Source organism: Canis lupus, chromosome 18 (genome assembly GCF_048164855.1).
Source record: "Canis lupus baileyi chromosome 18, mCanLup2.hap1, whole genome shotgun sequence".
NCBI lineage: Eukaryota > Metazoa > Chordata > Mammalia > Carnivora > Canidae > Canis > Canis lupus.
In genome coordinates, this window is record NC_132855.1 from 23,597,493 (window position 1) to 23,741,671 (window position 144,179).

General features: G+C 36.8%; 2 protein-coding genes and 1 pseudogene across 10 annotated transcripts; all 3 read right to left on the reverse strand.

The window, feature by feature from the left end:
• Positions 1–20,960: 20,960 nt before the first annotated feature.
• On the reverse strand, positions 20,961–107,675 carry STK31 (serine/threonine kinase 31). 6 transcript variants are annotated; one of them, XM_072783750.1, is made up of 25 exons: positions 107,524–107,675; positions 106,061–106,107; positions 105,922–105,974; positions 100,359–100,457; positions 97,352–97,426; positions 95,551–95,709; positions 89,561–89,919; positions 88,409–88,583; positions 85,187–85,302; positions 82,760–82,919; positions 79,831–79,953; positions 73,277–73,456; positions 71,566–71,682; positions 69,861–69,980; positions 68,443–68,574; positions 67,143–67,244; positions 65,213–65,293; positions 63,248–63,373; positions 62,323–62,448; positions 62,060–62,146; positions 61,245–61,394; positions 58,068–58,190; positions 46,529–46,566; positions 39,780–39,848; positions 20,961–21,246 (listed from the first exon to the last, which is right to left on the reverse strand). In XM_072783750.1, the coding sequence occupies exons 1-25, from the start codon at positions 107,571–107,573 to the stop codon at positions 21,048–21,050; spliced, it is 3,066 nt and encodes a 1,021-aa protein (XP_072639851.1). In that variant the 5' UTR covers positions 107,574–107,675; the 3' UTR covers positions 20,961–21,047. The 6 variants fall into 6 exon arrangements, with proteins under 6 accessions (XP_072639851.1, XP_072639853.1, XP_072639852.1 ...); XM_072783752.1 differs by lacking the exon at positions 107,524–107,675 and adding an exon at positions 106,970–107,155; XM_072783754.1 differs by having other exon boundaries at positions 21,103–21,275.
• On the reverse strand, positions 51,384–52,027 carry LOC140608519 (acireductone dioxygenase-like; annotated as a pseudogene).
• A 7,833-nt stretch (positions 107,676–115,508) lies between the features above and the next one.
• On the reverse strand, positions 115,509–137,956 carry FAM221A (family with sequence similarity 221 member A). Of its 4 annotated transcripts, none has more exons than XM_072783757.1 (7): positions 137,797–137,956; positions 134,772–134,945; positions 131,586–131,776; positions 129,691–129,897; positions 124,689–124,796; positions 120,848–120,927; positions 115,509–116,031 (listed from the first exon to the last, which is right to left on the reverse strand). In XM_072783757.1, the coding sequence occupies exons 1-7, from the start codon at positions 137,859–137,861 to the stop codon at positions 115,963–115,965; spliced, it is 894 nt and encodes a 297-aa protein (XP_072639858.1). In that variant the 5' UTR covers positions 137,862–137,956; the 3' UTR covers positions 115,509–115,962. The 4 variants fall into 4 exon arrangements, with proteins under 4 accessions (XP_072639858.1, XP_072639857.1, XP_072639860.1 ...); XM_072783756.1 differs by having other exon boundaries at positions 120,848–120,930; XM_072783759.1 differs by lacking the exon at positions 129,691–129,897.
• Positions 137,957–144,179: the final 6,223 nt, after the last annotated feature.

Here is a 144,179-nt window from a genome sequence, read left to right on the forward strand (position 1 = left end):
GACACTGGGAAACTTTCATTTTTAAAAAAGAAAACTAGATGATTCTCATGCAGATTTAGGTTAAAATTACAAACGAGGAGAAAGATTTTAGGTGAGTCACACACAGTGGGATTATTAAGATGCCGGACAGTCAGGAGACAATCAAATACATTCTGAATGAACACATATATGCATTTTTTTTCTTATAGGATAGCTTTTTTGAGGTATAATTCACACACCACAAAATTCACCCTTTTAAAAAAGCAAATAATTCAGGGGTTTTCATATAACCAGAATTTTGAACCACTATTTAGAGAACATTTCCATCACACCAAAAAAAAAAGACATCCCACATCCATCAGCAGTCATATCTTCTCCCTACCATTCCTTATCTCCAGGAAATCACTAATTTACTTTCTGTCTTGATAAATTTCTTTTTCTGAACATTGCATAATACCCAGATATGAAATGTTCAGATAAATTATACAGTATGCAGTCTTTTGTGACTAACTTCTGACATTACACTTACTGTAATGTCTTTAAGATTCATCCATATTGTGGCATGTATTAGTATTTCATTCCTTTTTATTGCAAGGTAACTTCCACCATATGACACACAACGTTATGTTTATCTTTTCATCAGTAGATGGATATTTGTGTTGTTTCCACTCTTTGGCTATTATATAAATATGCTGCCATGAATGTTCATGTACGAGGTTTTTGTGTGAACGTAAGTTTCGTGACTATTGGGTAATTAGCTAGAGTTACTCACCAGGCTATCAGGTAACCCCATGTGTAATATTTAGGGAAATTGTCAAATTGTTTCTCAAAGCTGTGCCATTATACATTTCCACCAGCATTCAAGTTTCTACCAGTCTTCCCCAACAGTTGTCATCTGACTATTCAATTGTAGCCCTCCTAGTTAGGGATATGAAGTGGAATCTCATTGTAGTTTCATTTGCATTTCTCTAATGACTAATATTGTTGACTATTTTCTCATGTGCTTACTGGTGATTTGTGTATCTTCTTTGGAGAAATGTCTATTCAGAAACTTTGCCCATTGGTTTGTTGTTTATTATTGAGTTATAAGAGTTCTTTATACTAAATACAAGTCCTCTAGCAAACATAGGAATTGAAACTACTTTTCCCATTATGTGGATAGTCTTTTTAATTTCTTAATAGTATATTTTGAAGCATAAAACTTCGTAATTTAATAAATTCCAATGTATCTAATTTTTCTTCACTTGTGTTTTTGGTATCATATCTCAGAAAACTTTAACCCAAGATCACAGACATATACACCTATGTTTTCTTCTAAGAGTTTTAAAGTTTTATAGCTTTACATTACGTCTGTGAACGATTTTGAGTTAATTTTTGCATGTAGTATAAGAAAGGGGTCCAACTTCAATCTTTTATATACCCAGTTGTCTCAGTATCATTTGTTGAAAAGACTTCTTTCCTTAATGAATTGTCCTAATACACTTGTCAAAAATCAGCTGACCATTTTGAAATTTATAATAGAAACTATCAATCCTATTCCATGGATCTATATGTCTATCCTTATGCCACCCACACATCTTGATTACTGTTACTTTATAGTAAGTTTTGAAATTAGGAGTGTGTTCCCAGAAAAATCAGATTTCTCTTTCTTTTCAGTATTGTTTTCGCTATTCTGGGTCCATTTCATATGAATTTTAGGATCAGTTTGTCAATTTCTGTAAAAATAGATGCAGAGATTTTGATAGAGATTTTGAATATTTAAGTGATTGGGGAGTATTACCAACTTGCCAATATTGCCTTCCAATCCATTAACATTACTTTATTTTGGTCTTCTTTACTTTCTTTCACCAATGTTACAAACAAGTCTTACTCTTCTTTTGTTAAATTTATTCCTAATTATTTTATTCTTTCTGATGTTGTTGTAAATGGAATTGTTTTCTTAATTTCACTTTCAGTTACAGAAATTTCCAGGGTATAGAAATGCAATTAATTTTCATGTAATGATCTTGTATCTGTAACCGTGGTGAACTTATTACTACTAAAAGTTTTTTAATGGCCTCGTTAAGATTATCTATGTATAAGATCATGTCATCTGCAAATAGGGACAGTTTTACATCTTTTTTTTTCAATTTATATTCCTTTTATATCCTTTTCTTGTCTAATTGCCCTGGCTAGAACAAAACAGTCCAATGTTGAATAGAAGTAGCAGGAGTGGACATCTCTGTCTTGTTACAGGAAAGCATGCATAGTGTTTTATCATTAAGTATAATGTTAACTGTGGGCTATTTTATAAATATTATTTATCAAGTTGAGGATGTTCCTTACTATTCTTAGTTTGTAAAGTGTTTTTATCATGAAAAGGTACTGGATTTTGTCAAATGCTTTTTTATATTTATTAACGTGGTCAAGTTTTGTCTTTATTTTGTTGATACAGTATGTTCTATTGATCAATTTTCAAACATTAAGCCTGCATTCTTGAGAAAAATTCCGGTTGTTCATGGGTATAATCCTCTTTAAATGTTGCTAAATTTGGAAGGAAGGAAAATGGCAAAGGAGAAGGATCCTGAGCTTACCTTGTCCCAAAGACACACGAAGGTAACAGCTACCTTTATGCAACTAACTCTGACAATCACTTGAAGCCTGGCAGGCAGAACAGACCTTCCATAGCTATCTCAGAGAAAATGCCACATTAAAAAGGGTAAGAAGGGCAGAGATGCTGTTGGGAATCAGACCCCCAGAGTGACCAACCACAAATGTGAGGGCCAACACAAGCAAAAAGAACCAAGAAAATCAGACTCCACACTAGGTATATCCAGCAATGGAGAAATGCACTAGGAAGACAAGCCCTCATAATGTTTAGCTTTGAAAAGCAGCAGGGCTTACTTCTGTGAGATTTAAAAATCAGTGGGCTTAACTCCAGGAGAGCTGGAGAGCAATAGGAAACCAAGTTCTCGCCCTTAATAGCCAGCATACTAAATAACTCAGCCCAAGACACAGCACAGAAACAGCACCTAGAGTATACATAAAGGAAATTTACTGATTAATATTAGAATGTGTGCCATGGGGGGAACATCTGCAGATTTCTACAGGAACAGAAGTGCTAGTGGACACCATTTCTCCTCCTCTCTCCAACACTCTCCATCTACCTTACTAGCACCTCATACCCTGCCCCAATGTTCCCCTGTGGCTCCACCCCAACCCACCCACCTCAGCAAGAATCTCTCCAAAGTGGCTTCTACTCCACCACACTCAGTAAGAAGCCTCAGCCAGGACCAGTGCCCCTCCAAAGTGACTCCTCCCTTAGGAAAGCAGAGGGGATAACTACACATACCAGTGTACTCAGTTCATGCAGCAAGCCTCTTAGCTGGCTGTGCAGGGAGCAAGCCCTGTCTTTCTGTAGGTCTGCAGCTATGGCAGAAAGGCTAACTATAGATGGCTATGCTGACTGCTGGCTTCACCTACCAATAAAGCTGCAGTAGCTTCCACCAGGCCATTTAATAGTACAGGATACACACCATTTGCTTCAATGTGGATAGAACTGGAGGGTACTATACTGAGTGAAGTTAATCAATCAGAGAAGGACAAACATTAAATGGTTTCATTCATACAGGGAATATAAAAAATAGTGAAAGGGATTATAGGGGAAAGGAGAGAAAATGAGTGGGAAATATCAGAGAGGGTGACAGAACACGAGAGACTCCTAACTCTGGGAAACAAACAAGGGGTAGTGGAAGGGGAGGTGGGTGGGGGGACAGGGTGACTGGGTGACAGGCACTGAGGGGATGCACACTGGGTGTTATATGTTGGCAAATCAAACTCAAATAAAAAATATATACAGGAAAAAAATAGTACAGGGTACAAATCATACTCCATGCACCTACAGCAGGCAAAGCAGTCCATTGCAGCCAGCAGGCCTACAAACAATCACTGTTTAGACACAACAGGGGGGCCTATGCGCCCATACATCGGACAAATCTGGAGTGTTTGATTCTGGTGGCTGGAGAGACTGCATAATGGGGTACCTATTGTAGAAGAGGTACAAGACCTCTTCTATACAAGGCCAATACTTTCAAGACCAGGAAATGTTGCTGACCTACCAAATACATAAAACAAATGCAGAAAGTAGACAAAATGAGGAGACAAAAGATTATGTCCCAAATGAAAGAACAAGACAAAATCAATAGTAAAAGAACTAAATGAAACGGAGATAAGAAATTGCCTGATTAAAAAAAATTCAAAGTAAAGATATTCATCAGATTTTAGAAAAGAGTAGATGAACTCAATGAGAACTTCAACAAAGAAATACAAAATGTAAAAAAGAAAAGAAAAAGAAAAAAGAACCAGTGAGACCTAAAGAATTCAATAGCTGCAAAGAAAAATATGCTAGAAGGACTCAAAAGCAGAGTAGACAATGCAGAATAGAACAGTGAAGTGGTAGACAGGATAGGGGAAAGCAACAAGGCTGAGCAGCAAAAAAAAATAATAATAAAACATGAGAATAGGTTGAAGGAAATCTGTGGCATCATAAAGAATAGTAACATTCACATTATCAGGATCCCAGAAGGAAAAGAGAACAGGGAAGAAGACGTATGAAGAAATAAAACCTGAAGACTTCCCTAATCTGAGGATAAAAAACAGTCATCCAGGTCCAGGAAACACAAAGAACCCCAAGCAAGATAAACCCAAAGAGGTCCACATCAATACACATAATAATTAAAATGCCAAAGATTAAAGATAAGGAGAGAATTATAAAAGCAGCAAGAGGAAAGCAACTACTCACATGTAAGGGAAACCATATAAGGGTATAACGCCATTTTTCAGCAGAAATATTGCAGGCCAGAAGAGAGTGGTATGATACATTCAAACTGCTGAAAGGGAAAAACCTACCACCAAGGATACTCTACCCAGCAAGATTTCCATTCAAATTAGAAAGAGATGACAAGAGTTTCCCAAATAAACAAGTATTTTTTTGTATATTTTTTCCTTGCAGTTCGATTTGCCAACATATAGCAAAACAACCAGTGCTCATCCCGTCAAATGCCCCGCTCAGTGCCCGTCACCCAGTCAACACAACCCCCCACCCACCTCCCCTTCCACCACCTCTTATTCTTTTCCCAGAGTTAGGTGTCTTTCATGTTCTGTCACCCTGATATTTCCCACTCATTTCCCCTCCTTTCCCCTTTATTCCCTTTCATTATTTTTTTACATTCCCCAAATGAATGAGACCATATAATGTTTGTCCTCCAATTGACTTACTACACTCAGCATAATACCCTCCAGTTCCATCCATGTCGAAGCAAATGGTGGGTATTTGTCATTTCTAATGGCTGAGCAATATTCCACTGTATACATAAACCACATCTTCTTTATCCATTCATCTTTTGATGGACACCGAGGCTCCTTCCACAGTTTGGCTATCGTGGCCATTGCTGCTATAAACATCGGGGTGCAGGTGTCCCGGCGTTTCATTGCATCTGAATCTTTGGGGTAAATCCTCAGCAGTGCAATTGCTGGGTCCTAGGGCAGATCTATTTTTAACTCTTTGAGCAACCTCCACACAGTTTTCCAGAGTGGCTGCACCAGTTTACATTCCCACCAAAAGTGCAGGAGGGTTCCCCTTTCTCCACATCCTCTCCAACACTTGTTGTTTCCTGCCTTGTTAATTTGCCCCATTCTCACTGGTGTGAGGTGGGATCTCATTGTGGTTTTGATTTGTATTTCCCTGATGGCAAGTGATGCAGAGCATTTTCTCAGGTGCATGTTGGCCATGTCTATGTCTTCCTCTGTGAGATTTCTGTTCATGTCTTTTGCCCATTTCATGATTGGATTGTTTCTTTGGTGTTGAGTTTAATAAGTTCTTTATAGATCTTGGAAACTAGCCCTTTATCTGATATGTCATTTGCAAATATCTTTTCCCATTCTGTAGGTTGTCTTTTAGTTTTGTTGACTGTATCCTTTGCTGTGCAAAAGCTTCTTATCTTGATGAAGTCCCAATAGTTCATTTTTGCTTTTGTTTCTTTTGCCTTCGTGGATGTATCTTGCAAGAAGTTACTGTGGCCAAGTTCAAAAGGGGTGTTGCCTGTGTTCTCCTCTAGGATTTTGATGGATTCTTGTCTCACATTTAGATCTTTCATCCATTTTGAGTTCATCTTTGTGTATGGTGTAAGGGAATGGTCTAGTTTCATTCTTCATGTGGCTGTCCGATTTTCCCAGCACCATTTATTGAAGAGACTGTCCTTTTTCCAGTGGATAGTCTTTCCTGCTTTGTCAAATATTAGCTGACCATAGAGTTGAGGGCCCATTTCTGGGTTCTCTATTCTGTTCCACTGATCTATGTGTCTGTTTCTGTGCCAGTACCACACTGTCTTGATGATCACAGCTTTGTAGTACAACTTGAAATCCGGCACTATGATGCCCCTGGCTCTGGTTTTCTTTTTCAATACTTCCCTGGCTATTCAACGTCTTTTCTGATTCCACACAAATCCTAAGATTATTTGTTCCAACTCTCTGAAAAAAGTCCATAGTATTTTGATAGGGATTGCATTAAATGTGTAAATTGCCCTGGGTAACATTGGCATTTTCACAATATTAATTCTTCCAATCCATGAACATGGAATATTTTTCCATCTCTTTGTGTCTTCCTCACTTTCTTTCAGAGGTGTTCTGTAATTTTTAGGGTAGAGATCCTTTACCTCTTTGGTTAGGTTTATTCCTAGGTATCTTATGCTTTTGGGTGCAATTGTAAAAGGGATTGACTCCTTAATTTCTCTTTCTTCTGTCTCGTTGTTAGTGTATAGAAATGTCAATGATTTCTGGGCATTGATTTTGTATTCCTGCCACACTGCCGAATTGCTGTATGAGTTCTAACAATCTTGAGGTGGAGTCTTTTGGTTTTTCTAGGTACAGTATCATGTCATCTGCAAAGCGGGAGAGTTTGACTTCTTCTTTGCCAATTTGAATGCCTTTTATTTCTTTTTGTTGGCTAATTGCTGAGGCTAGGACTTCTAGTACTATGTCAAATAGCAGTGGTGAGAGTGGACATCCCTGTCAGGTTCCTGGTCTTAGGGGAAAGACTCCCAGTGTTTCCCCATTGAGAATGGTATTTGCTGTGGGCTTTCTGTAGATGGCTTTTAAGGTGCTAAGGAATGTTCCCTCTATCCCTACATTCTGAAGAGTTTTGATCAGGAATGGATGCTGTATTTTGTCAAATGCTTTCTCTGCATCTATTGTGAGGATCGTATGGTTCTTATTTTTTCTCTTGTTGATATGATGTATCATGTTGATTGCTTTATGAGTGTTGAACCAGCCTTGCATCCCGGGGATAAATCCCACTTGGTCATGGTGAATAATCTTATTAATGTATTGTTGGATCCTACTGGTTAGTATCTTACTGAGAATTTTTGCATCTGTGTTCATCAGGGATATTGGTATATAATTCTCCTTTTTGGTGAGGTCTTTGTCTGGTTTTGGAATTAAGGTGATGCTGGCCTCATAGAACGAGTTTGGAAGTATTCCATCCCTTTCTATCTTTTGGAACAGCTTTAGTAGAATAGGTATTGTTTCTTCTTTCTAGAATTCCCCTGGGAAGCCATCTGGCCCTGGACTTTTGTGTCTTGTGAGGTTGTTGATGACTGCTTTAATTTCCTCCCTGGTTATTGGCCTGTTCAGGTGTTCTATTTCTTCCTGTTCCAGTTTTGGTAGTTTGTGGTTTTCCAGAGATGCGTCCATTTCTTCTAGTTCACCTAATTTATTGGCGTACAGCTGCTCATAGTATGTTTTTAAATCGTTTGTATTTCCTTGGTATTGGTGGTGATCTCTCCTTTTTCATTCGTGATTTTGTTCATTAGTCTTTTTTCTTTTTAATAGGGCTGGCTAATGGTTTATCTATCTTATTAAGTCTTTCAAAGAACCAACTCCTGGTTTTGTTGATCTGTTCTACAGTTCTTCTGGTCTCTGTTTCATTGAGTTCTGCTCGAATCTTTATTACCTCTCTCCTTCTGCTGGGTGTAGGTTTTATTTGCTTTTTTTCTCCAGTTCCTTTAGGTGCGAGGTTAGCTTGTGTATTTGAGTTTTTTCCAATTTTTTGAGGGATGCTTGTATTGCGATGTATTTCCCTCTTAGGACTGTTTTTGCTGTATCCCAAAGATTCTGAATGGTTGTATCTTCTTTTTTTTTTTTTTTTTTTTTTTTTTGTATCTTCATTTTCATTAGTCCATGAATCTTTCTAATTCTTCTCTGATTTCCTGGTTGACCCTTTCATCTTTTATCAGGATGCTCTTTAACCTCCACGTGTTTGAGTTTCTTCCAAATTTCTTCTTGTGATTGAGTTCAAGTTTCAAAGCATTATGGTCTGAAAATATGCAGGGGACAATCCCAATCTTTTAGTATCAGTTGAGACCTGATTTGTGACCCAGTATGTGGTCTATTCTGGAGAAAGTTCCATGTGCACTTGAGAATTCTACCACTGAACCACCAATGCCTCCTGCCATGTGCACTTGAGAAGAATGTGTATTCATTTGCATTTGGGATGCAAAGTTCTATAAGTATCTGAAATCCATCTGGTCCGGTGTATCATTTAGAGCTTTTGTTTCTTTGGAGATGTTGTGCTTAGAAGATCTCTCATTTGCAGAAAGTGCTGTGTTGAAGTTTCCTACTATTAGTGTATTATTATCTAAATATGTCTTTTCTTTAGTTATTAATTGATTGATATACTTGGCAGCTCCCACAATAGGGGCATAAATATTCATGATTGTTAGGTCTTCTTGTTGGATAGGACCCTTTGAGTATGATATAGTGTCCCTCTTCATCTCTTACTACAGTCTTTGGGATAAACTTTATCTGATGTGAGGATTGCTGCCCCAGCTTTCTTTTGAGGACCATTTGAAAGGTAAATGGTTCTCCAACCTTTCATTTTCAGGCTATAGGTGTCCTCAGGTCTAAAATGAGTCTCTTGTAGACAACAAATAGATAGATGGGTCTTGCTTTTTTATCTGGTCTGAAACCCTGCTTCTTTGGATGGGATCATTTAGCCCCCCCCCCTGCCCCCCGTTCAGAGTTACTATTGAAAGATATTAATTTAGTGTCGTCGTAATTCCTGTTCAGTCCCCGTTTTTGTGGGTTATTTCTTCGGGCTTCCTCTTTCTTTTACAGGGTGCCCTTTAATATTTCTTGCCAGAGCTAGTTTGGTGGCCACCTATTCTTTCAGTTTCTTCTGCCTATCTTGGAAGCTCTTTATCTCTTCTTCTATTCTGAATGAGAGCCTTGCTGGATAAAGTATTCTTGGCTGCATGTTCTTCTCATTTAGGACCCTGAATATATCCTGCCAGCTCTTTCTGGCCTGCCAGGTCTCTATGGAGAGGTTTGCTGTTAATCTAGTATTTCTCCCCATATAAGTTAGGGATCTCTTGTCTCTTGCTGCTTTAAGGATTCTCTATCTTTGGAATTTGCAAGTTTCACTATTAAATGTTGAGGTGTGGAGCTGTTTTTATTGATTTGGGGGGGGGGTGAGGAATCTCTCTCTCTCCTGGATCTGAATGCCTGTTTCCCTCCCAAATTAGGGAAGTCCTCAGCTATGATTTGTTCAAATATGCTTTCTGGCCCTGTGGCCCTCCTGGCGACCTCTGGAACCTCAATTAAATGTAGATTTTTTCCTTCTGAGGCTGTCAATTATTTCCCTTAACCTTTCCTCATGCTCTTTTAATTGTTTTTCTCTTTTTTCCTCAGCTTCCTTCCTTGCCATCAACTTGTCTTCTATGTCAGTCACTCTTTCTTCTACCTCATTAACCCTTTTTGTTAGGACCTCCAGTTTGGATTGCGTCTCATTTAATTGATTTTTAATTTTGGCCTGATTAGATCTAAATTCTGCAGTCATGAAGTCTCTTGATTTCTTTATTGCTTTTCTCCAGAGCCACCAGTAGCTTTTTAATTGTGCTTCTGAATGGCTTTCTGACATTAAATTGCAATCCAAATTCTGTAACTTGTGGCAGAGAGTACTATTTCTGATTTCTTTCTTTTGTGGTGAGTTCTTCTTTCTAGTCATTTTGCTCAGTGCAGAGTGGCTAAAAATGAGCTGTTGTTAGTGCAAACTCTTCTCTCTGTAGCATGGCAGCTGTTCTCTTTAAATCTCAGGTCAAATTCATAGGTTTTCAGGATGATTTGAAAGTTATCTAGGTAAGTTGGTGGGGACAGGTGATTTGGGGACCCTACTCCTCTGCCATCTTGCCCAGTCCTCCCCCAAATAAACAAGTATTAAAGGAATTCATTACCACTAAACCAGTCTTATAAAAATGATAAAGAGGATTTTTACTTGTACTGATAATACTTTATTTTTATTTTTTCAGTTGAGAGTAAATAAATATACACACGATCATTGTTTTGTTTTGGGGTTTTTTACATCTTTGCATACTTAGAAAACAATTTTTTAATTGAAGATATTAAAATTTTAGCTTAACATCTATAGCTTTCAGATAGAAAATATTCTTAAGCTCTTTCTCTCCCCAGGAGCACACCCAGAGGCAGATAACCTCCCTTCTTTAGACTATGGTCCTTCTCCACATTATTATGTTTAAAGTCATAAGTCCTTCCCTTGCTGCCACCTAGAACATAAAAGATTAGGTTCTATATGTCACATTATTATTCCTCATATCATGAGGCACACTACAGAACACAAGAGACTTCTTTGGTGTTTTGTTGCCTTGCACCCTGAAGCTTTCTTTACAATACCTTGTATCCAGGAGAACAGCAAAGGATCTGATATTTACCTGTCCCATATTTTGTTTCCCCTGGATCATCCATGAAATATCTCAGCAGTAGAGCAGGCAACCAAACATTTAACCCATGAAGCAGGAAAACTACTAATGTTTATCCCTCAAGTCAAATGGCCAACTGAACTACTGGGGCTAAAGAGAATCCTTTAAGTGAAGAAGAAAAGGGCATAACTAGAAGAAAATTGTACAAGAAAAAAAATTAATGGGTAAAAGAAAAGGTAATCACTTTTAAAGGATCAATCACTATTATAAAGCTAATATGGCTAAAAGACAGAAATGGTAAAATCAATTATATCTAAAATATTAGTTAATGGATTCACAAAATGAAAAGACATATGACAATATGTACATAAAATGTGGAAGGTAAATTAAAAATGTACTACTTTTAGAATGTGTTCAAATTTAATCAACCATCAACTTAATATAGACTGCTATATACTTCAGATGTTATATATGAACTTCACAGTAACCATAAACCAAAACCTATAATAGATAGATAAAAAATAAAGAGTATAAAAGCCACAATAACACTAAAGGAAGCCATCTAACCTTGTGCCATTTAACCTTTCTTCTCTTGCTACAGTCTTTGTAGAGAGAGCAAGAGAAGAAAGGAACAGAAAAGATCTACAAAACAACCAAAAAACAATTAACAAAATGGCAATGAGTACATACCTGTTTTTAACTACTTTAAATGTAAATGATCTAAATACTTTAATCAAAAAACAAAGGATGGCAGAATGGTTAAAAAAAAAAAAAAAAAAAAGAGCAAGACCCATCTATATGCTCCCTGCAAGAATCTCACTTCAGGCCTAAGGACAAATACAGACTAAAAGTGAAAGTATTAAAAAATGTATTTCAGCCAAATGGAAGAAAAAAAAGCCAGGATAGCAATACTTCTCAGACAAAATAGACTTTATTTTTTAAAGATTTTTTATTTATTTGAGAGAGAGAGCACAAATGAGGGGAGTAGAAGAGCAGAGAGAGAAGGAGGGAGAATCTCCAGCAGACTCCACACTAAGCACAGAGCGCCGCATGGTGAGATTATGACTCAAGCCAAAACCAAGAGTCAGACGCTTAACCAGCTGAGCCACCCAGACATCCCCAAAATAGACTTTAAAACAAAACTGTAGCAAGAGACTTCAGGTATTACCCAATGATAAAATATCAATCCAATAAGAGGATATAACAATTGTAAAGATCTATGTACCCAACATAGAAGTACCTAAATACCTAAAAGTATTACCAGACATAAAGGGAGAAATTGACACTAATACAATAGGACAAAACTTTAACACTCCACTTACATCAATGAATAGATCACCCACACAGAATATCAATAAGGAAACAAGTGTCTTTGAATAATACATTAGACCAAATGGACCTAACAGATAAATACAGAACATTCCATCCAAAAAAAAAAGAGTAAAGAGTACATATTTGTTTCAAGTGTACATGAAACTTCTCCAAGATAGATCACCTTAGGTCACAAAACAAGCTTTAATAGATTTAAGAAAATTGATATTGTATTATCTTTCTAACCACAATGCAATGAAACTAGAAATTAATTAAAAGGAAATTAATTAAAACTAAAACCTCTTCTTTAAACATTTGGTCAATTCACCAAGAAGTCATCTTAGCCTAGGCTTTCCTGTGTAAGGATTTTTTTTTCTTTCCTTTCTTTTTTTTTTTTAAAGATTGATTCATCCATTGTCAGAGAGAGAGAGAAAGAGAGAACAGAGTGAGAGGGAAAGAATCTCAAGCAGACTCCCTGCTGAGTACAGAACCCAATGCAGCAGTTTCACAACCCTGAGATCATCACCTGAGCTAAAATCAAGAGATGGACACTCAACTGACCAAGCCACCCAGGCATGCCTGTAAGAATTTTCTAATTACTAATTCTCTTTCTTTCCTCATTATCGATCTACTGGGATTTTCTGCTCCTTGCATCAGTGTCAGATTTGCATCTTTCTAGGACTTTGTCCATTTCAACTAGGTTATCTAACTTATTGGCATATAGTTAATAGTATTCCCTTATAATCCTTTTTAATTCTTTAATATCTGTAGTGAAGTTTTTTCATTTCTGATTTTAATAACTGGAGTGTTCTTTTTCGGTCTAGCTGAAGTTTTCTCAATTTTGCTGATGTTTACAAAGAACCAACTTTGGTCTCACTGATTTTCTTTATTGTTTTTCTATTCTTTATTTCTGTTCTCATCTTCATTATTTCTTTCCTTCTACTTGTTTTGGCTTTACTTTTCCCATCTCTTTCCTAACTAGATAGAAATTAAGGTTAGGTTAGGTTAGATTATTGATTGACATCTTACTTCCTTTTCAGTAAGCCGTGGTCCAGTAAGTCTCAGGCCTCCACAATTGCCATGGCGTCGCTCAGCAAGCAAATAGTACATTGCATTCTGGCCAGGCTGCCTCTGGCATCATGGCTGGATGGTGTTGAAACTAGCTGAAAACCAATCTATACACTAAACAGAATTCCTTGACTTTATGGCTGCAATTCCAGCATTTACATCCTTAGGGACCATATTCCCACTATACAGTAAGCAGCAGGTCATATACTTGCCAAGTTGAAAATCACACTAGACTAGCTGGTTAGAGAACTTAAAGAAAGCAGTGGTGTGTCTGACACAGAGAGCTACTCGTGGTAAGTTTTGTCAGCAGAGATGATGAGGGCAAAGGTCGTCATGGGGAAATGTATTCTCAGATAAGGTACAATGTTGGCCTGGAACTCAATTATTAGGTCTACATTCAAGAGCCCTTCAAATCAAAGGGAAACAGTAACAGAAGACCTATCAGCCTATTTATGAGGGAATAATTTATGAGGGAATAAGAGGAGTGTTCTACATCTACAAGTATATGATGGCACATACCTTAGACGGTGAGGATAGAGTTGTAAGGCTCTGCCACAGCAGTGGAGACCCTGAGGGCTGGATATACAAAGAACTCTAACAAAAGCCACACCACTGGGGCACCTGGGTGGCTCAATTGGTTAAGAGCCTGACTCTTGATCTCAGTTCAAGTCTTGATCTCAGGGTCATGAGTTCAAGCTGCACAATGGGATTCACACTGGGCATGAAGCCTACTTTAAAAAAAAAAAGCCACAGCACTAAGAGTGATGTAAACCCTGATTCAATACCTCCTTCAAAGCTTCAGAAAATTAAAAATCCTCTAAGTTCACTGCAATGTTATGCCAGCTTTTGGATCCACTCTAGTTCAAGGTTGACAATCTCTGACCCCACAAAGTTGTGAATTCAGGCATGGTTGTTGGCAGTGTCTTCCTTTATGCTAAGAAGCTGCTCTGGGTGGAAGAGTGAATGGTACTTCCATGTAAGAATTCCAACTATAATAGTTGGTTCCGGGTCTGGGAAGAGTTCTCTAGGCACACACATCCCAGCTCTTGTCTCACAAGAGATATCAAAAGGCATTCATAGTCTCCATTTTAGTATTTTCCAATTGATCCTTTTTATTGTCCAGAATTATGTCATCTGGCTAGATTCCACATTCCAGGCAACAGTGTGCCCAGAAAGTGCTCCCAATCTGAATGCCAGCTTTGCCAATGTTAACAGAAAGGCATTTCTTGGGACACCTGGGTGGCTCAGTGGTTAAACGTCTGCCTTTGGCTCAGGGTATGATCCTGGAGTCCTGCACTGGGCTCTCTGCATGGAGCCTGCTTCTCCCTTTGCCTATGTCTCTGCCTCTCTCTGTGTCTCTCTCATGAATAAACAAATAAAATCTAGAAAGAAAAGAAAAGAGAAGAGGAGAGAAGAGAGAGAGAAAGAAGAAAGAAAAGAAAGAAGAAGAAAGAAGAAAGAAAGAAAGAAAAGAAAGAAAGAAAGAAAGAAAGAAAGAAAGAAAGAAAAGAAAAGAAAAGAAGAAAAGAAAAGAAAAGAAAAGAAAAGAAAAAAGAAAAGAAAAGAAAAGAAAAGAAAAGAAAAGAAAAGAAAAGAAAAAAGAGGCATTTCCTCATGCTGATCTGAAGGTGTCAACACTGCCCTCTGGTAGTGATTCTAAATTGTGTCTCATACAGACAGTACATAATTAAATTTTATTTTTTTATTTTTCTGTAAGATTCTGTTTATTTATTTGACAAAGAAAGAGTGAGAGAATACAAGCAGAGAGGGTGGCAGAGGGAGAGGAAGAAGTAGGCTCCCCACTGAGCAGGGAGCCCAATGTGGGGGGCGGGGGTGTTGGGGAGCTCAATCCCAGGACCCTGGGATCATGACCTGAGTCAAAGGCAGACATGTAACCAACTGGGTCACCCAAATGCCCCTTATTATTTTTAAATATATTCTTTTAGTTTCTATATTTTTATTGGAAAACTTAATACATTTGTATTTAATATAGTAACTATGGTGCATTTTACATCTTTCATTTCGCTTTTTGTTTTCAGTTATCTTTCCTATCTCTCTGTATCTCCATCACTATCTTCTTTAGTGTTAGGTATTTCTATTATACAATTCCCTGTTTCCTCTTTACCACATTTTTTATTTTCTTAATGGTTTACCTGATAATTACAATTAAAACCTTAAAGCAATCTAGTTTGGATTAATACCAACTTATTTCAATACCAAAAATCTCAATGTCCAACAGCAAACAAATATACCACCATTTGTTCCTCTCTTCTTTGTGCTGATTGTCATACAAACTGTATCTTTACACATGGTAAGCCCCTTAATACTTTTTATAATTAATGCTTTATACAGTTTTCTTCCAAATCAGATAGTTTACAGACTCTTCAGATAGAAGAGTTACAAACAAAAATATACTGTCATCTATATTTACCTATGTAGTTATCTTTACCAGTGTCTTTATTTTTGTGTATGGATTGAAGTTACCGTCTAGAGTGCCACCTAGACATGCCTTGCCTTTATTTTTCCTAGATATAAAATTTTGGTTGAGAGGTTTTTCTTTCAGCACTTTAAATATATCATCCAACAGAATTTTAGCCTTTATTACTTCTAATGAAAATCAGGTGTTATTCTCATTAAGATACCTCGTATTCAAGGAGTCATTAGTCTTGCTACTTTCAAGATTCCTTCTTTAGCTCTAATTTTTAGTAGTGTGATTATGATGACTTTGTAAATCTCTTTATCTTACTTGGAGTTTTCTAAATTTCTTGAATATGCAGATTCATGTTTTTCATCAAATTTGGAAAATTTTCAGCCATTATTTCTTCAAATATTCTTTCTACCCCTTTCTGACCTCTCTACCTGGATTCCCACTAGGCTATGGGTATCCTTGAAGTCCCACAAGCCTCTTAGTCTTTTCAGTCCTTTTCATTCTTTCTTTCTTTCTTCCTCATTCAAAATAATCTCAGAAAAAAAAAAAATAATCTCAGTTGACCCATCTTAAAATTCACTGATCTTTTATCAATCCAAATCTGCTCAAGCCTAATGAATTTTTCACTATTATACTTTTAAGATACCTACTTTTCTATTTATTTTTTATAGTTTCTCCTTGTTGATATTCTTTATTTGGTGAGATATTGTTCTCACACTTTCCTTCTTTTTGCAGTGAGGGAGTGGGGAGGAGAAGCAGAGAATCTTAAACAGGCTCCACACCCAGCACAGAGCCTGACACGGGGCTTGACTTCACAACCCTGAGATCATGACCTGAACCAAAATCAAGAGATAGACACTTAACCAGCTCAGCCATCCAAGCACCCCTCCTTTAATTCTTGAGATACAGTTTCCTAAAGTTCTTTGAACATATTTAGAATAGATGATAAAAACTCTTTGTGTACTAAGTCCAACATCCAAGCTTGCTCTTAGACAGTTTTTATTATTTTTTTCTTGCACATATTTTTCCTGTTTCTTCGCGTTTTTTTTTTTTTTGCTCAAAACTGGAAATTTTACATGTAATAATTTCCAACTTTAGAAATCAGACTTCCCCCTCTCGATCCTGTTTATTGTTACTGTGATTTTTATTGACAATGATGATGATGTTTACTTTCCTGGACTAAGTCTATGAAATCTATATTCTTTCCATGTTCAGCTTAGCTTAGTAGTCAGCTAATAATTGGACAGACGTTTCCTTAAAATGCCTGAAACCAGTAAGTTTCCCAACTTTTGCTGAGAGGTTATATTTTGGACCACACCTTCAACACCCTGGCAGTTTAAGTCTGCCTTTGCCTTCACATCCTGTTTTCCAGAATCTCAAGGTCAACCAGAGATGAAAGATCGAGCCTTTGCAGGACATGCTCATAGCCTTGAACATGTCCATAGCCTTTTAGAACCCCAAGAGTTCATTAGAGCTTTTCAGTGCAGCCTATGAATATCACTCTCAGATTTTTCCTATTACACTGTTTTCCCTCACCAGGTGTTACCACCTCAGGCAGCTGTGATGTTAAACTGCCATGATTTTTTTTTCCAACAAATACCCTGGAAGAAGAGTTTTTCCATTGAATAAAGTCTAAATCAAGTCAAATAAGGACAAGCACTATGCAAGGAATTTTCCCAGAAAGTTGCCAAACAGGTCAAATAGTGACAATTCTCTGGCAATGGTGCGTCTTGAGGAGCTCAAAACATCCTGCCACTTCCACTGGCTATTAAGCCACTGGTTTTTCACAGCTAACATAATTGTGAGGCTGCTGGTTTACAAGGCTACCGCAGGGCTGGGGACAGGGAGATCCAAATAGGGCAAGTTAAAACACGACAAAACTTGCAATTCTTACCAAGATTCAGCTGTTTTTCCTTAAGTATACTCTTCAAATTGTTCCAAGTCCTTGATAGTCCCCAGAGTTCTGAAAAAGTTGATTTTGACAATGTTCTGTCAGTGTTCTTACTGCTTTTATGGAGCAGTCCTTACTATGGCCAATCCAGAACTGCTTCCACATGTAGTTTAAATAGCAGAAGATATGGTTATACAACAATGAAGAAATGACAAAGCATGTCATTTTCTGAGTTAAAAGAAAGATGCTAAGAATTTAACAAATGTTGACATTTAAATACAGCCTGAAATGACTTGGCATTATGAAATGGACCAGAGGCTTCCCACTAATTTCTTTTGAGAAAAAGTTTGTACTCTTAATTCTTTCCTCTTCAGTATCTTGATCTAAAACAGGACATTTTTCCTCATTTACTTTGGTGAAATGTGTCATCCTGACTCCTTCCTCATCTCCTTTATTTCCCTGCCTCTCTGGTTAGCTATTTTACTCAAAAGTAAACAGAATTGTGTGATTCAGCTGCTCATAAGTTTATAATAGCCTCATCTCTTATAAAGCAACTTACAACCCTCTGTGATCCATCCCCAAAATACTTTTCCAAGCCTATTTCTCAGCTCCTCCATTAATGTCCTATACTCTGGCCAAATTCTTGCCTTTTCCCAAATCTACTCTTTGAGTTCTCTTAATTCCCTTGGCCTGAAATACCTTCTACAGTTCCAAACAAGTAAAATCCAAAAGCTCCTCTACAATGGTTCAAATGTCTATTCCTCAATCTCATCATTCTTCTCTTGCCTTCCTTTCTTGTACTGACATACATTATTGCTTTTCTTTTTTTTAAAAATTTTATTTATTTATTCATGAGAGATACACAGAGAGAAAGAGAGAGAGAGAGAGAGAGAGAAAGGCAGAGACACAGGCACAAGGAGAAGCAGGCTCCATGCAGGGAGCCTGACGTGGGACTTGATCCCAGGTCTCCAGGATCACGCCCTGGGCCGAAGGCGGAGCTAAACCACTGAGCCACCCAGGCTGCCCATTATTGCTTTTCTTAGAACTTATTACATACTGCATCATTCTCAAACTGCCCCTACAGCAGTGAACATTTCTGCTTGGCTTTGCATTGCTTTTACATATATATACACCCATATTTCAAGAAATATTTGTGGCATTGAAGAGATACTTACAAATCTGTCTCTTTCCATCACACATCATTTGTTATTTTAATACTTATAAATAAAAACACTACCTTAGTATGCCAAAAAAATCTGATTCTTACCCTACTTTCACAAGAGAGAAGTTGCTAGGCATTATGTGAAAAAGGGGATCTCATCAATTTTGGCAAACACTGGGCTAAATAAAACGAAACAGGCTTCAGGGGCACCAGGGTGGCTCAGTTAAATGTCTCCCTTTGGTTCAGGTCATGATCCCAGGGTCCTGGGACTGAGCCCCACATTGGGCCCTGCTGAACAGGGAGTCTGCTTCTCCCTCTCCTGCTCCCCTAGATTGTGCTCTCTCTCTCAAATAAATAAAATCTTTTAAAAAACTAAACAGGAATTTTTTCTAGACAACTTTTTAGAAACATTACCATCTAATATGCATAATCAATCTCCAATTTACCATTTGTTATTTTCCAAACAACTAATCACAGAACTTTTTGTGCTGGACATCCCAAGGGACAAGGGTTCAGCAAAACACATTTGGAAAATGCTAGTCTAATTCTTTATTTTAAACACTGGTATAAAGTTATGTATTTTTTGTTCTCTTTAATTCAACTTTACTTTAAATCTAACTACAGGGCAGCCCCGGTGGCTCAGTGGTTTAGCGCCACCTTCAGCCCAGGGCCTCATCCTGGAGACCTGGGATCGAGTCCCACATCAGGCTCCCTGCATGGAGCCTGCTTCTCCCTCTGCCGTGTCTCTGCCTCTATCATGAATAAATAAGTAATTTTTAAAAATAAATCTAACTACAGTATCTTTATAACTGAATAAGCTAAAATTAAGGTCTACTATAAAATAGGAAACCCAAAAAGTAGCAATGGCTTGAACATGTGGCAATAGTTCTCTTTAGCATGCATTAGAATGACTTAAAGCGCTTGCCAAAACACAGATATTCAGGTTCTACCCCTGGATTCTCATTTTGTATATCGGAATGAAGCCAAGAATTTGCTTATCTATTAAGTTCCCAGGTGATGCTGAGGCTGCTGGTACAGGAACCATACTTTGATATAAGAATTTATTCTCCCAACTAGTATTAAAACTTGAGGCTAGTCCAGAGGCTCCAGAATAATTAAGGATATCAGTTCCTTCTAATTTGCTGCTCCATCATCCCAGTCATGGGTTTCATCCTCAAGGTCACCTCATGACCCAACAAGACTGCTTAAATTCTAACCACCATGTTCACTTCTCGGCAATAAAAAAGAAATAAGGGCAAAAGGGCACATCTCGTAGCTAAGTCAGCTCCTTTTAAGAAGCCTTATTTGCAAGAACTTATTCAAAAAGGCCTCAACTAATGTAGGAAATGGTAAATACAGTCTTTCAGACAAACACACTGCCATCCCAAATGAAACTGGAATCTATTATCAAGGAAGAAAGGAAGGCTGGGTTTTAATTAGACAACTGGAGACTACCATACTACTTTAGTCCACATACACTTCAATCACCAAGTTTAACCGGTCTGCCTTCTAATTATTTCATAAATTTGTCCCATAAGTTTCATCACTATCTCTATTTCCCTAGACCTTGTTTTCATCACTTCTCATCTACTTTATTATATTAGCCCTCTAAACAGTCTCCCTACCTCCTATCTTGGTGGTACATAGATGGATTTTGAAGGAACTTAAGCTGTTTAAAATTCTTCAATGACTCCACATTTTCTATAAAATGATTAGGTAGGTATGATTTTGTTTTGTTCAAAGCCTTTAGTCACCTACTATATAACTATTCCCTGCCTATTTTATACTATTAAGCACAACAAAAAGTTTTTCCCTTCGGTGCCTTAATCGTATTTCCCTGCCAATTAAGATACTCTTGCCCCTCCTTCAACTTTATTACTCATTCTATCAAATCTAACTAACGTACTCTTCCAGAAAAGCCTACCATGACATCCCTCTTCCACAGTTTGAGTGTACTCCTGTAAAGCTCTGTACAGAGCTACCACTGGATACTCCACATTGTATTAGTAAGATTTGTTTATATCTCTGACTTTCTCAATAGATTGTGTGCTTTGTAAATGTAAGGACAATGTTTTAATTACCTTTATATCCCCAGAACTGGGTATATGGCCAATTATTTGTTGAATGTATCACCCTTCACCATCGGCTGGCTCATGTAACTGAAAATCTGTATAGGATTTGTCCAAATATCTAAAAACCTTTTCTATTACAAGTATCATTGTCTATGCAAATTCAAAATGTACCATACACAGAAAATCATTCCTTAACAACTCCAGTTAAATGAGATTTCAAAGTACATAATTTTTTTGCACAGCCAAACATCTTTTATTTTTCACAAATGGAATACCAAAGACACAACCCAACCAGCTCCAGAACACTTCCGAATTTTTTTGTTTACTTAGCCAACTGAAAAAAAGTTTTAAAAGGAACATCTGCAACAACAAAAAAAATACTAATCCATCAATCAAAGCTGGCTTCACCATTTCTTGTCTTTTCCTTATATTGGTCCAAGTTCTCCATCTTTAATTCTTCTTTTTCTTTATATTGTGTATATTCAGTATCTTTTTCTGGGTTTGGAGTTGATTTCCCCTTTGGCACCAAGAAACATTCTGCATTCAAAACTTGCTCAGCAGTCATTGAACTTCTACAATATATCAAGCTATAGAGGAGGGATTTGACATTATCACCCTGCAAGGAAAAAGGTTACAGAACAAAAGTAAAATCAAAACAAAAGGACAAATCTGAAATAAGGAAGAAGGATCCAACTCAAAAATACTTTTAATCAATAAACAGAGCTAACATCAATTTTTCCTATTTAGATTTTTTAAGATTTCTATAAAATTCAACTACTTATTGGAAAGCAATAAGCAATACTCCAATAATAAACAATGGAATTAAATCACAGGGAAAACCTGTAATAAGATCGTAGGTGAAATATCTCAAAAAGAAAGAAACTTTAAAAAGAACATTTTAAGGCTACCCTCTTCTTCTTCCTCTTTTTTTATGGCACTGGTCAGAGTTTGACACTGAAAATTTTACACTAAAGCTTCTTTAGAAGGGAAACCTCTTCTACTGGTCAACTGCCTATGGATCAGTTTTGAAGTGTTCTCCAGGAACTTCCTCTACCACCACTACCATTATCATCATTATGGGGAGCCAGAATTTATTAGGTACCACTATTTCAAAGAACTTTTTAAAAGTTATTTGTACTATCACACTGTAATAACTGCTCTATTATTTCCACCTGTCTGACAAAGCACCTGGATATGCTTTTTTTTTTTTTTTTTGCCCCTGTATGATGACTCCAAACAGAATACATTTCTTTCCTTTTTTGAAGATTTCATTTATTCAAGAGACAGAGAGCATGAACAATTGGGAAATGTAGAAGCAGGCTCCCCGCTGGGCCAGGAGCCCAATGTGGGCCTATATCCCAGAATCCTGGGATCATGACCAGAGCTAAAGGCAGCTGGTTAACTAACTGAGCCACACGGGCACCTGAAACAAACATATTCTACACTGAATAAAAATCACCTGTTTATTGCTAATGTTCTCCCTGGACTCTAAGATCCTTAAGACTGGGAATTTTAGTTTATCACTTCATCCTCAACAACTAGCACAGTGGCAGTAATATAACAAATATTAAATACTTTTAAATTAATGCCATAGTGCACTCTATAGAATATGTTTCTAAACATACTTAAGGACAGCACCTTCAGCAAGTATAAACTAAAAATTACAAAATCTAGTGGCTTAGTCGCTTAAGCATACAACTCTTGATTTTGGCTCAGGTCATGATCTCAGGGTCATGAGATCAAGCCCATCAGGCTCCACAATGGGCACACAGCCTGCTTGATATTTTCTACCCTTTCCCTCTGCACCTCCACACCTGCATACAATTCTCTTTCTCCCTCTAAAAATAAAAAAATTATTTGCTGAGAAGGTAACCTGGTACTGCCATTGTGGAAAACAGTATGGAAGGTCCACAAAAAAATTTAAAAATTTTAAATTTAAAATTTTAAATTTAAAAATTTAAATTTTAAATTTAAAATTTAAAATTGCTGCATATGATGCAGCAATTCCACATCTGGGCATTTCTCTGAAGGAAAAAACACTAACCCAAAAAGATATATGCATCCCCCATGTTCACTGTAGTATTATTTATAAGGGCGAGGATATGGAAACAACCTACATGTCCATCAACAGATGAAGGGATATGAAAAGATGGTGTAAATTATAGAAGTAGCCCAAGTGTCCACCCGTAGATGAACAGATATAGAAGATGTAGTATGCACACAAACACAGGAATACTATTTAGGCATAAAAAATGAAATCTCACCATTTGCAATGACATGGATGGACCTAGAGAGTATAATGCTAAGTGAAATAAGTCAAAGAAAGACAAATACCGAATGATTTCACTCATGTGGAATTTAAGAAACAAAACAAATAAGCAAAAGAAAGAAAAAAAAGATGGGATCCCTGGGTGACTCAGCAGTTTAGCGCCTGCCTTCAGCTCAGGGTGTGATCCTGGGGTCCCAGGATCAAGTCTCACATCAGGCTCCCTGCATGGAACCTACTTCTTCCTCCGCCAGTATCTCTGCCTCTCATGAATAAATCAAAATGGGGAGAGGGGAGAGAGGGGAGAGAGGAGAGGAAAATGAAAAGGAAAAGGAAAAGGAAAAGACAAACCAAGAAAGAGACTCTTAACCAGAGAGAACAAACTGATGGTTACCAGAGGGTAATGTGGGTAGGGCAATGGTTGAAATGGGGGATGGGTATTAAGGAGTTCATTTGTCATGATGAGCACTGGGTTATGTATGGAATTGTTGAATCACTATATTGTATACCCAAAACTAATATAACACTGTATGTTAAGCAATTGGAATTTTGAAAGAATAAAGTGCTATTCTGTAGCCAAAAAAAGGGGGGGGAAATGATACACACACACACACACAAAATGGAAGTTATCGTTCAACCATAAAAAAAGAACGAAATCTTGCAATCTGTGATAACATAGATGGATCTTAAGCACAATATACTAAGTGAACTAAGTCAGAAAAAGATAAAACAACTACCAAGATCACAGATACAGAGACCAGATTAGAAGCTGCCAGAGGCAATGTGGTGAGAAGTTGGTGGGCAAAACTGGTGAAGGGGTCAAAAAGTACAAACTATAAATATTTATTTTACATGTAAATCATGAGAATATTATGTACAGCAGCATGGTGACTACTTAATAATACTGTGTTGCCTATTTGAAAATTGCTAAGAACAAAAACAGACACATAGATCAATGGAACAGAATAGAGAATACAGAAGTGGACCCTCAACTTTATGGTCAACTAATATTCAACAAAGGAGGAAAGACTATCCACTGGAAAAAAGACAGTCTCTTCAATAAATGGTGCTGGGAAAATTGGACAACCACACGCAGAAGAATGAAACTAGACCACTCTCTTGCACCATACACAAAGATAAACTCAAAATGGATGAAAGATCTAAATGTGAGACAAAATTCCATCAAAATCCTAGAGGAGAATACAGGCAACACCAACACTCTTTTTGAACTTGGCCACCACAGTAACTTCTTGCAAGATACATCCATGAAGGCAAAAGAAACAAAAGCAAAAATGAACTATTGGGACTTCATCAAGATAAGAAGCTTTTGCACAGCAAAGGATACAGTCAACAAAACTAAAAGACAACCTACAGAATGGGAGAAGATATTTGCAAATGACGTATCAGATAAAGGGCTAGTTTCCAAGATCTATAAAGAACTTATTAAACTCAACAGCAAAGAAACAATCCAATCATGAAATGGGCAAAAGACATGAACAGAAATCTCACAGAGGAAGACATAGACATGGCCAACAAGCACATGCAAAAATGCTCTGCATCACTTGCCATCAGGGAAATACAAATCAAAACCACAATGAGATACCACCTCACACCAGTGAGAATGGGGAAAATTAAAAAGGCAGAAAACCACAAATGCTGGAGAGGATGTGGAGAAAGGGGAACCCTCTTACACTGTTGGTGGGAATGTGAACTGGTACGGCCACTCTGAAAAACTGTGTGGAGGTTCCTCAAAGAGTTAAAAATAGAACTGCCCTACTCCCCAGCAATTGCACTGCTGGGGATTTACCTCAAAGTTACAGATGCAGTGAAACACCGAGACACCTGCACCCCAATGTTTCTATTTCTAGCAGCAATGTCCACAATAGCCAAACTGTGGAAGGAGCCTTGGTGTCCATCGACAGATGAATGGATAATGATGTGGTTTATGTATACAGTGGAATATGACTCAGCCATTAGAAATGACAAATACCCACCATTTGCTTCAACGTAGATGGAACTGGAGGGTATTATGCTGAGTGAAATAAGTCTATCGGAGAAGGACAAACATTATATGGTCTCATTCATTTGAGGAATATAAAAAATAGTGAAAGGGAATAAAGGAGAAAGGAGAAAAAATAAGTGGGAAATATCAGAAAGGGAGACAGAACATAAAAGACTCTTAACTCTGGGAAATGAACTAGGGGTGGTGGAAGGGGAGGTGGGCGGGGGGTGGGGATGACTGGGTGGTGGGCACTAAGGTGGGCACTTGACAGGATGAGCATTGGGTGTTATTCTGTATGTTGACAAATTGAACACCAATAAAAAATAAATTTATTAAAAAAATGAAAATTGCTAAGAGAGTAAATCTTAAAAGTTCTCACTCCAAGAAAAAAAATATTTATAACAATGTATGCTGATGGATGTTAACTAGATGTTATTGTGGTCATTATTTCCCACTGTGTACAAATATCAAATCATTATAAAACTAAACTAATGTTATATGTTAACTAATATTATCTGTCAATTACCTCTCAATATAATCAAGTTCTGCTACATGATATATGTACTTCTGAATATAATTAAACCACTTACGAAATTGTTTTTAAAATAATAAAATCTCTTATAGTCCATGCAATATAAAAAAGAGTAAAATAATAATAATGTCCAAAAAAATGGAGGTATTATTTTCCCAACTACAACAGAATATCAAGATACTATTGATATTCAATTCTCATTCTCAAATTAACCCATTAATTCAAAATACTTACAAAGTCTCAATAATGTTTTTCAGAGGACTTAACAAGTTGGTGCCAAAATTCATAAGGAAAAATAAAAGGGCAAGAATAACCAAGACAACGTTGAAGAAAAACCTAAGAAAGGAATGTCAAACAAAGTCCACTCTATAAAGACACAATATTTTAAAATGTGTAACTGCAGACTGTTGGCATAGGGATCAATAAATAATCCAAAGAACAAAATGGAGCCCCAGATTCATGAGTACGTGGAAACTTGGCACAGCATAGAGTGGTATTACTAATCAGTAGGGATAGACTGACTATTGAGTACATGGTGCTGGGTCAACTATCTGTCCACATATATATATATATATATAAAAAAATTGAACCTTACTTCATATATACAAAAAATGGACTTCAGATAGATTAAAAATACAGGAGAGAAATAGAGGAAAAAGGCAGGTCCAAAAAATGGCACATGAAGAACATTTATCAGAAAAAATACAGTAAAGATTCATTCATTCATCCATTCATTCAAAATATATTTACTTAAGTCTTATTATGTATCAACTACTGACATTGGGGATACAATGATGCACACGCAAAACCCCACCCTAGTAGGCCCTTACTGAGCATACAAAATATTTTTTTAAAAAAACTTAATGAAACAATAATCTTTTTTTAAAAGGACAGACACATACATATACCTATCTATGATACATACATAGAATCTTTCTGGCAAGATTCACAAGAAACTAGCAACACCACTGGGGTTTCCAGAAAAGAGACCTGGGTAGCTGAGGGACATATCAATAGGGATGTGCTTCTTTTTGTGAATATCTTATCACACACATGTATATAAAGGAACATCTATTTAAAGGAACTACCTTCAAATAAACATAAGGTTGTACAATAGAGAATAGAATGAAGCTGTCTGAACTTAAAAGTAATTAAGCAAAGACTGAAGGCCATCTGATTGGACCTACTGCTAAAGAAATTCTTCTGGGGACTGAGAATTAGTGAATTATCTTCTAATATCGAATAATATCTAATAATTGCATAATTCTATGATTTCTCTCCACCTGTAATATGGCCCCTGTATTGTCTAAATTATAGTTCCCTCATTTGTTTGATAACTACATGTGATTATAGAATATAGATAAAGACAACCCCATTTCTAGCACTAACAGCTGCCTCAGATCACCCAAGCAAGGGATCTCTGGGTGGCTCAATGGTTTAGTGCCTGCCTTCGGCCCGGGGCATGATCCTGGAGTCCTGGGATCAAGTCCCATATCAGGTATCCTGCGTGGAGCCTGCTTCTCCCTCTGCCTGTGTCTCTGCCTTTCTCTCTTTCTCTGTGTCTCTCATGAATAAATAAAATCTTTTTTAAAAAATTACCCAAGCAAATACTACACAGCCAAGTACTCTAATTTGATCTCCATTAGCAGTTATATCAAACACATTAAATAAAAACTTCTTATATTTATTCACCTTCTTTATACATACACCTAGCAGAGTGCCTAGCACTCAGCTAACAGAATAGAACCGTAGCAGGCAAACTTCTAAGATGTTCCCCACTGATCCCTAATTCCTGGTATTCATGTCATCATGTAATCCCTTCCTTTTGTGTATGATTACCTACAGAGTTAGTTATGAAAAACTGTGACTTTGGTCTAGCTAACAGACTTTCTATCCTTACTCTACTACACTTTGATGAAACAAGCTACCATGATGGAAATACAGCAAAGAATGGAGTGCAATTTCTTGTAAACTGAAGAGGAACTGAATTCTACCAACAATCACGTGGGCTTGAAAGCAGATCTTCCTACTAGGGAGAAGCCGGTCAGTCAGGCGGCAGCTCCCAACGGAGGGATCTGAGTGCCCTACTGCCTTTGGGAGCTGCGTCCCAAGCGCAATTCCAGCAGCACAGGGCCCCGAATCCCAAGGTGCCAAGGAGACACAATCCACGATCCTGCATTCTCCTTGGAACAGGGGGAGGTGGGGAGGACACAGGACAGCGAGGACTCTCCTGTTGCCAGGCGCCCGCCCCCAAGCTGTGCAGATCAGCTCACCCACACTGCCCTGAGACCATTTAGGCCAGTGTGGACTGGGAGACTGTAGTAGTTACTGGGGGAGCTGTGTCCAGGGCCACCAGGGAACAGGGGCCTCACAGGGTAAACAGCTCCACTGAGCCCGTAGCCAGCAGGGGGTGGGGCATCTCCTGGTACACACACCTGAGAATCAGCACAGCAGCCCCTGCCCCCAGAAGACCAGCTGGAAGCACAAGGGAAGAGCAAGTTCTTGACCCAGCACCGCTGGAAAGCTCCAGGGGAAGTCGAGGGATTTACAGTATATATTATCAGAGGGTACCCCTATTTTTTTCTTCCTTTTTCCAGTACAACTTGTTTTTATATCAGACTGTAAATTTCCTATTTTTTTCTTTTCCCACCTTAACTACAGTATTTTACCACCTCTTCATTTTTAAGATTCTTCCTTTTGACCTTCATATTTCTACAATTACAGCTCCTAGATATATTTTCTACTTCTAGATTCCCTTCAACATATTCAACTTAATTTTGGGAGATATTCAAGATATGTTTTTTATGTTTTGTGATTTTTGTTTTCTCTGCCTCATTTTGTTCTACAATGGCAGAAGTTAATACCTTCTAAAACATGACCAGCACGCACCCAGAACCAAGTGGTATACCATGCTGGTTCATTCCATGAGATTCTTCATTTCCTATCTGCCCCCCTCTTTTATCTCATTTATGTATTGGTTGTCAATGTTGGGGCCTTCTACAAGTATTTCTGGTTTATATAAATTTATATTGAGCATCTTCTAACATACAAAACTTAATATACTCAGAAACAAGAGGATCACCTTCTAGAACCCCTCCACTACAACTTTGTCACCACCACCATGTCCCAGTATCCCCCCCCCCTTTTTTTTCTTTTTTTTTCTCTTCTTTGGGATTCTTGGCCTTTTATTTTTTACTACTTTGTTTTAAAATTTGTTTTTCACTTTAGTGGTACTTTTGTTTTATTAAGTTCTGAACTTTGTTTTCAATTTCTGGTCTCTAAACTCAGCAGAATCATCTAGGGTGAAATATATTTAGGTCATGGTTGATATTCTTGACTCACCCAACTCATACAGCCACTCAGCACTAAGCAAAATGACTAGAAAGAGGAACTCACCACAAAAGCAAGAATCAGAAACAGTACTCTCTGCCACAGAGTTACAGAATTTGGATTACAATTCAATGTCAGAAAGCCATTCAGAAGCACAATTATAAAGCTACTGGTGGCTCCGGGGAAAAGCAATAAAGAAATCAAAAGACTTCATGACTGCAGAATTTAGATCAGGACAAAATTAAGAATCAATTAAATGAGATGCAATCCAAACTGGAGGTCCTAACAAAAAGGGTTAATGAGGTAGAAGAAAGAGTGACTGACATAGAAGACAAGCTGATGGCAAGAAAGGAAGCTGAGGAAAAAAGAGAAAAACAATTAAAAGAGCATGAGGAAAGGTTAAGGGAAATAATTGACAGCCTCAGAAGGAAAAAATCTACATTTAATTGAGGTTCCAGAGGTCGCCAGGAGGGCCACAGGGCCAGAAAGCATATTTGAACAAATCATAGCTGAGGACTTCCCTAATTTGGGGAGGGAAACAGGCATTCAGATCCAGGAGATAGACAGATTCCTCACCACCCCCCCAAATCAATAAAAACAGTTCAACACCTCAACATTTAATAGTGAAACTTGCAAATTCCAAAGATAGAGAGAGAATCCTTAAAGCAGCAAGAGACAAGAGATCCCTAACTTATATGGGGAGAAATACTAGATTAACAGCAAACCTCTCCACAGAGACCTGAAGGCCAGAAAGAGCTGGCAGGATATATTCAGGGTCCTAAATGAGAAGAACATGCAGCCAAGAATACTTTATCCAGCAAGGTTCTCATTCAGAATAGAAGGAGAGATAAAGAGCTTCCAAGATAGGCAGAAACTGAAAGAATAGGTGACCACCAAACTAGCTCTGGCAAGAAATATTAAAGGGCACCCTGTAAAAGAAAGAGGAAGCCCGAAGAAATAACCCACAAAAACGGGGACTGAACAGGAATTACGACGACACTAAATTAATATCTTTCAATAGTAACTCTGAACGGGGGGCGGGGGGGTCTAAATGATCCCATCCAAAGAAGCAGGGTTTCAGACCAGATAAAAAAGCAAGACCCATCTATTTGTTGTCTACAAGAGACTCATTTTAGACCTGAGGACACCTATAGCCTGAAAATGAAAGGTTGGAGAACCATTTACCTTTCAAATGGTCCTCAAAAGAAAGCTGGGGCAGCAATTCTCACATCAGATAAAGTTTATCCCAAAGACTGTAGTAAGAGATGAAGAGGGACACTATATCATACTCAAAGGGTCCTATCCAACAAGAAGACCTAACAATCATGAATATTTATGCCCCTATTGTGGGAGCTGCCAAGTATATCAATCAATTAATAACTAAAGAAAAGACATATTTAGATAATAATACACTAATAGTAGGAAACTTCAACACAGCACTTTCTGCAAATGAGAGATCTTCTAAGCACAACATCTCCAAAGAAACAAAAGCTCTAAATGATACACCGGACCAGATGGATTTCAGATACTTATAGAACTTTGCATCCCAAATGCAAATGATTACACATTCTTCTCAAGTGCACATGGAACTTTCTCCAGAATAGACCACATACTGGGTCACAAATCAGGTCTCAACTGATACTAAAAGATTGGGATTGTCCCCTGCATATTTTCAGACCATAATGCTTTGAAACTTGAACTCAATCACAAGAAGAAATTTGGAAGAAACTCAAACACGTGGAGGTTAAAGAGCATCCTGATAAAAGATGAAAGGGTCAACCAGGAAATCAGAGAAGAATTAGAAAGATTCATGGACTAATGAAAATGAAGATACAAAAAAAAAAAAAAAAGAAGATACAACCATTCAGAATCTTTGGGATACAGCAAAAACAGTCCTAAGAGGGAAATACATCGCAATACAAGCATCCCTCAAAAAATTGGAAAAAACTCAAATACACAAGCTAACCTCGCACCTAAAGGAACTGGAGAAAAAAAGCAAATAAAACCTACACCCAGCAGAAGGAGAGAGGTAATAAAGATTCGAGCAGAACTCAATGAAACAGAGACCAGAAGAACTGTAGAACAGATCAACAAAACCAGGAGTTGGTTCTTTGAAAGACTTAATAAGATAGATAAACCATTAGCCAGCCCTATTAAAAAGAAAAAAGACTAATGAACAAAATCACGAATGAAAAAGGAGAGATCACCACCAATACCAAGGAAATACAAACGATTTAAAAACATACTATGAGCAGCTGTACGCCAATAAATTAGGTGAACTAGAAGAAATGGACGCATCTCTGGAAAACCACAAACTACCAAAACTGGAACAGGAAGAAATAGAACACCTGAACAGGCCAATAACCAGGGAGGAAATTAAAGCAGTCATCAACAACCTCACAAGACACAAAAGTCCAGGGCCAGATGGCTTCCCAGGGGAATTCTAGAAAGAAGAAACAATACCTATTCTACTAAAGCTGTTCCAAAAGATAGAAAGGGATGGAATACTTCCAAACTCGTTCTATGAGGCCAGCATCACCTTAATTCCAAAACCAGACAAAGACCTCACCAAAAAGGAGAATTATATACCAATATCCCTGATGAACACAGATGCAAAAATTCTCAGTAAGATACTAACCAGTAGGATCCAACAATACATTAATAAGATTATTCACCATGACCAAGTGGGATTTATCCCCGGGATGCAAGGCTGGTTCAACACTCATAAAGCAATCAACATGATACATCATATCAACAAGAGAAAAAATAAGAACCATACGATCCTCACAATAGATGCAGAGAAAGCATTTGACAAAATACAGCATCCATTCCTGATCAAAACTCTTCAGAATGTAGGGATAGAGGGAACATTCCTTAGCACCTTAAAAGCCATCTACAGAAAGCCCACAGCAAATACCATTCTCAATGGGGAAACACTGGGAGTCTTTCCCCTAAGACCAGGAACCTGACAGGGATGTCCACTCTCACCACTGCTATTTGACATAGTACTAGAAGTCCTAGCCTCAGCAATTAGCCAACAAAAAGAAATAAAAGGCATTCAAATTGGCAAAGAAGAAGTCAAACTCTCCCGCTTTGCAGATGACATGATACTGTACCTAGAAAAACCAAAAGACTCCACCTCAAGATTGTTAGAACTCATACAGCAATTCGGCAGTGTGGCAGGAATACAAAATCAATGCCCAGAAATCATTGACATTTCTATAGTCAATCCCATTTACAATTGCACCCAAAAGCGTAAGATACCTAGGAATAAACCTTACCAAAGAGGTAAAGGATCTCTACCCTAAAAATTACAGAACACCTCTGAAGGAAAGTGAGGAAGACACAAAGAGATGGAAAAATATTCCATGCTCATGGATTGGAAGAATTAATATTGTGAAAATGCCAATGTTACCCAGGGCAATTTACACATTTAATGCAATCCCTATCAAAATACTACGGACTTTTTTCAGAGAGTTGGAACAAATAATCTTAGGATTTGTGTGGAATCAGAAAAGACGTTGAATAGCCAGGGAAGTATTGAAAAAGAAAACCAGAGCCAGGGGCATCACAATGCCGGATTTCAATTGTACTACAAAGCTGTGATCATCAAGACAGTGTGGTACTGGCACAGAAACAGACACATAGATCAGTGGAACAGAATAGAGAACCCAGAAATGGGCCCTCAACTCTATGGTCAGCTAATATTTGACAAAGCAGGAAGACCATCCACTGGAAAAAGGACAGTCTCTTCAATAAATGGTGCTGGGAAAATCGGACAGCCACATGAAGAATGAAACTAGACCATTCCCTTACACCATACACAAAGATGAACTCAAAATGGATGAAAGATCTAAATGTGAGACAAGAATCCATCAAAATCCTAGAGGAGAACACAGGCAACACCCCTTTTGAACTTGGCCACAGTAACTTCTTGCAAGATACATCCACGAAGGCAAAAGAAACAAAAGCAAAAATGAACTATTGGGACTTCATCAAGATAAGAAGCTTTTGCACAGCAAAGGATACAGTCAACAAAACTAAAAGACAACCTACAGAATGGGAAAAGATATTTGCAAATGACATAACAGATAAAGGGCTAGTTTCCAAGATCTATAAAGAACTTATTAAACTCAACACCAAAGAAACAAACAATCCAATCATGAAATGGACAAAAGACATGAACAGAAATCTCACAGAGGAAAACATAGACATGGCCAACATGCACCTGAGAAAATGCTCTGCATCACTTGCCATCAGGGAAATACAAATCAAAACCACAATGAGATCCCACCTCACACCAGTGAGAAAGGGGAAAATTAACAAGGCAGGAAACCACAAATGTTAGAGAGGATGTGGAGAAAGGGGAACCCTCTTGCACTGTTGGTGGGAATGTGAACTGGTGCAGCCACTCTGGAAAACTGTGTGGAGGTTCCTCAAAGAGTTAAAAATAGTCCTGCCCTACGACTTAGCAATTGCACTGTTGGGGATTTACCCCAAAGATACAGATGCAATGAAACGCCGGGACACCTGCACCCCGATGTTTATAGCAGCAATGGCCACAATAGCCAAACTGTGGAAGGAGCCTCGGTGTCCATCGAAAGATGAGTGGATAAAGAAAATGTGGTTTATGTACACAATGGAATATTACTCAGCCATTAGAAATGACAAATACCCACCATTTGCTTCAACATGGATGGAACTGGAGGGTATTATGCTGAGTGAAGTAAGTTAATCGGAGAAGGACAAACATTATATGTTCTCATTCATTTGGGGAATATAAATAATAGTGAAAGGGAATATATGGGAAGGGAGAAGAAATGTGTGGGAAATATCAGAAAGGGAGACAGAACATAAAGACTCCTAACTCTGGGAAACAAACCAGTGGTGGTTGATGGGGAGGAGGGCGGGGGTGGGAGTGAATGGGTGACAGGCACTAGGGGTTATTCTGTATGTTGGTAAATTGAACACCAATAAAAAATAAATTAAAACAAAACAAAAAAAAAACAAAGCTGTGATCATCAAGGCAGTGTGGTACAGAAACAGACACATAGATCAGTGGAACAGAATAGAGAACCCAGAAATGGGCCCTCAACTCTATGGTCAGCTAATATTTGACAAAGCAGGAAGACCATCCACTGGAAAAAGGACAGTCTCTTCAATAAATGGTGCTGGGAAAATCGGACAGCCACATGAAGAATGAAACTAGACCATTCCCTTACACCATACACAAAGATGAACTCAAAATGGATGAAAGATCTAAATGTGAGACAAAATTCCATCAAAATCCTAGAGGAGAATACAGGCAACACCAACACCCTTTTTGAAGTTGCCACAGTAACTTCTTACAAAATACATCTATGAAGGCAAGAGAAACAAAAGCAAAAATGAATTATTGGGACTTAAGATAAAAAGCTTCTGTACAGCAAAAGAAACAGTCAACAAAACTAAAAGACAACCTACAGAATGGGAAAAGATAATTGCAAATGACATATCAGATAAAGGGCTAGTATCCAAGATCTGTAAAGAACTTATTAAACTCAACACCAAAGAAACAATCCAATCAAAAAAAAAAAAAAAAAACAATCCAATCATGAAATGGGCAAAAGACATGAACAGAAATCTCACAGAGGAAGACACAGACATGGTCAACAAGCACATGCAAAAATGCTCCGCATCACTTGCCATCAGGGAAATACAAATCAAAACCACAATGAGATCCCACCTCACACCAGTGAGAATGGGGAATATTAACAACACAGGAATCCACAAATGCTGGAGAGGATGTGGAGAAAGGGGAACCCTCTTGCACTGTTGGTGGGAATGTGAACTGGTACAGCCACTCTGAAAAACTGTGGAGGTTCCTCAAAGAGATAAAAATAGAGTTGCCCTACGACCCAGCAATTGCACTGCTGGGGATTAACCCCAAAGATACAGAGGCAGTGAAATGGCAGGACACCCGCACCCCATGTGTATAGCAGCAATATCCACAATAGCCAAACTGTGGAAGGAGCCTTGGCACTCATCAAAAGATGGATGGATAAAGAAGATGTGGTCTATATACACAATGGAATATTACTCAGCCATTAGAAATGACAAATACCCACGATTTGCTTCAATGTGGTTAGAACTGGAGGGTACTATGCTGAGTGAAGTACGTCAATCGGAGAAGGACAAACATATTGTCTCATTTACTCGTGGAATATAAAAAATAGTGAAAGGGATTAAAGGGGAAAGGAGGGAAAATGAGTGAGAAATATCAGAGAGGGTGACAGAACATGAGAAATTCCTAACTCTGGGAAACGAACTAGGGGTAGTGGAAGGGGAGGTGGGTAGGGGGATGGGGTAAAAGGGTGATGGGTGCTGAGGGAGGCACTTGACGGGATGAGCACTGGGTGTTATACTATATGTTGGCAAATCGAACTCCAATAAAAAATAAAAAAGAAAGCAGAGCTTCCTCAGTCAAGAATTAAGATGACTATGACAGCCCAGTCAACAACTTGACCCAGCCTATGAAAGACCTTGAAGCAAAGAACCCAAATAAGCCCAGATTCCTGACTCACAAGGAGTAAAACAGTAAATGTGTGTTAAATCGCTAAATTTCAGGAAAATTTGTTAAAGTATAGTTTTTATATCAAGTCTGAAAGAGCAGGAATTTCAAGTGGTCACTTTGTGTGAAGATACAACCTCTAACAGCAATACCTGTATTTTTCTAATGGCAAGAAATCCATATCCTAAGCTTTTAAAGTACAAAGTATTATCACCTTTTTTGTTATCCCATTCTACACTACAGCCAGTAAGTGTAATAAATAATTTCAGTCTCCCAAAACTTGTCTCCAATGTTTTTTATTCATATCCAAGAAGTATAGCAAAGCTCCTTAGGAATCATTTCTAATGTGTGTTTATGAAAAGCTAATTTCATGGGATATTGGATGTTATAAAACACAGGATTTCTGTGGTCAAATAAGTTAAAGGACTACAGAGTTAAATAAAACTATATGTGTTCCTTCATTACAGTCCAAATAATCAAAAGGGCATGAGACCATGTTATCTGAAAGGAAGAAATAAAACTGGTTCATAGACAAATGACAGGATTGTCTATATAGAAAATCTGAAAGATCAGAAAAAAAACTCCTGAAATTAGTAATTGATTATAATAGCAAGCTTGCCACATATAAAGTTAACATACAAAACTCAATCACCTTCCTATATACAACAATGAGCAAGTGGAATTTGAACACCAAAAACAAAATACTTAGGTATATATCTAACAAAATAGGTAGAAAATCTACCTGAGGAAAATTGCAAATCTCTGATGGAAGATATTAAAGAAGAACTACATAAAAGGAAAGATATTCCATATTTATGGATAAAGACTCAATATTGTCAAGGAATCAATTCTCCACAACTTGATCTATAGATCCAGTATATTTCCAACCAAGCTCCTAGCATGTTATTTTGTGGATATGAACAAACTAATTCTAAAAGTTTACATGGAGAGGCAGTAAGACCCAGAATAATAAACAAATATTCAAGAATGAAGTTGTAGGCTGACACGACCCACCTTCAAGACTTGCTATAAAGTTACAGTAATCAAGACTTGTGGTATAGGGATGCCTGGGTGGCTCAGTGGTTGAGCATCTGCCTTGGGATCAGGGTGTGTTCCCAGGGTCCTGGGATCAAGTCCTCTATTAGGTTCCCCATGGGGAGCCTGCTTCTCCCTCAACTTATGTCTCTACCTCTCTGTCTCTCTCATGAATAAATAAATAAAAGCTTAAAAAAAAGTGTGTGGTATTAAAGAATAAACCAATAAATTAATGGCATACAATAAACCCATAAAATATACTCAACTAATAATATGACAAAAAGGAAAAGGCAATACAGTGGAGATGGGTCTTTTCAACAAATGGCACTGGAACTGGAATCCACAAAAAAATGAATCTAAATATAGACCTTATGCTTTTCACAAAAAGTAACACAAAATGGGTCATGGATCTAAATGTGAAATGCAGGCAGCCCAGGTGGCTCAGCAGTTTAGCGCCGCCTTCGGTCCAGGTCGTGATCCTGGAGACCGGGGATCAAGTCCCATGCCAGGGTTCCTGCATGAAGCCTGCTTCTCCCTCTCTCTGCCTGTGTCTCTGCCCCACCCTTCTGTCTCTTATGAATAAATAAAATCTTTAAAAATTAATTAAAATAAAATAAAAGTGAAATGCAAAACAATAAAATTCCTAGAAGATAACATAGGAGAAAACCTAGATGAAATTGGGTTTGGTGATGACTTTCTAAATACTACACCAAATGCCATGAAAGAAAAAACTGATAAATCAGAGATAGCCAAACTGTGGAAGGAGCCTCGGTGTCCAACGAAAGATGAATGGATAAAGAAAATGTGGTTTATGTATACAATGGAATATTACTCAGCTATTAGAAATGACAATACCCACCATTTGCTTCAACGTGGATGGAACTGGAGGGTATTATGCTGAGTGAAGTAAGTCAGTCAGAGAAGGACAAACATTATATGTTCTCATTCATTTGGGGAATATAAATAATAGTGAAAGGGAATATAAGGGAAGGGAGAAGAAATGTGTGGGAAATATCAGAAAGGGAGACAGAACGTAAAGACTGCTAACTCTGGGAAACGAACTAGGGGTGGTGGAAGGGGAGGAGGGCGGGGGGTGGGAGTGAATGGGTGACGGGCACTGGGGGTTATTCTGTATGTTAGTAAATTGAACACCAATAAAAAATTTAAAAAAAAAGAATATAAGAATATAAAATTAAAATTAAAAATGTCTGCTCTGTAAAAGACACTATCAGGAAAATTAAAAGACAAGCCACAGATTATGAGACAATATATGCAAAAGATTTTCTGATAAAGGACTGTTTTTCAAAATACACAAGAATTCTTAAAACAGTAACACACACACAAAAAAACTCAACAGTAAGAAAACAGTAAAAAATGGGCCAAAGACCTTGCCAGACACCTCACCAAAGATACATGAATGGCAAATCAGCATATGAAAAATGCTCCACACATCATCTCTCAAGGAAATGTAAATTAAAACAAGATACCGCTATACATCTAGAATACTGATAAATACCAAATGCTAGCAAGGACGTGAAGCAACAGGAATGGTAATACAAAATGGTACAGTCCTTTAGACACTAACAAAACTAAACATACTCTTACCATACAAGCCAGTGACTATGCTCCTTGGTATTGACCTATTAAAATGAAAATTTATGTCTACACAAAAACTTGCACATGGATGTTTATTCATACCTACCAAAACCTACAAGCAACCTAGATGACCTTCAGCAGGTGAACAGGTAAATAAACTGTGGTATATTCAGAAAATGGATTATTATTTAGCACTAAACAGAAATGAGCTATTAAGCCTTGAAAAGATCTAGAAGAACTTTTTTTTTTTAAGATTTTATTTATTTACTCATGAGACACAGAGAAAGAGGCAGAGACACAGGCAGAGGGAGAAGCAGGTTCCATGCAGGGAGCCCGACATGGGACTTGATCCCAGGTCTCCAAGATCACGACCAGGGCCAAAGGCAGCACTAAACTGCAGAGCCACCCAGGCTGCCCTAGAAGAACTTTAAATGTACATTACTAAGTGCAAAAAAGTCAGTCTGAAAAGGTGACATACTGTGTGATTCTAACTACATGACACTCTGGTAAACGCAAAACTATGGAGACAGTAAAAGGGCCAACGGTAACCAGTGGTCTGGGGAAGGCAGAGATAAACAGGCAGAACACAAAGGATTTTTAGGGCAATGTAGATACTCTGTATGATACTATAGTGGTGAACACATGCCATTATATATTTGTCCAAACTCATAGGAAGGCACCACGCTTTCAATGGGTTGTGCCTTTCCTCAATTACATTAGAGGAAACCCTAATGTAAATGACCGACTTTAGGTGATAATGATGTGTCAATACAGGTTATCAATTGTAATAAATGGACCACTATGGTGGGGGATATTAATGGACAGACTATACATATGTGAGAGAAGGAAGGATACAGGAAATCTCTGTACCTCTCTCTTCATTTTGCTATGAACCTAAAACTGCTCTTAAAAAAAATAAAGTCATAAAAACATTTGTAAGATATTTTAAAATAAGTATTTTCTTTCTTAAAAAAATTGCATGAGAAATTTTTAGAGATTATACTTCCATAAACTTATTTACTGCCATATTTATAACCTCTTAATATCTAGTCATACAGGACTACTCCATTTCAAAAGAATTTAATATTTTCATGTATTACCGCCTTTACCTAGTATACCAGCACCTCATTCTCTCTCTTGTAAACTCCTACTTCAATCTTGAAGATTCACCTCAAGCTACTTGCTGGCATCTTCTACCTCTCTCTTCCCTCCCCCTTTCTCTGCAGAGTTAAAAATTAGCTCTCTCCAAAGTACTTTCTTAATACCCTACTTAGGGATCGTGGTTGTTTACCTGTTCATATTTCTAAATTATTCATTTATTCAAAACTGCAATCCTGGTAATCCAGCATCTAGTTCAATTCCTAGTATGGACTAGATACTCAAAATATGTTGACTGAATACATATATAAATGTATGTTTATATTTGGCAAAGCAATATGAATGACAGATATATGACAAAGAAAAGACACAGCTAGATACTTATAAAAACTAGTAAAATATTAATATTTTAAACTAATGTTTTTAATATTTTAAATAATATGATCTTGGAAGATACAGCAAAGACTATTTTTTCTTTATTACTTATATTACATAATTTGTGTGAAAAATGTACAATCCAGCAGTATTCTCTAGCAACAATTCTCTGGCAGTGGTGTAAGCAAGGCATTTGAATTTTTCTTATTTATTATGAACGCTATTTTGCATTCTTAAAAAAAGTAGAGGACATTTTCAGTCCAATATTTATGTTTACGTTACTGGTACAACTACAGCATACGTTTCCAACCAGTAAATGACAAAAAGGTCGCATACCAAACGAAACTGATCCACTTTTGGAATTCCATCTTCATTTGTCTCAAATTTCTGATTTTGAACAGAAAGCTGTTAAAGAAAACGAAAATGGATAAATCCCCAGTGTAGCAAAATACCAATCTTATAAGCAGTCAATTCTGGAACTGTTCATATTCTGGAGAAGAGAGAACAACTCATTCAAAGGACATACATTAGCTCTTACAGGATAAAAAAAAAAAAAACTTTCATGTTAATAACCACTTGTTCCAAGTAACTAAACAGTTCCCGGGGCTCCTCAAGTATTAACAGAGTTGATGAATATAGTATAAGAAACTGCAATACTTCCTCACATTTCAAGTAAAAACATCGAAACTTTGTGGCTTATACCATGTTGGTTTCATACATTAAGTACAAATAAAGTAAATCAAGCACGTTTCTTTCCTTCCTAATACTTAACCTATGTTCAAGAAATACATATTAAACTTTTAAAACTATTACATGTGGAGATTTCTTATATACCCAAATTTTCTGAATCCTATATACTCATCACCCAGCCCCCAAAACCATCAGCCTTATGTATAAACCTACATGTTATTCTTGAGGTAAATCCTATACATCTCATAATTTCATTTGTACATATTTTAGTACATATTTCTAAAAGATAAAGTCTTTATTTTGACACAATGATATCATCACACCAAAAAGTAATTTTTTTTTCTTTTTTTTTTTTTTAGTAATTCTTCAATACAGGCATACATCAGAAATATTGGGGGTTTGATTCTAGACTACCATAATAAAACAACTATCACAATAAAGCAAGTCAAATGAATCTTTTAGTTTCCCAGTGCATGTAAAAGCTGTAATAACATTTAAGTGTGTAGTAACATTATGCCTAAAAAACCTATATACATATCTTAATTTAAAAATACTTTATTGCTAAAAAGATGCTAACCATCATCTAACTTTGAGTAAGTCATAATCACTAATCACAGACCACCATAATAAATATAATAATAATAAAGAAGTCTGAAGCAGTGCAAGATTACCAAAATATGACAGAGACACTATGTGAGCTAATGCTGTTGAAAACCTGACATCAACAAACCTGCCTGACACAGAATTCTGTACCTTCAATTTGTAAAAAATGCAGCATCTGCAAAATGGAATGAAGTGAAGCACAATGAAACAATATATGCCTGTATAAAATATCCAGTTTTCAAATTTTTTTAAGATTTTATTTCTGAGGGATCCCTGGGTGGCACAGCGGTTTGGCTCCTGCCTTTGGCCCAGGGCGCGATCCTGGAGACCCGGGATCGAATCCCACGTCGGGCTCCCGGTGCATGGAGCCTGCTTCTCCCTCTGCCTGTGTCTCTGCCTGTGTCTCTGCCTCTCTCTCTCTCTCTCTGTGACTATCATAAATAAATTTTAAAAAATAAAAAAATAAAAAAAGATTTTATTTCTAAGTTATCTCTATACCCAATGTGAGACTTAAACTTACAATCCCCGAGGTCAAGTCACATACTCCAGAGACTGAACTAGTCAGGTACCCCAAGTTTTCAAATTTTTAATCATCTCATAAACATCAGAAATTATTTTACTTGTATATAGTTTATTTAAATCCAGATCCAAATAAGTTCCATACATTGTAATTTAAAAATGAGCAAAAGGACTTATGGTTTCTTTCTGCTCCTCACCACTAAGTAAAACTATGTTGGAAGTAAAAAACATAGCTAAAGGAGGTCTCTGAAAGGTTAAAGAAGAAAACTGGCTAAAGACCCCAGGACTGGAGGAACAACAGTGAAAGGGTGTCTTATGACCCACCGCCCTACATCCAAAAAAAAACAGAAAGTGACTCAACTAGGATAAACTCAAATCAATGAAATTTCTGAAAACTAAAAACAAAACAAATCTTGAAAGCAACCAAAGAAAAACATTACCTATTTGAACAGAGGATTTCTTATGTGAAAACATGGAAACCAGATGGAAGTGGCAGAACATTTTCAACTGTTAAGAGACGAGAACTTTCAACCACAAATTCTATATCCAGTGAAACTATCCATCAAGAAAAAAGGTAAAATCATATGTTCTCAAGAAGGAGAAAAGAATATGTCACTAGACAATACATTCTTAAAGACTAAAGGAAGTACTTCAATCAAAAAGAAAATGAATTTTGGGGGCACCTGGGTGGCCTAGTTGATTAAGTATCTGCTTTCTGCTCTGGTTATGATCTTAGGGTCCTGAGATTGAGCTCCACATCAGGCTCCCCTCTCAGCAGTCTCCTCTGCCCCTCCCCCTGTTTGTGTACAGGCTCTCTCAAATAAATATTTTTTAAAAAAAGGAAATGAGGGACGCCTGGGTGGCTCAGCGGTTGAGTGTCTGCCTTTGGTTCAGGGTGTGATCCAGGGGACCCTGGGATTGAGTCCCACATTGGGCTTCCTACATGGAGCCTGCTTCTCCCTCTGCCTGTCTCTGATGAATAAATAAAATCTTTAAAAAAAAAAAAAAAAAGGAAATAAATTTTAAAAAATATAATGGAGGGTAGCCCTGGTGGCTCGGCGGTTTAGCACCGCCTTCAGCCCAGGGTGTGATCCTAGGGTCCCAGGATTGAGTCCCACATTGGGTTCCCTGCGTGGAGCCTGCTTCTCCCTCTGCCTGTGCCTCTGCCTGTGTGTCTCTCATGAATAGATTTTTTAAAAATCTTTAAAAAAAAAATATAATGGAGCATCAGGAAGGAATAACAATGGAAAGAACAGAAATATGAGGGAATGCCAAAGACCATCCCTCTCATCGTAAGTTTCCTAAATCATATACAATGTCTGAAACAAAAGTAATTCAATCACACCATGTGACACTCAAAACAATGATAGCTAAAAGTGGGTTGGGTGAAGGAACCTAAACAAAAGGCCTCTACACTACTCAAAGTGTTAGAACACTGATACCAGTAGAATCCAGTAAGACACATACATATATTGTAATAACCATAACAACCTAAGAAAACTATAAAAGGCAATACACTCAAAGCACCATAAATAAATCAAGATGAACTCTTTTTTTTTTTTTTTTTTTTTTTTTTATCAAGATGAACTCTTAAAAAATATTCAAGCAACCCAAAGAAAGGCAAGAAAAGAGAAATTAATGAGTAAGAAATACAAGAAACAAACACAAGAAAGTGGTAGATTTACCCCCAATATATCAATAATCACCTTAAGTGTTGCAACAACATGGATGGACCTAGAAAATATTATACTATAAGAAATAAGTCAGAGAAAGACAAGTACCATATGATTTCATTTATATGTGGAATCTAAAAAACAAAACAGACAAAAGAGCATTGCATGCCAAAATAGATTACAATTTCCCTTATCTCTGTTATCCTACACTTCCAAAGTATATGAAAGCTTTAAGGTCTTGTATTAAAACCCTTTATAACTGAAATATGTAAAGGGTGACTTCGGTTTTCCTGACTGAACTCTAACAGAGTCCTCACAACTATGTCATATCCTGCATCAAAGCAAAGCAAACTGCAGATTATAAATTAGAAAGCATTAAAAGAAAACCACAGGCTCAAAAATGGTGTCACTTGGTAAAGGTCCCACATCAGTAAACCAAGACTTACTACCTAACTGCAGTTTCAACCTCCCCATCACCTTCCCTGAAATGTAATCTCCACATAACCAACATAGGAATTTCCTGGTCAGCACCAGGAAATTTACTGACAGATTCTTCCATTACCTATAGGATGATCTTGCCTAAAACAATGGATTATTTGCAAATAATTTTTTCTACTCCCTCTTTACCTTTAAAAACCTTTCCTATTCTGTAACACTCTGGAGCTCCCTTCTACTTACTAGATGGGATGCTGCCAGATTCGTGAACTGATTAATAAAGCTAATTAGATCTTTAAAATTTACTTAAAGTTGACTTTTAGTTATTTAACAATGTCTTACCTTCTAATAATGCTTATCTTTCTGTTCATTCTTTCTCTCATATGCCCACATTGAGTCTTAATTCCTTTTCACTTTGTTTTGTGCGTGATTCTACCTCATTATATCCAATGCCTGTCTTTCCATTAATTCTGAGGCAATTGATTGTTTTCTCCAAGGCAGAGGGAGCACAGTACATGCTTCCTAATAATAAGCCTCTTACTTTTCTAACAAGCCTCTTACTAATAAGCCGTAAAAAATGAGATAGTGAACCAGCACACTGGTTTAAGAGATATAAGGGAACTTAAGAATTCATAAGATAATAAAAATGCTAAAGTATGATTAACTAGAAGGGTGCGATAGAAATGGAAGAACAGAAGATGACTGTAAATTGTCGGTTCAGATGACCAGACTGTTTGGAGGAAGCTAGGAGAAATGGGATAGGGGTAGAGAGTGCACATCTGAAGCCAGACTCGATAGGTTTAGTTTCCACCACTTAGCAGCCATGGGGTCTGGACAAATCACCTAATTTCTTTTTGCCTCAGTTGCCTCACTTATAAGCCCACTACAAGAATTAAGATGAATATAGGGATCCCTGGGTGGCTCAGGGTTTAGCGCCTGCCTTTGGCCCAGGACATGATCCTGGAGTCTTGGGATCGAGTCCCACATCAGGCTCCATGCATGGGGCCTGCTTCTCCCTCTGCCTGTGTCTCTGCCTCTCTCACCATGTCTATCATGATTAAGTAAATAAAATCTTAAAAAAAAAAAAAAAAAAAAGAATTAAGTTGGATAAATACCTGCAAAGTAACTGATACATAGTAAGCAGTCAATTAAGTATTACCTATTTTTGTTTTTTAAATTTCAGGTAACTTGGGACATCTGGGTTAGCAATATGAAATGCTGTCTTTATGAGGGCCCCTAGTCTTATCACTATGAAGAGCTTGGTAATTAAACATTGACAATAGTTGAATCTGGCTGACGAGTAGTATAAAGGGTTTCATCATTTATTCTTTGTTTTTGTGTAAAACTTTCCACAAGAAAACAAAAATTAAGATAATAGTTTTGCTTGTCCTAAGTGGCCCACTTTTATCTTAGAGATAATGGTTTACATGACAGACTAGATTTCCTTTCCTGTAATTGCTAGATTAGAGATATCGTAGCGGTTTATTCACAAAAAATATATTCATCCAGGATGGGAAACAGGCTTGTTCTTCAATCAATACTATTCCTTATAGGTGCTATTTTGAGGTCATATCTGAGCTCAGTAAACATGACCACAATCATTTTGCAGTGTCTGTTACAAAGAAGAATGACAACATATGAATTGTATATTAGCACCTCTGAAAACAGGTGTGATCTTGTTGTTTTTAGATTTATGTATTTATTTATTTACTTAAAGAGCAAGAGAGGAGGAAAGGAGGAGAGAGCGAGCAGAGGGAAAGGAAGATTCTTAAGTAGACTCCACACTGACTGTAGAGCCTAATGCGGGACTCAATCTCAAGATCCTGAGATTATAACCTGAGCCGACGTCAAGAGTCAGAGGCTAAACCAACTGAGTCACCCAGATGCCCCTAGCATTAGTCTTAAAAAAGAAAGTGTGGATATAGTACAACACACAAACATAAGACGACTCTGAAAAGCGGAAAGAAGGTGAAGTCGCTAGGGACCTTGGAACTTGAGGAATGACATATTGGTGAATTTCCTGGGTTTTCTTTCGATCCTCCTATATCCCAGAGGGAGTACAGAAAAACCTGTAACTCAGAAACACTAAGAGCCATATATCCAAAAAAAAAAAAAGCCCCTGGGAAAGCCAACTCCCTCTACCCAAAGAATTGGGAAGAGGGTGGTCCAGCAGCAGAAAAAAATTTTGGTAACATTCCCTACTCCACCCAAGTAACAAATGAAAAACTATCCCATCCTACTCACAGTGTCAGCAGGGCTGAGTGGGAAGCTGGACATCCACTCCCACCATCAACAAAGAGACAGAACAAGGCAATGTGACACTGCATTAGCTGGCACTCTACCCAACTGATACTGTCAGTGGGACCTAGCAAGGAAGCTAACTTCTAACCTTACTCAGCAGCAACAAAGTGGAACAAAGCAATGTGATAGTGTTAGTGAGACTCTATTTTTCCTTCTCTACTCCCCAAGTGTCAGCAGGACCCAGTGGAACTAGAACTTCCATGCTTACCAGGCAGCACAAGGAAGTAAAATAAGGTGGTGGTGGTAAAGCAGTTATTTCAGTATGGCTCTTGCTCCCCAGTGCCAACAAAACTCAATGGAGAGATGAATTTCCACCACAATCAGCAATGAGAAGCAGCAAGAACTCACTGCAAATCAGCATTCTGCTTTTGCTGGGGTCAGCAGAGACCACTGGGGAGATGAAGATCGAACCATATCTGAAACTGAACACTACACCTAAATGAGGACCAGTCTGCAAAAAATAAAGGTTCAATAGGATGCAGAGTCTCAAAACATAATACCCAAATGTTCAGGATACAATCAAAAACCACATGTCAAACTAAGATCCAAAAAAAAAAAAAAAAAAATTCCCAACCTGCATAAGAAAAAGACAATCGACAGATACCAAGGTGACACAGATGTAGAGATTATCTGACAAAGATTTTAAAGAAGCCATCATAACAATGCTTAGAGACAAATTACAAACACATATGGAACAAACAAAATAATAGACTCAGCAAAGAAAAAAGAGAAAACCAAAAGAAAACATTAGAACTGAAAAAAAAACGTAAATTTTTTAACTCGCTGTACTGGGTCAATGGCATAAGGAGTATGACAGAGCAAAGCACCAATGAAATTAAAGAAAAAAAAATAGAAAACACTCACTTGAACAGCAGCCAAAAACTGGACAGAACCTCAGGGACCTGTGGAATAGTAACAAAAAAACCCAGAATTTATGTCATCAGAGTTTCAGAAAGAAAAGAAAAAAAGAGTACAAGGCCAACAAAATATGTAAAGAAATAACTGCTGAACCAAATTTCACAAATCTGGTGAAAAGCATAAACCTGTAAATTCAAGCCTCAAAGAGAGTAAACTCAAAAAACACATTCAAAGACACATCATAATCAAATTGTAGAAAACTAAAGACAAAGGAAAACTGTTAAAGTACTAGAGAAAAACATCACATTACCTGAGACAAATAATGATTCAAATGACAGTGGATTTCTCATGAGAGAAACCATGAAGGCTCAAAGAAGGTGGCACAACATTTTTCAAGTACAAAAAGAAATATAAACCCAGGATTCTACACACATCAAAAAGTATTCTTCAGAAATGAAGATGAAATCAACGTGCTCCCAGATGAAGGAAAACTAAGAATCTGTCATTGGCAGATTTATCTTAAAGGAATGGTGAAAAGAAATTCAAGCAAAGCAAATGACAAAACAAGAAATACTGAAATATCAGGAAGGAAAAAAGATTACAAGAGTAAAAATATGGGTAAAGAGAATAAACTATCCTCAAAATTAACATTTTGAGAAACTCCTCCAAGCTCTCTGCACTTGGATCTAATAAGAAAAAAAGAATAATGAGTCTCAGGCTCTTGATTGGGTCCTCAAAGCAGGTTCAGAAACAAGAAATTCCTGTACAGAGAACACTAGAAATGTCAGTGGATCCATTCAGTCTAAAACCCATAATTCTCTTGCATCCAACTCTACAACAGTAAGATCAATTCCACTCAGTCTGCTTATGATGCTAGAATCATTTCCAGGGGTACCTGGATGGCTCAGTTGATTAAGCATCTGCCTTCAGCTCAGATCATGACCTCAGGGTCTTGGGATAGAGCCCAGAGTCAGGCTCTCTGCTCAGTGGGGAGTCTGCTTCTCCCTCTCTCTGCTCCTCCCACTGTTCCTGCTCTCTCTTGCTCTGCTCTATCTCTCAAACAGATGGAATCTTTTAAAATACATAAATAAATGAATAGGGAAAAAAAAAGAAAAAAGAAAGCTCAAAATTGAAGGAATCACAACAGCAAACTTTTTAAAAAATCACTTCCAGAATTTAGGGGGCTGCCATCCCTTTTCCTTTTGTAAGATTTCTTCTTTATTGGAATATTCCTGAGAGGCACACATCACAGGCCACATGACCTAGGTCTAAAGAAATAATAGAACAAGGAATACTATTTTTCCCCACTGATTTTTGGATTAAGACTCAAAACAATGCATAATGTGTGAAAAGTATATCCAAATTCTAAAAAGAAGTGTTAAACACATCCTCGCAAGACTTTCTAAGAAGAGGACTTCTCACCAAACCATTCACAGAAGATAAGGTTAGAGATACCTTGATAAACAGATTATATAATGTAAGGGACTCCACAGTAATCAGTATGATGACATTTATTGGTAACTTATTTCTAAGCCCTGGACCCCCTTCTGCAACTGTTTATCACTGGCTTCAGTGGAGACTATGCCTTTAAGACTTAATATGTTTAGTGAAGGAAGAGGTGGTCTGCACAGAGCCTCAAAAGACTGAAATTCTGTGATGGGACCTTCACTTCTTAAGTCACACAATCCTCATGTCCACACTTGGGATAACCATGTGTTCCACCACATGACTATTTAAGATGATGCAATGAGATAGTTTCTTAAAGCACTTTAGTTAAATGCCAAACATGCAGTATGTGCTCCTAACAAGTGAGGATGTTATCATATTATAAACAGATATAATAATATCCTTAATTTAATAATATTTGGCCATACTATGGGAAAAAATCAAATATATGATTTTTATAAAACATGTATTCACATGAAACTAAAACTTCTTTTAAAATGGTCAAAAACAAAAAAAATAAAATGGGCAAAAACTTTTTATTTTAAGCATATATAGTAGGCCATAAAACATACCTAGAATTAAGGTCTTAAAGAGGTTTACATAGAAGAAAAAGAATAAAAGGGAATTCAGGGTAGTCTGGATGTTCTGTGATGGAGTTCAAAGCGGAGGAAGGAAAGAAGAAAAGCTAAGAGGTTGCTGATACACTGGGAGAAAAGAAAGACAGTGGGCAAAACATATTGGAGATATAAAAGCAGTTATTGTAAAATAAGAGGTTAGAGAATCCTGCCAGGATAAAAACGCACTGGACTGGATTCTACTACTTCTATTAAAAAAGTTAAAGGGGATCACAAAACCCTGGTTTTAGAAGATAACTTAAATTGCAAGAAAGTATGCATCTCAAGTTAAGAAGGTCCAGAAAATCCAAGGTTAGTTGTGCAATGGGTGATCCGAATGACTACTAACATCTCCCAGAATTACGTTAGGAGTTGGAATTTTTAAAAATCTTCAAACAAGGTTCTAAAGAAATGTACAAGGAGCCATAAATAAGAAATCTGTAGATGAGCTCAACAAAACACATGGTATACTTAAAAAAAAAAAAGGGAGTACTATTTCAGTACATAATTGTGACTAAAATTTAAACATTCATTCTGATACTATAAAGACATGCATTCACTCATTAATAGGAGTGCCTCTTCTACACCAGCATATTGTGGTTATAGCAGCAAATAAGACACACAAGCTGCCCCCAAGCAGCTTACATTCTATTGGCAAAAGCAGACAATAATAACCACAAATAAAAGAAATACACAGAATGTTAAGAGAAAACTAAAGCAGAGAAAAGGACTGCATTTTAGATTAAGGCTAGATAAGGCTGAAAAAGTGTCATTTGAATAAAAGAAAAATATCATTCACCTCTTTTTATTGTTTCCTCCCAGCAGTACCCACACAAAAACACAATTTTTGTGGTTTTATTTATTTGAGAGAGAGCACACATGCGTGCACATGCAGGGCAGGGGCAGAGGGAGAGGGAGAAGCAGATTCTATGCTGCACAAGGAGCCCGATCGATACAGGGCTTGATCCCAGGACCCTGAGAATCATGACCTGAGCCAAAGGCAGATGCTTAACCAACTGAGCCACCCAGGCAGCCCCAACTTTTGTGTTTTGAAAACTTTTTTTCAATATAACAATGTCAAAATTGCTCTAATTTTTAAAACTGGCTTCCAGCAAAGCCTTTAAAGATTTCATTATAACCAGGGCACTTGGGTGGCTCAGTGAGTTAAACATTTGACTCCTGGTTTCAGCTCAAGCCATGATCTCAGGGTTATGAGAGAGAGCCAGTGATGGGCTCCACCCTCAGCTCCAAGTCTGCCTAAGATTCATTCTCTCCCTCTACCTCTCCTCCCCCTACTCGTGTGCACAGATGCTCTCTTAAATAAAACCTTTAAAAAAAGAATTTCATTATAACCTAAAAAATATCTGAAGAATATAAATGATTTTAAGATAAAACATTACCTTTCAAATGTACCAGTGAAAAGTTATGGTTTACTGGAGGTAAAAGGGTCCTGCATACTCAAACATAGTTTTCTATAGTTAAAAGCAGTCTTCATAATATTCTTATCATTTAATGGGGGTATCATAAAGCAAAAAATTACACAAAACCAAAATATCTTATTATGATCATCAAAATACCTAATCTATTCCAGAGTCTATTTTAGAGTTTTAATATCAAATAAACTTATTTTAATTTTGCTAATTCTAAAACTTTTTAAAGCCATAGAGTGACAGTCATCCATTCATGCCCCTGGAATAAGATCCTTTGATAATGAACTGGATGTTCCAGTTGAACTCTGAATACTGCCTTTTCAAACATAGCCCTTGGGTCTTGGCTTTCTGTCATTTTATAAATTTTGCACTATGTGCTTTTGTTGTAACTTGCCTAATTCTTTAAGAAGGAAGATAAAAGTATACGTGATCTTTGGTGCTAAACTAAGTTTCCTATCAATAAAATAATTTAAAAAAAAAAGAACTTGAAAAAATAAATTAAATAAAAATAAAAAAAGAACTTGAACTAAAAAACTTTTTTTAAAATATCACAATAGCTCCAAAAAAGGAAACAACACATATATAGAATCTGTAAGCTCAAAATAACAAATGCTGATTAAAAAAATCAAAGACGACCTAAATAAATGGAGTTCATGGATCAGTCTGGTAAAGATGTCAATTCTCCCCCAAACTGACCTACAGTTAATGTAATTCCAACTAAAATCAAAGCAGGGTTTTTGGTACTCATAGATAAGCTGTTTCTGAAATGTATATGGAAAGGCAAACATATCCAAATATGTAAAATCTGACAAAGGAATTCACACTAACTATACTGCCCAATTTTTTTTTTCTAAATGAGGGGATTTTAATGAATACATACCTGAATATAAAGGACTCCAAGCTAAGAATATAAAATCAAGGCAGCTATTTTGTTTTGAACAAGAAAGTGGCATAAGCAACTCTGAGTATCCTGCTCCCCTCCCACCAACATGGGAGCTTACGCCCAACAGCACTCCCTACCCAGTTTTGGGAGAAAAGTGTCTTCTATCAGGCCAGTACTATCATCTACTATGATACCTTCTTACAAAGCAGGCATGTCATCAACCAACATCTGCTTACAGTAAAAAAAAAAAAAAAAACAGGTCCAGATGGAATAGCTTGGAACTTACATTTAGAGAGAGGGACTTTCATTCAGTTGAAGATGAGCAGATGTGCTGACACACGGTGACTGACCACTGATCTTACATTAGGTAAGATGAATGGATTTGTCCACATTCCCAGTTCCTCCCATGTAAAAATCACTTCTATGTTAAAGCTCCTTTCATGAAAACATACTCTGACCATATAATGTAAAGGAAAGCTCACCTAGCCTCAAGTCTTCAATATAGAAACAATGAGTAAGGACAGGTTCACTGCTTTGATCATGTTCAGAACATTGACAAGGGCAAAGGGTGAGCTGGGCCCAGAAGCATCTCTACACTGTGCCAAAATTTCCATGTACTGCTCTTCCCCCGAGCCTCACAATGGTCAGCTGGCCAGTTGTACACCATGCACACTGGTTCTCCCACAAATAGCCCTATGGCCTTCACATAGTTCTTTTCCTCCAGGGTAAAGCAGTGATAAATCCATGCAGGAAGACTTATCATGTTTCCTTTTTCCATGAAAATGCGGATCCACTGGTACTCTTTATCTCTCACATCAAAGTACCCACTGCTATCTAAGATGTACCAGATCTCATCATATAGGTGCAAATGCTCCTCATAGAACATCTTAATCTTTTCTTCATAATTTGGTAGTTTATCTTCACATATGGTTATTATGTCAATTCAGGAGTAGTTTCTCTCTCTTCAGATTTTCTCTAATTCTAGATCATTCTATTTGTCAGCAGCCAGCTTTCAGTAAAAAACAACCCTAAGCTGATGTAGCTGCTCCAGGCTGATCAGGTGGCTGGGCTCAGCATGATGGGGCCATCTTGAGTCACTGGCAGACACATCCATTTACCAGGTCTGCACCATGGCTGGGCCAGGGCACCACAAACACTTGCCTTCATTGGGCCTTGTCCCAGTCCACTGACCCTGTACCTACTACCCAGTACTTATGGCTTACCATAAAGATACCGTAATCAAGACAGTGTGGTATTAATGGAACGAATAAAGAGTCCAGAAACAGACTTAACACAAACATGACCAATTAATATTTTACAAAGATGTAAAAGAAAGTCAGTAGAAAATAAGTCTTTTTAACAAATGGTGTTGGAACAATTGGACATCCATATGCAAAACACACATTGACATAAATCTCACTCCTTACAAAAAAATTACATCAAAACTTTTCCTAGATCTAAATGTAAAGCATGTAACTGCAAAGCTTTCAGAGGTAAATACAAGAGAAAATCATCATGACCTTGGGTTAGGCAAAAACTTCTTAGAATACTAAAATACACTCCCATAGAAGAAAAACAATAACAAATTGAGCTTCATCAAAATTAAAACCTTTTTCTCTGCAAAAGACACTGTTAGGAGAATGAAAATAAGCTGTAGACTAGGAAAAATGTTTGTAAATGATACACAGGATTTGCATCTAGAATGTATTTTTTTATAAAGATTTTATTTATTTATGAAAGAGAGACGGGGGGGGGAGGACTGCGCGCACACACAAGTGGGAAGAGGGGCAGAGGAGAAGCAGATTTCCTGCTGAGCAGGGAGCCCACTGCAGAGCTCAATCCCTGGGATCATGACCTGAGCCAAAGGCAGACTTTTTTTTTTTTTTTTAAGATTTTCTGTATTTATTCATGAGAGAGACAGAGAGAGAGAGAGGCAGAGGCACAGGCAGAGGGAGAAGCAGGCTCCATACACAGAGTCTGATGTGGGACTCGATCCTGGTACTCCAGGATCATGCCCTGAGCCAAAGGCAGATGCTCAATCACTGAGCCACCCAGGTGTCCCCAAAGGCAGACATTTAACCAACTGAGCCACCTAGGCACCTCATCTAGAATATATTTTTAAATGCTCATCACTCAATAGTAAGAAATCCAATTTGAAAATGGGCAATATACTTGAATGGACACATCACCACAGAGGATATGTGAAGGCAAATAAGATATTCAGCATCATTATCCATTAGAGAAATGTAAATTAAAACCACAATGAGACTACTATAGACCTATGAGAAATGGCTAAAAGAAAATAATGGCAATAATGTTAACAATGATGAAGAGCATTTAAAACTCTCATTCACTGCTGTGTATAGGAAAATGTCTGGTAGATCCTTATAAAGTTATACATATAATTACAATTCACCCAACTAGCTCTCTCTTGGGTATTCAATCCTAAAGAAAGTAAAATACATGTTCACATAAAACCTATACATAAATGTTCACAGCAGCTATATTTATAATAGCCAAAAACTGGAAACAACCCAATGTCCTTTAATAGGTAAACAGATAAACTTGGTACATTGATAAAATACTATTCAGCAATAAAAAAGGAATGGACTACTGATACACTGAAAAACTTGGATGAATCTCAAAGGCATCATGCTGAGTGAAGAAATTAGTCTTAAAAGATCCATAATGACCATTTATAGGACATTCTTTAAAAAAAAAAAAAAAAGATTTGAGAGAGAGGGAGCACAAGGTGAGGAGAGGGAGAGAGAGAAGCCAAGCAGGGAGCAGATACAGGGCTCGATCTCAGCACCCTGAGACCATGACCCAAGCTGAAGGCAGACACCCAACCAACTGAGCCACCCAGCCACCCAGAGTCCTTTATAGGACATTCTTTAAAAAAAAAAAAAAAAAAAAAAAACCCAACTACTACTACAGTGATAGAGAAAACATCAGTAGTTGCCAAGGCTTAAGAGTTACGGGGAGGGACTACAAAGGCACAGCATATAGGATTTTTTTGAATTATGGAAGCGCTCTGTATCCTAATTGTGATGGTTACACTAATCTATACGCATGTTAAAATTCATAGGACTGTATGCCAAAAAACAGTGAACTGTACTACACACGCTAATTAAAAAATAAAGTTTTAGGGGCACCTGGCTGGCTCAGTTGGTAGAACATCCAACTCTTGATCTCAGGGTTGTGAGTTTAAGGCCCACATTGGGCAAAGAGATTACTTAAGAAAAATAAAATTAAGTTTTAAAAAGACCTTAACAATAAAGAGCAGAAATTCAGCACAACAGTATACTGACTCATATAGTTCTTTACTACCATTCGATGAAGAAAGAAAATAGATGAAATAAAGACTATTACCATACTCAAATGATATTTTACGACAGCTCTGAGGAACATAAAAATATGCAAGACTTTTATTTCCATCCCTCTGATATGAAGAAGAAATAGATTACTAAAGCAAAGATTAAAATGATGCCAGTTTAATCATTTCTATGACTATGATGTGTAAATACTAAGCCAGCAAAAGGCTAAAACTTGTGAATAATTAAATGGGGAGGCAAGATGCCCAATGATTACCACATGCATAGGTATAAACACTCTTTTGGTAACAGCTTTATTGAGATATAATTGCTGTTAAACAAACTACATATATTTAAAGTAATATGATTAGTTTTGATATATGTACAGATCTACTAAATCACAATCAAGCTAATGGAACATAGTGATTATGCCAAGAAATTTCCTCATGCCACTTTTGTAATCCATCCCTCCTTTCCCCTCTACCCTCAAGACTCCAGGGCATTAATGATCTCCTTTATGTCATTATAGATAAGTATATATTTTTTAGAAGTTTATATAAATAGAACCATAAAATACGTACTTTTTCTTTCCCCTGGCTTCTTTAGCTTGGCAGGATTACTTCAAGATTCTTCCATATTATTGGTTATATTAATAGTTCTTTTCTTTTTATTGCTAGTAGTATTCCAATAGATATACAGCACTGTTTAACCATTCAGTTAGATAGATATTTCAGTTTAATCCCAGTTTTGGGCTATTACAAATAAAATGTCTTTGAGTATCTGTGTCCAATTCTGTGTGGACATATGCTTTCATTTCTCTTAGCTAACTACCTGGGAGTAAAAATGGCTGAGTCACATGGTAGGTACATGTTTAACCTTTTAACAAACTGTCAAATTTTGTTGTCCAGAATGGTTGCTCCACTTACATTTCTCTCAGCAATATATGAGAGTTATAGCTGCTATACATGTTAGTCAGTACTTGGTATGGTCAATCTTTTTAATTTTAGGCTTCCTAGCAGAGGCATAGTAGTAGATCATTTTGGTTTTAATTTGCTTTTGTCTAATAATTAAAGATACTGAGAGCATCTTTTCCCATGTTTATTTACCATCTAGGTATCTTATTTGGTAAGATGTCTATTTAAACAATTCTGCCCATTTTTAAACTGAGTTGTCTTATTACTAAGTTTTTTGTAAACTGAATATAAGTCTTTTGCAAATATTTCTCCCAGTCTGTGTGTGACTTGCCTTTCATTTTTGTAACAATGTCTTCTGAAAATCAAAGTTTTGAATTTTGATCAAATCCAAATTACTGATTTTCTTTTATACTTGACGTTTTTAAATATCCTCTTACAGGAAATCTTTGCCAAACTCAAAGTCAATAAAATTTACTCCTATGTTTTATTCCAATTTTAAAGACTTCAGTTTTAATAATGATTCAAAGGGGCACATGTACCCCAATGTTTATAGCAGCAATGTCCACAAAAGCCAAAATATGGAAAGAGCCCAGATGTCCATCAACAGATGAATGGATAAAGCAGATGTGGTGTGTGTGTGTATATATACATACACAAAATGGAGTATTACTCAGCCATCAAAAAGATGAAATCTTACCATTTACAATGACGTGGATGTACTAGAGGGTATTATGTGCTAAACAAAGTCTACCAGAGAAAGACAAATATATAATTTCACTTATATGTAGAACTTAAGAAACAAACCAGTAGAACACTGGAGAGGGGATGGAAAAATAAGATGAAATCAGAGTGGAAGACAAATCACAAGAGACTCCTGAGAGTTACTGGAGTAGAAGGGGGTGGAGGGTGAGGTAGGTGGGTGTTAGACATTAAGGAGGGCACATGATATAATGAGCACTGGAATATGCAACTGATGAATCACTAAACTCTACCTCTGAAACTAATAATACACTATATGCTAATTCATTTTAAATAAAATAAAGGCTTCAGTTTTACACTTAGGTCTAAAACACATTTAGACTTAATTTTTATAAATTGTGCAAGGATTAAATCAAAATTTCTTTTTTATATACAGATATTCAACTGTTAGAGTACAATTTGAAGATGATCCTTTTCCTCACAGAATTGCCTTGAAATCTTTGTCAAAAATCAAATCATATATTTTTACTATTTCAACTGCCTTTATTCTGTTCCATTGATCTCTATATCTAACTTTAAACCAACACCACAATATCTTGATTTATTATAACTTTATTAAGTCTTAAAATCAGGTAGTTTAAATTTTCAAAATTATTTTAGCTAACTCAGTTCTATGTATTTTCATATAAATTATATCTGATTGTCAATTACTGTTTAAAAAAAAAAGGCCTAGAAGGATTTTGTTGAAATTGTATTGACCCCATAGACCTATTTAGTAATTCACATCCACACAATACTAAGTCTTCCAGTCCATAACCCTGATACGGCTCTCCATTTATTTATGTCTTCTTTAGTTTCTCTCAACAATACATCATAGTTTTCAGGGTATAGGTCTTGCAAATTTTTTGTCATATTTATCCCTAAAAATTTTATTTTCGTATTTTTGATACTCATGTAAATGACTTTTTAATCTCAATTCCCTATTATTTGTTGCTAGTATATAGAAACATAGTTAATTATTAATTTTGCGTCTTACAACCTTTATAAACTTACTAATTCCAGTAGCTCTTAAGTACATTCCTAAAGACGGCATATAATTAGTCATCTCATCATCAGTTTTTCTTCCTCACTTTTAAACTGTATGCATTTTATTTCTTTTTGTTGCCTTATTATACTGGCTAAAACCAGGATCAGCAAAAAAAATAAAAATAAAAAAAAAATAAAAAAAGCCAAGAATGGTTTTTACATTTTTAAATGTTTAAAAGAAAATTAAAGCATACTATTTCATGACACATGAAAATTACATGAAATTCAAATTTCAATGTCCATAAATAAAATTTTAATAGAACAGAGCCATTCATTTACATGTGTGTGTTTAGGGCTACTTTCTACAGCAAGAAAGAACATATGGCTCACAAAGCCTAAAATATTTACCATCTGGCCCTTTATAAAAAAAACTTTGGACCCCTGGGCTAGAATCTTCAGTACAATGTTAAGCAAAAGAAGTAAAAACAGACATCCTTCCCTTGTTAATACTTAATCCCTCATAATCTGTAGGAAGAGTAAATTTAAGCCATGGATAAAAAAGCAGCTACGTGGTTTATAGTGAAAACAGAACACTTACTCAGGGCTCATTTATTTTCCACATATGCATGAACTGTTTATAGATTTATATAGGACAAAATCTTTACTGTTAATCTTGACTTTAATAAAACTAAAATCTTTACTGTTAATCTTGACTTTAATAAAACTAAAACAATAGCATATGTAAAATACATATCAAGCTAATTTGTAGTAAGTACACAACAGGAGATAGGAAGTATAGTTTACGATAAAATTTTTTTAAAAAGGGAAAAAACGGAATCCCTGGGTGGCTCAGCAGTTTAGCACCTGCCTTCAGCCCAGGGCATGATCCTGGAATCCCGGGATCAAGTCTGACGTCGGGCTCCATGGAGCCTGCTTCTCCCTCTGCTTGTGTCTCTGCCCCTCTCTCTGTATCTCTCATGAATAAATAAATAAAATCTTAAATAAAAAAAAAAAAAAAAAGGAAAAAAGTTTTCTACTAAATTTTTCTACTACTTTTTCTACTAAAAATCTACCACTGCTTTTTACCCAGAGCAATATGTTGAGGAAAACCACTATAAAATCATCACTTTACATATTTAAATATATATAAATATATTTGCACATATTTATATATATTTTTATATATATGACTGATCTATTTCAATAAAAAATAACATACCCATAATAAAAGGCAACCATAAGCATACAAGTCAGAACTTGGAGAAGCAGGCTTTCCCATTTTCAGTTCAGGTGATATCAAACTCAAGTCACCAACCATCATGTTCACTGAAGTTCGCTGACTCTATAAAAACAATAGGTTAAATATTTTAGAGGCAACACAGATGAGGTAGCCTTCTGTGAAGTCCTCTGCATTTAATCAACACAAAAAACTAATTCATTTGAAATATTTCATTCTCTCTTGCTTTCAAATATTTTTACTCAATATCTGCTATTGTAAATTACTCTTAAAATCAGTTTCATAAAATTAACAGTGAGACACTGGTTACATTTCACATTACAGACTCAAGTAGATTCAAAACCAAGAAACAGGGGATCCCTGGGTGGCTCAGCAGTTTGGCGCCTGCCTTTGGCCCAGGACGTGACCCTAGAGTCCCGGGATCGAGTCCCACTTTGGGCTCCCTGCATGGAGCCTGCTTCTCCCTCCTCCTGTGTCTCTGCCTCTCTCTCTTTCTATGTCTATCATAAATAAATAAATGAATCTTTAAAAAAAAAAAATAAAGAAACACCGATTATCTAAACATTTAGAACTTCTTTTAAATATAAGGTACATAAGTGCAAGAAGGAGTGCTATTTTTTAATTCTGAAAATTCTAAACAGCGTTTTTAAAAACTAGAAGTCTACAAAGTACTTTCCTTCCTTACTGATTATATTCTAAGTATACTATTTCTTATGTGTCAAAAGATGATGAGTGGTAAGAACGTGAACCCTGGATTCAGACAGACCTTGGCTGCAATTCCCACTCTCCCACTTACTTGCTGTGTGACCTTGGGCTTTAACCCCTTGAACCTAAATTAACTGTAAAATGGAAATAATACCTAGCTTACAAAAATACTGAAAAAAGATAAAAGTAATTAGCACAATAAATACCTAGTACATACCACTAAGTGTTAATTATCTCTTCTTCCACTATCTTTATCTTTCCTTCTCACAGTGTGGTCAAAAAGACCTAGAGCTAAGGCATCACCTGAGATCTTGTTAGAAATGCAGAATTTCCATCCTAGAAATGCTGAATAAAAATGTGCATATTAACAAGATCCTAGGTGATTCATATGCACCATAAAAGCAATGATCTTGACAATAGACTACTTTTCAAATTTTTCTTCCTGATTAATACTTCAATCTGAGAGTAGTATGAAAAGAGTAGAGCAAAGGTGAGTTTAATCAGTATCTCAGAAAAGTAATTTTAAATGAAGATTAAAACAATGGGGAGATAATAACAGTTGACAGATTAGTAAAAGAGGAAGAATAATTCTTGGAGTAGTCATGATATATATACACAGTTGTTCAAATGGCATGCTCAAAAGGTAAACTAACCAAGATCCTTAAGAGTTGAGAACTTTTTTAAACTCCTAATTCAGTTATTTTTCTTAGGACATTACCTTAATTTTCAGAAAAATTAATAAAAATATTTCAATACATCTACTCTGTATAAGTCTTTTAAAATCCAACATTTCGTTACAGTTTTACATTTCCATTTTCTCATTTTTTGAGCTACCATATGAAAACCATTAAGACTACATATACACAGGTGGCATTACCCTATGACTTGCAGACAACGAAAATATAAAACATTAAGACTTACTACTAGTCAAAAGGGATCTGCTCAGACAATAAAATGTTAGCAAGAATGTAGAGAAATTAAAATCCTCATACATTGCTGATGAGAACATAAAAAGATGGAGCCACTTTGGAAAATAGTTTGATTCCTCAAAAAGTGAAACAGTTACCATATAGCAAAACAATCTCAGTCCCAATAGGAATGAAAACATATGTCCACACAAAAGTTTGTATAATAATGTTCACAACAGCATTATTCATAATGATCAAAAAAAGAAACTATCCAAATATCCACCAACTAAAGCACATAAAAACAAAATATGGTACATCCATACAACAAAATATTATTTGGGCATTTTTAAAAAGAAATGAAGTTCAGATACATACTACAAGACACATGAACCTTGAAAATGTTACGTTAATGAAATAAGCTTTTCATAAGACTATATATTGTATGATTCCATTTATAGGAAATATCCAGAATATCAAATTACAGAGACAGAAAGATTAGTTTTTTCCAAGGGGCTGAGTAAAGGAGGAAATGGGGAATGACTATAAATTTGTATAGAGTTTCTTTTTGGAGATGTTAAAAATGTTCTGGAATTAAATAGTGGTGATCAATATACAACTTTGTGACTACACTAAAAGCTAGTACTGAACTGTGAACATTTATATTACGTGAATTGTATTTCAATAAAGTTATTTTGAAAAAGAAAACTGCTCCCATGTGATCGTGTATATTTTGAGCCTTCCCATTCTATTTAAAAAAAAAAAAAAAAAGCACAATATGCTCTTTCATTGTCTGATATCTCCTACGTCAAAAAGTTCCTCTTCTGAGGCACTAAATATTATGACACCAAATTAACAGCTAACATAATTGAATCATCACTTAAACTAAGTGGAAAAGTTCAAGGTTCCAATCTTTAAAAAAAAAAAAAAAAATGGTGGGGGGATCCCTGGGTGGCTCAGTGGTTTAACGCCTGCCTGCCTTTGGCCCAGGAAGCGATCCTGGAGTCCCGGGATCAAGTCCAAAGTCAGGCTCCCGGCATGGAGCCTGCTTCTCCCTCCTCCTGTGTCTCTGCCTCTCTCTGTATCATGAATGAATGAATAAAAAAGGAAAAATTCAAGGTTCCTAAGTTTCTAAAAATATTCCATTAATCAAAAATTAGCAAAGTATGTATATCTATATTTAATCTACTGGTGGGGGAGGGCACCAGCAGAGACAAATGTCCATCTAGTTTTCCTTGTGTATTTCCAAGCAATTAAATATTTATTGATGATGATAAAAGAAAGTAACAACTGTTGCTGTCAGTGCCATTGACTGTAATGTTAGGTTACTCCTCATATTTAAAAAGTTAAAAAATATAATGCACAAATTTAGAGACTCTTATTATAATCCCTAGCTGGTAACAGTTAACTGCTTACCCTACATGACACTACATGCCTTAACCATGACAAAGATCTTATAATAAATTACCATACTATGTAAAAAGCTGAATTAATGTCTAATAATATTAAATGAAGTCTAGAACCTATTTGTAAAACCACAATATATTACCACAGATTTGGTGAAGTCAAAATCTCCAACAATTCCTTGTTCACGATTTAAAGCAAATACATTGTTCTGATGAAGTGATCCATGAATTATGTCAGCCTTGTGCAATGTATGTAGGCCCTGGGCAACACCTTTCATGACCTTTAAAGCTTCCTACAGATAAGTACACACAAAAGAAGTCAGGAAGTAGGCAAATCATTTTAATACTTGAACTTTTTTTAATTAAAAGACTTTTCCAGAAGTGAGTAAACCTTCTTCCAAATCAACCTTTAATAAGAATACAGAATAGAAAAAGAATAAAAGCCAGAAGCCCAGATTATGTAACATCATATACATATAACTTAAAACACTGCAGTCCCTATGAAGACGACTTATACAAATAATGAGCATAAAATTAGCATCTAGAAAATACTAAATTTAGTGTTTGTAAGAAGAATCAGGGCATCCTCTATTTTTACTATTAATCCAAATTTACAATGCAAATTAAAGCTGCCAGTTAAGCATTTATAATACTAAGCACTATACTACGCAATTTACACACAGCACAGTTTAATGGTTATAAGCAAGCGCTTTGGTAATTTCAATCCCCATATCTGCCTCTTTGTTGAGGACCATGTACAAGTCCCTTAATCTCTGTGAGCCTTATTTTTCTCATCTGTATATAATGGGATAAGTCATATCACAGGGCTGATGTGGCAATTACACAGCATAATACCAGTCAAAATTTTACATAGTACATAAAGCATATAGCATGTCCTTTAACATTCGGTGTTACTTTCCCATTTAATATATCCATGAAAATAGTGTTTTTTACTTACTTCTGAAGTTAAAGGCACACTGGCTTGAACAGCACTCAGGTTTGCCCTAGGATAGTATGGGACCATCAGATAAACCATAGGATCAGACTAAAAGCAAAACAGAACAAAACTCAAAGTGAAAATTCTTCAATGTATTTTTAGTATACACTGATTATACAAGATAACTTTTTCTTTACATTAAAAGGAATAAACCACCTCTCTAAAGCTTGGAGCTAAAACTTATTGTAAATGTTTTCTGCAACACACAAGCATAAGAACTTTACCTTACACAAAAATAGGAATATCAACGGTAGTAACCCAGACCCTTCTTTAGCTTCTCTCCAAGCTCTGTGGTAGGCGGCTGCTCTCTGAATCACCCTAGCTTCTGTGTCCACATCCACAGAATAGCCCTGGTACCAAAAAGAGAGGCAACTGTAATTCCAACATTAAAAATCTTACTCTAATTATATACCATTTCAACTTAAACATAGTATTTTTATAGAAGTTAAATTACATCTAATTTTATTTTTTAATTGTATAAGTACCTGTTCTGCTTTGAATGCTATAATTTAGAAAGGAAAAAACAATTCTACCTGTACCTTAATATACATTCTATAATGCATTGACACTTGAGCAAAATTAATTATCCTACTATGATCAAGTTTCCTCAGATCAATAAAGAAATCAAAGAACAGAAAACTGTATTGGTAAAACAGCTAAAATTTCAAAGAGAGTGTAAGTAAAGGAAGAATTTTATAAAGCCTTTCTATAGAATGTAGTGGGTTCATCCAAAAAAGAAAAGCCAACTATATCCTATTAAAGGTATGTATTATTGAGGGAAATGAGGGAAACTGAATTCAAAATTAGTTCTGGCAGCCAAACTGGAAACATCATCATAGTGCCAGTCAAAACATATAATTTTTTTTTTGAGAGGGGGAAGGAGAGAGATGTGGGGGAGGAGAAAGAGAAAGAATCTCAAGCCAGCTCCATGCCCAGAGTGGAGCCTGACATGGGGCTCAATCTCATGACCCTGCAATCATGATCTGAGCAGAAATCAAGAGTCTTATGCTTAATCAACTGAGCCAGTCAGGCGCCCCTCAACTTATACAATTTAGAAAACAAGCAGTGGGTTTTCACTTTCCTGAAAAGTAATAACCACCACTCCCCGTTATACTTCTGAATCTTCCATAGATCAGAACTTAAACTTACCTTTAAAAGAATTATTTGCCCATTAACCTCAGAACAAACCAAAGGGCGCTTGCTGCTAAGTTCCTTCATGGGCTCAGCATCAAGAAGATCCCGTTCCAAACTCATAGTAAGAAGACCACCAGAGTTCTAGGCACAAAGTTGTATTACAGTTAAAGAATGCAAACCATCCCAGTACTTTTAAATCATCAACATAATTAGCTACGCGCTAGGAGATGATTTGGACATCATCAACTGTACTGGAGAAACCAATAAAATAAAAATACTGAAAGCTTCCTAGTTTTTCTAGTTGTTGGCTCTTGAACTCCTCTCACTTTATGTGTAATCAAAATACATTTAATGACTGCTACTGTTCTAGAACAAATTTCAAATATGACTGGGATTAACCAGATATGCACCCAAGAAAACCCTGATGTTTACTTGGAAGACTTCACGTGTTTCTTAAAAATATTAAAATGATAGATACAAAAATAGTTGTAGAATGAGAAGTCTAAAAATTATGACTACTATGAATTCTAACACTTCTACCTCTGAAGTAGAATTCTCAAAAGTGAAAATGGCTTTCAAATATTTTAATTCTATTAGATATTTCTGCCACTTTTTAAAAGGAATAATTTTTTTGGATAAAATCTATCAACATTTTAGATCAAGGTAAGCATTATTGTGGTATAGTTTTAGTAAGGGGTTGTGAAATTGTTTTCTGGTTTTTAGTTTTATGTGTTGTCAATATTTTTAAGTAAACCACAAAATACAATCAACTTACAGGAGTTTCCTGCACAAACATCACAGTCAAACATCTTAAAATCATTAAAGGAGCCTATCAGCTACGACTAAAAAGTTTTATAATCTTCCACAGTAAAGAGATTAGCATACTTTTAAAAACTAATTGTCAAATCCTACACAGCACCACATACTCATCTATCCTACATGAGAGAGTGTCTAAGCTAAAATTAAATAACTGTGAAGAAAATCTCACATTATTTTAATGTCTAGTCTGGAAAAATCTTACAATAATTGCTTTAACAATTTAAGGGGACTTTAATCTTACATATTCATGACTTCATAAACTCTATATAACCATTTCTATACTATAGTCAAGCTATTATCATGAATTTAATGACAATCTTAAAGAATAGAGTTTCCATCTAGTCCCTCATCCTTAGCAGGTAATATAAGACACAGAGGTAACAGATTCTACTCTGAGAGCCAGTTTACCAATCCTGCTCCATACAGCTCTTCTGTCAAATATGTTGATTATCCAGGCTTTGAATCCTGCCTGCCTAGAAAACTATGGCCATGTCAACATCTCTACTTAACCAATTCTCTAGAATTCTTTCCCACCTGCTCTAACTGAAAAGATATATTCTGCTTAAATTCCTCATGACTGTCAGCATCCTCCTTTTAGTCTAACTGTTGAAACAACAGCTAAAATTGCTTTATCACCTCAAAAAATAAACACCTGTAATTCAAACAAGTGCAATGTACTGAATGCAATGTACACATGCAATGTACTGAACAGATACAAGGAAAAGAGGAAACAGAGAAAAACACGCAAATTAATACAAACATTAGAATACAGTATGCCAATACTATTGTTTTTTTTTTTTTAACCTTTTTTTTCTTAAGACTTTTTACTTATTTGAGAGAGAGAGAGAACATCCATGGGAGGGAGGAGACAGAGAGGAAGAAGCAGACTCCCTGCTGAGCTGGGAGCCTGATGTGGGGCTCAATCCCAGGACCGTGAGATCATGATTTGAGCCAAAGGCTGATGCTTAACAGACTGAGCCACCCAGGTGCCCCAATACTAAAGACAGTCTTAAAGAAAAGTTCTAACCATGCCCAGAAGTTATTCATCAGGAACATCTTCATAGTAAGGATATCATAAACTTAATAATTGACACACGATTTTAATATCATCACTTTTCAACCTTCTATAGAATAATAATTCTCAGGGGCAACAAAGCTTACCATGTACTTAAGTAATCCTATTTCAGGATAAAGCAGAGGCAACTCAGGGAACCATTTCTGCACCAAGCAATTCAGCTTCTCCTAAATTCAAAAAATATTTTTTATTAAGAATCAATATATATTTAATTGTGACATGTTGCCCTTCAGGAAAAAATAACACAAAATAACAAAAAAATCTAATAAAGCATCTCCTTTATTATAAATCTAACAAGATACACAACCTAATAAGATGTATAACCTAAAATGATATATAATCACTGATTTTGCCTTCTACTACAAGAAATATCCAATAAAAACCAAGAGCCATCTTGGGTCAAAGTTACCATCTTACTAACAGAAGAAAAATTTAATTATCAATTTTAAGCTTGGTATACGTATATGGGCACAGTATTTTGCCTAAGATCAAAGTACATATTCACTTCCAAGCTAACATGAAAATATGTGTTTAATAATACCAATTTGCATCATAAAATTGTCATTTCTCAAAATATTAAGACCACACTTTTTAAAATAATAGCTATTTAGAAGGGAAAAAAATCATAAAAGCCTTGAAAGAAGAAACAAATATGAGGCTCTACAAAAGCCACTTTGAAGCAAATATGAAAAATGAGGCTCCTTAGAAAAGTCATTTGTCACATTTATTAAGTAAAACTTCTAGGCACTTGTGATATGACTGGAATATGGCTATTTTATTCAAGGTTCATAAGCTGAATAATTAAACACACATAGATGAGTTTGCTAAATAAAGCATAATAACACTTAAAATGTCTATTATTCTTTTTTATTTTATTTAAACTCCATTAACATAGTGTATTTAGTTTCAGCCACAGAATTCAGTGATTCATCAGTTGAATGTAACACCCAGTGCTCATTACACCAAGTGCCTTTCTTAATGCCCATCACCCAGTTACCCCATCCCTCCTCCCACCTTCCCTCCAGCAACCCTCAGTTTGTTTCCTATAGTTCAAAGTCTCTTAACGGTTTTTCTCCCTCTCTGATTAATATAGATATTGGAATACAATATTATTTTCATTGTATTTTTATTGTTCAAAGTAGTGTCTACCTTTATTCCACCATTACATCCCTGAAACATAAAAATTTTATTTTTTATTTATTCATTCATTCATCATTCATTTATGAAAGTGAGTGAGCGAGCAAGCAAGGAAGCAAGCACGCACTCAAGCAGGAGGGGAAAGGCAGAGGGAGAGAGGGACGGAGAATCCCAAGCAGGCTCCACACCCAGTATGGAGCTTGACACAGAGCTCATTCTCACAACCCTGAGATCATGACCTAAGATGAAGTCATAAGTCCAATTAATGTTCAACAGACTGAGCAACCCAGGAGCCCCATATTTTTTCCATTTTAAAGAGAAAATACACTGACAGACTCTCCCAAGGCCACAAAATACTAGTTATAAGAGTGGAGACTTAAAGATGTAACTCCCAAAATTCAGGCAGTTGCATTGCTATATTCTTCAACTAAATTACATTGCTCCATTAATGTTTTCATTGCAGCATTAGGTTAAAAGAGTGTTGACTTAGATTTTACTAAAGGAAAAAAATCTTTATGTGAAACAGAAATCAAGCAGCATGTAAAAATATATTTGTGCTCTAATCTCCACTCTTGTAAAAATAGGCAGAAAGATGACTAAAAACAAGTGAAATGTTAACAGTGATTACTACTGTTATAACTGAATGGAACAGCTGATTACAGGTGATATTTTTTCTTCTCTATAATTTTCTGTAATTTCCACATTTGGTACAGTGGTTGTGAATTATCATCAGAAATGAATTTCTAAATTCACATAAACATTACTATGCAAACATAACTATGCCAATATAATCCACAGCCTTGTCATTATAGTCCACTTCATAAAATGGCTATGTGAATTCAATTTCTACAAAAATTCAGAACTTCGAAGAATACTTACATATTCCTCCTGCTCACGATAAATTTCGTGAAAGACACTATTACGCAACTGAGTTATTTCTTGTTTTATTTTCTCAATTTCAGATCCATCATGGTCATCAGACTTTAATCAAAAAGAAAAAAGTGACCTTTTGAGCTTATTAAAGTAGACTGAAAACAAATCTTCCTAGTAAGAATGTAATTTCTACAGCAAATCACTGATTTATATGTTTCTTTCCGTATCTAGCACCTAACAGACCTTCATATCACTTGCTGACTATATATTACTCTAACAGTGAGACTTTTCCCAAACCTACAAAAAGGGGGATAAAAAGATCAACACAGATTTTACTTGTCTCTTAATTTGCTGTAGATTTTCTCTAAGAAGATGACCAACTGCCATCATATAGTAAATGTCAAGAAGAGGAACCAGAATACAACTAAATTCCCTGGAATTGTTTTCTACATGAGATCTATTTAAAAAAAAAAAAAAAAAAGTAAATGTGTCTATTAGAGGAAAGACAATGTAGGACTCACAAAGACTCCATAAAACTCCAATGATAATAAATAAGCCACCTTAAAAATGTCGTATTTCTCCAAAAGTTAAAAAAATTAAACTAAAAAAGACCCCCACTCCCCAGTCCAGAATAGGACAAAAAACTAGAAAAATCTTAAACCATTAAATCAGTCTCACTCCAAGTCCAATTAAGTTCTCCAAAGAGGAAGAGATAGATCAAGTTGGATTAAGATATAATATAGATCCCTTTAGTTCACAAATCAGTCCTGAAGGGACACAAATAATTACCAGCTTATTCAGTTTCAAACCAAAAGGTGAGTCCAGATTAGAGTGTCTGAATTCTTCCAGTTCTATTATATGAAAACGACGTAGAGCATTTTCGAGGAATGGTATGTCCAGCCATTAAAAACAGAGCCAACAAAAATATCATGATCTTAAATTCTACCTGTAGGAGAGTACCTTGCAGGTAATAGGTTTATATTATAATAGGTATTATAGTAGTCTAAACCAAAATAATTTTTAAATTGTTCTAAAATAGTTGTTACTAAAAACAAAGGCAGCCATGTAAAATGTTTTCAAAGAACAGTTAATGACATGGTACAATGTTGACATCATTAATGTAATAATCTTATTTACATATACAGAAAAAAGATAAAATACATAAAACAAAATGTAAGTAATGGTTCTATTTTAAGGAATGTATTTGTGCATGACTTTCAGATAGCAGAGTAAAATAAGATACACACAGAATTTTGTAAAAACCAAGTGTTTCAAAAAAAAAAAAAAAAACCAAGTGTTTCCTTACTTCTTCCAAATTATTCTTTTCAACCAATTTCCATCTCAGTCGAGCTTTTAAGTTTTTCAGTGTCTTTTTAATGGACAGCAAGTGATCCACATTGGAGCTCTTGTTTAAACATTCAGTAATCTGCTTCTTAAACTAAGAAAGAAAAGGAGTTATTTTATTTTCAAAAGCGACAAAAATATTTATTGAAGTCACTTACTGACCATTTATTTCTCTATCAAGATTCAACTACTATTTACTGAGTTCAGATTGAAATAAATTCCACAATTTTCAAAAAGATAATCTACTAACTGATTTCTTAGTTATCCACATTTCTATTCAGGAGAACATGAGTCCCAGCAATCAGAGTAGCAAAGTTAAAAGAAATATTTTCAAGCTGAGAACTACTGTGAGACACCTTTGCTAGATATGATGTAAAGTGAATCTTCTAGTAAGAATATAAACTAAAATTACTTTTCCCCAAAGTCGTGTGACAATACGTATCAATTTTTAAGAATGTTGATTCCTTCTGACTTAGTAATTAAGAATTTTTAGGAAACTATCTGAAGATTAGTACAAAGATTACGTACAGTGTTGATTATGGTTAAAAATGACTGGAAGTAACCTAAACATCTAACACAGATGAAAGGTTAAATAATGTTGTACATCTATGCAGTGATGATGCTTTAGTTGCTCAAAATGACAGTGTAGAGGAATCATGAATCATATGGGGCAGTTTTCATAATATACCATTAAATGAAGAAACATTTTCAAAACAGTTTACAAAATAATGCAATGTACATGATATATGTATGCATACAAAAGTCACTATCCATAAAGAAAACACTCTGAAGTTAGCTCTGAGTACCTCTTAGGCTAAGGAGATTATAATCAATGTTTTTATTTCTTCTTAGCTTTCTGTATTAAGCAAATTTTCTACTATACATCTGTACAGGCATAAAGATAATGATGGTAAAGGTTAGGTTTTATAATTTTTTTAAGGACTTATTTGAGAGGGAGCACGAGCAGGAGGGTCAGAAAGAAACTGAGAGAGTATTCCAAGCAGACTCGACACTGAGAGTGGAGCTCAATGCAAGGCTCCATCCCACAACCCCAAAATCATAACCAGAGCTGAAACCAAGAGTCAGATGCTCAACAGATTGTGCCACTCAGGTGCCCCAGTCAAGGTTAGGTTTTGAAGTATACAAGGAAAGCAAAGATTTAAGACAATCCAAAAAATCAATATATTTTTATCAACTAAATCACTATTTTCACTATAGGGTGAATTTGATTACACACCACCTAATAATAGTTATGCTGTTTTTCTAGTAATAATAAATAATTACTTACACAATGGGTATTAAACTCCTTGAGAAAAATTTAAGCATTAAAAAACTCAAGGCATCAATATGGAAGACCAAAAAAATAAAGCATAATCCAACCTCAATACTGTCCTTATACTTGGATTGTACTGTAGCAATAAGCCTTTCCTCTGAATGGATCTTCTGTAGTATTTGACTGTATGTATTTAAAATGATCTCCTTGTCTGCATCACCGTGCTCCTAAGTGAAATAAATCATACACATGGAATTATTCAAAATGGAGTATCCAAAATAACTTAAACTTTCAATAACAATGAATAAACTTTAAAATGATGCCTTTAACAAAATTCTATTTCCATTTCAAAATATTTCTTAAACATATCTTTTTCTAGACAGAAGAGAGACTGATGTTAAAGATGTTCATATAGAAAATTTTGCTCCCATTACACATTATCCCTACAAATTTCTAGAGCAGTGTTAAAGGAAATCAGGGATATCACTACACTAAATTTAAGAACTAAACAACAAATACAACTCCAACACTTTATTTTTAGAAATCATCTATTAACACCACTTATAAAATTAAATCTGACAAAAAAAATACAAACTTCCAGCTATAAAATAAGTCATGAAGATGAAAAGTACAGCATAGAGAACCTAGTCAATAATATTTTAATAGTGTTGCAAAGTGACAGTGATGAAGCTTATCCTGGCGAGCGCTGAGTAATGTAGAGAACTGTTAAATTACTATGCTGTACACCTGAAACTAATGTAATACTGTATGTTAATCATACTTCAACAATAGAAAAATAAATAAAGCCTGAATAAACCATATAAATACTATTAAAGATATATTATTTAAAAATAGAGAAATATAGTAACATATATTTATTTTTCAATGCTAACCTGAATAAAACTGCAAAAAGTAAAAAGAAACGAGTAAAATGAACAATATAATCAATGAGACTTTGGTAAGCAGCCCAAAAGACTGGGAAAGAATCTCAGTGAGCAATAATAACATTACAAAATGCTTTTGAGGAGCTACATTAATTTTTAACTTGGTACAATAGAGAATATACATGGTACAGAAAGGAACTACTAATCAGTCTTGCATACACACTTCCAGAGGTTTCTCAGATTTTAATTTTTCACAAATTCTCAAGAGTCTTTTCTTACAGTCATTAGGTACGATGGACTCAAGAATCAAATGACATAGAAAGCTGATGTATTCAGATTAAGAGGAGTTTTCCTAGAATTAAACATTAGGTTTTATTTTTTTTAATGTGAAATGTACTATTAAAATGAAAACATAGGTGATGAGTATTAAGAAGGGCACTTATGATGAGCACTGCGTGGTATATATAAGTGATGAATCACTAAATTCTACTCCTGAAACTGGTATTACATTATATGTTAACTAAACAGAATTTAAATTAAAATTTGGAAGAAAAAAAAGTACATATGTAAAAAAGTGATGGTTATCAGAGGGGAAGGGGCTAAGGGGGTGGGATATATAGGTGATGGGGATTAAGGAGTGTACTTGTCAGATGAGCACAGGATGATGTATGGAAGTGTTGAATTAGCTGTATTGTATTCCTGAAACTAATAAAACATTGTATGTTAACTAGCATTAAAATAAAAACTTTAAAAAACTGAAATTATCACTGTGGAAGGGTAAGAGTTTGTATTGTGTTTGGATTAGAATTTGACAGTGTTACTATTTCAAACAGTAGAGGAGAACTAAGATCAGTCTTCATCCTTTCTAATTAACAAGAAAAATCATATTGCTTCAAAGGAAACAGTAATAAAGAATATCAACACTCACAATCAGAGATATCTCCAGTTCTTTGCAGACACTTGACTCAGTCTTCTCTAGGATTTCATCAACATTATTGATTGTGTCTTTAGAAGTTTGTGTTTCTTCCACAGAGAGATCAAAAGCCTCATGTGCAAAAAAAATTAAAACATGAAAGGAATTCATTTAATTATTCCAATTAGTATTGTATCCTTAGACCTAGAGCAGAGCATTAGCCTATGCAATGGGCAATGTGGAGGAAATAGGAAACAATAAGGTACTGCCCTCACGAAACTTACACATCAAAAAAGAAAAGGCACACACATATTACATACATAAAACAGATTTTTTTTAACATAATCTGTGGGTAAGAGACATAAGAGGAAAAGTATGGAAAAGAAAAAAACAGAAATAAGACCAAGATTCTGTGAGGAATAGTAAAAGCAGCACTCTGATTAAAAGCTGGTAAGAACCATAAACGCTCAGGTAAAAAATTTAAATCTGATAGGTAGTAGGCAGACGATGTCAGCTCTTTAATAAAAAAAAAAAAAAAAAAAGAGGCATATGATTATATCTGTTACTTAGTGATGATATGCTAAGTATTTAGGAATCTGGAGATTAAAAATTAAAGATTAACCCAGATGACTTCCATCTCATTGGGAAAACAAAGGTATTTTCTATCAGGAAACAGACTTTATAATCAAATGTTATTAGAATAAAATCAAGGGCCCAAATTATAACATAGAACATAAAAGTCATAAGCAGTCACCTTGATGTCAGACATTAGATATGTGATTACGGAGATTTGTTTTTAGGAAAAGCTATGGAAATGAAAGAAAAGGATACATTATAGTTAACCTAAGCAGAAAGACATTCTGATCAATAACAAAAGACAACAAAGAAATAATTAGTTAATATATCCATTAAAAATTACCAAAATGAAGAGTTCTGGAGGTAGCTGGAGATTAAAGACTCCCCCACCCCACCCCAAGACAAAGCTAGAAATGCATAGATGTAAATCATTCACACAGATAAATGACAACTTGGGTGTCCTTGCCCTTGCTGAGAAGGTCACACAGCAGACAGAAGAACAGAGAAAACACAGAATCAGTAATAAAGTGAGGCTGAAATTTAATTAGAATTCCAAATACATTAATGCAAAACCACATGCCTCAAGAGCTTTTGGAAAATTTTTTAGTTCTTAAGAACTAAAAAAGAATAATAAACAAAACACCGTATCTAATATCTAGTATCAACTGAGACTAGTATTCTCCATTTATGTTGGAAATATTTAAGATACCTAACACTTTAAACCTTAAACACTGCCAAATAATTAATATATTTTTAGCACAACCAGTTAGCCAACTAATACTAAAACACATGTTTTACTAAAAAAGAAATTAGAGGAAAGCTCTACTATCTGTATGTATATACAGACCCTTATCTCTACACCATTAACTACAGAATAATATACATTACACTTGTAATAAATTCCAGTGATACTATCTTATACCTACAATGGTTTATGAAGCTGTTTTTCATTTAAGTTCCTAGAGAATACAATTATGTAAATCCCCCACACCTCCATCCAAGCCCTGTTCCCCTTAATCCCTCTCTTCCTCTTCCTTTCTTCCCTTCAGAAAAGAAGTAAATTATATTTGGAAAATTATTCTTAAAAAACCCATATCCCCTGGTTTACACTACAACACCAAAACCACCACTGGGCAAGAGCTCTTATTACCTTTACAGTGTTCTGGAACCATGCTACAAGACGTTGTAGAGAAACTTCTGTTTCACTTCTAACACTGATGAATTCCTCTCTTTTATCACACTTCCAGTCATAAAACTTCTTAAGTATTTCTTCAGACTTTGTCCCTTCTTTGGCCTGTCCATACACTGCCTCTAAAGAGGTTGACAAATCCTATAGAAATATATTTCTCTTTATTAAAGTTTATTAACTTCATATTAGGATTCAAGCACTTACTAAAATCTGAAACAAAAAAAGTAGTACGTTGAATCCCTATACTTAAGCATCTTATAAATAAAACTTAGAAAAATTAGATATGAAAATATAAAACTACCCAGAAGGGGATTTATTTGGGTTACAACAGTAAAAGTTAGACAAAAAATTCCAATTAAGGAAGACCCTGAAAATATGTATGTACTTAATAAGGATTTTGGAAAGGACTAGGTGGCTCAGTGGTTGGGCATCTACCTTTGGCTCAGGTCGTGTTCCCGGGATCAAGTTCCACATCAGGCTCCCTGTGGCCTGATGTCTTTGCCCCTGTCTCTGTGTCTCTCATGAACAAATAAAGTCTTTGGGGGGAAAAAAAAAGAAGAAAGAGAAGAGAAGAGAAGAGAGAGAAGAGAAGAGAAGAGAAGAGAAGAGAAGAGAAGAGAAGAGAAGAGAAGAGAAGAGAAGAGAAGAGAAGAGAAGAGAAGAGAAGAGAAAAGAACTAAAAGAGACAAGAGAGCCTACTAGCTCTCCCTAGGAATTAAAGTCTAGAAATGTTGCCAAGACAAGAGGAAAACTTAAAAGATCCCAGAAATTTTTATTACAAAACTCTGAGAAACCCTTGGAAAGACAGAAGATAGTTGATGCTCAGCAATAAGCAAGTCACTGCAAAGCAGAAGGCCTGCCACCACAGCAGAAAATATCATGTGGGAAAAGAGAACCTTCTTCAGATGCCCTTCTCTCACACATTGGAAAGCAGTAGCACAAAGCAAGCAGCAAAGGGTTTATACAAGTAGAGTATAGGAACCTCAATGAGGCAAAAACTGATAACCATTACAAAAATGCTGGCCATCCACTAAGCATTTTCTTTCCTTTCCTTTTCCCCTGAATACCTGGTAGCATTTACACCCAAGGGTAGTAGCTCCTAGAAAAGAGGAGCTTAGGCAGAGGAACTGAGAAGTCCACTGAAGAATAAGATCATCTAGAAGAAAAGCCAAGGAGAAGTAGTTGAGTCCAGACTATAACCCTAGAAGCTCTGAGAAACAACCCCATCCTATTCCCTAAACCCACCTGAACTCTTTGAAGTTACGTTCCAAGCTTCCACCCCTCCCTAGAACCCCTCTACCACCCTACTTCATACCTACATAATAGCACAGGACTAAGCTTAGAGTTCTCCAAGGGAAATAGGAGATCTTTAAGCGGAGGTACAGAGGAGGATAAAATGTATGACTAATACAAGAACTCTGAAATGAATATAACTTATAAAAAAAAGCAAAATCAAAAACTCAAAATAAGCATAACAAACATTCTCAACGAAAAGAATATTAAAAACACAAAGCAAAACCAAGTAGTTACAAACAATAACCAACTGAAATTAACTGGTACAAAAGAAATAATCTTTGAAATAACACAATACGTTGACTAAATGGCAAAAAGAATACAGCTAGAGAATCAATTAGTGAACTAGATGGTTAAGTCAAGGATGCCTCAGATCCCTCCAAAAAGACACAGAAAGGGATAAAAAAGAAAAAAATGGGTGAACAATTAAAATATGCATGAAGAGGATATAACAAATTTAAATGTCCTTCTAATAGAAGTCCCAGGATAAGAGAAAAGGTAAATGGGGGGGGTGGGGAGATGGAGAAAAGAAAGATAGTATCGTAAGAAATAATTATCAAACATTCTCTAGAGTTAATGAAAGATATAAAATTTCAGACTGAATTAACTCATATTAAATCTAAACTTAAATATGGTTAGTGCAATTTAGGAACAAAGTCAAAACACTGAAGTTTCCAGTGGCTTTGGGAAGGTCACAGATGAGTAAAAATCAAACTGACAACAACTTTGGGAATAAGAAAACAATGGATTATTGTCAAAAGTTTGAAAGAAATATGGACTTTGAACCTACTATTTTATAGCCAATTAAACAACTGTTTAAAAGTACTTAAATGCAAGCATTTGTTTAAACCTCGAAATGTTTAAATATCCCGAGACAAGAGCACCTGGGTTTCTCAGTCGGCGAGGTGTCTGCCTTTGGCGCAGATTATGATCCCAGGATCCTGGGATGGAGCCCCAAATCAGGCCAGCTCAGCAGGAGTCTGCTTCTCCTTTTCCCTCTGCTCCTCATCGCTCCTCCACCCCACCCCCACCCGTCATGCTCTCTTTCTCAAATAAATAAATAAAATCTTAAAAAAAAGATAACCTGAGACATTTAATATTTTATGAAATCAACCACACAAAGACCTCTTTGAAAGTACTATTAGAAGGGATCCCTGGGTGGCTCAGCAGTTTAGCACCTGCCTTCGGCCCAGGGCATGGTCCTGGGGTCCCGGGATCAAGTCCCACGTGGGGTTCCCCATGTGGAGTCTGCTTCTCTGCCTCTCTCTCTCTCTCTCTTTCTCTCGAATAAATAAGATCTTTTAAAAAAATGAAAGTACGCTTAGAGAGAGGCACCTAGGTGGCTCAGTCAGTTAAGTATCCAACTCTTAATTTCAGTTCAGGTCATAATTTCATGAGACAGAGTCTTGCACTGGGCTCCACACTCAGTGGAGAGTCTGCTTGAAGTTTCTCTCCCTCTGCTCCTCTCCCTATTCACACGTACTTGTGCTCTCTCAGATAAATAAATAAATCTTAAAAAAAAAAATACTCTTAGAAAAAATACTCCAATACACAGAGAAAACCAAAAGATATCCAAAAACTTACGAAGAATGAGCAAATAACTCTAAAGTTTATTATCTGAGTTATCATATACAATATTCATAACACTCCGTGACTAAAACCTAAACAATTGTACTTGTCTGATCAGCTGATTTTGGGATGGGAAATACAAAGGTGACAAACACAGCCAAAGCAAGTGAAAATGTTCTAAGAATGGTGCTGGGAAAATTGGACATCCACATGCAGAAGAATGAAACTAGACCACTCTCTTGCACCATACACAAAGATAAACTCAAAATGGATGGAAGATCTAAATGTGAGACAAGAGTCCATCAATATCCTAGAAGAGAAAACAGGCAACACCCTTTTTGAACTTGGCCACAGTAACTTCTTGCAAGATACATCCACTAAGGCAAAAGAAACAAAAGCAAAAATGAACTATTGGGACTTCATCAAGATAAGAAGCTTTTGCACAGCAAAGGATACAGTCAACAAAACTAAAAGACAACCTACAGAATGGGAGAAGATATTTGCAAATGATGTATCAGATAAAGGGCTAGTTTCCAAGATCTATAAAGAACTTATTAAACTCAACAGCCAAGAAACAAACAATCCAATCATGAAATGGGCAAAAGAAATGAACAGAAATTTCACCAAAGAAGACATAGACATGGCCAACAAGTGCATGAGAAAATGCTCCGCATCACTTGCCATCAGGGAAATACAAATCAAAACCACAATGAGATTACCACCTCACAGTAGTGAGAATGGGGCAAATTAACAAGGCAGGAAACCACAAATGTTGGAGAGGATGCGGAGAAAAGGGAACCCTCTTACACTGTTGGTGGGAATGTGAACTGGTGCAGCCACTCTGGAAAACTGTGTGGAGGTTCCTCAAAGAGTTAAAAATAGACCTGCCCTACTACCCAGCAACTGCACTGCTGGGGATTTACCCCAAAGATACAGATGCAATGAAACACCAGGACACCTGCACCCCGATGTTTATAGCAGCAATGTCCATAATAGCCAAACTGTGGAAGGAGCCTCGGTGTCCATCGAAAGATGAGTGGATAAAGACGATGTGGTTTATGTATACAGTGAAATATGACTCAGCCATTAGAAACGACAAATACCCACCATTTGCTTCAACATGGATGGAACTGGAGGGTATGATGCTGAGTGAAATAAGTCAATCAGAGAAGGACAAACATTATATGGTCTCATTCATTTGGGGAATATAAAAAATAGTGAAAGGGAATAAAGGGGAAAGGAGAAAAAAATTAGTGGAAAATATCAGAAAGGGAGACAGAACATAGGAAGACTCTTAACTCTGGGAAACAAACTAGGGGTGGTGGGAGGGGAGGTGGGCGGGGGGGGGCGGGGGTGACTGGGTGACGGGCACTGAGGGGGGCACTTGACGGGATGAGCACTGGGTGTTATGCTATATGTTGGTAAATTGAACAATAAAAAATAAATTTATAAAAAAATGTTCTAAGATACTAGGGGTAGACAGTAGAAAAAGGGGAAGAAAAGAAACCATGATAAACAGAAACATGAAATAATTACAGAAATAAGTTCTAATAAAACAGTAATTATAATACATTAATCAAGTCATCCATCAAAAAGAAAATAAATAGGTGGAAAAATAATTTTAAAAGGAAACAATATTTTAACACCATAAAAGAAAAATAGGTTACATAATGGTTAAAAAGTTTAAGATACATAACAATCATAAATACATTAATACCCAACAATAAAACACTGAAATTTTAACAATTTAAAGAATTAGAACATACCACAAAATATATTAACTAGAATTTATAACAAAAATATCTCAAAACTGATAAACTGATCAGACCCAAAACCAAAGATACAGAAGATTTTTTTTTTAAGATTTTATTTATTTATTGATAGACACAGAGAGAGAGGCAGAGACACAGGTAGAGGGAGAGGGAGACGCAGGCTTCATGCAGGGAGCCCGATGTGGGACTCGATCCTGGGTCTCCAGGATCACACCTCAGGCTGCAGGCGGCACCAAACCGCTGCGCCACTGGGGCTGCCCAAGATATAGAAGATTAAAGGTTAAAAATAAAGCCTAAAAAAAAAAATTTAAAAAAATAAAAAATAAAAAAAATAAAAATAAAGGCTATACATTAGGAACTTCACACCAAGAATAACCAGAATATACTTTCTTTTTTAAGTTACAAGAACAGTCATAAACAACCAACCATGTATTTTAGACCACAAAGGAAGTCTCAATAAATGTTGAGGAAATCAGAAATCATGAACTTTAATTTCTTTGACCTCCATTATTGAAGTTTAAGTTTTATTTCTTAAGTATTTGAAGAATACAAGTAAATATTAAACAACTTCTCACCAAAACAGAGAGAAGTTTAAAGAATATTCTGGTGATCTAGGTGAACAGTAGGAAGGGAAACAAACCAGATATAGCAAAAAGTCCCATAAGATTAAACTTTAAGAAGAAAAGAGTTTTTAAAACGATATTGGTTGCAAACCTATGTTTACTAACAGTTCATGAGAAGAAATAAATCTTCACAGGGTAAAGTAAAAATTGTACTGTAGATAGGAACATTCTCACTGCCCTTTTGTTTGCAAAGTTTACTTCGCTATTCTTGAAGAACTTATACTATTACATGGTATGATCTAAACTATATCTTCTTCCAGGCAGACAGAGAGAGTGCCCAGATGTCCCTAAATATCCTTTTTTCCAACTCTCTAGCAAGCTCATTCCCTGCAGTCCAAAATAAGACAAGACTGTCAACTAGCACAGCCACTATTTAACATCGTCCTAAAAATATTGACCAAAGCAGTAAAAGTTCAAAGATACATCAAAAGGAAATGGAGAAGCGGGTTACTGCTTTCAAATGGTATGTCCACAAAGAAAGCTCAAAGAATATTAGAGAAATGAGAACTAAAAAGTTCAGGAGAGTTGCCAGAGACATCAATATATAAAAATCAACAGTAAAAATAAATACATACATACACACATATATATCTCAACAGTATTCTGCCAACCATTAAAAATAACTAAGGAATGGAAAGTAAGATAGTATCCACAAAAGTAACCAAAAGCATATATATCTTGGAGTTAAGTGAAGAAATGCCGAGGCCTTTTAGAGAATTATTTTAAACATCATTAAAGGACATTAAAAAAATATCTGAATAAGTGAAGAGAAAAATTATGTTAATAGGTGGAATGGAACACTGTCATGCCTGTTCACGCCAAATAAAATCATTGCTGAGATGGCAGGAGAAGGCTGAAGAAAGGTTCCATAACATCCTATAGCTATGGTACTCTAGCCCCTGATCCTGGATCAGGACTCCTCTCCTCAACTCTTGGCATGTGACCCTACTAGATTTTCTGCTAGAATCCAAAAGACAACAGGGACTCACATGCCTGCTACTACTTCTATCTTCATGAATTTTCCCAGTGAATGCTGCTCTAGCAAGCCTGATAGGTCTATTTTGCCTTATTTGCAGGATAGACACACATACGTACATAAACATTAAATTATGTAAAATTTTAATTCTATTAAGAAATTAGAATTCATCAAAGAAAAATTCTTGCAGCCATCATTACTATGTGAAGTCTCAAGGTAAATGCTAATTTCACCATCAAATGATAAACATTTTAATGTAAATATATCTTTTTGAATTCTAACCTGCAATGTTTTCAAGCGCTTATTAAGAGGTAACTCATCTACTTCCAGAATAAAAACTTCCATTGCCATGTTCAGCTTCTGTTGCACTTCGTTTCTTTTGGCAATCAAAATACTCCCTTCATCCTGAAGAAAGAAAACAAAGAATAACCATCATTAATAGTATATCAAGTGGGCTGTGGTGTTTTTTTCTTTTTAATACATTGACCTATTTAAAAAACAAAAACAAAAAAAAACCTGATGTCTTAGAGTAAAATTTAACATTACGTTCTCCAAACAGTAGCTTTTAAGACAAGTTATCTCTCTCCTGAGATCACCTAACTCACCGAGCTTTCTTTCCCTTAATTAGAAATGACTTTTAATAATCCTGCTCTAATTTTTCCCATTATATATGCAATGAATTTTTTCTTAAAAAATTATACAAGTCCTATTATTAATTACACACTAACTCCCTCCTGTTCCCATTCCACCTCCAATTCCTTCATCTACTTATCCTTCAAGATTCAGTTAATCTCCACCATGGTAAAAACTCCAATTTTAGGTCTAAGAGGCTATGCTTGGAAACAAGCATATGACAGACATCTAAGAATCTATGCATTAACTCTAGATAGTACTTACCAAACTGTATTGAAACTGTATGTATATCCCATATTCAAGAGAAAGGATCATGTCTTAAATCAATTTGTGTCTCTGCTACTATAATAGTTTCTGACACATACACTTAAAAGCTTGAATTTTAGAATATTCTTTGTGTAAGCTGAACCAGACCATTTTATAAGTATACAGGGAAAAAAAATAATCTCTTCACCGAAAATATACATGGCAATCAATTTAAGGTACTGTGCAAAATACACAAATGAAAATAATATTATTAAGACACAAGTTAAGTTCAGTAAGGGATATAAAATGGCGGGGCACCTGGGTGGCTCAATTAAGTATCCAACTCCTGATTTCACCTCAGGTCATGATCTCAGGGTTGGTTGTGAGATCAGGCTTTGCATTTGGCATGGAGCCTAAGATTCTCCCTCTCCCTCTGCCCCCTCTTTACCCCTTCTTAAAAAAATAAAGGCAACTTTAAGCAGCAGTTCTAACTCTGTATTTAATTCAATAAACCACTCTTCCATCTATCAAATGAACATCAGGGCAATGAAGCCTAAAAATCAGGGTACTTGGCTAGCTCAGTGGTTGAGTGTCTGCCTTTGGCTCGGTTGTAATCCTAGGGTCCTGGGATCAAGTCCCGCATAGGATCCCCATGGGAGCCTGCTTCTCCCTCTGCCTATGTCTCTGCCTACATCTCTGCCTCTGTGTCTCTCTCATGAATAAATAAAATCTTTAAAAAAAAAAAAAAGTAAGTCCTGAAATGTCAGCAGTAAGCAGAAACAAGTAAATGCTTTAAAAAATAAAAATCAGAGGCACCTGGCTGGCTCAGTCTGGAAAGGATATGACTCTTGATCTCAAGGATCATGAGTTCGAGCTCCACACTGGGTGTAGAGATTACTTAAGTAATTTTTTTTTAATCTACTAGAATACCAAGTCTTACAGCTACATTAAGCCCTCTTTCTCTTTCTCCTGAATCAAACCACAAAAACAAAAATTAAAATGTAGTTCTTTTTCATCTTATTACATAAAAATACATCATGAATTATTTTAATATTGACAACATAGTTTAATTAAGGAAAAAGAATACACTTTGCAGTCAGACATACCGGAGTTCAAATTCTGTATTAACATTTAGAACTATGTAATCTTATGTAAGCAATTTCCTTAAACCCTGTAGGTCTCAATTTCCTCAATTTTTTATTAATTTCTTGTAAACATTTTAAAAGTATAAGAAAAAGATTATAAAGTACCCATCACCTGTACTTCATACAGATACAAAATTTATTGCTTCTGTCACATTGTTTTCTTCCATAATCAGAAGTAAATGGTTAGGGTCTAACATGTAAAATGACACAAATATAATCTCTTCTCCAAATTTAACATTCCTGCCATTTCCAAAGGCCTAGTTATTCTGTTTCACTTCTCACTTAAAGCCAGCAAGGTTGCCAACTGGGCAACCTAGGCATGAACTGGCAATAAGAATTTCAGAGTATAATCCCCAGGGGCAGAAGCCACCAATAATTCAAAAAGGGGGAACTCCAAACACAAGTACAGAACTCACAGACGCTATGGAAAGCTATGATTGTGGTATCTTTATCTGAAAAATAAGGAGTTCTGTTCAGCTTAATATAATAATCTAAAGAAAGTTGTGATAGGCAATATACTTGTACCTATGCTAATAAAGATTTCATAGGAAATAATCTGTTCTTCATACATTCCCCTACCCACAAATAACCACCTCTCAGTAATGGGTAGCTTAAATAGCACTTAATAGTAAGGCCCAGTCCAATACTGCAACATAAAACACACCACTCAAATTCAAAAACAAGATACATTAGGTGTCAGAGCCATCCTCGCTTACAAGGTTCAACCCCCTCAAAAGCCACCATCTTTACAGGCACAGTTTCCAAGGTTCCTCAAGGATGGTATGTCCAGTTACAAAAGCCCCCACCAAGTATTTGTAGTTTACAGTTCCTCAAGTCTAGATATAAATTACTTGCTAGGACTTTTATTTACCTAACTATTGTTGCCTAGTAATATGACTAAAATATCATTTTATCAAATAACCAAGGGGAGAGAGAAGGAACTGACCAATGGTCAAATGCAAAAGGGGAAAAGATCTTGTTAACACTTTATCCACAATCACCATTTATCTATTCTACCTTTAACAAGGTAATAAAATTAGAATCAAATTATTAATATGAATATGCTATAAAAATTAAATATTTCATGCAAAGTATTGCTACAATATCTACAATCCTTCTGCTTTCCCAAATGATATCCCCTTATGTCCAACAAATAAAACCATAATAGAGAAAAAGTCTTGACCCACCACATTTTGACAAGTTTGTATGTTCTCCTGAGCAAGACTGTATTCTGCCCAAATTCTCTCTAATTCAGTCAAAGAAGCTGGGATGGTAAAGGACTCTTCTTCTAGCACTTGCATAGCATCTGAAAGGTCATTTCCAAAACGAACATTGATGTTGACACGTCTATTTAAAAACAGAAGTGAAAACGAAAAGATCAAGAAATTTGTAAGTTGATGTGAGAAAAAGTTACCCTTAAATAATAATTGTCTAAAGTTACTATTTTTAACACAGCTATGAAGAGATACTTGTTAAAACCTTATATAAAATCATAAATTAACTGGTATAACTTGTAATTCAAAATATATTTGATTGATGGGCACCTGGGTGGCTCAGTTGGTCAAAGTTTGACTCGATTTCAGCTCAGGCCATCAGATTGGGGTTATGAAATCAAGCCCTGCTTTGGGTCCCATGCAGGTAGGAAGTATGCTTGAGATTCTTATTCCCCCTCTTCTTCTGCTCCTGCTCCTGCCCCCCCTGCTCATGCTTACGTGCACGTGCTCTTAAAAATAAATATACATTTAAGAAAAAAAATCAAATAAAACTTTTATTAAAAAACTTTTACGTAAAGGAGAATTTCAAAAGTCTGCAGAACTTTAAATGATGTCAAATAAACCTTCAATTTTGGTCTACAGTTAGATTTCTGGACAATTCTTTAAAAATGTTAGATTTAGCCAATCTTGTTTACCAAGACTACAGGTACAGATTATGTAGCCCTAATACACAGACTAGCTTTTGTGGCATTGAAAAAGGAAAAGGAGATCCCTGGGTGGCTCAGCGGTTTAGCACCTGCCTTCAGCCCAGGACGTGATCCTGCAGTCCCGGGATCAAGTCCCACATCGGGCTCCCGGTATGGAGCCTGCTTCTCCCTCTGCCTGTGTCTCTGCCTCTCTCTCTCTCTATCATGAATAAATAAATAAAATCTTAAAAAAGAAAGAAAAGAAAAAGGAAAAGAAGGGCAGCCCCGGTGGCTCAGCGGTTCAGCACTGCCTTGGGTCCAGGGTGTGATCCTGGAGACCCAGGATCGAGTCCCACATTGGGCTCCCTGTATGGAGCCTGCTTCTCCCTCTGCCTCTCTCTTTCTGTGTGTCTCTCATGAATAGATAAATAGAATCTTAAAAAAAAGAAAAAAGAAAAAAGAAAAAAGAAAAAAGAAAAAGGAAAAGGAAAAGAAAAAAAGCAATCGGATAAGCAGGACAGCTAGCAAAACCAACAAGGTCCATCCATATTCGTTTCTCTACTTTCCAACTAGACTGCCACCATTCTAATAACACATCATTTCCTCAAAGATGTACCAAAATGTATTGGATTATTTTGGTCCTAAGTCTGTCTCATAGCTGTTCCAGTGTAGCCACTTCATTTTTGGTAATGCATCAAAAGTTAATTAGCCTCTAGAGAATAAAATGAGTCAATCTAGAGGCTTATAAACCAGATGCCAACTGATAGATTTATAATGGAGAATATAAATTTCCACTGGATAAAACACCAACACACAGTATTAATTCAGATAACATCTTCTAACTGTTTCAAAGTACTTGAAAAAATGAATTCCTGATTTCAGTTCTTAGTGTAGCATGCAAAGAGAACTAGGCTGTCTTGACAACTATTTTTTTTCCACATTCCAGAAAGGGGTACAAATTATCCCTAACCAACAATAAGGCAATCATCTATTAATATAAAATATCTACATAACCCATATACAGAGAAATGCTAAATATACTCTGCACAAGACTTTAGCTAACCAATTTCCTCTTTTCTGACTCCATGAAGACCATTTTCCTTCTGACTGTATGAAAACCACTTTTTTCTTTAAATAGTGTATTAGTTGGTAATTTAAATTACTGAAGTCTTCAGTTTGGGTATAAGCCTAAAAATAACACCAAGCAACAAAACTGGGCATAATAGTTTCACATCAAACTACTACTTAGAACTTGCGTTGATTTTAATTTCACTCTCATATAGGACACTGAACAATCTAACTCCATGTAGTGACAAAGGAATGCTAACAAAAACACTGTAAAATTCATCTCAGGAATAACTGTTTTTAGTCTCTTTCCTTAAAGGCATAAAAATATATAGATTAAATGTCAAAAAATGGTGGGCTTATAATTTAAACAAAGTACTAATTAGCAATTATTTTAAATTCTCCTTCTTGGGGCGCCTGGGTGTCTCAGTTAAGCACCTGAATCTAGTTTCAGCTCAGGGTCATGATCTCAGGGTTGTGAGATAGAGCCCTAGTCCAGCTCCATGCTCAACATGAAGTCTGCTTGAGACTCTCTCCTCTTTTCCCTCTGCCCCTTTCCTTACTCTTGTGCTCTCTAAGTAAATAAATAAAACCGTTAAAAAATCAAAATTAAACAAATTATCCTTCTCAAAAATATGTTTTTACCTACCTAATTTCTTTCAATATTTCAACCTTAACTGCCAGATTTTCCATTCTGGTACCGACACAAGTCTTCAGAGTGCTTTCTAAATGTTTAGTCAAATCCATGGTGGTCGCTTTCTCTTGCTGCAACAAAAAACAAGCACATCCTAGTGAGTCTCAAACAAGAAACTATATTTCTGTCACTTAAATGATCTTAAGCCATAACTAAAATTTTAAAGGTTAAAGAACACCAGAGTTGCCTGGCTGGCTCAGTTGGTGAAACATGCAACTCTTGATCTCAGGATCATGGGTTCAAGCTCCATGTTTGGCATAGAGATTACTTTAAAAAAATTGGGGGGCGCCTGGGTAGCTCAGTCAGTTATGCATTTTACTCTTGTCTTTGGCTCAGGTCATGATCTCAAGATTATGAGATCAAGCCCCACACCAGGCTCTACACTCAGTGTGGAGTCTGAGATCCTCCTCTTCCCCCTACTACTCCCTCTACTCATACTCTCTCTCACTCATGCTCTAAAATAAATTTTAAAATCTTTGAAACAAACTTTTTTTAATGTTAAGCCACAGGACAACTGATTTCCCTAGTAGCTGGGATCTGAAAAAGATAGTCTATTCTAGTTTTCTGTCTCCACACAGATGACTTATATTTCATCCTAAAAAGAAGCCAAATAGAAATAAATTTCACATATTTTCTCTCTTAATACTTAAATTTTAAAAAGATAAGTAAAAGATCCCTACAGACACCAAAAGATTAATGACTATTTTTTATAAAGTCCTGTGTCATTCTACATTACAAAAGAATCAAAAACATCACTTCACTGACTCAACCTAGAATAAATTCCCTGATTCTGAGTATTATCCCAAATACAAGTGTACCATGATTACCCAAAATAACGTATCAAGCAGTAATATGGAAAAACACCTGGCAGTTTTATTCTAATCATACTACAAACCAGCTATTACATAAACATTGAAATTTTACTCAGTATTTAAAAAAAAAAAAAAAAGAAATTTTACTCAGTATTTGAACACACTCTTTAGTACTCACATTCTCTCCAATTCTTTAGTTAAATAATAAGACAGAACCAGCACAAGCTGAATGCTTATTACTAGTATGCTACATTCAGGTATGCGCATGTCATTCTGCTCCCATTCATTGAACAGGATGACCATGAAGAATCAGTAATGACTGTTCTTAACTCTGTTTATATTACATGGAATTGTTATTATAATTACTCCAAAATTACATAAATCTAAGAAACAGGAGTGGGAAAATCAATAATTACATTAAATAAAAATTAGCTAAATGCTCCAATTAAAGCCTAGGAGATTATCACTTTGGATGAAAAAGCTTAGATTCAGCTATATGCTGCTCATAGATACAAAGAAACAGATAAAAATTAAAGGATGGAAAAGATATAACCTTGTTATAATAATATCAGGCAATGTGGGCTTTAATACAGGGAGCCCCAGTAATAAATAGGGTTATTACATAAGGATGAGTCAATTCATCAGAAAGACAAAATTCTAAATGTATACGCAATAACAAAGTTTCAAATTCACAAAGTAAAACTTAACAGAAAAAAGGAAGAATCAGACAAAAATAATAGTATCTGGAGATTTCAACACTCCTCTCTGGGTACTGATAGAACAAGCCACTTCATTTTTGGTAATGTGCTCTGGAAAATACCACATATGGATTTAATGGCTGACAATTGAGTTCAATTACCAATGGTCAATGATTTAATCAATCAGACCTAATGAAACTCTCATCTAAAAAAAAAAAACACAACTCCAAATAATTAGGTTCTAGGGAGCTTCCAGATTGGTGAACAAACCTATGTACTGGGAGAACGTGTGGCTAAGATTCTCCCAGGTCCCCTAACCGACCTTCCACCCCCATCATAACTTCCTCCATGCACCTCCTTTTATTTGGTTGTTCTTGAGTTATATCCTTCATAATAAAACTGTAATCATAATTATAGCACTTCCCTGAGTTCTGTGAGTTGTTTTAGTGAATTACTAAACAAGGGAAGTAGGGATCATAGGAACCCTCAAATTTACAGAAGTATAGGTAGTCCGGGAACTTGATTGTGGCTGGTATCTGAAGTGGAAGAAGTTTTATGGGACTGAATCCTTAACTTGTGGGGTCTGTGGCAAATCCTAGCTGGTATTTAGTATCACAAGTGAATTGTAGGACATCCAGTTGGTGATGATGAATTGGAGAAACAGTGATGGGATGGCAAATTAGTGTCAGACAAAACTTACACAACTGAAAAATACACAGTATTCTTGGGGGGAAAAATGCCCTGAATCTGAGCAAACCTTGAGACCTAACTACCATAAAAGCAAACATACGGAGTTAAAGGACCTTCTTAAGCAACAGAGGTTCACAGATTAAACAATTTAAGAGATTTATCATGCAAAATGCAACGCACAGGTCTAACTGGGATCCCAACTGGAAGAAATGAAAGGACATTCATAGAACAATCCAGAAATCTGAACAAGATATTAAGGAACTATTGTTAATTTTTAAGTATAAACAGTATTATGGTTGTCTTTTTTGAAGTTATTTTCTACTAGAGGCATACACTAAAACATATACAGTAGAATATTATGAATGGGATTTGTTTTAAAATCATTCTGGGGCACCGGGCTAGCTTAAATCAGTTGAGTGTCTGCCCTTCAGCTCAGGTCATGATCCTCGGTCCTAGGATCCAGCCTCACAGTAGGAAGTCAGCTTTTCCCTATCCCTCTGCCCCTACTCACTCGCTTGCTCTCTCTCTCACTCACTCTAACAAATGGATAAAAAATCTTTAACTCAGGAAAAAAAAAAAAAAAAGTAACTCAGGAGGTGTAATTTTTTTAGAAAGACTGACCATGTATCTAACAATTGCAAAAATCAAGTGATGAGTAAATAAGGATTAATTATTCAACTCTCCTTCTAGAATGTTTGACATTTCCCACAGTTAAAAGTTGTTAAAAGAACATAAAAGGAAACGTAAATGAGAAATTACTAATCTTGCAAACATTAAGTGAAATCCAACGATGGTAAATTGGAAGTATAAGAAAAAACTTCATCTGTAAACAAATATAAAGAAAGGAGAAAATGAGAAAAGGGGGAAAGAAAGGGAAGAAAACAAAAAGTGATAGCAAATTAAACAAAAAAGAGCAGATGAGTGTACAGATTTCCCAGATGCCCATTCTTTACTTTATACCAGCAAACATACTATACCTGCAGTTCCTGGGCAGTCTGTTCTACTTTGGACTCTAAAGCTTTGTAACTTTCAAGAAGAACTTCCTTCTCTGTTTTAAGTCTTTCATTTTCTTCAATCAGTTTCTGGTCCTGCTTAATTTTTGCCAGGCTGACATTAGACCCTAAATTAAAGTCTCCAACAGCCAAATTTTCCCTATTAAAAACAAATTCACTCATTTTAAAAACCAAACTGTATAAGGCTGACAGAGATCATAAATCTAAACTAAATCATTTGGAGCTTTTTATACCGTAATATATCTTAAGTTTATTTTGAAAACTAATCTAAAGCCTTTATCTAACACTAAAAAATATTTTAATGCAAGCTAAATTTTATAACTGAAGTCATATTTCAAAAACAATGCTACCAACGCTCAAATATAATCCAAACTGCAGCAAAATCAACTCCAGCACATAGAGTAAAAAGCGACCTTTATCAGTTTCTTCCAGTTCCTCCTCCCCCTCCCCATCAACCCCACTCCATTTGACAGTTGTTAGTTTTGTTTCCAAGATCCCAAAAAAAACTACATCACCCAAGACATGGCATCATGGCTTGGATCATGATACAGAAGCTTATAAATGGTTTGGTACTTAGGTTTGGTACTTATTAAACCTGGGTTTCTGCTTCAACTTTATAATTCAAAATTATCTAAAAAGTGAATTCCCTTTTTAATAATCAAATTTCATCATAATAAGTCATCACAGGAGGAACAACAAAGACTTTCTCTTTCGTTACAAAGAAAAGGTGATTCCCTGACATTCATTAAAATAGTCTTAAAGCCATGGGAAAACTTCAGAGTTTATTTGAAATTCTGGTTCTGCCTGAATATTTCAGATTTAGGGGTATATTTTTATTTTTGATAAACATATTCAAAAGAATTACTATGAAGAGCTGATATATGAACTTTAGACCATTGAGGAACGATTTTTCTTACAAAATGGCTTTTAATGAAAATTTTCCTGCTAAAGCAGAAAGGAATACATGTTTGAGACAAGCAGAAATGAGTATCATCTCTCAAAATCACTGACACAGGTGAGGACTCCAAAACCGTAAGCCTTGACCTCTACTATGACAAGAGCTTCTAACCATGAATTAGAAACTAGTTAAGACTAAAAACCCCACAACAGTCTTACTTTGGAAATGTCACATGATTTCCTGCATCATTCTCATTCTTCAAGTCAAGAGTCATCCTCCCACTTAAGCGCCCCTTTGGTCGGGTGAAGGCTGACTGGTTTGATCTATGCCCCCATGAGGGAATGGGGCTTTTGAGGTTCTTGAGGACAAGCTGACCAGGATCTGATTTTTTTTCCTCACAGGCATTAGTGCTGGAAGTGAGTTTGCATTTTTCTGCAAATCCTTTCTTAGCCACCTCCTCCCCTATATCCACACTGCCATACTCAGCCTGAGCAATAACTGTTCCATCTTGATAGGTTGCTTTAGTTCTCATTTTTATCTCCTTTTCAAAAATCAAGCTCCCCAAAAAGGTTCTGCCCTAAGAAAGATAGGGGGAAAAGAGATGTAAACCAACTACACCAACATATTTTTCATTTATTTTGTTTCTACCCAGTTTTTCAAATAGTCATACTTCTTCATTCTGAAAACTCTATAAAAGTAGTCTTACCTTGTTGTTGGTTATATACAAATATACTTCTCCACTTGCATGAATATATTTTCATTACACATTTACTAAAATCTTTCTTTCCAGAAGTAGAGCTAATACTTGTATAGGCAGCCATATTTACAAATTCTTAAATGTGTACCAATTAAACATCCTAGAATAACTGTTTGGGGTTTTTTCCTAGAATAATTGTTTTAAACCAAGCAGATTGTGTTGACCATTTTGGCCCAATGAAATAAAATGGCCCTGAGGAGTACAGCACATAAAAATGAATTCTAGTATCTAGAAAAGGTACTCAAAGTCAAGAAAGCTTTAAAAATAGTTTTATAGGCAGAATTATGTACTCCGGATAGGGGTGCCTGGCTGGCTCTTGATCCTGGGGTTCTGGGTTTGAGCCCCATGATGGGTGTGGAGATTACTTAAAAATACATTTTTTTAAAAAATGAAAAGAAAAAAAGAGTTAGGTACTCTGGCTTTAAAGTAAGACAAGGGTAGGAGAGAAAAAAAAAAAAAAAAGGAAATCATACCAACGATAATCCAAGTAAAAAGAGCATAAAGACCAAACTAACAGCACCTGGGTGTCTCTGCCTTGCCTTCCACTCAGGTCATAATGGAGTGGGGGAGGTCTTGGGACTGAGTCTGAGTCAGGCTCCCTGCTCAGGGGGGAGCCTGCTTCTCCCTCTCCCTCTGGCCCTCCCCACCCCTGCTCAAGCTCTGTCACATCCTGTACACACATGCTCTGTCTCAAATAAATAAAATCTTAAAAAAAAAAAAAAAAAAAAGAGAGACAGACCAAACTAAAAACTAGAAAATACAAGCTGGCCACATTTAAACTAAAGAGGAAGAGAAGGAAGAAGATGAAGAAGAGAGAGTAAAGAAAAAATTTCAAAGTCCGTGGAGGAGAAGGAAGAACAGAAAGAAAAAAAATTTCAAAGTCTAAAAAACTAAAAAACATTGGTATGGAGTAACTACTATATTCTCTTTTTTAACTACACAATATTATAAAGAGTAGAAATGAGACCTATGTAAGAGTTCTTAAGCTTTTCTATGCCATGGGCTCCCTTATCAGGCTGGTGAAATCTTTGGAATCTCACACAGAAAAATGTTTTTAAATGCATAAAATAAAAAACATAGCATTACAGAAAAAATTATCTATGATACATTTTAACCCCAATTTAAGAACCCCTGGATCTGGAAGGGTGCACCTGGAAGGGAGAAGGCAGCAAACTATAAATGCTCAAGGATCATCAACCATCCAAAAAAAAAAAAAAAAAAAAAAGTTTTTTTAATCCACAAACCAAAATGACAAAAGTATTTTAGGTTTACAAAAACATGGGTTTTACAAATTTTTCCAATCATAAAATTTTAAAATACATACATCCTGAGAGGCTTGAATTTTCCAAGAATACTAATATAGATAGCAAAGATGATTCAGAAGGCATCACCAACAAATGAGATCAAGCAAGCAAAATTAACAAACTCAAAATATAATTCATAAAAATGTATCAGATTAAGATTCCGATCAGAATGTGGTTTTGGTTAATCTCTTTCACACAGAAACTTTGGTTTCAACTGATGTGAAAATGCTGGGGTTCAGGAATGATCAAGAAAGAATTCCTGAGACATCTTGGGTGCAAAAAGGTGGTTTTATTAAAGCACGGGGACAGGATCCGTGGGCAGAATGCTGCACTGGGGTCAGGAGGAGTGGCCCATTACAGACTTTCAGGTTGGGAGGAGGTCAGGAATAGCATGACAGCATTAAGTCCCTAAGGAATTCGGAAGCAAGGTTTCCAGGGCCTTGAGGGGCTAGCTGTTGTTAGGAAAAGGTAACTTACTACTGTCTAGTAAAACCTTAGTCATGAGATCCTTCAGGTGTTTATCAGTGGGCCATTTGCTTTGAGGATGACTGCTAGCATATATCTTGGGGGTGAGAGGTGAGCAGAGATAAAGGAAATCTCCAAAGGAATTTTTACATGTTAAAGGAGACTTAGAGGATCTTGGAGGTCGAGCTAATATGAAGCTAAGGCTGCCTTTTGCTTTTAGCAAAGTATTAACAAGGAGACAGTTAAGTTCCTAGAGGAAGGTCACTCTGCCTGTCTCAAGGACTTGTCAATGGCTGTAAATTTTAAGGAAATTTAATTTTTTTTCTTTTGCTTTTGTTCACATCATCACCTTTATGCTGGAGGTCTATGTAAAATCAAGTATGACTTCCATTCCTAACCAATGTTATAATGGGAGTGACAGTGTCTGAGAATTATTATTGGAATATGCAAAATTCTTAATACTTCAAGAAACTCTGTCTTTGGGCAACAGATTTAAATGCAAATAATCTATTTTCTACAAGAGTTCCAATCACATAAAGCTGAATGCTCTAAAGGTATACTACTCCTACTTTATTTTTTTTAATTTTTATTTATTTATGATAGTCACACAGAGAGAGAGAGAGGCAGAGACGGGGCAGAGGGAGAAGCAGGCTCCATGCACCAGGAGCCCGACGTGGGATTCGATCCCGGGTCTCCAGGATCGCGCCCTGGGCCAAAGGCAGGCGCCAAACCGCTGCGCCACCCAGGGATCCCTCCTACTTTAAATATTTTATGCAAAAATCTGATTTTTAGACTTTTCTCTGAGGTCAAATTCCATTATGTCGCCAATCACATTTAGTTCTTCAACAAAATTCTTCCCAAATCATATACAATCTACAAAGACAGAACACCCTAAACTTGGAATAAAATCTAACTTCTCCTCCTAAAATCTAACAAAAAAAAAAAAAAACCAAATAGAGGATTACACAGGTTTTTTAATATTATACTTTGCCATACATATTCTACATATTCTTTTTTTAAATGTCAAATATTTAGTTTTTATAGTGAGAAATGTGTTAGAGTTCCATTAAATCCTGCAAGAAAAAGAAATATATTTATCTATTTTTAAAACACACTTAGGTATTTAAAAGTTCTAAGATTTATCTTTTTAAAAAACCTGGCGATTGTTTTAGAACACAAAGCCTTTGGGATGCCTGGATCAGGGCGTGATCTCTGGGATCTGGGATTGAGTCCAGCATCGCACTCCTTGCAGAGAGCCTGATTCTCCCTCTGCCTGTGTCTCTGCCTCTGTGTCTCTCATGAATGAATAAAACAGTCTTTAAACACACACACACACACACACACAGCTTTCAATGATTAAAAAAAGGATGAATGATGTCATTTTTCTAAGATATATTTCATTGTGTTTCTAAACTGGTAAGCTTTATTCAGAAACAAAAAAAGCATCCCTTGCTTGCTACTTTAGTCTACCTAATCTTGTCTGGATATATTAGAAAAAAGACTAAAAAGCCTTTAATCTGTTAAACCCAAATTCCATCTTTAAATCTCATTCCCTGGTTCTACATAAATTTTTTAAAATAAGGAAGGCATTTAGGACGTAAATCTTCATTTGATCTACAGCAGTTATAACCACTATTATGAGTTATCAATTTCAACTGTGCTATAACATAAGAAAGACAGTGTTGGTTTAAAAATACTGAAGGTATTCCAGTGCCTAGGTCACCCTCTGGAAGTCTCTCTTCTCTCTCACTCACTTTCTTTTTATTTAAACTAACTCCCTACTATTCATTTATTTGTTCAAATGCTAGGTTAAGTTGGACGCTCACCTAACATCCAACACGCAAAAGCAAGGAGAACGGGCATAGAAAAATGAATAAAATATTGTCTCTATTAAGACAGTCTTGGGTAGCCCCAGTGGCGCAGCGGTTTAGCGCCGCCTGCAGCCCGAGGTGTGATCCTGGAGATCTGGGATCAAGTCCCACGTCGGGCTTCCTGTGTGGAGCCTGCTTCTCCCTCTGCCTCTCTCTCACTCTCTCTGAATAAATAAATAAATCTTTAAAAAAGAAAAAAAAAAGTCTTATCGCTGTAAACCCACTTATCTTGGGGAGGGGAAAAATGCAATTCTACATGCCTTACTACTGAGTGACTGAAACAGATGCAGGGGAATGGATGGTGGGTATTAGCAAAGGACTTTATATAGGAAATTATATTTGAGCCTTGAGCTGAGAATGGTTAAACATGTTTTTTGTTTTCCAGAAAACGTCCAGTTTGCTAATCAGCTGAACTCCAATCAGTACTCTTTTTACTAACTTAACCATGCAAATACAAATAGTATCAACTGTAAAGAATCTATAAAGCATACAAAACATTCCCAATAATTAAAGTTTACTCCTCAGTCCCAAAACTAACTTTTAAAAATGACTTATCCTTGATTTAGGTTTGTTTCAATCAACATAAATTTTACATCATCTTACTATAAGAATAGCAACAGACTTGATTTCCAGCTCTCATCCAGCCATAATTAGCTTTATGACTTTAAAAAAGTCATCTAATTGTTCTAGACCCAATTTCTTTATTTGTAAAATAACAAAGTGAGAGCAGATAATTTCTAAGGTCAGCAAATTTAAGATTCTAGGGTTTTAGGCATACAAGAAATTCAAAACAAACCTCTCCTTGGTCAAAACATCTATATTAAAGGAAAACATAAAAAACTTCAGATTTTTAAACCATAAACTCAGGGGTATAATTTTACAGTAATATCTAAGCTTTACTCTGTATTTATGAACGTCTGAGTTCCAAGAACAGAAATGTTTCTTATAAGTAGCTATACTGCAGACAAAACTATACCCAACAACCCCTAAGATTCTCAAAACAAAACAAAACAAAATGGAAACAAAAAGGTTTCTGAATCTTACTATTCCATATAGTACTGGTTAAAACATTTTTACATAAGTTATTTGAGCTGCTAAAAAAAAAAATACAAATCTGATTATTTAGCAATAGTATCTCAACAGCAGTAATACCCACCAAAAGAGTATCATTATTGCACCAGAGATTTGAAAGGAGGAAGAATTCCCGGAAGACTACCTCTAAAATTATCAGGTGGCTGCCAGAATTAGGTTACTAACCCAAATTTAATTGAAATGGATACAAACTGAAATCTATATAAAACACCACTGAAAACTACTACACCAAACAGTATGAGCCCTTGCCAAAGTGATAAAAATTTGACTAATTCACAACTCCACTAATTTCAGTTTTGTGTTATTTATGGCCAGGGCTAAGTTAAAGATCACTTTTATTTAATAAATACTTTCTCAAAAGCAAGAGATAACAATAATTATATTCATCATTTCCTCCATCATTGACTCTCTTAAACAGTCACAAGAGAAGAAACTATCTACACTTACTATGTAAATATATACACATACATATCACTCTGATAATCACAAACATTCACCTAGCAAAGAGGAACACAAATAATTGCTTTGAATTATTCTATAATTCATATTTTATAATTATTACATAATTACTTTTGAATTATCCTATAATTCATATTTTCACTAATTTATACAAGCTTTTTATATTAAAGAAAATCAGCAAAATTTAACTACATTTATATTTTGTTTCAAGCATACAGCTTTACTTCCATTAACAAAAATATTTAAAATCTGTGACTTGCCTGATCAAACTGGGTAACTTCTTGGCCAGAAGGAATCTGCAGTCCCCAAAGCCTGTATTTTTTGGCAACACTAGAAAATTGCAGATCCAAAGGAATCTCAACTATATCAGATCGATTTAGAATTTCAGTATTTCCATAGTCAATGTATCTCACCAGACACTAGGAAAAAAATGAGACAAATACTAACACAAAACTTAGATTAAACATCTCCAAAGAAACTACGAATTTGCTTTCTGTTAATTACCTATAAATCAAAACAGCATTTTACCTCAAATTGACAAAAACAAGAGCTCCAACAATATCCTCAAAATAAGAAAATCAATAGTCTATGAGATCCCAGTAACTTCTGTTTAACTAGTTAACAAATGCCAAACAGTACTATTTCCAACAGTACCATTTCTTATTTTGGCTTTTTTTTTTTAAACAGCTAGTATTTCAATAAACATAAATCTGTGATGCTTATGGACTCTCCTAACTCGAATGTTAAAATCAATCAACATTCCTAAATTCAAGTTGGAAACAGTAAAATCTGAAAAGAAAGGCCAAACTATCAAACTTCCTTGGATAAAATTAAACCCACCCCAGGTGTCAGACCTAGGAAATGAATCAAATTCACCCTCACTTCCAGTTCTGTATGTAATTTAGAAAGTAACAAAAGAAAAAGAGTTTATATCACAAGGTCAAAAGCCATCTTGCCCCTTACTTTAAAAAAGTTAAAGCCCAGGCAAAAACAAACACAATATATCTCCAGTTGTCAAACAGTGAGGAAAACGTCTAATTAGGTCTATTTCACTAAGATAAACCATTAGCTAGGATGGTAATAAATCAAGAAACTTTTTTAAAGTTATTCTGAGCATTATTCAAATTGTTTCATCTTATCTCCTTATTACACTTAAAACAATTTATAAAATATATACACGAGAAAATATTTTTAAATCCAGTAAAGCAATACAAGAAAAAAAAAAACAGTAAAGGGAAGCCTACAGAGATGTTTTTACACAGGCTGCAAGGTGCAACTGCCACCAGCTATTCTGAATCTCATCTCCACAAATCTTAAAATCTCCCTTGAGTTCATAATGTAAAAAACTCAAATACACAAGGAAAAATCATTACATTCAACCAAAGCATGAGAAAGCAGCAAGCAAATCTTCATTAATAATATGCAAATCAACTAAGCAAAAGATAAAAAGTTCTTTTTTTTTTTTTTTTTGTAATTTTTTTTTAAATTTTTATTTATTTATGATAGTCACAGAGAGAGAGAGAGAGGCAGAGACACAGGCAGAAGGAGAAGCAGGCTCCATGCACCGGGAGCCTGATGTGGGATTTGATCCTGGGTCTCCAGGATCGCGCCCTGGGCCAAAAGCAGGCGCCAAACCACTGCGCCACCCAGGGATCCCTAAAAAGAACTTCTTAAGAATAGATCAAATGTTCTTTCCCTACTCAATCTTAATAGAATGAACTTTTAAAAGTTATTTAGCAAGGATCAAACATTAATGATTAAGAACCACTGGTCAGCAAATATCATCTACAAATTATGTAATCTACTCTTGGACAATCTGTGGTGATTATATGACAATTTAAATTCAGAAGAATATTCCTGAATCTGACCTGGATTTTTTTTAAGCTATTTATTTCTTTTCTGTTCACTAGGAAAAAAAACATGTTTTAATCAATTTATAAGTTCAATTGAACCAGATCTTATTACTACTATGTATAAGCAAAGAAGGGCTAAATAAGCATATTTTGAAACAAGATAATCATTACTCAGGGGAAAAAAAAAAAGCTGAACACTTGTTCCTGCCTTTTCATCACTGATGATTTTCAGTACTTTGCATCTGTACCAACATTTATCTTCAGAAAATAATCCACCATAAATCTGCAAAGAGAAAAAGAAAGTGAAATTACTTGGCATTTTAATGATTCAAAGCATGCTAAATAAATCAGAATAATGGTTAGCATTTATTAAGTACTTACTATATGGCAATAAGCACTTTATATACAACTTATTTTATTCTCACAAATGTATGAGGCAGATATATTGTGTTCACCATTATAGGCCCAAAGTCATAAACCAGTAAGCAACAGAATCAGAATTCAAAGTCAGGCAATTTGACTTCAGAGTCCATAATGCTATTCTGCTTCCAAAAACAAAGAGGAAAGACATAAAAACAAAATTCAAAAAGAAGCATAAGCATCAAAGTCTTAAAATCATGCTGTTTCAATATCTGAAGACATAACTGGTACAATTAATTGTTCTTAAAATATAAACATGCCAAGTACATACCACTTAAGTCTAATTCACAACCATGTGGGGAATCCATGTGTCCTACCAGCCAAGAAAGATTTTTAGACTTTTTACTTTTTATAAAAGACTCTAGTGCTATTAAATGAATAAAATTAAATTAGATATCCTTAATACTGAATTTTCATATAAGTTTATATGTTAATTTAATTATGTTTAATTTTTAAAAACAAAGGAAAATTTACATACTTCAAGACCTCAGCACTATTGACATCTCAAACAGAATAATTCTTTGGCAAGGAAATGGGTCACAGGCTCTCTGTCCTGTGCACTGCAGGATTAGCAGCATCCCCCTTGGCCTCTACCTACAAGATGCCAGGAGCATACCCTCCAGTTGTAGCAACCAAAAATGTCTCCAGATATTGCCAAGTATCACCTGAGGGTGGGAGTGAAGAATACAAAATCGTCCAGGTTGATAACCACTTTAAATCAAACATTTTCAATGCAGGAAATTTTATTCCCAAGGGAATGAAAACTGGTTCAGGGGTAGGGGGTGTCTTCAAATTTACAATGGTTTATATCGTTCCAAAGTTCAAACCTACCTGAAAACATAAACATACAATATGATTGTCAAGATGTCAATCTCCTTGAAGTAAGGAGAATCATTAGGGGAAAAAATGCCTTAGAAGGGCATAATGAAAAGTTGAGGAACAATGCTTTAAGTGAAATAGAAAATTACTTTTAGGTATATCACTCTGAGGTAGGACAAACTCAGATTCTGAAGCAAAAGACATATACAGTATGAAATACAAAAATCCTTAACTCCCCAAAGCAACAAAGTACAACCAATTCAGACACACAACAGATATCTAACAGCAAATGTTACAAATGATAGATGTGTTCAATAAGCACTAATTCTGATTCCCTCAGCTAACATTCAACAACTGGAGGTCAAGAGAGGGCACAAGCAGCATGGTACACTATCCCAACTATCCTACTTCATTTTTCAGCAAGCAAAAAAATCCTAAAAATTTACAAATTGCATTCCCTTATCCATTCTGATGTTCCATGCCAAGCTACATTCTTTCCTTCTAATTTCTTCTTTTTGCACATTTTTATATATGCCATCAGGATGTTAATTATTTTAAAATAAAACAGAAGCACATTATTAAAAGAAAATCAAAGTACATCAAAAAGGGTAAAGAGTAAGACTTCCTTCCCAACCCTCTTCACCATGCACCTCCTGAAAAGAATTTTACATTTACACTAATTTTACATATGTGCTAGAATATGTTTATGCTTTTTATTTACACAAATGGGCTCCTTTTACATACACTATTCTATACACTTAATTCCATATCAAAATATAATGTCTAGCCCTCTTATTTAAATAACCAGAGCTCTGAGCTGGGTGATGCAAACAAGGCATCCATGACACAATTTTTTTTTTTTAAGATTTTATTTATTTATTCATGAGACACACAGACAGAGGCACAGGGAGAAGCAGGCTCCATGGATGAAGCCGAATGTGGAACGATCTTGGGATGCCGGGATCATGCCCTGAGCCAAAGGCAGACACTCAACTGCTGAGCCACCCAGGCATCCCACATGACACAAAATTTAAATAGGCACTCACTCTGTGCCTTAGAGTGCCTCCTTTAATTTAAATACCTCCTCATCACTCTCATACTTTGCTGGTAAGAATGAAAACTAGTTCAATATTTCACCAAACTATTTGGCTAGTATCTACCAAAGTGAGGCTTGCCTACTGTATGACTTAGCAATTCTACTCCTAGGTATAAACTCAAAAGAATTAATACATCCAACAAAAAGCTATATAAGTATTTCACAGTAGCTTAATTGACAGTAATACAAACAATGCAAATGCCCATCAAAGGAGAACAGATAAATAATGGTGTATTTACACAATGAAATTTGCATAGCTTAAAAAGGAACTACCAAGACACAAATATGCACAATATGGAAGAATCTCAGAAACTGCTGAATGAAGCCAGACATACACAAAAGAGTACATGCTGTATTTAAGAACAGTCAAGTGAATCTATGATGACATAATTCAGAATAATTAACTCTTGTCAGAGGGACTACTGACCAAGAATTGACTGAGAAAGTGCCTGCAGGAATTTTCTGGGACGATGGACTGTATTTATCTGGGTGATTATATAGACGCATAGATACATAAAAATTCATTCAGCTATACAGCTAAGACATGAACACATTACTGTATGTCTTATGTTATACCCAAATTTAAAAAAAGAAATCATTAAACTACTCTATAAAGATAACTTTTACAGATTTTTTTTTTTGCCAATCCATAACAAATGCAAGGATTCTATCTTGTTCACCACTGTATACTCAATGCTTACCTGGTACATGGCATATAGTCCATAAGTATTTTTTAAAGAATAAACTTACTATGACTACAGTTGACATAAGTTCTAAAAATCTGCCCTTTCTGTTCAAAAAATTCCAACAATTATAAAATCTAAGACATAAAAAAGCTATCGAGAGAGATGAAATAATCGTATCCAAGAATATGACTCACCTTCTTTGGATCAAGATTCCCAAAAACTGAATTGGCATGGGGACAAACTTCAGAGAGTGAACAACCAATCTTCATAATATCCTTATTTCTACTAATACTCTAGAAGGAAGAATAGTGTATTATAAAATTCGGTAAACTATTATTTGACAGTGTTACATAATTGAGAGTTCTATTAGCTTAATACTTAAAAGATTTTGAAGCATTAGAAATTAAATCAAATTAGGGGTGTCTAGGTGGCTCACTCGGTTAAGTGTCTACTTTCAGCTCAGGTTGTGATCTTGGGGTCCTGGGATCGAACTTGCATGGGACTCCCTGCTTGGCAGGGAGTCTGATTCTCCTCTCTGTCCCTCCCCTCATTCATGTTCTCTCTCTCTCTAAAATAAAAATCTTAAAAAAAAAAAAATCAAATTCTTACAGCAGTATTTTTTGTAATTCAAATGAATTCTTGTAAGAAATGGTTCTAGGTAAGGAATTTTTACTTTGCAGTGCAGTGAGTTCAAATTACTTGGAATTCAAACTAAGAAATCAAATACTATTAAATCATGAGAAGAGGTAACTTCATATTTTTTTAAAGATTTATTTATTCATGATAGATTGGGGGGGGGGGTAGAGACACAGGAGGAGTGAGAAGCAGGCTCCATGCTGGGAGCCCCACATGGGACTCGATGCTGGGACTCCAGGATCACGCCCTGGGCCAAAGGCAGGCGCTAAACCTCTGAGCCACCCAGGGATCCCCGAGAAGAGGTAACTTTAAACAACTATCTCTGGATTGTACTTCAGATCAAATTCTAATTGCTCAAAATGGACAGCATTTTTTAGTCAAATAACATGAGTTTTCTCTTATATTTGTTGCTGGGTAAAGGAAACAAATGTAAAAAATTTCAAAATGTAGGGGTGCCTGGGTGGCTCAGTCGGTTGAGTGTCTCTGCCTTTGGCTCAGGTCATGATCCCGGCATCCTGGGATCAAGTCCCACACTGGGCTCCCTGTTCAGCAGGGAGCCTGCTTCTCCCTCTACACCCCTTCCCCTGCTGGTCGTGCTCTCTCTGCCTCATGCTCTCTTTCAAATAAACAAATTTTTTAAAAATTTCAAAATGTATATGATTCACTATACACAAATACTGCAGTCTAGGTAGTAAATTCATTTCTCATGGATATAGGCTAAAATTCTGAAACTCTTTTAAAATAGTTTAAGTATATACTACAATTGAACAAATAAGTATATATACCATAATGATAGCAGGGAGGAAGAAATTACAAACAAGGGGAGAAGGCTAGTATGATCTTGCACTGTTAGATGAAAACTGGAAGGTATTCGTATGAACTCATAGTAGGCATCGGTATGTGTATACGTATTTGTGTAGGTGTATATGCATACATGAAAAGAAGACACAAAAATATAGATGTGTATATGTGTAAGTTTTCATAAATATATATTTCCCAGCTCTTTCTGCTGAAAGGGCCTAAAAATCAATGACACTCCTGTAGCAATAAGCAAAAACCTAGTGTCCAGATCTTGATTTCTAAACATCATTCTCCAATAAAAAGAATCAGGGTTCCTTGGAAAGTGATAGATTTCAGGAGTTAGGAAAGTAAACGATGATCCTGGAACTTCTGGTGGTGCCAGAAAGTAAAGAAATACTCAAAAAAGAAATGGAGGCATGTTTAAAAGGCATAGCAGCCAATGTAAACAACCTCTTGATGCCTAAAGCTGGAACAATTCAAACAAAATAGTGACAGAATTGGTTTATAACCCATGGAATAAATAACCATGAGCCCATATTTCTTTAAATAATTGAATAAATGACTGAAGCAGATAGAGTTCTTCCTTACAGAAAAATTCCAATTAATAAATGCAGCTGGGAGAAACAGAAAATCTTTAGGCAAAGACCACAGTAATAAATAATAAAATTTGTGGATGAAAAGGTGGAAGAAAAACAAGATTAGATAATTTCAATGCATCTCCCTCTAAAACATCAATTAAAAAAGAACTTTAAAGTGAAGAAACTCAGCAGTGAACGAACACCTTAAACAAGTGAAGCTACCTCATTTTCAATAATGACATAGCAATACCATGAATCCCCAATATGATACACTAACAAGGACACGGTATCATTTCTGTAATATTATTGCCAATCTATTTATGAAAAACTATCAAATAAATCTAAACTGAGGAATATTCTATTAAATAACCAGTACTCATCAAAAATGTCAGTCATGAAAGACAAAAATAAATAAAAGAACTATCAAAAGTCAGAGGAGGGGATCCCTTGGCTCAGCGGTTTAGCGCCTGCCTTCGGACCAGGGTGTGACCCTGAAGTCCCAGGATCGAGTCGTGCATCCAGCTTCCTGCATGGAGCCTGCTTCTCCCTCTGCCTGTGTCTCTGCCTTTCTCTCTGTATCTCTCATGAATAAATAAATAAAATCCTAAAAAAATTTTTTTTTTCTTAATGTCAGAGGAGACTAAAAATACAGGACAACTAAATACAATGTGGGATCTTGGAAGAGAAAAAAAACGCAATGAAAAAATTCCTGAAATTTGAGTAAGGGCTGCAGTTAATAGCATGATACCAATGTTAGTTTCCTGGCTTTGATAATTATATTGTGGTTATGTAAAATGTTAGCAATAACCAAAGCTAGATGAAGGGCATAAAGAAAGACTGTACTAATGGCTAACAGATCCATGAAAAAATGCTCAAAATTACTCAGCATTAGAGAACTATAAATCAAAACCACAATAAGATACCATCTCATGCCAGTCAGAATGGCAAAAGTTAACAAGTCAGGAAACAAGAGACGTTGGCAAGGATACAGAGAAAGGGGAACCTTCTACACTGTTGGTGGGAATACAAACTGGTGCAGTCAAGCTGAAAAACAGCAACGAGGTTCCTTAAAAAGTTAAAAATAGAACTACCCTATGACCCAGCAATTGCACTACTAGGTATTTACCCAAAGGGTATAAAAATACAGATTCAAAGGGACATATGCACCCCTGTTTATAGAAGCAATGTCACAAAAGCCAAAATACGTAAAGAGCCCAGACGTACATCAACAGATGAATGGATTAATATGATGTGATACACATACATACACATACCTACACACACACACACACCGGAATATTACTCAGCCATCAAAACATGAAATCTTGCCATTTGCAATGATGTGGATAGAACCAGAGGATACTATACTAAACCAAATAAGTCAAAAAAGACAAATATCATATGATTTCACTCATGTGGATTTTAAGAAGTAAAACAGATGAACACAGGGGAAGGGAAGGAAAAACAGAATAAGATAAAAACAGAGAGGGAGGTGCTTGGGTGGCTCAGTCAGTTAAGTGTCTGCCTTCAACTCAGATCACAATCCCGGGATTCTGTGATCAAGCGCCACATCGGGCTCCTTGCTCAGCAGGGAGCCTGCTTCTCCCTCTGCTCCTCAGCCCACTTGTGCTTGCTCTCTCAAATAAATAACATCTTTAAAACAAAAACAAAGAAAAAATAGAGGGAGGCAAACCATAAGAGACTCTTAATCATAGGAAACAAACTGAGGGAGATGGGGTACCTAGGAGATGGACATTAAGGAGGGCACTTTATGTTATGAACCCTGGGTGTTCTACGCAATTAAGTCACTGAATTCTACCTCTGAAACTAATAATACACTATAAGTTAACTAAAATGAATTTAAATTAAAATATTCTTTAAAAAGGCTGTACTAATTTTATGACCTTCCTATAAGTGTTATTTCAAAATAAACATATACATATGTTCTTAAAAAATACATCAGCAAAATATTCAGTAAGGCTAGAAAGAACATGATTATCTCTGATTACTGAAAAAAAACTCGGAAAGAGCCATTCCAAAGACATCATGATGAGTATCAGTATTACTACAAAGGAAAAAAGGAAAAAAAAGGAAACTGAACTTAAACTGACCAGAAACACTATAGAAGAGCTGATAGGGTTGAATAGTTTCTATAGACTATATGGTCTACTATCCTTAAAATATTTACTATCTTATCTTTTACAGGATAAATTTGCTGACTCCTGGTTTAAGTAATACCTCCAAATTCAATCAACAGCTTCACATAATGGTCAACTGAAATCAAAGTCTACAGCTGCACTGACCATATACAATAGCCAATACCCACTTGAAATGTAGCTAGTCTGATCGGAGATATACCCTAAGTCTAAAATACATACCAGATTTCAAAACTTAATATGAAAAAGGGAAATGAAATACCTATACATATATCTGTGTGGACTGCATTTTGAAATATTTTAGATACACTAAGTTAAATAAAATATATTTAATATAATGTATTTCACCTGTTTCTCTCTTTAAAGTGCCTGCTAAATTTCAAATTATTTATGTGGCTCACATATTCCCACTGGGCAGTGATGATCTAAAAATCTTTATTTATATACTTTTTTAAGAGATGTTGGGGAGGCAAGGGTTAGGGAGAGAATTTTAAGCAGACTCCACATCCAGTACAGAAGCCAATGTGGGGCTAGATCTCACAACCCTAAGATCATGACCTGGGCCAAAATCAAGAGCTGGATGCTTAACTGACTGAGCCACCCAGGTGCTCCTAGAAAATCTTCTTTATGCTATCAGCTTAAGCATATTTATCACCTAAACTGGGACACTGTTGAGAGTGACACAGCTGTTACTAATACAGAGACAACTAGCATAGAATATATGGGCGTCCTTTAGAAAATATCTGCATAAGCAAGAGACACAAATTACCACAGTTTTCTATGAATATCACCCTTCTACAATGTTTTCTATATTGATTTTAAAACTCTGGGCTAATCACATTCTTCTACAAGTTTTCTTCTCATAAATTCTATTTCCCACATTGCCAATTCACTCTACCCTCCACAAAAGAGTTCTCAGACTGCAGGAAGTATAGAAAAATGTCATTCTCTTCCCTCTCACATCATACGCAGTTTGCAAAGTTAAAAATTAGCAAGTAATTATGTGCACTAGGGGGATTTACCTTAAATTCTGGAACATAAGCATTTTGGTGCTATTATATTTAAAACTAAGAAAACTTATCTGACTTGAAGTCTGACAATAGAAAATTATAAATGTTCCACTAGTGCTTCCAATTTGATGATGAAAAAGTTATTCTATCTCAAATTCAAAACCAAGCCATTTAAAAAAAAAAAAAAAGACACTTAAAAACGTAATCTTTTAAGAAACAATTTTATAAAATACCCCTAGATGGGGCTGTAACTTCACAAATACAAGTTTCTTAGCACATTCAGTAATTTTGCAGCCTAGCTTTTGGGTGTTCAATTGAGTGTAATACTGAAACCACAATTATAATCTTGCTTTCTTTTTTAACTCAGTGTATTATAAGCATACTACTCATAAGGCAGGTAGTAAGTCTCAGCTGTAGCCACTTGTCTTCTAATTTCTTGTGTTAATGCAAAGAATAATGAGGCACTGAGAATGACAAGGATATTTGTATTTGGGGGGTTTTATTTTTGTTTTTGTTGGGCAGAACGTGGGTTAGTGGAGGAAGGAGAGGGAGGAGGAAATCAATCAGGCTATTTACCTGGGCCCAAAATGTTACTGCATCTTCCACATGACTTCCAACCACATCTTCAACTAAAACCAAATCAAAATGCAATGAAAATTAGAAGTTAATCAAAACCATGTAGCTCTTACATCGAAAAATAATTTGGGGTCAGTACCTTTATTGTAATGCTTATCTTCCTCCATCTGGACAATTCCTGAAAAACTAAAACAATACCTTGAATTTAGTTCTAAAAATCTGTGCATTTACAATGAATAACGACTATATAATGTTCAAATTCATACAGGTATTTTTTTTTTCCTAAATAATCAAAATTCAAACTCTTACCAAAAAAGACCTCAGGGATTTTCTTCAATATTTAATTCTTTTATCTGAGAATATTGTATTCTGCATTTCACCATATACAATCTATCTTGGAAATTCTCTCTTCCCCTAAGCGTTAACAAATTTACACTGTAGTGGATATCTAGGCATATTCAGATCAGTTACATAAATCAATACTTCAGAACAATGTGCATATTGTTTCAAAGTAACCGATGCCCTCCCAGAAGGAGAGTATGGATTCTAGAGTTCAAACAAAAAGAAACACTACAAATATACAGAGAAGGAAAGCTTCAGACTGGTAATCAATCTTACTTAAAAGGTACAGTGGTCTCTACTTCTGAAGATACCCCCCGCAGCCAAAGACTGCAAAATGAATCAAATTTTGCCCATTACAACAAAACTAATTTTCATTACAGAATATACTTTCCAACTCCAAAATATTTCAAAACAAATGTCTACCCGTTTATCGTTTCATCATTAATGCACTAGACTACTGCACTTTAGACTCTAAGAGCTTTAAAAGTCAACACTAAAGTTTCATATGCTCTCTCTCAACTCTGGAAAGAGATAAATTAGCTGTCACAAGGGAAAAAATAAAATAAAAGTTTCATTTCTTCTGATTTGTTACACCTGAAAACGTTTCCCGTACATTAAGTGGCATGAATATATCTTCACAAGCACTGTTCTCCGCCAATGGGTAAAAAAATAATAAAATTTTTAACTGAGCAAAAAGTCGTAATACCAAGTTGGAATCTGTTTGAAGAGGCTCATTTCTCTAGAAGCCACCGATCCAAACTGAAAATGTCAGAAATCCCAAGTTCATCCTTAAGACCTTATTTTAAAGGCGGTCAAGACTTCACCCACGACGACTATGAAGAAACGGACGCCGCGCCCGCTTCCGACGGAACTGGATTACGGGTCGGCACTTCCCAAACTCGAATTCATGGCAAGAATCTGGAATGGGCAGCTCCCGGACACTCACTTTATGAGGTATTTTGAAGTTTCAATGGCACAGAACTTGCAGGCAGGGAAAATTCCACCCCACTACGGGCCCGAGAGACCCCATCTCCACCGAGAACACTCAGGCCCGAGTACCTGCAAGCCGGGTTCGCCGCCCAGCACCACCCGCAAAAGCTGGGGTGTCCTCACCCTCAGAAGTACGCGGCGATGCCAAGGCGAAGGCAGGCCAGGAAACGGGCCTCGCCCCATACGTGGGGCACCGAAACCGCAACGACGGGTGAAAAGACGGTCCCGTAGGTGGCCACTACCGAACCTACCAAAGTATCTACTACTGACCTCACACTTTCCGCCACAGAAGTTTTAGAAAAGTGTCCTTGGCCCCACATGCTGGGCCCTCGGCCCTCCACGCGCCACCGCAGCCAGCCGTCAGCCCGCCGTCGCGCACGTGCAGACGCTTACAGCGCGTGCAGAGGCCGCTCCAGCTTCGCACTGCGCTTGCGCGCACGACGCTGCGCCTTCTGCCAAGCTTGCTGGGAGTGGCTGCTTCGTCCACGTGACAACAAGCCTGGGGCGGGGCGCGCGGGGGCGGGGCGCGCGGGGGCGGGGCCGCGCATGCGGGGAGCTGCGCACCGAGTCTGTCTCTGGGATTGTTTCTGGGCCTCTGCACCCCTCGCTGGGAGTCTTGATGGCGATTCATTCTACAAGGCTTCAAATAAGGACGATAGATCGTGGTTTGGATTCCATAGTCTTTGCTAATTTGCTCACAGTGATTTCAACTTTAAAAGGGCCAAATTGGGATCCCTGGGTGGCGCAGCGGTTTAGCCCCTGCCTTTGGCCCAGGGCGCGATCCTGGAGACCCGGGATCCAGTCCCACGTCGGGCTCCCGGTGCATGGAGCCTGCTTCTCCCTCTGCCTGTGTCTCTGCCTCTCTCTCTCTCTCTCTGTGACTATCATAAAAATTTAAAAGAGCCAAATTAGAAGTATCCCAAACATTCATTTTACACGATGGAAAGTGAGTTTGGTAAATGAGAACGTGATTTCTAGATTAGTGGCTTTACAAGCATTTCTTAGCCCCACGTTGGCACCAGATCATTCTCATGTTGCAGCCTTTTCACGACACTAAAGGACAAAAATTAATACAGCTTGGCTCTGCGGTTTATATGCAGATCTTAACACTTCGTGGCAAACCTTGCTCAACAGTTAAAAATTGTCTCCGGCTTGATTAAGGTGTGATTGACACTCCGTAAGCTGCAGGTATTAACAGTGCACAATTGGTAAGTGAACATATGTGCACACATCCTCACAAGGTAACAATCATTTCCTTCGCCCGCCCCCCAAAGTTTTCCTCATGCGCCTCTAAAGTACGTGGCTCCCCGCACCTACCCTATGTGACAGGTTCTGCTTTCTGTCGTCCTACATGAGTTTGCATTTTCTAGAATTTGATGTTAATGGTAACCTTCAAATTTGCAGATATTTTCTCCCAGTTTGTAGCTTATCTTTTCATTCTCTAAAAAGGGTATTGGGGCAGCCTGGGTGGCTCGGTGGTTTAGCGCCGCCTGCGGCCCAGGGCGTGACCCTGGAGACACGGGATCAAGCACGTCGGGCTCCCTGCATGGAGCCTGCTTCTCCCTCTGCCTGTGTCTCTGCCTCTCTCTCCCTCTGTGTCTCTCCTGAATAAATAAATTTTTAAAATCTTTAAAAAAATAAAATAAAATAAAAAGGGTATTTCAAAGAGCAAAAGTTCTTAGTTCTGATGAAATCCAATCTATGTTTTGTCTTTAATGGAGCATACTTTTGTGTTGTATTTAAGAAATCACTAGCTAACCCAATTTACAAACGTTTTCTATATTTCCTTCTAGAAGTTTTATATGTTTAATTTAGCCTCTTTTTTTTAAGATCTATAATCCTTTTTGAGTTCATTTTCTGTATAAGATGCAAAGCATGAGAAGTTTGTATTTCTACATTTGGAAGTCTAGTTTTTCCCGCACCATTTGTTGAAAATACCTTTATTCTTCCATTGAATTGCCTTGACGTCAGTGTCAAAAATCAATGGACTGTATTTGTGTAGGACTATTTCTGGATTCTCTATTCTGTTATACTGATCTGTTTGCTTTCTTTAGTCTAATACCACATCATCTTGATTATAGTAAGTCTTTTATAGTAATTTTATATTACAGCAGTTTTATAATAAGTCTTAAAGATAGGTACTGAAAGCCTTCCAATCTTGTTCTTTCTCAAAGTTGTTTTAGCTTTACAATTCTATGTGAATTTTAGAATTAACTTGTCAATGTCTACATACACAAAGTCTGCTGAGTTTTTTATTGGAATTACATTGAATTTATACATGTTTGAGAATTGACATCTTAATATGGAGTCTTATGATCTAAGAACATTCTATATATCCTCATTTATTTAGATAAATGAGCAATGTTTTGTATTTTTCAATGTAAAATTATTTTACATCTTTTGTCTAATTTATCCCTAACAATTTTTATACTATTGTAAATGGTATTATTTTAATTTCAATTTTTAGTTGTCTTATTGTTAGTATATAGTAATATAATTTTTGCATATTGATCTTATCTTCTGCACCCTTGCTAAAGTCATTTATTTCTAGTGAGTCTTTAAAATATATTTAACAGAATTATCTACCTATATAATGTCATATTCAAATAAAGACTTACTTTTTCCTTCCAATCTATCCAGATCTTTTATTTATCTTTCTTTATTGCAGTGGCTAGAACCTCCACTATGTGGAATAGAAGTGCTGAGGACAGTCATCCTTACCAAGTTCCTAATCTTAGGAGGAAAGCATTTGGCTTTCAGCATTAGGTATGATGTTAACTGTCAGTTTTTAGTAAATAGCCTTTATCGGATTGAAGAAATTGCTTTACTTCTTGAATTAATGTCTTGAATGTGTCTTGAATTTTGTGAAATGCGTGTACATCTATTGAGGTGATCAAGTGGTTCTTTTTTAGTTTGTTAATATGATGAATTACATTAATTAATTTTCAAATGTTAAGCCAAGCTTCCATCCCTTGGATTATACCACTTGATTATGATGTGTTTCCTTTTTATATATTCTCATATTTTTTTAAAGATTTTTTTATTTATTTGAGAGAGAGAGCACGAGCACCAGCAAGGAAAGAAGCAGAGGGAGAGGGAGAAGCAGACTCCCACCTGAGCAGGGAGCCTGACATAGGGCTCAATCCCAGGAAACTAGGATCATGACCTCAGCCGAAGGCAGACAACTAACCAACTGAGCCACTCAGGTGCCCCTATTCTTGTATTATATTTGCTAAAATTGTTAAGAATTTTTACATATGTATTTGAGAGGAATTAGCCTGAAACTTTGTTTCCTTGTGATGTCTTTGTTTTGTTTTCATGTTTGAGTAATGCTGGCCGCATAGAATAAGTTGTAAAGAATTCCCAAGTTCAATTTTCTAGAAAAGGCTACATAGAATTAGTAATCTTTACTCCTTAAATATTTGGTAAAATTCACAGTGCAGCCTGAATTTTCTTTGTGGGAAGGTTTTTAAGTACAAATTAATTTCTTTATTTGATATATGAGCTAATGGTATATAATATAGAGCTAATCGGGTTATCTATTTATTATTGAATGAGCTTCAGTTTTTGTATTTCAAGGAATTTATTTCAATCTGTCAAATTCATTGGCATAGGGATACCTGAGTGGCTCAGCGGTTGAGCGTCTCCCTTTAGCTCAGGGTGTGATCCCGGTCTGGGGATCTAGTCCCACATCAAGCTCCTTGCGAGGAGCCTGCTTCTCCTTCTGCCTGTGTCTCTGCCTCTCTCTCTGTCTGTCTCTCATGAATAAATAAAATCTTTTTTAAAAATTCGTTGGCATAAAGTTGTTTATAATATTCCCTTGTTGTACGTCTAATATTCTTATTATACATATAGTGATGTCATCACTCTCATTCCTAATATTGGTGATTTGTGTGTTCTCTCTATCCTTTTCTGATGAGTCTAGCTATACCAATTTTACTGGTCTTCTGAAACAGTGTTTTGTTTTATTAATTTTCTCTATTGCCTTTCTGTTTCCCATTTCTGCTCTAGTCTTTACTATTCCCTTTTTCCTAATTATTTTGGTTTTCATTTGCCCTTTTTCTGCTTACTTAAGGTGAAAACTGAGGTTACTTGAGATCTTCCTTTTCTGATATAGCATTTGGTACTATGAATTTTCCTATAAGTACTATTTTAGCTGAATCACACAGATATTGTTGTGTTTTCATTTTCATTCAGTTAAACGTACTTTGAGTCCTTTATTTTTTTTCTTTGATCCATGGATTATTTAGATAGGTATTATATAACTTTCTAATTTTGGAGATTCCCAGATATCTGTTATTGATATCTAATTTAATTTCACTGTGGTCAGAGAACATCATGATCTGAATCATCTTAAAGGTATTAAGACTTGTTTTGTGACCTAGAATATGGTCAATCTTAGTAAATGTTACCTGAGCATTAAAAAAGGGGGGGAGGTGGGTAATTCTACTATTATTGTGTTGAGTGTTCCATGAATGTCAATTACATAAAGTTGGTTAATAGTTCAAGTCTTCTATATCTCACTGACCTACAAAACACTTTGGTCAAGGGAGCCCCCTGGGTCACTAACTCTGACAAAAGCATGTAGAATCTGAAAAGTATCTGGGGCATGAAGCAAGAGCTATCAATGTAGGCCCAAGGATTCTATCAGCTTCTGAGTATATCTCAATTATGTATATTTAGGTACTTAAGAAATAAAGAGTGGGGCCAGACCCATTATACTTACTGAGATGGACTTTGGTCAGGACTCCATTTATCACTGGGCTTGCATAAAACCAGAGGACTACAATTGTGTTTTGGGTCCTTTGGGATCCATATTAGCTCAGACTCTATATCTAAAAATCCTTGGTTGAGAGCAGCCCCGGTGGCTCAGCCGTTTAGTGCCGCCTTTAGCCCAGGGCGTGACCCTGGAGACCCGGGATCATTGGGCTCCCTGCAGGGAGCCTACTTCTCCCTCTGCCTGTGTCTCTGCCTCTCTTTCTCTCTGTGTCTTTCATGAATAAATAAATAAAATCTTAAAAAAAAAAAAAAAAAAAGCCTTGGTTGAAAAATCTGAGTATTCCTCTTTCTCCACTGCATATACCCTGGTAAATGGCTGCCTCTTTGGGGTATCATATATACTTGAGGACCCTTCCTAAGGGAATCTGGGCTTTTCCTTCCATCAGTGGGCTCTAGATCTGACCTGCCTGAGACTGAAAACTGGGTGAGGAATCCAGGAGTTATAGAAGTGGATAAACAAGTCAAATAACAGGGCAGCCCGGGTGGCTCAGCGGTTTAGCGCCACCTTCAGCCCAGGGCCTGAAACTGGAGACCGGGAATCGAGTCCCACATCAGGCTCCCTGCCTGGAGCCTGCTTCTCCCTCTGCCTGTGTCTCTTGCCTCTCTCCCTCTCTCTGTCTCTAATAAATAAATAAAATCTTAAAAGGAAACAAGTCAAATAACATACTAATCAGCTGTCCTTCTGTCTTGCCCCTTGAAACATCATGATCTTAAACTCCATCACAGATCCATGTTTTGGTACCCATTAATTACGACCATTGGGGTACATCCTGGGTGGTTCAGCGGTTGAGCATCTGCCTTTGGCTTAGGGCATGATCCCAAGTCGGGGATCCAGTCCCGCATCGGGCTCCCTGCAAGAAGTCTGCTTCTCCCTTTGTCTATGTCTCTGCCTCTGCGTGTCTCTCATGAATAAATAAATAAAATCTTTTAAAAAATTATATCCATTGGTATCTGACAATTAGGTTCCACAATTTGGCCTTCAGCCCTTCTGCATCCCATCATCGATGCTGATATCAAGGAGCCCAGTGTCATGGCAGCATCTTCTACCATCAATTCTAGCCTATAGATAGAGATCAGCCATAGCCAGGCTTCTCAAAGTCGCCAGTATATTCTTCACCATTACATTTTTTATTGCCTCAGTTATGAGTGTCATCTGAGCCTTCCCAGGGAAAGCACTCAGTGGTAGCTTCTCAAGTTTCAAACAACAAATCCATTCTAACAGTGTGACTTCCTTCCGCTTTGTGACCCCTTCCGCAATACCATGCCAAATAAATTCTAGCATTTCCACCATACCTTCCAGATGCCATCCTAGCAGTGTGTTAGGACGAACTCCAGACACCCAAGGTATTAAAACTCAAGTCAAGAGTTTAAGTGCTACCATGTTACATTCTCCTATCAGGCCTTATATTCCATCCCCTCTAACACCCTCAAGATCTACTCCCAGGCATGCTTCATGGGCTCCTGTCAATACATCTTAACCAGAACCTGCAGTTTATTCAGATTGTAACCTATCCTCCTATAGAAAGGACTGTATTTCCCCAGTTAGGGTATGCTGAGATCTGACCCTAGTTATCAGTTTGGAATTAAGGAGAGGTGGCAGGGACAAGTCTTAGGACGACAAGTGTCATCTTACAATGCAAGTCCCCCAGATAAATTCTTTGTAGGATCTCCAAGTAAGTGAAGGCTGCTCTCCATCCAAAAAAGTGGAGGAGGGGAGGCCACTTCTGCAGCTCAGAGAATCAAGGAAACATGAAGGCTCAAGATTCTCAGACTCACAAACACAAATGTTCCCACCCTATGATTCAAGGTTCCAGTCTTTTCCTGTCAACATGCTGACTTTGTTGGAGGAGATAATCAAGGCTGTGTCTTCAGTTTCCTTTACTATTTGGGTTGGATTGTCAGCACAGATTGCCAACATCTGCTGATTAGATTTTCCTTAAAGGGTGCTATAGAGACACTCTTTCACAGCATGCCTTGACTTAAATAGCTAACATGAATCTATGTCATTTTCTTTTTTCAAAGTTTTGTTAAAGCAGTTAACAATAATTAACCAACACCTCCATTTTTATAATTTCCATTAGTCCCATTCCACTGTAATGTCACAGCTACTATATAACCTAATACTTCACCTTCCACCCACACTCTACCCACATCTTTTTTTTTTTTTTTTTTTTTTTTTTTTAATTAGAGAGAAAGAGAGAGACAGGCAGAGGGAGAAGCAGGCTCCATACAGGAATCCCGATGCGGGACTCGATCCTGGGTCTCCAGGGTCATGCCGTGGGCTGAAGGTGGTGCTAAACCACTAAGCCACCGGAGTTGCCCTAATCTAATACAGTAACTGTGACACATCCACATGACAGGAGTTATCACTATGCCACTTACCTCTAGCTATGGGGTCTTTATTGTCACCTGTCCAGTGAATGGACCAGTCACAGAATCCCATCCAGAGGGTTTGCTTTCTAAGGCCATTCCTGGTACCCATCTTAGCTTGGGTTTACCCACTACCCAAAAGCAAGTCTAAGACAAATACTCTCATACAAGTGAGCATTCTTTGAGAAGTAATCTGAGAGAACCAGAGAGAGGGATCAGAAAGGGAGAAGTTAGAGAAAGCTAACATAAGAATGAATTACAGAGCTGGCCACTGCTACGGGTAACTGGTAGTCAATCCCACAGGATTTTCTGAGGAAGCTTATGAAAGGCATCTCAGAATTCTCTTCCCAGCAGAAAAAAGAGCATTTATCCATAAGTCAAGGATGGTCCCAAGGTCATTAACACTCCCAACATACAACTATGATGCAAAGGAGCTCCAGTAAGCATCCCAAGCCACACAATCAGAGGATCCCTGGAGAAAAAAACAAGAGAATCATGAGATGTTCTCAAGATGAAATGCCATCAAATGGCTTCCATGAGAAGCTGTCAGAAGCCTGCCTAGAATTGTTTCACAGCAATCTTTGAGTAAGAGGTGGGGCCAAGAGGATTTGAATTGCTGCACAATAAGTTCAATACAATTACATACAATGCATAATCAACAAAACAACTTTTTTTTAAGATTTTATTTATTTATTCATGAGAGACACACAGAGAGAGAGAGAGAGAGAGAGAGGCAGAGACACAGAGGAAAAGCAGGCTCCATGCAGGAAGCCTGATGCGGGACTCGATCCTGGGACTCCAGGATCATGCCCTGGGCTGAAGGCAGGTGCCAAACCGCTGAGCAACCCAGGGATCCCCTCAACAAAACAACTTAAAAATCAGAAGACACCACTAGGGCAGCCCCAGTGGCTCGGCGGTTTAGCACCTCCTGCAGCCTGGGGTGTGATCCTGGAGACCGGGGATTGAGTCCCACGTCTGGCTTCCTGCATGGACCCTGCTTCTCCCTCTGCCTGTGTCTCTGCCTTTTTCTCTCTCTCTGAATAAATAAATAAATCTTAAAAAAATATATTAGAAAAAAAAGAAGACACCACTAAAAAATGACTAAATAATTTTTAAATACAATTTTTATTTAAAAACATAAATCAAGATTACAAAGTTTGACAAATAAAAAAGAGATTTTTAACTTACTATTTTTAAACAGTGTTCCCTCCTTATATATTTGTTCAAAACCCCCAATAACATGTTTAATTTTTTAAATAGCCTCAAAAAGTTAAATTATGACAAACTAAAAACAGTTACTGTATTTTCAGGCTTTGACCAATATGAAAATAACCTCATTTGTTAGGAGAGATAAAAAATATATACAAAATATTAAATCATGAATGTTGACAAAAGTAATATAAAGTATTTTCACTTGTTTAAATAAAGGAAACAATCAAAATGACATTTTTACATAGTAAGAGAAGTAAATAATTTGAGAGAAAATAAAGTGTATTATTATATTTAAATAAACACAAACAAGATCTATTTGGATGATGGTTTTAATTTTCCCAATAGTCTTCATGAAGGTTTTGTACTTGATGGCAATGGTGCTTTTCCTTTCTGCTTAGCAACCTTTTCCATCTTTATCTGTAAAATTAAAATATTTGTTGATAAAATAATCTGTAAAACATTCTAAAGAAAAAAAGGTTATACACACCTTATCTGGAATCATGTCTCATTTATCACAGCCATTTCACAGTTATTTAGCTGTGACTAAACTGTTAAATTCTTTTTTTTTTTTTTTAAGATTTTATTTATTTATGAGAGATACAGAGAGAGAGAGAGGCAGGAACATAAGCAGAGGGAGAAGCAGGCTCCATGCAGGGAGCCCAATGTGGGACTCAATCCCAGGACCCCAGGATCACGCGCTGGGCCAAAGTCAGGCACTCAACCTCTGAGCCACCCAGGCATCCCTAAGCTGCTAAATTTTAAAGCCAAAATCTAATAGTCAAGGGGACCTAATTGCATTTTTTAAATATGGTATGATTTTAGGGCGCCTGGGTAACTCAGTTGATTAAGCGTCCACCTTCGCCTCAGTCATGATTCTGGGGTCCTGGTATCAAGCCCTGTTTTGGGCTCCCTGCTTAGTGGAGAGCCTGCTTCTTTCTCTCCCTCTGCTGCTCCCCCTGTTTGTGCTCTCTCTCCCTCTCAAATAAATAAATAAAATATTTTCTTAAAAAATATGGTATGATTACAACTTTGCAGAAGCATTTTATAAAAATAACATATAGTGAATATTGCTTTGGAGAAAATTCATAAGTTAACTTTACCTGCCACTAAAAAAAATGTTTTACAAAAGCTTAAATACCTAACCTTACATCCAGTCTATGCACATTCCCTACAGAACATACCTAATGCAGCTGGATTATCTCTGGAACATGGACTGCTTTGAGGACAGATACCTATAATTCTGGATTTTACATTTCCACAGTTAACTCCTTGAAGGCTGCCTTCCAGTGTCAGTGAAGCAAAGACATATCTTTACATATCCTAAGTAGTGGCCTTCTGACCTTTTAAAAACATTTAAACCCTTTCTATGGGGAAAAAAAGGCCACAAAGAACACAAAGCCCACTGCCTCTTAAAATTTCCTGAAGCAGCACCCACTACCTTATCCTTCAAGGAGAAAGGGGTGGAAAGTATGGGGCATGGTAGGTGGAGGGCCTCCTACCTTTTAAGGTAACAGGAATAATATCAAGAAACCAGAAGGGATCTAGTCAAACCAGTCTACCCAATCATCAAATTGTAAATAATAACTTCCCAATAATAAAATTTATATATCTCACCTCTGTCTCATCCCCCGTTTTCCCCTCTCCCTCCTGAGTTGGTTGGGAATCTCATTCAAAAACCATACATTCATATCACTTGTACACTATATTAGTCAGCAGGTCATCTGCAGGACCTCCAAAGGCATACCCTTTACTAAGGCAAAGATTATAGGCTTTGGAGTCACATAGAAGAGCATGTGTATTTGAGTATGAGTATTTAAATCTTAACTCTACCATTTATTAACTACTTGAGGCAAAATATTAAACCAACAGTTTTCTCTCTTTTTTTTTAAAAAAAAGATTTTATTTATTCATGAGAGACACACAGAGAGAGGCAGGCTCCCTACAGGCAGCCTGATGTGGGATTCGATCCCAGTACCCTGCGATCACAATCTGAGCCAAAGGCAGACGCTCAACCACTGAGTCACCCAGGTGCCCCTTCTCATTTGTTTAAAAAAAAAAAAAAAAAGGATCATAGTAATAGATACTTCTCAGAGTTGTTCTAAAGGTATAAATGTGATCATATATACAAAATCCAGGTACTTAATAAGCAATCAACAAATGCTAGTCCCTTTTCCTTTCTCATTCATGGTCAAGTGTTAGATTTATAGTAATGTCAAAAAAGGGACACGATGCTGAATGACCAAACAAAGCCAAAGCAGGGCATTCTCACTTAGTACTTAGCAAATACATCCACCTAATCTAGTGTCTGAAGAGCAAAGATACCTCCTCCTGCTCCTTTTATTCTTTTTCAATTTCCTGGAACTAATAGCCCTTTTCACCTAGTTCACCTTTGATAATTGTTTCCCTAATAAACTTCTCCTTTCTTAGGGATACAAGACCATCCACAATGGAAGAAAATAACTTGACCTAATACATAAAAGAAGCAATGAAGGGCAGCCTGGGTGGCTCAGTGGTTTAGTGCCGCCTTCAGCCCAGGGCCTGATCCTGGGGTCCCAGGATCAAGTCCCGAATCGGGCTCCCTGCATGGAGCCTGCTTCTCCCTCTGCCTGTGTCTCTGCCTCTCTCTCTCTCTCTGTGTCTCTCATGAATAAATAAAAATAAAATATTTTAAAATAATAATCAAAAAAAAAAAAAAGCAATGATGCAACTCTTCAATAATACCTACGCTTCAATATACCTAAAAGTAATTAGTACACTATGTTACCACAAAGGCTTCAATTATCAAAGCCAACTCACATTTATGGTAGATTCTTCCCCATACTACATGTTACCATTGTACCAGGATAGAAGCAAAACCAGATATGCATTGCTTTCTAAAGGGGCTGTGACCCATCAGATTTGGCTTCCTAATCATCTTTTCCCTCAGTGGTACATATCTTGTTTTTTTGTAGTAAAATCCAAGTACCAACAACACGTATAGTACATATCAGCTCAGAGGAAGTTGTTGAGGTTTGAGCTTCTTTGTTTTTATATGCCATTAATCACAGGCTGGAAAGTTTATAAGCTGTGTCTCATAAATCCATAAATCACACAAACTGGAGAGTTATAAACTACATCTTGTAAATCCATAAATTCTAGGTCTATTTATAATACTCAGTCTGGATTGGCCAGGTACATCTTCTAAAACAATCACTGCCCCCCATTATCCTCCCACAAGCAAATACTACAGACATGTTTTCAAGGCAGTCAACACAACCCAGACTTCTTGAGGAAAGGAAGTAATTCTAGAATCCTGTCCCTTCCCTGTGAAGGAAAAACTAAAATCCAGCTGTGAGCATGTGTATTCCAAGAGTGGAGATTGATGTGATTAAAAGTCTAGCCTTAATGATGTTGTAAAAAGTCTTTTTTTAACCCTCCCTCTGGCCATTTCATCTCCCTCCCTGAGATCCTACTACCTCCTCTTTCTCTTAGATGAGAGCTTTCCAGTAAGGTAGCCTCTGGCCACACATGGCCCACTGAGCACCTGAAATGTGACTGGTGTGACTGAGGAAAATAATTTTTTAAGTTTTAATTAATTTAGAATTATCTAGCCACATATGAATAGCTATAGCACAGGTATAGAACACTTTCATCACTGCAAAAAATTCTATTTCTAGCTCTGCCTTAAATCATCCAGGACTCTCCCCCTCTACTTCAAAATTCTTCATCAGGGAAACCAAGCTGATCTCTCTCCCCTACTCCCTTCCTCTCCTCTTGGAAGGTGAATTTATTTAATGGTCTCCTTTCTCCACACCTTCTGTTATTTAACAAGCTATAACAAAAAGTGACAAGAGTGTCTTTACTTTCATGACTCTTACTACCCAATTGGAGAGATAATAAACACCCACATAGCAACTATAAAATAATCCTAAGGAAAGCACTTTGGGGACTATACCACATGGTGGATACCACCCCCCATACCTTATCAAACATGCTTTCATCTGGCAACAAACATAAACAAAACTCTCAAATGTGAACATGGCCATGAAACACATCAAATATCTAAGTATATGATATGTTTGAAAGTATCAATTAATTCCTTTTTCAATTCTCCATAAATATTTATTGAAAACTTATTATGTACAGGTACTATAGTTAGTTCTGGGGAAAATATTAAGAATAATAAAATACTGTTTATCCCCAAGGAGGTTTTTCTTTCTTTTTTTTTTTTAAGATTTTATTTATCCACTCATGAGACACAGCAAGCTCCCTCCTTGCAGGGAGCCCGATGTGGGACTCGATCCCGGGACTCCAGGATCACGCCCTGGGCTGAAGGCAGACGCTCAACCGCTGAACCACCCAGGCATCCCTATCCCCAAGGAGTTTATAGTGTGGTAGATAACTGATGAAAATTATCACTACAGAAAGCCGGGAACACATCATATAGTTGTTGAGCCCTGGGAATTGCTAAAATACATCTCTATTTAGTGTCCAGTTCCTTAAAGGCTAATGAATAATTTTAACTTGAGTCTAGATATACCTGATATACTGAGAAGAGACATTACTTATAAAGAATTCAAGATCCAGGGGCACCTGGGTTTCTCAATTGGTTGAGCATCCAACTCTTGATTTCGACTGGAGTCATGATCTCCAGGTTGTGAGATCTAGCCCCACATCTGGCTCCTCACTCAGTGGGACATTTGCTTGAGATTCTCTCCCTGTCCCTCTGCCCCTCCCCCTACTCTCTCTCTCTCTAAAATATATAAATCTTTCTTTAAAAAGAATTCAAGGTACATTTAATTTAAAAGTCTGCTGAGCCACCTGGGTGGCTCAGTGGTTGAGTGTCTGCCTTTAGCTCAGGTCGTGATCCTGGAGTCCTGGGATCAAGTCCTGCATCAGGCTACCTAAAGGGAGTCTACTTCTCCTTCTGTTTATGTCTCTGCCTCTCTCTTTGTGTCTCTCATGAATAAATAAAATATTTTTTAAAAATCTGCTGATAGCTGATGTTTATTATTGACAATTCTATCTGTATATTTAATCTTTATGACCTTCATAAATTAACTACTGTATTATGTATCATATTATTCATTCATCCTGTTTCTCTCTGAATCATTCTAAGTAAGTCTCAAGGCCAACATCAGCTATAACTAAAGACTTTATAAATTATTTTTAATGATTTTCCACAATCAACATGTAATTGTGTCTTTGTCACAAGTTAAATGCCTAGTATAAGCAGATTTCACCACAGACTTACCCTTTCTTGGTATCGTCTTTCAAAGAAAGCCATATCATCCTCCTCAGGTCTCTTTATGGAAGAAACTTGACTACTTGTACCTGCTAATAAGGAAAATAATTCTGTAAGTAATATATTTATGGAACTATAAATTCTGCTGAAATAAAAAAAAAACAGAAATAAAACTTTCCTCTTACTGATGATAATGTTTTATTTTTCAAACCAGAATGATCTAAGTGGTAATTGATCCTACTACCTAATTATTTGGGGGGGCCGGGGGAGGGACAGAGAGAGAGGAAGAGAAAGAAATCTCAAGCAGACTCCCAGCTGAGCACAAAGCCTAACACAGGGCTTGATCCCAGGACCCTGAGATCATGAACTGAGCCAAAATCAAGTTGGATGCTTAACCAACTGAGCCACCCAGGCACCCCTACTTAATTCTTTAGAATGCAGAGCATTGCAAAACAAAGTAATGTTTATTGGCAAACATTCCCCTAATGTGCAACTGGTTCATATCTCTTTCATATAAAAGCACACTTAGCTTTGTCCAACTACATTTTAAATTTTATAGCAAAACTAGAATTTCATGTAACACCATAACAGATAATATACAAAAGTAATTACAGAAGATTTGTGCCATAGTCTGAATGTTTGTGTTCCCCTCAAATTCATATGTTGAAATCCCAATGCCCAATGCAATGGTGTTAGGAGGTGGGGTCTTTGGGAGGTACTTAGGAGGGTGGAATCCTCATGAATGGGATTAGTGCTCTTATAAAAGAGACCCCACAGAGATCCTTGTTCAACTCTTCCACTGTATGAGGACAAAATGCGAAAGGGCCAGCTGTGCATCAAGAAAAGACCTTCACCAGAACACAACCATGCTGGCACCCTAATCTCGGACTTCCAGTGTCTAGTGAGAAATAAACCATGAGAAATAAATTTCCCTTGTGTATAAGCTACTCAGTCTATGGTATTTTGTTATAGCATCTGACTAGACTATGGCAGTTTGTACAAGCAACCAAGATACTACCTGCTTTGAAACTTTTCAAAACTAAAATAATTTTAACCATTTTCCATAGTATTCACTTTTAAAAATATATATGTATATATATTTTATTAAAGTTCAATTTGCCAACATATAGTATAATGCCCAGTGGGTATTCACTTTTTAAAGCTAAACAAGCAATAGTTTGTGCTATGAAAGGAATTTAAAATTGCTTCAGGAAAGAAAATCACGTTTTCATTCTGACAGTCATTCTGCCAAAGTCAGGGGACAGAGTCAGTGACCCTCCTTCCCTGACCAGTCAGTAGTAATAAGGTCTAATCAGTGAGTGGGGGGAGGTAGTAACTAGCTTCCATTTAGAATCTGTAGCTCAGGAATGTCTGAGTAAGCCTGGGCTGGACAGAGATTGTTACAGAGTCTGGAGACAAAGTGACTTACAATAGGCAAGTGCAAAAAAGATACAGGTTTCCTACTGGGGGACCACAGAAGGCAACACCACCAGCCAGGGGTGGTCCTGTGCTTCTCTCTCAGAAGAGAATATACACTGAGAGGGTTCTGCAGTTTTCCTATAACGGGAATGATCCTGAACAAGTGGACAGTTCAATCAGAGTTTTGATCAGAAAACACTGATAGAACACCTGTGGGCAAGGCAATGGGTCAAGTGCTGAAAAAAAAAAAATCAAGCTATCTAAGATGTGATTCTGACCAGCAGGGACAATCTAGCAGTAGCCATCAGACCCCTGCACGCCACAGAATGCTGTGTCCTCGGGGCCACGTGGAGGGAAGGATGGCTTCTGGCTGGCACCATCAGGGAAGGCATTTCCCAGTCCTCTCCTCCTGGGCCTCAACCTGTCCTCTGTGCCTCTATGTTACTGCTCGGCCTGGCCCATTCCTGGCACTTGTTTATCTTCCTTACCTTTCTTGGTGGTGGGAGAAATGCACGTTTGAGAGGTTAAGATCCTGCCTCCCAGGTGCCTAGTATGTGTGGAATTGATGTGTTGTGGAAATGTCCCTTTGCCTTGGTTCAGAAAAGTGGAAAAAATTGGGGAAAGGAGAGCTAAGATGGGGTGATAGGGGTAAGGTGTTTTAGTCAGAAGGTGGGAGCAAAGTTATACCAATAAGCAATTTTAGTACAGCTTAGATCAGATGCTAGAAAGAGCACCATCACCGCCAAGCACCTCAAGAAGGTACCTGGAATTCCTCTGCCACATAGGTTAGTCTGTAGAATTGGGAAGCTTAAATCCTTTCCCAATTATCTAGTCAAGCTTAACCAGAGCATCTGAAAGAATAATGAACAACTAGAGGGTCTTACATTTCTGGAAAGTAGAAAGATCAAGTAAAGTCAACATCTCCCCTGCCACTAAAACAGTGAAGCTGAATGTCAAAAGTATAAAGAAAGCTTTTGGATATCTTCTTTTCGTGTGTTTTTGGCATTTTGGTCTGTAAGCAATCAAGATGGAAAGAGACCCTATCCCAAAGAGGAAGATTTGTAGGAACCAGAATAGTTGAGGCCTAGTATTCGTTATGCCTTTTCACTTGCACAAAACCATGGCTACAAGGACTCTCCCATGTTGATCAGCCAGACAAGCCAACACCCATTGTGCAGGAGGGTGTGATGATGATGGTACACCAAGTCCTCAGTGAAGAGTCCCAGAGGCCCAAAGCTCTGATAAGGGATAGTACTCTGTGGTCAGAAGACAACCCACAAAATAGCCCAGTGCCAGGACAATGACCAGTGACAATGACCAGCAAATATTTGGCTGGACGGAAGTAAGTGGAAGCAGCCCTGCCGGCCTCAGACTTCATCACCACCATCTTGAAAGATCTACATACTGAGTCTTGGGATGGGGAGCTGTCTCTGTCCCCACCCTTGACCCCATACAGAGAAAACCTGGGTAACCTGTGTCTTAGGACCGCAGGCTGAGGTGAAAGGTGCAGGCAGGAGAGTGTACCTGTGTAGTCTTCTGAAAAAGTTAAGGACCTTGGGTCACTATATCATTGTCATATGATAGAGCCATCTTTAAAATCCAGCACTGGTATAACTTTAGAACCTATAATAATATGAGTATCTCTCTAACAATGAAAAGCACACCTTCCTCTGTACCTTGGCTGCCACTACACTCAGTCAAAACTGAAGCATCAGCAGCAATTATATCAACCTTAGAAGTTGACACAACTGTGTCCTTTTTCTGGGTTTTGATTTCCTCTATCTATATTTTATCATTACTTCATTGGGTGTTGTTTGTATACGCAGCCCTAAAGCCCCTTGTGGAGACAGGGTATATGAAAAAGTTTAAAAAAAAAAAAAAAAAAAGAAAGAAAAAGTTTTAGGAAAATACAAATAAAAAGAAAAATCCCATATAAAAATATTTGTAAATATTAAATACCTAATATATCATAAAAATTCCTTCTTCAATTTTTTTCTTATTTTAATAAGGGAAATAGAATACTAGTGCTTAAAAATGAATAAAATTAATATATATGTATAAAGTTTATGTATAATTTATATGTACACATATAATTTATAAATGACAAAACTTTACTAACCTATACTTATTGCCAAATTACATCCTGCTTGGGAGAGCCACTAGAGGGCTCTCTTATTCAGACATCAAAACAAGAACGTGTAAGGTTTTAAAATTTCAAATTATTTTATTATTAGAATCCTCATAATTCTCAGATTTAACAATTTTCAAAAAAAAGGAAGTTTCTTGCTTTTTCTCAGTATGGGTCAAACTAAAAGTAAAATGAAAACTAAATTGTGGTAATACTGAGGGAAAAAAATAAGATCAAGAAAACGAATCAATCTACATTCTTATTTACTACATCCAAACATATCTGTCAGTTTCATTTCATTACCATCTGTCAGTGTTTCTGGAGAAGAACTAGATGATGCTTGAAATGATTTTAGAAATGGGTGGTCCATGGTTGTAACTGGAGAGTCTAAAAATTCAATTGAAGGTGCACCTGAGAACAAAATAAAAGAATGGAAATTAAATCCTTATTTGTTAGGACAAAAAAAAGTTATTTCAATGCAAAATAAGTTAGAACTTCAGCAGAATAATTAGAAAAAAAATCTTTCTATAAAAAAGGAATTTTTATTTAGATGTTTATCTGCCATATAAAGTAAAAGGGAATTAGGTAAAAGTATGTTTGTATTTCTCAGATATCGTTTTCACAGAAAAAATTATGCATGAGTGGAACTATGACAAAGAAGTACAAAACCTTAATACAGTCACAAAAACACTATCAAGATAAAACAAGACATTCATGATAAAGAACCTGTAGTTGAAGAGGGCAGAATAAGTGTATTTTTACTCTGTTCCTCACTGGAAAACCATCTCAAAATGAAGTATGAAAAAGTAAAGAAAAATTCAATGAAATGAAAAAATATCCACAACCCCACACCACAAAATTACAAAGGCCAATCGCTAACAACATTGACCTTTGGACCAAAAGGAAGGAAGCTGTAAAGAAAACATATTAAGCACTCTGTCTTCTTCACAAACCACCACCTCCCCTACATTCCTCTCCCCATTTAGCAGAGAGGGAAGGAAATAAACTTTTAGTCCTATTCGGCTTTTAAAATGAGTCCTCTCTTATGACCTAAACAGTGTGGGACAATGCTCATTCTTTTAGATTCCTGCCCCCTCCTTCTCCAGTTCCTCTCTCATGTGGCTGGAGGTCCACTGAGGTCCTTATGCTGTCTTCTGGTTGCTGCATGCACTACTGATCTCAAATGCTCAAGGTTGGTTAAGTGGTAGTGTAGTCTCACAGCTCGGTAGGGCCTCACACTTGCTTTCTCTAGAAGTACAAATCCATCAATGCCTGCCACTTCTCTACTGAATCCCCCAGAGCTCAGAGGACACACCTCTAGCTCTGCTCAGGATCCCCTTGCCATGACAACTATCATGGCAGGTCCACTGCCTTAGAGCTCAGCGGCCTTCCAAACACCCACTAGGAGCTGGGTATTATGGGCTCCTACATCAAAAAGGAACCAAAGCAGCAAGTTGTCATCTCTGTCCAGGACTCTACATGGCTAATAGAGCAGATGACCCTCTGCCCCAGGCTCCCCTACATCTGAAATCAAGACAAAAACATCTTGCTTCCTCTCCTCACTCTCACCTTTCCTCACCCTACCTTCCCTCAGGGGCCAAAAAGCAGAGGTTTTCTCTCTTTCTGTTATAAAGAAGACTGACAAAATACCAGAAGGCACAAGAAGGCAAAGATGGCAGCTATTTCCACTATCACTTAGCACTGTTTGCAAATGCCAGCCATGGTAATTTGTCGAGAATAAGACCAGAAATATTGGAAAAGGCAAAAATACCATGATTTATAACAGCAACCATTTATTTTATTTTTATTTTTTTAGAGATTTTATTTATTCATGAGAAATAGAGAGGGAGAAAGGCAGAGACACAGGCAGAGGGAGGACCAGGCTCCATGCAGGGAGCCCGACGCGGAACTGGATCCCGGGTCTCCAGGATCCCGCCCTGGGCCGAAGGCGGCGCTAAACCTCTGAGCCACCGGGGCTGCCCGCAACCATTTATTTTAAACTCTAAGATTAAGTAATAAAGGATTGGTAACAAAAGCAGCATAAAACATTTGCTTTTCTATAAACAAATAATAATCAGCTAGAAAATATAAAGAAAGGGAAAAACCCTACATATGGTAGCTATAAAAAAATGGAATACCCAGAAAGAAAATTAAGAAAAAGATTGAGGACTTTCATGAAGATAACTTCAGAATTCCAATCAGTGGGAGGCCTAGGTGTTGAGTATCTGCCTTCGGCTCAGGGTGTGATCCCGGGATCCAGGGATTGGGTCCCACATTAGGTTTCCTGCAAGGAGCCTGCTTCTCCCTCTGCCTATGTCTCTACCTCCCTCTCTGTGTCTCTCATGAATAAATAAAATCTTAAAAAAAAAAAAAAAAAGAATTCTACTCAGCTACCCAGAAGACAAATGCACAGACTCAACGTTTTAAAATATCAATTATTCCTACATTAATCTACATTCAGCCTGATAACAACTAAATAATTGGATGTTTTTGTAAAAATAGAATGTTTTGTAAATAATAGAATGTTGCCAAAAAAATAATGCCAAAGTTCTCAAAAAATTAGTAAGAAAAAGCCAGGAAAATTCTTAAGTAATTAAGTCATAAATACTAATTTATTATAAAGTTTTAATATTGAAAACATCATGGTAGTTGCACACAGAAATAGGCAACAGTGAGGCAGACCAATTAGCCCAGAACAATTCTGGATTGAACCCAAGCCTACCACTTACTAACTAGGTCAATAACAAAGAACTAAAATATACACTTTTCTGTGCTGGGTTTCTTTATCTATAAAATAAGAGTAATAATAACACCAAACTCAGAGTTATTGTGAGAACTACATGAGTTAATAGATGTAAAGAGGCTGAGGGCACCTGGGTGGCTCAGTCAGTTGAGCAGTTGAGCATCTGCCTTCACCTCGGGTCATGATCTCTGGGTCCTGAGATCGAGCCTGCTTCTCCCTTTCCTCTGAGCCTATCACCTGCTCATATGCTCTCTTTCTCTTTCCCTCTCTCATCATCTCTCTCAAATAAATAAATGAAATCTTAAAAAAAAAAATGTAAAGAAACTAGAAAGACTCCTAGAAGTACAAAGCTGCAATCATCATCAACATCATCATTATTATCATTATTTTTTTGCCATTGGGAACTGGATTTTCAGTAACTGTTCCACGAGCTTAATACAATCATGCACCCATGAAAATTGAAAAAGGATTTATTTATGGAATTTAACAAGCTAGTTGTAAAATTACCTAGATGAGAGCATACACAGATAAATCAAGGGGATCTTGAAACACACACACAAACAGGAGGCATTCACCATATCAATATCAAAACACACTATGAAAAATAATAATTAAAAATAAGTAATATTGGCAAAAGATAGACAAATAGGCGAATGCCACAAACTAGTAAGTATGACAGAATGTGAGAAATGTAAAGTTTCAAATTATTTGGGAAAGAATAGAATTTGGATAACTTGTCATCAATTTGAACAAAAACTGAAGTTACACATACCTCACACTTCCACAAAAAAAAAAAAAATGTGTTCCAAGTACATGAAAAAGCTAAACATAAAAAACAAAAAAAATTAAGTATTAAAGTGAAATAAAGGTGAACATAATTATAAAATCGCCTCCAAAATTTAAAAACTATACAAAAAAAAATAAAAAACAAAAGGACAGATTGGAAGAAACTATCTGCAAAATAAATGACAGATTAGTATACAGAATATATCAGACTTCCTATAAATAAATGAGAAAAGATAAAAACATAAAAGTGAGCAAAGTATATGAAAAGACAAATCACAGAAGGTAAAATGGCCAATAAATACGAGAAGATTCTCATCCCACTGATAACCAGGGAAATCAGACTGAAATATCATTTTTACATGTCAGACTGACAGAAAATTAGGTTTAACAACATCAGTGACTAGCATAAATGTGAGAAATAGGGAAGCTAAAAAAATCAGTTGAGGAAGTATAAACAAATACAGCATTGTTGGAAGGCAATTTGACAGAGTGTATTAAAACTTCCCACATTTCAACCCAACAATTCTACTTCTCTGTGTCTACCTTAGGATCAGATTTTCGAAGCATATAAGGAAACAAGTTCTAGGATGTTTTTGGCAGGACTATTTGTAAAAGAAAAAAAAAGGAAATCTGACAAAGTGACATAATAGAATATTATGCAGGGGTTTAAAAGAATTAAATAGATTTGTGTGTTCTGATATGTTAAGCTCTCCAATTTTTTCCAAGTTAAAACTATAAATATGTATGCTAAAAAGAAAAATAAATTATCAATTGATGACACCAAATTACCCTCTGGGAAAGAATCTAGGGTAAAGAGAAGTGTTCAAGGGGGACTTACAATACTTCATTTCTATTATTTGACTCTTTTACAACAAGATAACATTCATTTATATTTATGTAATTTTGTGCTGAAAAAAACTGAATACCAAAAAATCCATACACACAGAAGTATTTAAAGTAATTAGGAACCGGGATCCCTGGGTGGCGCAGCGGTTTGGCGCCTGCCTTTGGCCCAGGGCGCGATCCTGGAGACCCGGGATCGAATCCCACGTCGGGCTCCCGGTGCATGGAGCCTGCTTCTCTCTCTGCCTCTCTGTGTGTGTGTGTGTGTGTGTGTGTGTGTGTGTGTGTGTGTGACTATCATAAATAAATAAAAATTTAAAAAAAAAAGTAATTAGGAACCATATTCTTCCTAATCCTATTCATTCAACTCAGAAGAATAAAAAAAAAATAGCTCAAGATCTATCCAACTGAACTTTTCCTTATATTATATACTTAAAACCTTCATGTATGCAAGCAGTGTGTGCATACATTATAAATGTGATAACATGTATACACATGCATAGGCATATGCACACATAGACATAAGCCTGTTTCTAAAATGAGATGGCTATAATGGCAAAAAATTGCATATAATTGGGCAACAAGTGAAGTGTATTATATCAAATAAAAGAAATACTCAGCCACTACAAAGACATGGTTATGGGTTGGGATTTGGGTCCTAGTATTGGGGTAGGAGTGATCTTTTCTCTTGTGTTTTCTATAAGGACCATACAGTGTATAGCGGCAATAAAACCTTTATTTAAAAAAATACAAATCAAATGAGAGAACGTTTTCTAGAAAAAAAAAAACTAAAGAATATAAAGTGTGAAACAAATACAGGACTTCACTATCGTCAGCACACATAAAAACAATATGACAAGCTCACTTAACAGACTGAGCCACCCAGGCGCCCTATATATATGACAAGCTCACATTCCGTAGATCACCACTTACCAGTCCCACTGTCATCTAATCGCATGTAGCCTTCTGCCAGTGAGCTGAAGCCAGTTAAGCCTCCCATCGCTGCATAAGGAACATCCTGTCCCACTGGTTTTCCCTGAGCCAGTCTTTCTTGCTTAGTTTCCACTACTGTGTCATGAGCATATGCAGGCTGACCACAAGCACAAGTGAAGCAACTATGGAATCCTGAACACTTGGAACCTGAATCAATACATAAAGGGAGTTAAATATGTCTCTAAAATAAGTACTGAGCTCTCTGCCCTAAAAATGCCCAGCTTAAAAAAAAAAAATGCCCAGCTTGGCCACAATCATCTGAATCTGGATCCCTTATATGCTGTCCTCTGGCCTCTACAACTCTAGCCTCCAGCCCCTGAACTCCCTCCCAGCCACTGCTCTTACTCCTGGAAGATGCTGAAATGAGTAAGATAAGGTAAGGAATGTAGCAGGAAAAAAGTATTCAAAAAACCAAGTGGGACTAAAAGAAATTGGGGTAACGTTAGAAAGCCAGGAAATACAGGCCTTCTCCTCAAACACTGAGTTAGAAGCAGGTATGGTGAGCCCAGTGGTAGGACCAGGTGAAGAGACAATGTGGAGGCCTCCCTGTGGTTGCCCCATAAAAGTCATATAGGAAAATCAACCCACAGACATAGAAAGGACACAATGGAATATTGTTTAACAATAAAAAGGAAAGAAGTACTCATGGATGCTACAACATGAATGACTCATACAAACATTATGCAAAGTGAAGGAAGCCAGTTACAAAGGGCTACCTTATTCCATTTATACAAAATGTCTAGAATAGGCAAGTCCATACAGACAGGAAGTATTTATTGGTTACCCAGGGCTGGGGAAGAGGAAGGAATAAAGAATGACTACTAATGGATATGGAGTTTCTTTTGGGGGTGATGAAAATGTTCTAAAATTGACTATGGTGATGGTTGCACAATTCTATAAGTATATTAAAAACCTACTAAACTGTACCCTTGAAATAAATGAGTTATATGCTATGTGAATTATATCTTAATAAAAGTTTTATATATATATTAAAAGCCACATTGAAGTGGAGGCCAGAATTCACTATTAACAAAATTTTACACACTCACACTTCTAAAAAATGTGTATGGAAACCAAGGCACATAACTAAATTTTATCTAACTACTTCCATACTTAGCCAATGAAATACACTTATTCCTGCCACTGTCATTAAAAATGTTTTATGACATATTTCAATTCCAACTACTATGAAAACTAGAATAACTTACCTCCTGAAGAAAATACTGAAGTAATGTCCTATGTCAAGGGGTTTTTAAAAGGATGATCAAGTGAAAGGGCCTATGTGATAGGGGCTGGGATTTGGGTATAGGTATTGAGGTAAGGGTGCTATCACATATAATGTGCTAAAATTATGTTACTTTTTGCTTTTCCCATCAGCCTGTGTTTTAGGCAATTACATGATAATCTACCAGGAAATTATAAAATCTTTTTCAACTTTTCCGATCCTTTTTAAAAACCTCTCAGAATTTAGTTGATAAAATTCCCATTAAAAAATTTAAATCTGGGTCACCTGGCTGGCTCAGTCAGTAGAGCACACTACTCTAAATCTCAAGGTTGTGTAAATAAATAAACTAAAATCAGATCGCATCTAGGTATTCTTTAAAATCTATTGTTCTCATTAACTTATTTGAATTACATGAGATTACGGCTCTGATTGCAAAACATACAAATCAGAGGTTTTCCACAAAAATAACATTTTAGAGTAGTTCCATCAAGCTTTTCTGAGTTGTTTAATATTGACCACCCAGCTGAATAAAACTGGCAAAAAGGCATGTTAAATATTCAATAAAGAAATACAAACATTCTGTTGGTATGTTTATAATAATGTAACTCACAGACATTGCATATAAAGCCAGCCGCAGGGCTGTGCTGATCCACAAAGTGCTTGCACCTGCAGCGAATGGGCTGCGTGCCATTCAGAGGGACGTAGAGGTAAGTCCTGCATGGGCAGCCTGTCACTCGGCAAGGGAGACTAATGGGGCGCTGCTGCGGAATCGTTTCAAAGTCAGTTTTATGTTGTTTATACCTAAAAGAAATAAATAAAAAGGAGGATATTAAAAAACAGTACAAGTATTGCTGGAAATTACCATTTCTATTTTGTTAAACACAAAATTATTCTTTTTATTTTCCTGTTCTTGTTAGTAAGGCAAAAATAAACTCCCTTACAGTATTTCCGTCAGCTATGTCACAAATTGCGTTGGTCAGAAAAAAACCTTCACTCTTTTAGATTTTCATTTTTAGTTACTTAAGAAGAATTTTCACAACAATATACAAGGAACTATAACTCCCTTAAAATACTTAGCACTAGTGTGGAAAAAGTTCTTTATCAAAATTCTTTTTATCAAAGTACACTACTTAAATTTTTCATAGGTTTGCTATTTAAAACTGAAATGAGTTCAATAAACATATATGAATGTAATTTAATTTTTAAATTTTAACTTCAAAATAAAGTGTCAACATTTTTAAAAGCCAAAGCTCTTTGTTAAAACACTTAATTTTCTTAAATAGGCCACTCACTTCTTGCTCTTAAGGAGATACTCAATAAAATATTAAGCTTATTATTATTAATATTAATATAATTGGTACAAATTAAAATAGCAATGAGATACCATTTTTCACTTAGCAAAGAAAAAACTATACATAATTCACAATGCTGTCAAGAGTCTTATAGAAGAACCTCTCTCACTTAATGTTTCAAGACAGTTAAGATCCATCCTTTCCATGGTGTATTCAATTTCGCATAAAGCATTTCCTAATGTATATAATTGTCATATCAGTGTTACACCCCTGAAACTAACATAAAAATCAACTGTACTTCAATAAACAAATAAAAATAAAACCATCAAATTTAATTGAAAAAAATCCTTCAACCAGATAGTTCATTTCTCAAAAATATACCCTAATAATTCTGTGTATAGAGATTTGTGCAGAAAGATAATATCAGCAACAGTACTTATAATAGCAATACACACACATACACAACATATTAGTAAGGAAATGAGTAAATAAATCACTAGACAACAGTTTCTAGAATTTTTAGCACTGGAACCTCTTCCGTAAATATAGTTTTTTACAGAACCATGATATAGAAAATAGATAAAAAGCAGAATTGGATAAAGCAAGGGAAAGAGCCAGAATTGGATTCTGTCCTTCCCTTAACCTGACCTTCCAAGGGTACCCCTGAGACTCCCTCACAGCTCTGGGGAACACACAATACACACCACCGGACTAGATAGCATATTGAGCAGGTATTAAAAATCTTATTTGTGATTACTACACAACAATGTGGAAACATACTTTGTCATACTCTGTCATTAAAAACTTGTTCAATATTTATATGTACACATAATTAGCAACTAAGAAAAACTGCATGAACAGAGTAAAAAGTATTGACGGTAGCTGCCTTTGGGTTGTGAGCCTTCTATTTTTCTATATATTCTTCATTTATCTCAATAATAATTACAATATTTGTAATAGGGAAAAATAATAGTTTAGACAGGGATCTCACTGAGTGATCAGTACTAAAGAACTTTTCGATTGAATTTAGGTTGGGTTAATTTTTTTTTTAATTTTTATTTATTTATAATAGTCACACAGAGAGAGAGAGAGGCAGAGACATAGGCAGAGGGAGAAGCAGGCTCCATGCACTGGGAGCCCAATGTGGGATTCGATCCCGGGTCTCCAGGATCGCACCCTGGGCCAAAGGCAGACGCCAAACCGCTGCGCCACCCAGGGATCCCTGGTTGGGCTAATTTTGAAGGTTAATTCCATGCAACATAAATATATATAAATGAGACTGGCACTAAATCTATACAAAGTAAGTGATAAAACCAATACAAATTTACCAAACTCCTCTTCAATTCTAAAAGATATCAACATAACCCTTATCCTCCATTTCTCCACAGTGTTTTTAGTTGGGGTTGCTAAATAAGTTTCAAGTCAATCTATATACAACATTACTCATCCTAGCAACTGCTTAACAACCTTTGGCAGATGGCAAGTCTGTATGTAAATAGCAACTATACAAAGAGTCTCTCATGAAAGAGCCCCAGAAACTATCAGAACAGGGCGGTTCTCCTTCCATGGTTTCTTTGGAACAGAAAGTTAAAAAGTTGTTACCTGAAAACACATAATAGGTTCAGTGATTTTTTCCAAGCAGCAACTCTGTCCTTTTGAGCTTTACAACTGTGACCTGTGACAGCAGTAAAATTTAAAGTAGAACACAACAAACATGGCCAAATGCAAACCTCAGGTACAGGCAATACACACTCAGTGACTGGAATCTCCTGCAGTTTCTTTCCTTCTGTGTGCTTTACTTGGGAAAGGACCATTTGTAATAAAAAGTGGTGTGCTTGTATTTTTGTTTAAGAAAGGTATCAACAGGGGATCCCTGGGTGGCTCAATGGTTAGACCCCTGCCTTCAGCCCAGGGTGTGATCCTAGAGACCTGGGATGGAGTCCTGCATCGGGCTCCCTGCATGGAGCCTGCTTCTCCCTCTGCCTGTGTCTCTGCCTCTCTCTGTGGGTGTCTCTCATGAATAAATAAAATGTTTTTAAAAAATTTTTAAAGAAAGGTATCAACACATGTTTCTTAAAGTACAAAGGGAGATTAGTTAAGTCTGAGGAGAAATGCTTCTTCTATCTATAGGTAAATAACCTGTTCAGTGTGGGTTAACTCAAACTCTTAAAAGCAGTTTGGCATTCTGATGGCCCATCCTTTACTAACTTATCTGGTAGTGGGAGAAGTAGACATCTAGCAAAGCTGCAGGGTCACCACTCATTTTACCAACTGCAAGAGAAGAGATGCTTAGATTGATGGACTCCAGAATAAGTTCTCATAGGATATAAGAGAAATTTTTAATTATAGAAAAAAAAACACTTTAGACAATTTCTAGGGTATTATATAAAGGCCTATTTTTAAATGTTTCTCAATTATCACAAATAATGTTATTTACAGAAGGAAGATACGCTGTGCTACAGTTTTATATTTTCTAATCACCAGAAAACAGAGCAATATCTTACCTATGTGTACAAAAACACAGTGTCTCTGGCCCCACAAGCTTACAATCCATTCCAGTCGGTGATCGCCAGCTCACAAATAACCTGTTCTGTAAGCGCATCGGTAATACTTTTTTTTTGTATTCTTCATATTCTTCAGGAGTAAAAAGTTTCCCTCCATCGTCATCACCAACAATTCTACAACAATAAAAACTTCTCTTAAGCCTTGAATATTTATTATTCTACAACAATAAAAATTTATTTTAAGCCTTGAATATTTATTTTCTAGGTTAAAAACACTAAACTAAAATTAAACTATGCTTATAAAGTCAAAGGAAATGCTGCTTCAGCTTTGCCTTTTTTTTTTTTTTTTTTTTTTTTTTTTTTTTACATTAGGCTTATGTTAATAGCAAAATTACACACAATACTAGTAAAGCTTGGGACACCTGGGTGGCTCAGTGGTTGAGTGTCTGCCATTGGCTCAGGGCATGATTTTGGGTTCCAGGATTGAGTCCCACATTGCAGGGGGCCCGCTTCTCCCTCTGCCTATGTCTCTGCCTCTCTCTTTCTGTGTCTCTCATGAATAAACAAAATCTTAAAAAAAAAAAAAAAAAAAAAAACACTTCTCTAAAAAAAATAGTAGTAAAGCTTTTGCTTTCCAAGTAAAAGAGGATTATAAAAAAAAAAAAAAAAAACTCTTGAACTCATGACATCTGACTTTACTGATCCAGGTTTACCACCGAACAATTACCGCAAATTCAATCTCATTTTCTCCTTTGATTCTGAAGCAAACATGTTCACACTTTTCAATAAAAACTGGAGCCTGGGATGCCTGGGTGGCTCAGCAGTTGAGTGGCTCAGCAGTTGAGCGTCTGCCTTTCGTTCAGGGTGTGATCCTGGGTCCTGGGATGAAGCTCCGCATCAGGCTCACTGCATGGAGCCTGCTTCTCCCCCTGCCTATGTCTCTGCTTCTTTCTGTGTCTCTCGTGAATAAATAAAATTTTTTAAAAAATAAAAAAATTAAAGCTGATGCCTAACCTGCTAAAAAAATCTAATATTTCCCTTCTTTAAAAATAGTACTCCTGGGACACCTGGGTGGCTCAGGAGGTTGAGCATCTGCCTTTGGCTCAGGGCATGATCCCTGGATCCCAGGATAATCATTGTTTAATTCCAAAACATCAACTTTAAAGTTTTATGGGAAAAATTAAGCTACCACTATTTCTTAATTTCTTAAGAAATTAAGAGTTGACATCCCTGGAGAAAAAGGAAGCACAAGTAAAACAATTTATTCAGAATTGAAGAAACTTCTCCTTGAAAATATCACCCCTTAAAAGTCATGAAAGATGTTTGTTTGTAGGATGCTACTTAATTTTTTGTGCAATCCATACTTTTTCCATACTTTCAAGCCTTTAGCTAAGGTAGATAAATAAAACCAATGCAGAAGCTACGAAGCCATCACAACCTTCTTCCTTACTTAAATAATTTAGAAACACAATAGTAAAAAGGGGGGGGCATTTTATTCTGAGAAAAGTTTTGGGTCATTTCACATTATAATAGCTGTCATGAAGTTTACCAATAGGTACTGAAAAAAATCAAAATCAATACAGGTCTTTAAAGATAGAGATCATTTGTATTTGCTAAGCCAGCACAGCTCAAACTTCACAGTAATTACAGAATCCCCGAGGGATCTAGTTCAAATGCAGATCCTGATTAATAGGTCTGGAGTGGTTCTGAGAGTGCGCATTTCTAGCAAGGTCACAAGTGAGGCCTACACCACTGGTCCATGACTGCTACACTTTGAGTGGCAAGGCTCTAACTTTTATAGTGAATTCTTCCAGGTAACTGTATTTGCAAAAATCATTTTCCACCAGGTCTTGACATTTTCTGAACCAGACAAGAGACCATATATGGAGGCTGACAGTCCACTTATCTAAACTAATTATCTAAGTAATCAACCAACACCAAGGCCCAGCAACTTACTCCCAGGAAAAAGCCCTGGAGGCTAAAGGAGCCGGCCCTGCCCTTGGTGAGGACTGGGTGGAAACCGTTCTGGGCACAGGACTCACGGCCTTACCTGGACCCACCAGACCCGGGGGGATGAGCCTGACTCACCAAGCTCCTCATTCTTACTTATCTGGCTCAGAATTACCAACCGTTTCTAGGTGTTACCCAAAACTTCCACCGGGACCATCAGAAGGAGCGGAGGCCAACTAAGCAAGCCGTTTGTCCTAGCAACCCTGGGTGATTTGGGGCGGCCGCCTTTAAGCAGAGCACCCCCTCTTGCTCAGACTTCTCAGGCGGGGCAGTGATTGCCTCACTTCCCGTGTACACACACACACACACACACTCTCCTCCCTCCGACCCCCTCCCTGGCCAAACGGCCTCCCCTCTCCTCCTCCCCGACCCCGACGCCCCTGGCGCCTTCAACCGTAGCCATATGCTCCTGCTGGTCCCTCTCCAGGAACTCCCACTCACCCAGTCTCCCAACTGCCAAAAACCTTTCTTGGGGAGACCAGAAAAAATAACATGTCTCCGCAGGTGCATCAGCCTTGGTCAGGGCCCAGGGCAGTGAGTCGCATCCTCAAACCAAAGCGGCAGCTATGTTTCCATCTCCGTGAGAGGAGTTTCTCGGGAACCCCCGCACCACCACCAGTCTTTCTCCTAAAACCAGCACCTCGGGGTTGGGAGCATTTGGAAGCTCACGACACACCCTATTGCTAAACCACCATGCAAACGACGAGGCCCGAGCAGTCCAAGCGTAACTCGTCACAGGCCACTTAGAAAAACACAGTTGCACCTCTGCACAAATCTAAGAGTTAATAATCCCTCCTGGAAGGGGTCGGAGCGGGAGATCTGTTAAACAGCCTCGGGAGAGACTTATTGCAACTACGGTGAGCTACGTGTCATTACAATATTACAAAAAGACGAAACTCCAATGAAGGTTTGTGAGCCTCCCGCAACAGCCGGGGATCAGATTCCGGGAGCCTCCTCCGGCGCGGGGGACGCGGCCCGCCTGCCTTCTCCTCGCCACGCCGAGCCGCAGCCTCACCTCCGGTACTCCAGGTAGTCGTCCACGGCCGCGGCGCCGCCGGAAGGTAAGGTCAGCCGCTCCATCGCCCGGGGAAGCGAGAGGCGGCCATGGGCGCGCCGGCTCGCGGGCCTCCCGGGAGCGAGGCCGGGCCCGCCCCTGCCGGCCGCGCCCCCGGCAGCCCGCCTCCCGATTGGCCGCGCCCCTGACGGCCACGCCCCCTGCCGCCCGCCTCCGGATTGGCCTGCCCCTGCCGGCCACGCCCCCTGCCGCCCGCCTCCAGATTGGCCGTGCCCCCTGCCGGCCACGCCCCCCGCCGCCCGCCTCCGGATTGGCCTGCCCCTGCCGGCCACGCCCCCTGCCGCCCGCCTCCGGATTGGCCGGGCCGAGGACCGCGGCGGGGCGCGGGGTGCGCGCTTCCACCTGGCCGTGGCATCCCGGCGGGAGAAACCCGTCCCCTAGAGCAGCCCGAGCCGCCCGGATTGCTCTTTACCGCAGGCTCCAACCTGGCGCGGGTGCCTCTCCCTTTCCCGGGTCTCGCAGCTCTCCTTGTAGGGTAACAAGTGACGAGGGAGTGCGATGCCTTGCATATCGCGGACGCACAGAACATGGCTTAGTTCTTTGTACAGAGCTTTTCGCTGATATTGTGGTTTCAAAATTGGCATTTAAAAAACTGCAATTTAAAAAAATTAATAATAAATAAACATTTTTAAACTGCGATGTGGGGCGCCCGGGTGGCTCAGAAGGTTAAGCATGACCTGCCTTCGCTCGGGTCATGATCCCTGCGCCCTGGCATCCGGCCCCCCATGGGGACCCCTGCTCAGCTGGAAGCCTGCTCTCTCTCCCTCTGCTGCTCCCCCTGCTTATGCTCTCTCACCCTCTCAAATAAATAAATAAAATCTTCAAAAATTAAAATAAAAATTTTTTAAAACGGCAATGTAAATCAGCTAACTTAACAAATATAGCAGAAAGTGCCAGGCTATGTGAGCTGATAAAAAATTGGCAGGGGAGTGTCTATGTAGGCAAGTACAAGTTAATGAGTCTAGAGGGAAATAATTAAAATAGACAATGCAGTTGTAGGCTCTTCCAGTCAACTCTGACCAAAGAAGTCACTGACAACACTATGGAACAAAATAGAAAATATTACTCTAACATTTTATGAAAATGACACCTTTTCATTAAAATACTATATATGGTTTTAACTTTTGTTGTTTGTTTGTTTGTTTAAGTGTTGGCACACCTGGGTGGCTCAGTGGTTGAGCATCTCTGCCTTTGGCTCAGGTCGTGATCCCCAGGGTCCTGGGATCGTCCTACATAGACTTCCCGCAGGGAGCCTGCTTCTCCCTCTGCCTAATAAATACATAAAATCTTTTAAAAAATTAAAAGTGCCATGGGACTATAATTTCCTACCAAAAGTTGTCTTAATTGATCTAGGAAATAGAATGGACAGAGAGACATGAAATAAAGACATTTGCCTTGGTAAGTATTAGATATTTTGCATATATAGTCTTCATAAAATAAGATAGGAATTATCACCATTTTGCAGTGATGTATATTTGGGATGTTTTCTTCTGCAAACAAAATAAGTCAACTAACAGTGTCTTAATTAAATATAGGGGGTTTTGTTGTCATTGTTACTCTGAAGAAATGTTGGGGTAGACAGTTACAGGCATTGGTTCAGGGCATTTTCCCCATGGTTACAAGAGATCCTGAAATCATATCCCAACTCAAGAAAAGAAAGAAGGGGCAGCTAACATCAGCTATTCCTTTTTATCAAGAAAGAGTTTTCCTAGAAAGCCCTCCAAAACCTTTTCACTTATGTGTCATTGACCAGAACTATGTCACATGCCCCACCCCCTAGTTATATAAAGGAGGCTGGGAAAACAAGTACAGTACTTAAATTTCCCAGGCTTTATGAGAGAGAAGGTCAAGGAGAGGGTGAAAAACATGCATTTGGGGGATGCCTGGGTGGTTCAGGGGTTGACTGCCTTTGGCTCAGGTCTTTATCCCAGGGTCCAGGGTTGAAGTCCTGCATTGAGATGCCCATAGGAAGCCTGCTTCTGCTTCTGCCTGTATCTCTGCCTCTGTGTCTCTCATGAATAAATAAATAAAATCTTAAAACACACACACACACAAGTACTTGGTTAGTCAGACCATAAGATCTGCCATAGCTCACCCCTTGAATTGCTTTTTTTTTTTTTAATTTATTTATTTACTCATGAGAGACACACAGAGAGAGGCAGAGACACAGGCAGAGGGAGAAGCAGGCTGCATGCAGGGAGCCTGACGTGGGACTTGATCCCAGTACCCCAGGATCACGACCTGAGCCGAAGGCAGAAGCTCAATCACTGAGCCACCCAGGCGCCCCCTTGAATTGCTTAATACCCAAGCATACCTTTCCTCTCATGCAGGCATTTTACATTGAATGTATTCATCAGACCCCGAAGGAAAGCAACCCAAATTTTCAGCCAGCTATTTTATTATTCATCCATTTTGAGATTTGGAATCTCTGCCATCTGCTCTGCCATTCACTCTTAAATAGTTTGGCAGCTGACAGCTGAAAGATGAGACAGTCGTTTGCCCCCCTCACCTTCCCCAAAGTACCCAATATTACACGAATAAGGGTTGAATAGGATAATTACAATAAAAACTCTCATTCAGAAAAGGGGAGAGTGGGAAAAACACAGAAAACCCTAGTCCATGGTAAATACCACATCCTGCCAGGCAGGAATAATAATGACTCCAAGTTCCAACAGTGAAGAGAGTTCCTTGCATGACCCACCAGATGGAGCAGACCCTGTTTAGCTCTCCGGAAGGATTTCCCTTAACCATCCCTTCCTAACCCCTGATGTTACCTCTTTGGTACCAAAGCCATCTATGGCAGCATCTGATGTGGGCATTGGAGAAAGTGACTTTTCTGCGGGAAATACACAACTTTCACAATCCACTCCCCATTGGTGCAAATGCAGGATCCAGGGGATGGTAAGGGTGAAAGAATCATGAATTTTCCAAACAGGGTTAAGATTTTGAGGATTATACAGTTTCCTCAAAAATTTAGCAGGCAAAAAAAAAAAAAAAAGCAGGCTTTAACTGTTTTTCTTTCTTTCTTCTGTTTTAAAATGATTTATTTATTTTAGAGAGAGGGAGCAGGTGGGTAGGGACAGAGGGAGAGGGAAAGAAAGACTCAGGCCAACTCTGCACTGAGCACGCAGAACCAGAGGCAGGACTTGATCCCAGAACCACAAGATCACAACCTGAGCCAAAATGCAATCGGAAGTTCAACCAACTTGCCACCCAGGCGCCCTGTTTTTCTTTCTTTTGATCAACTGTATGTATGAGTGACCACAGCCATTATGTAAAATTTACTTATCCATTCTACTATAATGGATATTAGGTTGTTTCCAGTTTTTTGTTATTCTATACATTGTTACTGAATGTCCAATGTACATCTTTCGTCATACAAGTGTTTTTCTAGGGTATGCTTAAAACAATTTTATGATATATAATTATACCTCAATACAGCTGTAAAATAAATTATGACTTTAAACAAGTTTCTCTGGAACAACTGTTCCTGAAATTTAATGTATGTTAATGTCACCTGGAGAGCTTATAAAATGGATTGTTGGCCCCATCCTCAGAGCTTCTGATTTTAGGTCTAGGGTGGTACAGAGAAATTTAATTTCTTTCTTTCTTTCTTTCTTTCTTTCTTTCTTCTTTCTTTTTTTTTTTTTTTTTTTTTTTAAAGGAGAGCACAAGTAGGCAGAGCAGCAGGCAGAGGGAGAGGGAGTAGCAGGCTCTCTGCTGAGCCAGGAGTCCCTATGTGGCGCTCATTCAATAACTCTGGGATCATGACCTGAGCCAAAGGCAGATGCTTAACTGACTGAAGCACGTAGGTGCTCTGAGAATTTTTATTTCTCTGTTGTTGTCGTTTTTTTTTTTAAGATTTATTTATTTATTTACGATAGACATAGAAAGAGAGAGAGAGGCAGAGACACAGGCAGAGGGAGAAGCAGGCTCCATGCCGGGAGCCCGACGTGGGACTCGATTCCGGGATTCCAGGATCGCGCCCTGGGCCAAAGGCAAGCACTAAACTACTGAGCCACCCAGGGATCCCCGAGAATTTTTATTTCTAATGCATCTTCTGGTGGGTTGGAAATTCTTCTATGGTATGTATAGAGGTGTAGAATTGCTCAGTCTTAATGATATGTGAGTGTCCTCCTTTCTATACAAGGTTGAATTGTTTTCCAAAGTGTGCTCCCAGCAGCAGTATAAAACATATTGTAACCAACATTTGAAATTTTCCACTTTTCGTTCTTGCCAACATTGTTGTTTTAATTGTATCTCCCTAACAATTAATGACACTGAACATCTCTTCATTTTTATTAAGCATCTCTATTTTCCTCTCTTGCAAAATGCCTGGTCATAAATTTACCCATTTTGTGTATTTCTTTCATTGATTTATAGGAGTTCTTTACATATATTGTATAATAATTTTTTGTTTATGCTATAAATATCTTCTCCAGGTGGCAGCACAAAATTAACACAAATTATTCAATGTCAAATTTTTTGTTTATGGTTTGTGCTTTTTCTGTCCTCTTTCAAAAATCATTTACTACCAAAGGTCATAAATAAATATACTATATATTCTGTTTTCTGCAATTTGTTTCTGTAATCTGCATCTATATTATTTTCTAAAAGGCTATATTTAGAATGTTAATTTAGCTAGAACTGACTTTTGTTTATGGTATAAAGTTAAGGACCTAATATATGTATTTCAGTTCTAATATCCAACTGTCCTAGCATCATTTATTGAAAACTTTCCTGTTTCTACTGATATATCAAGTGTCCAAATATGTATGAATCTCATTATAGACTCCTTATTATGTATCATGGTCTATTTGTCTGCACTTTACCAAAATTCCCCTATATTATTGCAGCTTCAAAACAAGTACTAATTAATGTATGGTAGTCAAAGTACCACAAAGCTTTGATTTTGATATCATATAATATTAGGAATTACTATTGTCTGAGCTCTTATAATAGTACTGTGGTTGTATAGAAGAATGTTCTGGGATGCCTGGGTGGCTCAGCGGTTTAGCGCCTGCCTTTGGCCCAGGGCCTGATGCTGGCGTTCCTGTGTCTAATCCCACGTCGGGCTCCCTGCATGGGGCCTGCTTCTCTCTCTGCCTATGTCTCTGCCTCTCTCTCTCTGTCTCTCATGAAAAAATAAATAAAATCTTTTAAAAAAAAAAAAAAGAAAGTTCTAATTCTCAGGAAATGCATACTGAAATGTGTTTAGGGTCAGGTCTCATAATGTCAAGCAATTTACTTTCAATGGCTCAACTACCATTGAATCTAATTCGTTAGTATACAGGTATTTATTGTATTATAAAGTTTCTGTGTGTTTGAAATTTTTCATAATATGATACAGGAAAATAATGTTATGATGATAATACTCTATAACCTGATAACTGTTTAATGCTTTTAAGAAGACGGTTTAATTTAAAAATATATATATTTTAGCTAACACTTTGTTGTTTTCAGCAGGAAGATTGGCCCAAATAGCCTAACTAACCTGCCATATTACCAGAAATGGAACTTCTCTTTTATTTTCTTTGGGATTTTCTGTTGTTCTCTTACCTCTTACATTGAATGCTTAGCTAAATAGGTTTCAGCATTGATTCTTGTCCAATATATACACTGAAGGCTACAAGTTTCCATCTAATTATTGTTTCATCTGGGCATGCATAGGTGCCATAGTCAGTTAAGTGTCCAACTCTTGGTTTCTGTTCACGGTTGTGATCTCAGAGTCATGGGATCGAGTCCCATGTTGGGCTCCACATGCAGCACTGAGTCAACTTCCTCTCCCTCTGCCTCTTCCCCCACTGCTTGCAGGTGTGCACTCTCTCTCAAATAAATAATCATAAAAAATAAAAGAAGATAGATACTCACATCTGCTCCTGTTTAAAAAATAATAATAGTCATTGTTTCATCTGTATCTCACAAGTTTTGCTATCTAATACTTCTATTATCATACATTTTTGACTTGTACTTTCCATTATGATTTTTTGATGTATGACCCATGTAGATGTTTTGATATTTTCCAAATATATGTTTTTTTAAACTTACCTTTTGTTACTGATTTAATTGCACTGTAGTCAGAGAATGTGGTCTGAATGATTCCTACTATTTGAAATGTGTTGAGATATGTATTATAGCTTAGTATGTGGCCAGTTTATGGATATGTTCAACATGTGCTTGAGAAGAATACATGTTCTTCAGTTGTTTGGGAAGTATTTTTATATGTCCATTAAAATAAGCTTATTATTTGTTCAGATTGTCTGTGTTACTGATTGTCTGATACAGCAGTTGTTGAAAGAAAAATGTTAAAAGCTTTCATTCTG

Bases quoted from the DNA above. Each gene is read 5' to 3' on its own strand.
- STK31 (XM_072783750.1), bottom strand. From the start codon at position 107,573: ATGTGGGGCCAAGGACACTTTTCTAAAACTTCTGTGGCGGAAAGTGTG. The intron at 65,294-67,142 runs GTAAGTATTCTT...TTTTGAATTTAG, and splicing joins ATCGTGAGCAGGAGGAATAT to GAGAAGCTGAATTGCTTGGT. The intron at 61,395-62,059 runs GTAAGTAAAAAA...ACTTATCTGTAG, and splicing joins GTGTGCCTTTAACTTCAGAA to GAAGCTTTAAAGGTCATGAA.
- FAM221A (XM_072783756.1), bottom strand. From the start codon at position 137,861: ATGGAGCGGCTGACCTTACCTTCCGGCGGCGCCGCGGCCGTGGACGAC. The intron at 129,898-131,585 runs GTGAGTTACATT...GTATTGATTCAG, and splicing joins TGGCTTTATATGCAATGTCT to GTTCCAAGTGTTCAGGATTC. The intron at 124,797-129,690 runs GTAAGTGGTGAT...TTTTGTTCTCAG, and splicing joins ATTAGATGACAGTGGGACTG to GTGCACCTTCAATTGAATTT.